The 125,897-nt window shown below is 35.8% G+C and overlaps 3 protein-coding genes and 1 long non-coding RNA gene across 8 annotated transcripts in view; 1 reads left to right on the top strand and 3 right to left on the bottom strand.

Moving 5' to 3' along the window:
- Nucleotides 1-4,266: 4,266 nt before the first annotated feature.
- Nucleotides 4,267-91,347, bottom strand: npy2rl (neuropeptide Y receptor Y2, like). 3 transcript variants are annotated; one of them, XM_073949194.1, is made up of 12 exons: nt 88,643-91,347; nt 83,987-84,147; nt 77,195-77,277; nt 63,803-63,998; nt 60,911-60,947; nt 44,193-44,279; nt 42,337-42,461; nt 22,874-23,143; nt 21,325-22,018; nt 18,839-18,995; nt 10,748-11,078; nt 4,267-9,409 (listed from the first exon to the last, which is right to left on the bottom strand). In XM_073949194.1, exons 9-11 carry the CDS (start codon nt 21,957-21,959, stop codon nt 10,749-10,751), a joined length of 1,122 nt encoding a protein of 373 aa, XP_073805295.1. In that variant the 5' UTR covers nt 21,960-22,018; nt 22,874-23,143; nt 42,337-42,461; nt 44,193-44,279; nt 60,911-60,947; nt 63,803-63,998; nt 77,195-77,277; nt 83,987-84,147; nt 88,643-91,347; the 3' UTR covers nt 4,267-9,409; nt 10,748. The 3 variants fall into 3 exon arrangements, with proteins under 3 accessions (XP_073805295.1, XP_073805294.1, NP_001314731.1); XM_073949193.1 differs by lacking the exon at nt 83,987-84,147 and having other exon boundaries at nt 88,643-88,677; NM_001327802.1 differs by lacking the exons at nt 42,337-42,461; nt 44,193-44,279; nt 60,911-60,947; ... (2 more) ...; nt 83,987-84,147; nt 88,643-91,347 and having other exon boundaries at nt 7,848-9,409; nt 22,874-23,123.
- Nucleotides 91,348-107,578: 16,231 nt separating this feature from the next.
- Nucleotides 107,579-117,858, bottom strand: rbm46 (RNA binding motif protein 46). 2 transcript variants are annotated; one of them, NM_001080024.2, is given in 6 exon segments: nt 107,579-108,119; nt 111,043-111,819; nt 113,669-113,798; nt 113,886-114,223; nt 115,786-115,932; nt 117,723-117,822. In NM_001080024.2, coding segments are annotated over 5 exon segments (1,572 nt in total). In that variant the 5' UTR covers nt 115,928-115,932; nt 117,723-117,822; the 3' UTR covers nt 107,579-107,934.
- Nucleotides 117,859-118,813: 955 nt separating this feature from the next.
- LOC141384763 (uncharacterized) lies at nt 118,814-119,468 on the top strand. 2 transcript variants are annotated; one of them, XR_012405467.1, is made up of 2 exons: nt 118,814-119,171; nt 119,313-119,468. It is a non-coding gene; the product is annotated as an uncharacterized lncRNA (long non-coding RNA). The 2 variants fall into 2 exon arrangements; XR_012405466.1 differs by having other exon boundaries at nt 119,310-119,468.
- Nucleotides 119,469-121,133: 1,665 nt separating this feature from the next.
- lratb.2 (lecithin retinol acyltransferase b, tandem duplicate 2) overlaps nt 121,134-125,897 on the bottom strand; it is a 5,443-nt gene continuing 679 nt past the window's right edge. The window contains exon 2 of the mRNA NM_001135971.1: nt 121,134-121,380. Within this exon, the coding sequence (NP_001129443.1) occupies nt 121,225-121,380 (156 nt within the window). The 3' untranslated portion in view covers nt 121,134-121,224. The remainder of the gene's footprint in view (nt 121,381-125,897) is intronic.

Here is a 125,897-nt window from a genome sequence, read left to right as displayed (position 1 = left end):
AAGAAATGGAAGAGAGACCACAACACCAAAATGCAGACTTCATTAACATAAGATATTGATAAATGCTAGTGTCAAGGGGATTTACAGATCTACAATTTTAGCTTAAATTTGACTGTAATGGATCACAGTTTAGACATGATCTATAGAGTGCTAGATTACATTATATGCCCATGAAGCAAGTGACTCATGAAATAACTGTCTTCCACCATCAAGAAAGTTGCAAGCAATTTACACTATTCACACTCAAGAATAGAGAGAATTCAACTTTCTGAGATGAATTTTTTCACATCCTCTTAAGCTTTACAAAATTACGTAAAAATTTCCCATCTTTATGAGTATCTTCTTAAAGGGCCATTAAAGCCCCCTCTTTCAGTTCAAGTCTACCTCAAAACATGAAGGGCGTGGAGTGCTGAGAGCAGAGGGAGGAGTGGGCGTGCAGAGCAGGGGAGAAAGAGGGGAGGGAACAACTGTTGTCTGTTGGCTCACAAAAGCGGACACAAATCGTAAGGAGATACATGATTTTATAGTTTACAATGCTAAAATGCAAATAAATAAACAAACAGTAAGTAATTAATTGTCCTGCTACACGTGTTTTTCATAATTTCATATACACATAACCACAATTTGTTATATCATCATACAAATAATTATGTTTATGTAAACACTCTAAATGAGGAGGACTTCTTTCCTCTTTCCGGGTCTGAATGCAGACACTGTGGATAGCTGTGCAGCAGGTCTCTTGTCATGTCTATTCCAACCATTAGCCCTGCCAGTAACATAGGTGAACACAGCAGCACTGATATAGGCGATGTGTCTGAATGGTACAAACTTAACTGATAAAAGATAAAAGTCCGCCATTCTCAAATTCTCCTACAGCTCTCCCAAAAAAAAAATGCCAGCTGCAAACCAACAGCTTTGCTGTATCGGCCCTGACAGCATCACAGGGAAAAACATGCAACAAACCCAGTGTAAAATACTGTGTGCCGTGCACGTTAGTGGTCTCAAAGCTTAGCAGGTCTGCCTTGCCTTCGGCAAGCATGTGCAGTCATGAATAATTAAATATGATTATAGATAAGAAACTCAGCTATGAATAATAATGAGAAACCGACATGTCATCAATGGACTGGCAGATCTGCACTACGTCACTGATTTTGATCCCGCCCCAATATTATTTTAAACCCAGTAGACTAGCTGACAAAAGCTCCAAACTATCCAGCTTTCCCCAGAATTAAAGCTGACAGGTGATAACATTGTCTTAACTGATGCTCAACACACACAGTTCTGTAAAATCTTATAAAAAGTACTCGAGGGTTTCTTACGCAGTCAGCTATTAACCTTATTCTTCATGTACAAAGTGGGCAAAGCCACTATATTATTTTTGGCTCAAGACTTCCGGTCGTATTCGCTTCCTTTTTTTTTATGTTAAAAACAGCTTCTGCTGCTTGATGTTGCAAACGGATATTTTCTTATTATATCTACTTTTATGTACAGTCATGAACACACTTGTCTGTAGGGAGGTTTGACCATTTTTTGCCATTTATTCTTCCTAGTCATTTCTCCCCTAGGCAATTAAATTGGAAGTTCTAAAACAATCACAAAAATGAGTGATGCAGAATGAGGTCAATATTTTGACCTTGCCTAAACAATTGAAAAAAACAACAACAACTTGTGTGTATCAGTATATTGGATCTGTTCATTAACTCCTAACATGGCTGTGGTGATAACTAAACAGAAAAAGAAGACAAGCCACTTTCTGCCCCTGAGCAAGTATTTTTTGTTGCCACCTTTAGTGTTTTCAATGATTCTTTTACTTTAAACAATCTATTTCACATGTTTAGGTGCGTTTCCACTATTATATGGCCCGCTTCAGTCACTTTTGCACAGTTGTACCATATGTAGTAATGGAACTTTTTTATTATCTACCGGTTGAAGTTTTAAGTGTGCCGTACACTCTGTTACCACAACATGACGTATACACACCGCTGTTTAACGATTTGTCCGAGAGAATTGTTACTATCAGTGTCACTACTGGGGGTGACACGGTGGATCAGTGGTTAGCATTGTTGACTCCCAGCAAGAAGGTCACTGGTTTGAACCGCTGCTGGGCCAGTTGCCATTTCTGTGTGGAGTTTGCATGCTCTCCTTATGTTCACATCGGTTCCCTCCAGGTGCTCTGGTTTCCCATACAGTCCAAAGTCATGTGTTACAGGTGAATTAAATAAAATAAATTGGCCGCAGTGTATGTGTGTGTATGGATGTTTCCCAGTACTGGGTTGCAGCTGGAAGGGCATACGCTGATTAAAACATATGCTGGATAAGTTGGCATTTGTTGGTTCATTTCGCTGTGGTGACCCCTGATGATCAAAGGGACTAAGCCAAAGAAAAATGACCAAATGAGTTTCCCTACCAACATCATTGGATTTGTGACACAAGACCCCACACTTGCTATATTCTAATAGTCAGCAGCAGACACTGCTCAAGAACACCGTTCTATCTGTAACATATTGCTTCTGTGTTTTTACGATGATGTGATGGCAGCAGAGGTGGTGCCACTATAGTGATTACCCCCCCCCCCCAAACTATGAGAGTTTCTAAACTACACTGGAAAATGCAAAACAAATGTACCAAAACTGACCCATAATGTACTGTGTGTAGTGGAATTACAGCTTGTTAGTTTATTTTTGCTATTGCTAATTTGTTTTATTTGTAAAAGATGTTTGAAAAAAATACTTTTAAATTTAATTTAAGTCTTATAATAAGAAATAATCATTCTGCATTCATGGCAGCTGTTTGTGTTGCTTCTCAGTTAACTACAACTGTGTAGTAAATGCAGCATAAAGGCTGCATTTACTGTGTAAATGCAAATCCTGCAAGTAAATTACCAAATCAAATCGAGTGATTCAACTAAAGTTTACTGTGAGATGATTCCATACTCATGTGTTTATTGGTCATGCTGAATCAATTAAAGCAGTTAAATTTTTTGTTTATAATGCAACGCTATGAGAATTTCCCCAGTTTCTTCGTGGGGATTTAGAGATTCTGTAGATTCTGTTCTGCCCTCTGGCTTTCTTTAGAGATTTACTACAGATCACACCATGCTTACTTACCGTAACAAGACATGCATGACAATAGCTTTGCTTTTACAAATGTGTTTGTGATTTCAGTTCGATTAATACTCAGCCTTACTTTCTACTGCACTTCTTGCTGTTATTAGAGCATACTTTTCATTGTCTTTTCAAAATCAGAAGATATTTTGAGTTAGAGGTCATTCACACAGAGGCATTCTGCATTCTAAAACAGTGTTTGCTCACACTTTCTCGAAGGTTTGACATATTTTAACTTGCATTATTAGAATTGTGCGTGTAAAAGATTGAGCAAAACATCAACCGCATCCATCTAGTGCATATTTACATAAAAATAAACAAAATAAATGAAACAAAAAAAATGTACTGAGTGCATGAAACGACTAAAAATGTGTCTAAAGAGCAGCTCACATTCTTTGCATCCTTGTTCTTACATTGCTGAAATATGCAAAATATGTGAACGCAACAATTAGCTTTCTGTGTGATGAAGTTGTGGTGACAAGCCAAGGACAAATACTGCAATTGAAACAGTAAAAACATCTCCCTCTTCAGCTGTGGTCTAGTTAAAGTAAACAGCTTAAGCTTGTACTTACTGTGCTCACATTCATGATGCAGTTGTACGATTCAGATCCAGCCCAGAATTCAGTTCGGATGAATTCCGTTTGGACAAGCAATCAGGAAACGCCGTCAGTCTCAGCGTCTATAAAAAAAAGCCCTACATAGATATGAAAAGATGGTGATTGTGAAAGAACAGTCCTGAGCTATTGTGCATTACATTATAGAGGTATAATGGATGATAAAAATATAATATCCCAAAAAGGAAAAATGCAGACAGAAAGTGCATGTTTGAATAGGTAGATGTGTCAACGTACCTATTGTCAGAGTGACAGCCAGGATTTATCGTCTCACTGAATCAAATTCACTTTTGCAGGGCTGTTGTTTCATGCTAATCGTAGGGAGAGGAGAGGGATTGCTTGATGTCTGCATATATTAGAACTGCATGAACTGTCATCTAAAGGCCTCTGTGAAAACAAAATCCTCAGATAAGGACAATCGGCGGCATTAGTAATTCACCTGAGTTCGTTTTTTTGTGAGATTCAATTCGAATGCGTTTATTTACATCAACATTTGAGCCGTCATCCCATATCTACCCCAAATATATACAAATAAATAGCGAATTACATAACATTAAAAAATAATTTTTAATATTTCACAGCGCAATTTGGTTGGCATCAACCAAAGTTTTAGTACATCATGTAAATGCGAAACTCTTGTCTAATGTAAACACTATTAATACAATCACTTTAGCATTTCACAAAAACAGATCCACAAATGTTCATGTTCATTAGTACTGTATGTTACATTGTTCATGGCCTGCAGTGTGAAAGTCGGTCTTAAAAAGCATTCATGCTCATGTAAATACTAATGACTTAAAAACTCAGAAATAAGCTGGCTGATCAGCACTAGTGGCTGTTTTTGTAACACTCTCACAAAGACAAACCAATGTGCGAATGTGTGAAATAAGATCCCTGAAGAAAAACTGGACTGTTTGACTTGGTTGACATTGTGTAACTAAATAATAGGCACCAGTTGACTGTTTGGTGTTCTGACTCGCAGTCTTCCTCCTCTGTTATGAAATGTGTTTCAGTAGCTGCATGCTGTTCAGCCAATAATTCTCAAATAAATTATAGGCTACATAAAGATTACAACATATCCTAATCTGTGGTAAAGCAATATTGAATCGACGGGATTATTACAGCTTCAGCTTGCTGGCAAATTCAGATTGGTCTGAATCACACTCAGATATTTTCTGATTGGCTGATATTTTGTCACGCAGGGCAAAACTCGATCTTGGAGGCCCGGTGCAGTGTTGCCAGATTGACCGGTTTTGCATTTAAGTGTGCGGGTAAAAAAGGCATGGGCGGGTTAACACCATTTGGGCGGTTTTGAAACGTAAAATTTATATGCAACTTGTTTAAGAGAACATAACTGTGTACTCCTACTACTATTCAGTTAGTAGTGACCAGTGCATAGCACAAACCGCGTGGGCTCACCCGCAAGAGGAGGTGAGGGAAAGTTGTAACAAAATCTGACTGCCCGAACAAATCAGACTCCCACATGCATATCATGCAGCGCCTGTGGTTAAACTCAGCAGTTTATCATAACACTTATGGATAATTTTTTTTTCCGCAATTGACAGAAAGAACAAACATACAAGTGATTGACAAGCAGCACCTAATTATGTTCAACAGAATTTAAAATGCCAAATGGGATGAATTTATACCCATTTCGAAAGTAAAACATACACTAATAGGTCGTGCAATCTACACAATAAGGGCAGTGTATGGGTGAGAGGGGGGGGTGAGAGGGGGGGGGGGGCAGTGTTTCAATGTTATCTGGTTATGTTGTAGTTGCTGTATGGTTACAAATTATGACAGTTAAGGTAACTAGCCTAATTTCAATTTAAATAAATGAAGGTTTTATATTAATTAAATATTTTGGGAGGTTTTTGTGCTTTGGACAGCTTTTGGGCTGGAAAAAGTCTATATCTGGCAACACTGGCCCTCCAGGACGAGTTTGACCACCCCTTCTCTGGAGGATAAATAGATTTTTTTGCCATTATCATGTTGTACACTGGTTTATAATGATGAGCATATAGATAAAGTCAGAAAAGGCATTTCAAAATGTCTAAAAGCAGAAATGTAAATTTAACGTATTTCAAACGTTTCACACAGTGCAAAAATAAATGTTATAGTCACTTATAGTCCACCCCCCCAAAAAACAAAATTGGGGGAAATTACGTATTTAAAGTTGTTGGTTGCATATCCGTATATGAAAACAAAACACTTCAAGTTTATTGTAAAACAAAATTCATATACAGAAATATTTAGGTATTGTAAGAGAGGAACTTGATTACATTACTCACACTTCATAAAAGTGGGCGGAGTTAAAGATTTACTTCTTTAGCATACTTTGTTTGCTGCAAACCTGATTGATGGGAGTCTATATGAAGCATCATGGGTTGTGCAGTTTTTCTGCCCATATTCTGCAAGCAAATATTAATTCATTCATTTTCCTTTGGCTTAGTCCCTTTATACATCAGGGGGCACCACAGCGGAATGAACCACCAACTTTTCCAGCATATGTTTTACGCAGCGAATGCTCTTCCAACTGCAACCCACCACTGGGAAACACCCATACACACTAATTCTCACACACACACACACACACACACACACACACACACACACACACACATACATACACACACTCATACACTACGGCCAATTTAGTTTATTCAATTCACCTATAGTGCAAGTTTTTGGTCTGTGGGGAAAACCGGAACACTCGGAAGAAACCCAGGTGAACAAGGAGAGAACATGCAAACTCCACACTGACATGCCCAGCCGGGACTAGAACCAGTAACCTTCTTTCTGTGAGGCAACAGTGCTGACCACTGAGCCGCCAATGCTTTCAAACATTATTGTTTTTAAAATAAGTTGCATTAATATTAACAAAATAAATCAATTTCCTAATATAAAAAATGGATTGTGTTTTTATTCCTGACCAATATACTCTAGTTCTATGAGAAGACACTACATGTAAACAGTACCTTTCTTATACCCTTTGCAAATGTCAATTTGAATTAGTGATAGGTTAGTAGATTTTAACTAAGTCAACTAATTCATATAAATGTTTCAGTGTTTTTCCCATGTCTCACAGACTTGTATCCCAGCAAGCAATTTTTTTTTTTATTTTAAAAGATGACTAATAGATGTCTAATAGACGTCAAAACGTAGTTATCTTGGCTAAAACAAGGCTAGATTCTGGCTGTCAGTGAAAATCTAATAGATATCCTAGAATAGGCCAAAACTAGACTAATCATCAAATAAACAGAAGTGAATGACTACACATATAAAGTCTGTTCAATCTGTCTGTATGATGACTAGTCTAGTTTTGAGCTATTCTTAGATGTTTTATTAGATTATTAATAAAATCCCAAGTTTAGCCTTGTTTTAGCCAATCTGTATATGTTAAGATGTCTATTCATTCATTCATTCATTTTCTTGTCGGCTTAGTCCCTTTATTAATCTGAGGTCGCCACAGCGGAATGAACCGCCAACTTATCCAGCACGTTTTTTTTTTTTTTTATGCAGCGGATGCCCTTCCAGCCACAACCCATCTCTGGAAAACATCCACACACACACACACTCATACACTACGGACAATTTAGCCTTCCCAATTCACCTGTGCCACATGTCTTTGGACTGTGGGGGAAACCGGAGCAGGGAGAACATGCAAACTCCACACAGAAACGCCATCTGAGCCGAGGTTCGAACCAGCAACCCAGCGACCTACTTGCTGTGAGGCGACAGCACTACTTACTGCGCCACTACGTTGCCCTAGATGTCTATTAGATGTCTATTAAATATAACGGCTCAGCAATATAATAGGCTTTTCTTAGATGTCTATTAGATTTTCACTGACAGCCCAAGTTTAGCCTTGTTTTAGCCAAGCTGTCTATGTTTAGATCTCTATTAAATATAAAGTCTGTTTGATGACTAATCTAGTTTTGGGCTATTTTTATATGTCTCTTAGATTTTTACTCACAGCCCAAGTTTAACCTTGTTTTAGCCAAGCTGTCTATATTAGATGTCTATTAGATGCATATTAAATATAATGTCTGTCTAATCTGTCTGTTTGACGACTAGTCTAGACTAGCCTTGTTTTAGCCAAGCTGTCTACATTTAGGTGTCTATTAGACATCTATTAAACACAAAAGTGTTTGCTGGGATATTTCTTGTTTTTACATAGTGAATGGTTAAAATCATCTTTTAGCTTTTAATGAGCTGAGAATATTCCATTAACAAAAATAAATAAAGGACACCATTGCAGTTCAACTGCAATATCTTATGAATAATCCTCAATTCGCATCCCAAATTGAAGTGGGATCCCCACAGAAGCCCACAGTACTAATTAAACCTGGCATTCTCATTTCCTGCCGTCAACGTCGGTTAAACTGAGTCATTTAGTTGTAGGGTGAACAAGCATATACCTTCCATGTCAATAGAAATGGGCAAGCAATCCCATAAATTGTATGAGTCATCTTCTTTTTTAAAGCAACTTTGTGTTTCGATTTTCTTTCAGGGAATTGGAGAATGTAGGACGTTTTGTTTTTTTCACGTTGAGGTTGTGACATCATACACCCTAATGTGCTAGCTGTAATTCTGCAGATTAATTACCCTATGTCTATTTATACGGTGTGCATTGGATGTTTCTTTTACACAGGAGAATATTGATTTGCAATGTAATTACATTCAACTGGTATGGTGGTGATTACAAAGCTTTACAGAAGAAAACAGCTTACAGTAGAAAGCACGTTTGCATTACAAGTACAATGTATTTTTTCCCACTTCTATGTTGTTCACTTTAATGTTGTGATATCTGCTCAAGCCAATCCACCACTAGGGTTGTGTTTTCAAAAAGTGAACCCTCCATCAGGTACAGTCAAATTCCTTGTGCTGTATACTCTAGGTGAAACATTCATATATTTTAAGCATCGAGCTGACAGAACGTCCCTCAAGGTTTAATGAAGCAATAATACAGATCTTTGTGTGGAAACATTCATACCGTAGGGGTTGAAACATCTTCGTCTTTGTTAGTCTGGTGGAGTGCCGTCACACTATTCCTCTGTGCAAATTACTTTCAGATGAAAGGAGAGGCAATTTGCTGTTAACACCTTCCAGAGCCATTTGAGTGCACGGCCTGGAGTGTACGTCCACGCGAGATGATGGCTGCTTCAGAATTACAGAGCCGATGTAAGGCTGAAGATCTAAAGTGCATAAATTTGTTGCACGGTAACACCGAAAGCTTCTTTCGTGATGAATAAAACTATGTACAGGCATCTTTACATCCAGAAATATTGTTTCAAATGATCTTGCACAAAGAAGACTATATTCTTTCCAATTAATCACACCAGAGATTATGAAGAAGCGTTAATGAAGATGATGAGAAGATCCTTCAAACACGTAGAATATAGACAGGTCAAATTGTCGAGAAGTTGAAATTTAATTCAACAAATTGGATGGACCTGGAGACCGTGAGCGTACAGCAGAACGAAGCATTTCAGTGTATCCAAACTCCATTCCCCAGTTGAGCGTAAGCCAGCACAGATGGTAGTCACACCGAGATGACAAGCAGATTGAGCATGGCGAGCTGAGCCATGAAGAAATCGGTGACGGTATGAAGCGCCTTCATTTTGGAGACCACATAAATCATAATTGAGTTCCCCTCTGAATCCTCCACAGCTTTGAGCTCATATTGACCTACACCATGTGAACAGAAAGAAACACAGTTTAGATAGATAGATAGATAGATAGATAGATAGATAGATAGATAGATAGATAGATAGATAGATAGATAGATAGATAGATAGATAGATAGATAGATAGATAGATAGATAGATAGATAGATAGATAGATAGATAGATAGATAGATAGAKAGARAGAMAGAGACAGACAGACAGACAGACAGACAGACAGACAGAYAGATAGATAGATAGATAGATAGATAGATAGATAGATAGATAGATAGATAGATAGATAGATAGATAGATAGATAGATAGATAGATAGATAGATAGATAGATAGATAGATAGATAGATAGATAGATAGAAAGACAGAGACAGACAGACAGACAGACAGACAGACAGACAGGCAGACAGACAGATGGATAGATAGATAGATAGATAGATAGATAGATAGATAGATAGATAGATAGATAGATAGATAGATAGATAGATAGATAGATAGATAGATAGAAAGACAGAGACAGACAGACAGACAGACAGACAGGCAGACAGACAGATGGATAGATAGATAGATAGATAGATAGATAGATAGATAGATAGATAGATAGATAGATAGATAGATAGATAGATAGATAGATAGATAGATAGATAGATAGATAGATAGATAGATAGATAGATAGATAGATAGATAGATAGATAGATAGATAGATAGATAGATAGAAAGACAGAGACAGACAGACAGACAGACAGACAGACAGATAGATAGATAGATAGATAGATAGATAGATAGATAGATAGATAGATAGATAGATAGATAGATAGATAGATAGATAGATAGATAGATAGAAAGACAGAGACAGACAGACAGACAGACAGACAGGCAGACAGACAGATGGATAGATAGATAGATAGATAGATAGATAGATAGATAGATAGATAGATAGATAGATAGATAGATAGATAGATAGATAGATAGATAGATAGATAGATAGAAAGACAGAGACAGACAGACAGACAGACAGGCAGGCAGACAGACAGACAGACAGACAGGCAGGCAGGCAGGCAGGCAGGCAGGCAGGCAGGCAGGCAGATAGATAGATAGATAGATAGATAGATAGATAGATAGATAGATAGATAGATAGATAGATAGATAGATAGATAGATAGATAGATAGATAGATAGATAGATAGATAGATAGATAGATAGATAGATAGATAGATAGATAGATAGATAGATAGATAGATAGATAGACAGATAAATAGATTTATAGATAGATAGATAGATAGATAGATAGATAGATAGATAGATAGATAGATAGATAGATAGATAGATAGATAGATAGATAGATAGTCACCTCAGACATCTGTTGCATTCAGATGTGTTGTCACCATATCTTGTGCTTCCAGAGCCTTTTTGGGTTTGCTGCGAACAGTGGCGGCAGGCTGCCCCTCGGTGTGCAATGAATCAAGTCGTTCCTTGCAGCGGAAGACTGCAACAAAAGCGCTGCGGTAGTTCCGGTTCATCCAACCATACAGCAATGGGTTGGCAAACGTCGAGCACATCGCCACAATGTGGAAAACAGTGTAAAGAAGCCTGAAGTCCTTCATGTCCAGCACACTGTGGTCAATGTCAATGGCGAGCTGGAAGGCATGGAAAGGCAACCAGCTGACAGCAAACACAACAACCTGCAACAGACAAGGGTTATATAAACAATTGAAGTCAGAATTATCAGGCCTCCTAAATTATAAGCCCTTACTGTAAATTTTTCCCCAATTTCTGTTTAACAGGAAGATTTTTTCACACATTTCTAAACATAATAGTTTTAATAACTCATTTTTAATAATTGATTTCTCTTATCTTTGTCATGATGGCAGTACATAATATTATACTAGATATTTTACAAGATATCAGTATTCAGCTTAAAGTGACATTTAAAGGCTTAATTAGGTTAATTAGAGTAATTAGGAAAATCAATGTACAATCATGGTTTATTCTGGAGACCAGAGAAGCCCAAAGTAGGGCCCTTGGGCCAAAGATGGCCCATTGTAACCTTTGATTTTGCCCACTTTCCCATCTGAGTGAGAATGATGAAGAGGGCTGGGGCGAATGCCTTTTTTAGAGAGAGATTGTCGATTCTAATTTGACGAAACCGTTTTTTGTTTGTTTATTTTATTGCTGAGCTACAAAAGCAAGTTTTGATTAAATGTTATGTATGAATGATGTTGATAAAGGACTACGCAGAAGACATCGGCGAACACATCAAGGCGAAAACTAGTGTTTTTCATTCATTAATTCATTTTCTTTTTTGCTCAGTCCCTTTATTAATCTGGGGTCACCACAGTGGTATGAACCGCCCATTTCCAGCACATATTTTACGCAGCAGATGCCTTTCCAGCTGAAACCCATCTCTAGGAAACATCCATACACACTCATTCACACTCATACACTATGGACAATTTAGGCTACCTAATGTCTTTGGACTGTGGGGAAAACCGGAGCACCTAGAGGAATCCCACGCGAATGCAGGGAGAACATGCAAACTCCACACAGAAACGCCAACTGACCCAGCCGAGGCTTGAACCACCAACCTTTCTCGCTGTAAATCAACAGCACTACCTACTGCGCCACCGCGTCACCAAACAGGTGTTTTTTTTTTATAATTACTTTCAAGGGTTTTTCACCTTTATTTGGAAAGGACAGTAGAGGTTGCAGACAGGAAACTATTGGTAGCAGAGAGAGAGAAAGGGTTGGCAAAGGACCTTGAGCCAGGAATGGAACCAGGGTCGCCATGAGCACCATGGTGCTATATGCACTTAACCACTAGGCTATTGGCGCTGATTAAAAACTGTATTATAAATGAGACTTTTTGTGTGTTTTTTTACTGTAATAAGTTCATTATAAAATGTCAAATATATATATATATATATATATATATATATATATATATATATATATATATATATATATATATATATATATATATATATATATATATATATATATATATATATATGTTGTGTTATTGTAAAGCAATGTTTTTAAGTTATTTTAAAATATTATTAAATAAATTAGGACTTTTTATAGAAAAAAGTTTGGCCACCTCTGCTGTAGACTATCGAAAAACAACATTTTGTAAGATGGCCAATAATATTGTTATTTTACTCTAGTCAAAAAAAAAAAAGACTTTCTCCAGAAGAAAAAACTTTTTCGAAAATACTGTAAAATATTCCTTGCTCTGTTAAACATCATTTGGAAAATATTTGAAAAAGAAAGGAAAATCCCAGAAGGGATAATCATTTTGACTGAACATAAGTGCTGGTCAATCTACAATAAAAGGCTGTACACACTGGTATAATTCTCTATTTATGTAATATAGCCATAACCTTGTTCAAAATAACCATGGAAAAAAATAGCTCTAAAATATTTGGGTTACAGAAGACTGCTTATAATGTGGAAATGCTCCTGGGAAAGATGCATGCTGTTCTAGCAGTCCTGGCTCTAAAGAAAAAAAAAGGGTAAAGTACACACAAGCTAAAAATGTGCTTGTGTGAAGATCTGAACTCATCTACTGTAATACAGGGCTGCATCCACTTAAGCATAAACTGTGAGTGTGTGTATACACTGATCACACCAAAACATTATGACAATTCACAGGTGCAGCAAATACAATGAATCATCTTCTAACAAGGCCACATTTTTAAACTTCAATGTCATGCCATGTGTTTGTTGTGTTCCATGTATTTTCTGTTATTGTCATGTGAATCCTTTGTTCAGTTTTCCTGTCATTCATATCTATCTATCTATCTATCTATCTATCTATCTATCTATCTATCTATCTATCTATCTATCTATCTATCTATCTATCTATCTATCTATCTATCTATCTATCTATCTATCTATCTATCTATCTATCTATCTATCTATCTATCTATCTATCTAAATATCTATTTGTCTGTCTGTCTGTCTGTCTGTATGTATGTCTTCATCCATCCATCTATCCATCCATCCATCCATCCATCCATCCATCCATCCACCCACCAACCCACCTACCCACCTACTATCTGACTAACTATCTAACTTCTATCTGTCTTAGAGTGACAAATATAGTTAAAATAAATTACCATATTATAGTAAATTACTTGAATTAATCTGTTGTGGTACTTCTGTAGTTGCTAAGGTAACACAAAATCTATAGTAATATAAAGCACATAACCCAATACTGTCCAGTAGTTTCCAACTATAGGGTATTTTACACTACAATACACTAATACAGTTTATTGTAGTAAAAACGCAAGTATATTACAGTATTTATTACAATGTATCAGGTTAGTTAATACTACAGTATGCTGTATCATTCATTAACAAAATCTAGTAAAAACTATAATGTATACAGTTAATACATTTTACTATAGTGTGGTTCAAAAACATCATAGTATTTAAGATAAATTAGTATATTATTATTTTTTATGTGGGCAACAAACAGATGGCGATGTAACCCTTAACATAAAGCCATTTAAGGTAATCAGAAGCCTTCAAAAGAGATCCACGATTTGATGTAAAAAAAAAGAATGAGTAAAAAATCTCTCAAAATGGGGACCAAAGTTTTTGAAAATCTTCAACCTGGCAGGAGTTCACAAAAGTGTAGTTTTTTTGACTGCGTTTACATGTGGATGAATAGCCCAATCGCATATAAAGTTATATACGGTAATTTTGAAAATACCTATCTTTATATGGACAAGACCAACGTCTTATGGCTTGCTCATGGTCAGATATATAGCTTTTAGCGATAGTTCTACCGAAAGACCTAATGTCACAATACTTCCAACCAATAGCCAAGAGACACAAGGACTATATAAGCTGTCTGTTCATTTCATTCATTTAGTAGCAGATACTGACATAGACATTCAACTATCTTCCCCACCACCGTCAGGTTGGCTCTGTCCAGGGGGGTAGGCTTCCCTCCAGTAATCGTCCTCGGCAGTCATATAGCTGGATATAAAAGCTTTTGATTCAAGCTATGTATGGGGCCTTCGCCAAAGAAATCCTACTTTTTGTTAAATTTTACTTTTGTCAAATAATACTCATTAAATAAATGTAATTCAATATCATATTTATCTCCCTGGTCTTTTAGGTAGAAGTGGTGAGAATTTACCAACAGTCATCCAAAGAGAGACAAACCAGAAACCAATAACAGGGTCTTGGGCCCTCAAGTTTCTTCAAAACACAAGAGAAATGGAGGCGATCACATCTGGTCAGAGCATTCACACTCTGCTGCCTTTGGGCTGCTCATGTGCAATCCAATTAAATACTCTATGATGACCCTTGTCGACTGCAGGAAGCTCCTAGAGTGGAAACGTTAGTGTTGCAACTGGATCTTGAAGCTGTGGATGAAGGTCACTTAGTCTCATGAGCACTTTTACATGTCTTTTTACCATTTACCCTGGGGACGTGATGCCACCAGGGATGCCACATAGGGATGACGATAAGCTGGCGTAGGGTGTGGGATGCTCTGAAAAATGTTCTTCTGGGAAATCTTGGCTCTGGCTATTCATTTAGACATAAGTTTGTCATGTGCTACTGTACCTATCTAAGCATAGCCTTCATGACAATGGTGTTCCCTAGTGAATGTGGCCTCCTTTAGCAGGATAATGCAAACTGCACACATTGTTCGGGTTTGAAGGGTATGATGAAGGTGCTGCCCTGACCTCACTATTCCCTAGATCTCAATCCAATTAATCTTCAGTGGGATATTCTGGACCAGCAAGTTTGATCCACATCAGCTCCACCTCGCATCCCACCAGAGTTGAAGGATCTGATGTTAACAACATGGGTCTAGATACCACAGGACACCTTCAGGAGCATTGAAGTGTCCAAGATTTTTTGGGCTAGGAGCATATTATTGAGCAGGTAATCATAATGTTTTGGTTCATCTGTGTTTAACATACAGTATTCATTTATCTGCATTGTATCTACTGCATACAAGCCATTACTAAGCCATTTTCAAAACACATTTTGGTTGCTCCTTGTCATTACATTATAAAACACTGGGTAATTTGAGATTCTTATTGTGCTGATGATCAGGGTCGGCCCTGTACACTTGGGGGCCCAGAGCAGAATCATTTTAGGGCCTTTACCTTGCTCTAAATGGTGGAGTATTGCCATTGAAAATCAGCCCACAATGTTTTCATTGCTTATTAAATACAATCAATGAAACAGAAAAGTAAAGCCTGATTTCTTCAACTTAATAACTCTCTGAATGACTTGGACATTTTAAAACAGCACTGTTTTTTGTCAACTAGTAGCTTTAAAAATTAAGAATTAAACTATCTTTAATAAAGGGACTAGTGATTTCTTCCTTGCATCCTTCTGGAGTGCTTAAAACATATTTTATTAATTTGGCAAATAGATTGAAGATACTTTAAAAGATTCCAGCTTGAGGTTTTTTTTTTTTTTTTTTTTTAATAATCTCCAAAATAAGAACCCTGCAATGAAAGACAGTGAGCAATATTTAGCCAAAAGTGAAAAGGCACTACTTAGTGATAAAATATACATTCTGAACTCATTAAAAACTCAACAACAAAACAATTAACACTAATGCAAAGATTGATTCATAAATAATAAAACCAATAAGCATATAATATAAAGTAAATATGAAAAGATTAAAAACATAGAAAAAAGGAAGCAACAAATACTGGGTTAATATTAATACCCAAACACATAACTTATTATTACCTTCAGTCTCCTTCCCTGTTCCTTACATTTGAGATGCATGGTCCAGAGCTTATATTAAACTATGATTGATTTGATTAGGACATAACTTTTATAAACATGTCTCAGAAAAAAAAAATATGTTAGTGTGCAAAATATGTTAGTAAAAGATGCCTCAGTATTGCATTTTAGATAAAAAAAACAGGTTTGCAAAACCAGGAAAAAATTAAAAAGATGATGTTTATTAATCTGTAGTTGCCTATTTTCAATAAATGTGCTAGTAGATTATGTCTTTAACATCTGAAGAATAACATTAGTTTCATTTCATTCATTCATTCATTCATTTTCGCGGTCCAATTTCCAAAATAAATCAGTTATATAATGGCAGGCAATAAAGCAAAGACCATGGTTGTGTCCGTGCACAGGTTCGCAATCTTGTGACTACTGGCTGGTCTTGCAGGTTACACAGTGAAAACACAGAACGCATATGAGAAATGAGTTGCTGTGAGCTTTCTGTTGATCATATGACTTTTACACGAAAACAATTTCGACTTTAATAAAGTTTTTTTTTTCTTTTCAGTGAAAATGTATTAAAACAATTTATTACTAAAGCACAGCCAATGAAGATAATTTGTAAATAAAAAAATATTTTTTTTTTAATAAAAAAAATAATAATTATTTCAGCAAGGAAGGGGCTCAAACCCTAGTGGGTTGTGGGGGCCCCCCTAGTGGCGGCGGGGCTCTAAGCAGCCACTTAGTTCGCTTAGAGCAGGGGTGAATTTAGCTCTGGAAAGTTAAGCTCCAACCCTAATCAAACACACCTGAAACAGCTAATCAAGCTCTTACTAGACATACTAGAAACTTCCAGGCATGTGTGCTGAAGCAATTTGGAGCTAAAGTCAGCAGGACACCGGCCCTCCAGGACCGAGTTTAAACACCCCTGGCTTATAGGGAGGGATGGCTATGCTAATGATACACAGTCAACATTTGAAGTGGATCAAAACCTTTCATCATTCCTAAAATATTCACTCATTCTTGTCTTGAGACAATTTTGAAAAACTGTTTTGATCCACTTACAGTATATTTTGACTACTCTATATTACTTTAAGTGCAGATAAAAATGATCTACTATAATAGAATGTGTTAAAGAGCCCCTAATATGGGTTTCTGAAAATGACTTTCCATGCAGTGCATAACTCAGCTCTAAGTGAAGTGAAATATCCAGCTAAGACTTAAATCTGAAAGTGCACCATGTTATCGATTGATCTATAAAAGAGTCGACTCAGAGTGGTTCAAATGAAACATCGGGGTAACAAATTTTTAGCTGTGTTAGCATGACATTGATATGGAACTTAAGCGCCACCTATTTGTTGCATGCACAGACACAGGAAAATTGAAACCCGCGAAGACACTGTGCTTCAGGGAAAGTGTTATTTTCCCTGTCCAAAGGTGAGGCTGTGAAATGTCAGTGGTTGAAATTTATTTTTGCAAAAATATCTCAGCATTATAGCCCCAACCTTGTGCTGTGTTCCTGACATTTTTTTGACAAGTGCTTCAGCAATCTACATGCTTGCAACGGGGCATTCTTCGACCGTTTGCTAAAGGAAGGATCAGAAAAGACTATTGATGTATAGGACTTTGTCAGCGCTTGACAGGAACTTTATCAGTACACAGTTCATGGATTAGTTCCGACCTCCATTTCACAAGTGTAAATAACTTTACACGATTAAAATGGTTGTGTCCTTGTTTTCTCTAGCTTGCACATTATGTATTTAATTGTGGTTTGTTGCTTGTAACCACACTAAGTGGTTTGTACTGCATCTGGTTAACTCTATATTTGCATATCATGTCTAGAACCACCATAAAAATGTGACGTGTGCTACTTTTTAAATTTTTACTATTTAAATGCGTGTGTGAGTTCGCTATCCTCTGCCGTTTGTCATAGCTATGGCCACCGTCAGCTGTTCCTACACACGTGTGGCCATCAAGTATCAAAAAAGTTCAGCTTTTGCCGCTGTGTGGATTAATACTGAATGTGTGTCATGGTTAAGAATAAAGCATATGCTGGTGTTAAACTGCACTGCTTTAATGCACTCCTGCATTGGGCTCACACATACACTCTGCACTCTGACCACTTCAAAATTGTTGACAAGCCGTGGTGTGCATTTCTCTCTGTCCCACGCTGAATGCAGTCGATCAATCGCAACAGACTAGGTCTTCGGACCAATCAGCACAGATTATCATTGCGCTAAGGATGAGTTTGGGAACAAAATCACTGAACGAATCCTATGAAAGTTGTTGGGATAGTTACGTAAAAATAAACGCATATTATAAAACAATGAAAGTGTTTTTTGACTTATCATATCAGCTTGTTGTTGGAGACCCCCAAAACCAACATATTGCCTTTTATAAAGCATAATAGGGGCTCTTTAAATATGTTTCAAATTAAATAACCGGTAATGTTCTTTTTGACCATGACAGATACCAAAAACCAAACCTGTACACAAAAAGTTTTAGAATACAAGTTGGATCTAGACAAATATAATTGCTTCATTCTCAGCAGTCAAACACATGGGTGTTATATTGTATTATACAGAAACTTGGCTTTCCTCTGCCCTACAAACATCACCATGTTGTCTGTACACAGTGTAGTCGATGTGCTAGTTGATGAAATCATGACATCCAGACTGAAAATCTGCAGAAATACTATGATATAATAGATGGGAACTGTACACACCATGGTTACCAGCATCTTGGTGGTCTTGCGGCGACGATGGTGCCTGTCATTGCGACCAACCGGGCTGACATGATTGCGGAGTTTACTCCAGATACGGATGTAGGCAAAGGAGATGATTGCCAGAGGCAACACATATTGCAGCAACAGCGTGGAGATTCTGAGAAAGAAAACACAGGCATCACTGACATAAGTGCAGCTGAAGAGTGTCATTACACTGTTGTTAAGATGCTTTCATAAAACATAATCTTGCTCCAAAATTAAATAAGCTATGACTCATTATAGCTGTAATTTATATGTTCCTGAACAAACAAGGCTTTCAAAGAAAAAATAAGGTAAAATTATGAGTTGTTACCACATAAGTATTTAAGTAATTCACTATAATCAAACTCTTTATGTCTGTACGATCATGTTCTCTGGATGATGAACTTATTAAATAAATATTAGTGTTGTAATCTTCATATATTTAATGCTGAAATCATATTATATATTTACACTCCAAACAATTCTGGGTTGTTTTAACCCAAATTTGGGTAAACTGTGGACAATCTTAAAGGGATAATTCCCCCAAAAATGAAAATTGGCCATCATTTACTCATTCTCTGCATTCTTTATTTTGGAGAATGTTGGATACCTGTAACCATTGACTTCCATAGCATTTGGTTTCCAACATTCTTCAAAATATCTTTTTTATTGGTTTAACAGAGGAAAAAAATTCTAAGTATTTTGTAACAAGTCAAGGTTTAGTCAATTCTGGCAGAATTTTCAGTTTTGGGTGAACCATCCCTTTAACCATTGGGTTAAAATGTCATTTAATAAATTAACCCAACGACTATGTTAGTCTATATTTCTATTCCTGCCTTGTTTCAAACCACTTTCTTTATTTTGAAGAATGTTTGATACCTGTAACCATTGACTTCCAAAGTATTTGACTTCCATCAGTATTCAAATATCTTTTTTGTGGGTTCAACAGAAAAAAAAATAGTTTTGAACAAGTCAAGGTTGAGTAAATAATGGCAGAATTTCCATTTTTGGAAAAAACATCCCTTAAAACATTGGGTTAAATGTAATTTAATAAATTAAAAGATTGTGTTAGTCCATATGTAACTAATTTTGACCAATACCTGTCACCATTGGCTTTCATTGCATTTGGTTTCCAACATTCTTTAAAATATTTTTTTGTTGTTGTTGTTATTGGTTTAACAGAAAAAAAAAAACTCAAAATGGTTTGGAACAAGTCAAGGTTGAGTAAATAATGTCAGAATTTTCATTTTTGGGTTAATCGTCCCTTTACCTACTGGGTTAAAATTTAATTTAATAAATGAACCCAAAGACTAGTCCATATTTACCTATTCTTGATTTTTTTCAAACCACATTCTATATTTTGAAGAATGTTGGAAACCTGTAACCATTGACTACCAACATATTTAGATTCCAACATTCTTCAAAATATCTTTTTTTAAATGTTCAACAGAAAAAATTAAATCAGTGGTTTGGAACAAGGTTTAGTAAATAATGGCAGAATTTTCTTTTTTGGATGAATCATACCTTTACAATTGGGTTAAAATGTCACCTAATAAGATGACCCAAAGATTATGTTAGTCTATATTTACCTATTCTTGCCTTGTTCCAAACCAGTTTATTTTGAAGAATGTTGGATACCTGTAACCATTGACTTCCATAGTATTTGATTTCCAACATTCTTCATAATGGCATCCACTGCGTAAAACATGCGCTGGAATAGTTGCTAGTTTATTCAACTGTGGTGACCTCTATAATACTGCCTAAGCTGATGGAATATAAATAAAGGAAATGCACATTCTTCTAAATATCTTTTTTGTGTGTTCAACAGAAGAAAAATCCCAAAGTGGTTTGGAACATGTCAAATAAATAATGGCAGATTTTTTACTTTTGTGTGAACTATCACTTTAACCATTCATACATTGTCTTTTTGGCTTAGTCCCTTTATTAATCTGGGATCGCCACAGCTGAATGAACCACCAACTTATAAAGCATATGTTTCACGCAGTGGATGCCCTTTCAGCTGCAACCCATTACTGGGAACACCCATACACTCTCAGTAACACACATTCACTACATTTAGCTCCCCAATTCACCTATAGCATGCGGGGGAACCAGAGCACCCAGAGAAAACATGCAAACTCCACACAGAAATGACAACTGATCCAGCTGAGGCTTGAACCAGCGACCTTCTTGCTGTGAGGCGACAGCGCTACCCACTGAGCCACCGCATCACCCCCTTTAACCATTGGGTTAAAAATGTTTTTTTAATAAAATAACCCAAAGACTGGGTTTGTCCATATCCACCCTGCATTTTTAGAGTGTATCTACAACATTCCCAGATCTTTTCTTTCAGTGCACTATAGTGAGACAGTGACAAATGAACACATCTTCTACGTGCGTCTCCTTAAAGGCACGAGGAAACTGTAATAATGGCGCTCATTAAAATATGCATGTCTAATACTCACGAGTATAGAGTGCTGTCTGTACTACTGTCAGGCCATTTCTCTCCACAGACCTCGATGGAGTTATCTGGAGAAAGATCTACAATCCCATACTCCCTGAATATGGCCAGGGGGCTCGCCAGGACGGCGCTTACCACCCAGGTGATGGCAATAACCAGAAAGCAGGTGTCCTTTGACATTCGCGTGTCGAGGTGGTAAACGATGCACCTGTGCCGATCCAGCGCAATCACGTTCAGTGTAATTGTGGAGACGTGAACGGCCAGACCTTGAGCGTACGGCAGAGTGAAACAAAGCACTTGTCCAAACTTCCATTCTCTGAGGAGAGTGTAAGCCAGCGTGAACGGGAGACATAACGTGTTGACCAGCAGATCGGCCACGGCTAGGTTCGCAATGAAGAAGTTGGTGACAGTACGGAGGGTCTTAAACTTGTAAACCACATAAATCACCAGAGAGTTCCCCACAACGCCCAGGAGGATGATGGTGGAGTACGCCAAGATCAGAACCACCTGGACGCCCAGCAGCTTGGTGCTGTCCCCCAGCTCCAGCAGAGGGTGGTTCAGGGTCAAGTCAGATGAATCCTCCCCGATGGACAAGTCTTTGCTCCCAGAGGAGCCATTGATTAAGCTGAGCGAATCCATTTATCACATGGCCATGCTATAGTTTGGAGAAATAGCAGGCTGTCCTTAGATTTGACAACCTAAAAACACAAGTTTGAACTGGACATTAGGAATAATACATTATTAGAACTAAATATAGATAGATAGATAGATAGATAGATAGATAGATAGATAGATAGATAGATAGATAGATAGATAGAATACAAATTACAGTAACAACTCAAAAGCTCACTTGCCTATATGATAATAATAATAATAATAATAATAATAATAAAAAAAAATAATAATAATACAATTATTACTGAATATAATAATATGTAAACAAATTAAATAATTTTAATTAGCAAAACTTTGTCATATTATTAACTAAAAAAACTGCATAAAACTTCACTACACATGAGCGCAAATGCATTAAAAATGAGCCTAATTTTAATTTACATGCATATATATACTTGCAAATGACTACCGGAAAGTACGCATCTCCATCCTGAGGTATGAATATTTCATATCCTATCAGAGAAATTGTCGAGATCGTGTTGATTTACTTCCAAGAGGAGCAGAAAGGCGTATGGACTTGTTCTGAGGGAACTGTCAGGTCACTTTTATTAAGGTAAAATTGTAGTCCGCGCTCATTACGCACGACTTGCCTCAGCTCGAGCGCAATCCACAGTCTTTATCTCGGAGACGAATAGGTACACGGCAAAACCATTATCATTCAGAGACATAAACACACACAAACAGGAGTCCGTGGAAACTTCGTGGCTCACTTCCAGTCCACGCACAACGACGGCGCAATGGTCCGTGACGGAGCGCACGAGGCGCACTAAATAAACGAGAAACTGCGGGTCGCACAAACGATCTAAGTTTGTATCATTAAAGCCTATTTCAGATAAATAATGAAATAAATGTGTTCAGACTATTGTTAAATGACTTACCGATGCCCAGGCAGCGCATTCACCTCTCCGTCTCCAATAATACGTCGTGCGCCTCAGGATACATCGCCATCAGTTAAATATAAGTCTTTAGAAATGTTATGTTGACGTAACATTAACAAGTACATTCTCTTCAGATTTTTTTCAATCGATATGTTTTCCTTGAGAGAAGAGTGAGGTGCAGGTTAGGTGTGCTGTGGTGCTCAGCCGTCTCTGAGTCTGAAGCTGCTGAATACATCCATCCACACAAGCCAAACCCACAGGTTCAGAGTTCTCGAGAGGAAAGAGAGGGAGAGAGAGATAGATGAATGACGATGTTTAGGTTCAGTGGAATCATAATTTGAAAATTATGTAAACGATTTGTAATTACATTTAGCCATTATTTGGTAATTGAAATGCGTGCCAAGCAGGTAAAAACAAAAAGAGTAAAAAAAAAAAAAAAAAAAGTAATTTCATCAAATTAAATTATTAATTTATTGCAAAAAAAGCTGGTCAACACACGTTTTTAATATTTTGTAGTTTTTTATGCATTTTTTCCCCTACTGAATTTAGAGTTTCAAGATTGTTTCAATAAATAGATTTTGCTTTAACGGTGCATCCGGAAAGTATTCATAGTGCTTCACTTTTTCCACATATTTTATGTTACAGACTTTTTCCAAAATGGATTAGATTAATTTACTTCCTCAACATTCTACACACAATACTCCATAATGACACTGTGATGATTTTTTTTTTAAATTGTTGCAAATTTATTAAAAATAAAAAACCTGAAAAATCACATGTACATCAGTATTCACAGCCTTTGCACAATACTTTGTTGATGCACCTTTGGCAGCAATTACAGCCTCAAGTCTTTTTGAATATGATGCCACTAAGCTTGGCACACCTGTCTTTGGGAATTTTTGTCCATTCCTCTTTGCAGTACCTCTCAAGCTCTATCAGGTTGGATGGGAAGTGACAGTGTACAGCCATTTTCAGATCTCTTCAGAGATGTTCAATAGGATTTGGATCTGGGCTCTGGCTAGGCCACTCTCTTAAATTTTCCCCTTAAAATTTGTATTTTATATTTTTCTATAACATATAAATTTGTGTGTACTTGGTATGTAGATGCACAAATATAATATTGTAAAGCTTCCTATTAAAAATATGATTTTAAAAGAGGGATTTGTGAGGGGTGTACTTATATATGCTGAGCAATGTATATTTTATAAAAATACTAGTTAAGTGGGCAAAAATAATTGATGAAACATAATGTGCCATTTCCTTTGTCAATTCAGACTGTGAGTGAAAAAAACAAGAATTTACAAAATAATAACAACAATAATAATAATAATAATCATTCATTAATTTATTTTATTTTCAGCTTAGTCCTTTTATTAATCTGGGGTCGCCACAGTGGAATGTACCACCAACTTATCCACAGCGGATGCCCTTCCAGCTGCAACCTATTACTGGGAAACACCCATACTCTTCCATTCACACACATACACTAGGACAATTTAGCTTAGCCAATTTACCTATACCACATGTCTTTGGACTTGTGGGGGAAACCAGAGCACCCGGAGGAAACCCACGTGAACACGGGGAGAACATGCAAACTCCACATAGAAATGCCAACTGACCCAGCTGAGGTTCAAACCAGTGACCTTTTTGCTGTGAGGCGAGAGTGCTACCCACTGTTACCGTGCTGCCATAATAATAATAATAATAATAATAATAAAGGTTACACATTGTTTTATGGTGTACTTTTCATGGTGTAATATGCTACTATTTATGTACTAAGTAATATTAATTAACTACAAGTACTTACAATATAGTTAGGTGCATATAATTACACGTACTTCACTGTGGTCACACTATACTATAAGGTTTTATTAGCTAGTTAATGTATTGACTAACACCTAAAATAAACAATACCAGTACAGCATTTATCAATCAGTTCAACATATAAAATCCAAATACATGCTTGTTAACATGAGTTCATGCACTGTGAGTTAACATATGTTCTCCCTGTGTTTGTGTGGGCTTCCTCCGGGTGCTCCGGTTTCTTCCACAGTCCAAAGACATGCGGTACAGGTGAAATGAATAAGCTAATATAGGCCATAGTGTATGTGTGTGAATGTAAAAGAGTGTTTGGGCGCTGCCTTAAACATGTGCTGGATAAGTTGGCGGTTCATTCCGCTCTGGCGACCCCAGATTATTAAAGAGACTAAGCTGAAAAAAAAAACATATTTACATAAATAACTTTCAGTTTTGTATCTAATGCATAATATGTAACAAAGAGTTATTTATTTAACCAAAATTATTTATTTCAAGTCATTTAACTCAAGTCCAAGTCAAGGCATGACAGTCAAGTTTAAGTCAAGTCGAGTCTTTTTTGGATATTTGTTAAGCAAGTCTCAAGTCTTAAATTTTGCAACTTAAGTCTGACTTGAGTCAAGTCATGTGACTCAAGTCCCCCACCTCGGTTGTAAAGTGTGACTTTTATAGTTATAACTACAGTGACTCAGTGAATATACAAAACAGGAGTAGTAAGGACAAATAAACACACACATACACACACAGTTTCGCATTCTAGGAAATGAGGTTTTCTTTGACAGTGGTCCAACAGGCATATAGATCTTCTCAAACTAATTTAAGTTCACTTGAGGTGATTACAACTTTAGAGATTTTGAAAAATTCAGATATTTCAATTCTAATACTCATTTAATATTCATACACTGTATGTAGGCTGTTCTGCATATTGATTCTCACCTCAGTTCAAATTCATTCACATTCAGGAAGCGAATAAAAATATAAAGGCTGAGTTCACACTATGTTCACAGAGTCATTTATAAACCTGAACCTAAAGATACAAAAGCAAACAAACAAAAAAGAAGAAGGCTTTTTCTTACTATCTTAAAGATAGATCTGCTGCAAGGTGATGTGTTTTTATTGCCTACTGAACCATAAAGAGTAACATCTTGACTATGAAGCGAAAAAAAAATAAAATAAAAGCAGGTATGCCATAGCTCTAAATAATCCTATCCTATCCTGTTTTTAGTTTCTTTAAACATGTTTGGTCTATGTTGCATTCATATTTTCACAGTAAAAAAAATAGTTTTGAAGCAAAAGTTGACTTATTTTGGTGAGAACCAAGGTTCAGATGGCAAAATTCACACTTTCACATTCATTCAAATTAACAGCTCTCAAAAAGCAATTGCACCAGAGTTCATTTTAATCCAACCAGATCTGCCAAGTGTGAACACACCATAAAAATCACGCAAAAAATCATCACTTCTGAATGAAACACTTGCAGATATGACGTTACATCCTGCAGTATTCCCTCATTACTTATTCACACCAATGTCACATTAAAGTTACTTTATTCCATTTATAGTCAATTTCATTTATTTAAAGTCAGTTTATTGCATTGGACACAAAAAATAGATTTTTGCTGCTTGTTTAAATTACTTAATAAAAATGAGTTGAAACAACACAATTCTGAAGTTTTTTTGTTTGTTTTTGGGACAACTTAATTATTTAATGCAACATCGGCTCATTTTGAAAAACGTTGCCCTATATCATTTCTGGTGATCACGAATTATGTAGCCAGAAGTACATATTGCTGCATTCCTTCTTTAAAATGAACGTTACGGTGCGGTAGGATGCGTTTCTTTTCATGCTTTCCAGCTGACCGTTTAACTCCGATGGCTTCTGGTAGATTCCCAAAAACAAAAACTGTAAAAATTTGTATCTCCTGGGACTTATATGGCGCTCCTCAGAAATTTATGTAGGGCTAGGTTTTCAGAATGAGCCTGGGTTGGGTTTATGTTCAATTCACATAAATTTGTAAAAAAAAATTAAGTTAAAGTAATCAATTTGTGTTGAGACAACATGAAGGAATTGTGGGGAACCAACGTGGCATCATGGTAGTTTGTAACTTTTTGATTAAGTGGCTAATTCATATTAATTCGTATAATCTTATTCCTACAATTTAGTACGCTTTGCTCATCCCCCAATGATGGTGGGGTTGAGGGGTGGGGTGCCACGCCTCCTTTTAAACTCATACATTTCCGCACAACTAAACGAATTCTAATTCAACTAAACTGAATTAACCACTAAACTGACAAAATGTAAAATAGTTATGTTTCCTCTTGAGATCAGGCTTGTGGAACCCAGCATTTTTTTACAACACAGGATCATTCTAATAACGTAGCCCTATATAAATTTCTGGAGATCACAAATTATGTAGCCAGATATACACATGGCTGCATTTAATTTTTGAAACAAATGCAACAGGGCGGTATGACGTCTTTCCCTTTCTCGCTTCCCCGCTGACCGATTACCTCCGTATGGACGGCTTTCTCGCTGTTACCAGTATAGCTCAAGATGTACGTCAGTGGACTTGAGACACAGAGAGAAGCTGACTGCGATGACAGTGTTTGAGTCTGGTGAACAACTGTTCCAGGTGAGACAAAAACAAAAGCTAAAAAATTAAATAAATAAGGATGAGAATGTGGTAAAACCTGAAAATGTGGTAAAAATCAGGTGAGGGCTTTTCTTTTTCTGGATTGCTTTTATAAAACTGTCGGTCGGGTTTAGGAAAGGAGAAGGGTGGGTCAGTAGATCGTCAGTCAGTCAGTCAAGTCAGTCAGTCAAACAGTCAGTAAACAGCGGCCTCTGGTGGACTTACGTGAGGATAGAACGTGCGAATGGCACTCACGAGAGAAATTTCAAAAAGCATTCACAGCAGCCTCTGGTGGATTTACAAAAACAAAGATGGCAAAAAAGCACAGTTCCTGGGACATATTTGGCGCTCCCCAGAAATGTATTAAGGGGTACATTTTTAGAATGAGCCTGGGTAGTTTTTAGAGCACACAGACACAGAAATTTAGAGCTTGATCTTTTTTTATGTTTCACAGTAAAACAGACAATCATGTGGGTTTGAAATGACATGAGAGTTAGCAAATTATTTAAACTGACTGTTTTTTCAGAAACCCCATGCAATATGATTATTATGGATGCAAAGGCTATCAATGTTTACATGTTCAAATGTGTCCAAATGGATGTCCACAGCTGGTAAATAAGTGGACGCGAAACTGTGAGGGTGTCATTAAAATGCTTGCGTTAGCTTTTTTTTTTTTTTTTTTTGACTGAGTCCCTCGTGTTTGTTTGTGACTAACAGATGAAGCCCTGAAGTAAGAAACAGTGTTGGCGTGTTTTACGGCTAATAAACTCTGTCCATCACACTGTGCATGTGCTAATTATGCTGAATACAGTTAACTGTTGGTGCATGCTGAAGTATCTTGTCATGAAAAATCACGTTCATTTTCTGCCCAAATGCATTCTTGTAAACTGCCATCACAGCAATAAATCATACCTAATGTTAGTATGCTATACATCCTCAAAAACTAACCAGGGAGATTATGCATTAATTTCATTTTTAAAATATTTCAGCTACGTAATTGTGTTTTTGTGCCTGAAGAAAGTGTGCGCTTCCATGCATACTTGTGTGTGTGTTTTTTAATAAACGTATGCAGCACAGTCACAGTTGGCCGAGGGCATGCTGCTGTGATGTATTTTAGTATATAATGTGTGTGTGTTTGGCCACGTTTCTGTGCTTTGGACTTTTTAATACATTTTTAGCAAGCAGCAGGGTATAAGCCGTCTATGGGAGTTTGACTGTGATATATTATGGCGGTTTAATGATGGAGATTAGACTGGCCTTTTGCGCAGCCTTTCACAAGCCTGAGCTGCTCTCCAATTTTTCTTATCGCTGCAGCATCAAACATGGGATAAAGAAAAAAGTGGAGAAATTGAAAACAATGTTCTGTTCATCTTTAACTTACTACTTGAATCCTTAAAACTACTTGTTAGTCTTTGTGTTTGGCCTAAAATGTTTACATTTACATTTACATTTAGTCATTTAGCAGACGCTTTTATCCAAAGCGACTTACAAATGAGGACAAGGAAGCAATTTACACAACTATAAGAGCAACAATGAATAAGTGCTAAAGGCAAGTTTCAGGTCTGTAAAGTCTAAGAAGGGAAGTATTAGTAGTATTCGTTTTTTTTTTTTTTTTTTGTACAGTTAGTGTGATATTCAGAGAGGCAATTGCAGATTAGGAAGTGAAGTGGAGACTAAATAGTTGAGTTTTTAGTCGTTTCTTGAAAGTAGCGAGTGACTCTGCTGTTCTGATGCAGTTAGGGAGTTCATTCCACCAACTGGGCAGATTGAGCGTGAGCGTTCGCGAAAGTGATTTTTTCCCTCTTTGGGATGGAACCACGAGGCGACGTTCATTCACAGAACGCAAGTTTCTGGAGGGCACATAGATCTGCAGAAGTGAGAGCAGATAAGAAGGAGCTAGGCCAGAAGTCACTTTGTAGGCAAACATCAGAGTTTTGAATTTGATGCGAGCAGCAACTGGCAGCCAGTGCAAACGGACTAGCAGCGGAGTGACATGTGCTCGTTTAGGTTCATTGAAGACAACTCGTGCTGCTGCATTCTGGAGCAGTTGAAGAGGCTTGATAGAGTTAGCTGGAAGCCCAGCTAGTAGAGAGTTGCAGTAATCCAGTTTGGAGAGAACAAGAGCTTGAACAGGGAGTTGAGCTGCATGTTCAGATAAGAAGGGTCGGATCTTTCTGATGTTATAGAGTGCGAATCTGCACGATCGAGCAGTTCTAGAAATGTGGTCAGAGAAGTTTAGTTGGTCATGTTCTGAATGCTAATTCATTTGGGTACAAATCTCTATGCTAATGTCATTGTTGTACCATAATTTGGACCCAATAATACACTGCAAAAAATGCTTTTACTACTTATATTAGTAGTCTTGTTTCTAGTACATCTACAAATTCTTAAAATCAAGAAGCATATTTTAGACAAGGAAATAAGTATTGTCTTGTTTTGAGAAATAACGTCAAAACTAAGTGGCTTTTTTCTTTAACAAGCTAAATAATCTGCCAATGGACCTCAACTTTATTATCCCATTTGGGGAAACTAAAATTGCAGCTTCGCCGTTACACAGTACATTACCAAAATATTACCACACAACATAAATTACATCATTTTGTAGGTGCATCTCCCTCCCCCTTGCACTTCTTTAATGACCTAATGTTGGTAATGCGATACTCATCCAGAGGTCCTCAGATTATGCAGAGTCACTGATTGGATCCAAGACCAGCGACGAGATGATCCCAAGGTTTCCATATCCGGGACCAGGTCATATCCTGAGCTGCTGCTGCGCTGCACTCCAGGGACAGATGAGTCTTCGCTGAGGCCAGCTTCCAGCCTCCACCGCGGTGTCTGAAGCTCTGCACAAGACTTTTGGTCAGCGGAGAAATTAAAATGAAATGGTCGTGCCCAACTGAGTCTGGTTTTCTCAAGGTTTTTTTCTTCACTCTCCTATCAGGTGAAGCTTTTTTCCCTCTCCGCTGTCGCCCCTGGCTCGCATGGTTCAGGATTGGTAGAGCTACGCATCGATGAATTTGCTCTTCAGTGTTTGAACTCTCAGTAATAATTTTAAACCACACTGAACTGAGCTAAACTGAACTGAACTTAAACACTAAAAACTGAACTACACTGTTCCAGTTACTATGACCATTTATGTGAAGCTGCTTTGACACAATCTACATTGTAAAAGCGCTATACAAATAAAGCTGAATTGAATTGAATTGAATAATGGCCACCATTATAAAATAATTTCTAGTTCTATTTGTCCTGCAAATAGAAACTCTAAAACGAGGTCCTGATGGCAGCAGCTGAAACACAGAGGACAATGGGTGACCCGGGGTGCAAAGGATATCCTGAGCTCTCTTTAAAACATTAATATGGTAAATTACCATTTGGACCAGTTTGGTTAAAACTGATGATCTTGCCTGCCACCTTTACCAGGCTACTCTAGTGGGCTAGATGTAATAAGCAACATCATATTCTTACAACCCAGATTCATTGTTATTATGTACCCCTATATACATTTCTAGAGAGAGCAAACACATTCAAAGTACGCTTTTGCAGATCTCAAATTTCTCTTGCGAGTACCACTTGCAGCTGTTCTCACGTAAACCCACCAGAGGCCACATGTACGTCGGCTGACTTGAGACACAAAGAGGAGTTGACTGAAATTACAGAACTCAAGTCCGGCAAAGAATGGTTCCAAAAAGCAGGTAAAATAAAAGGCAAAAAATAAACAAGTAAATAACAGGGTGAGAATGTGGTAAAATCTGAAAATGTGGTAAAAAAAAAAAAAAACAGGGAGCCGGGAGGGCTTTTCTTTTTCTGGATTACGTTTGAAAACACTGTTGGTTGGGTTTAGGGAGGCGGTGGGCGGGTCAATCTGTGATTTTGAAAACACTATTGGTTGGGTTTAGGGGAGGAGGAGGGAGGGTCAGTTGATCGGTCAGTCAGTCAGTCAGATGACAGCAACCACTGGTGGATTTACACGAGAACAGCACAAGTGAACGGCACTCACAAGAGAAATTTGAGATCTGAAAAAGCACACAGTGGCCACTGGCAAAAAAAAAAAACGTAGGTCCAGGGACGTATATGGCTCTCTCCAGAAATGTATGCTGAAGTACATATCAATAATGAGCCTGGGTTTATATTTTCTGTTTGTCCAGAAAATGCAACATAGCCCTATATAAATTTCTGGAGATGGCAAATTATGTAGCCAGAAGTACATATGGCTTTAAAACGAACACTACAGGTTGGTATGATGCCGTTCCATTTCACACTTACCAGGTGAGCGGTTACCTCCATTAGGACAGACGTCCTACTGTTACCAGATTGTCCAGTAGCTCGCCATGTACATTGGCGGACTAGAGACGCAGAGAGGAATTGACCACAATGATGGGGTTCAAGTCTGGCAAAAAACTGTTCCAGAAAGCAGGTAACCAAAAACAGAAGCCAAAAAATAAAATAAACAAGTGCATAAGAGGGAGAGAATGTGGTAAAACATGGTAAAAAATCAGGCAAGGGCTTTTACATTTTCTGGATTGCTTTTTAAAACTGTTGTTGGATTTAGGGAAGTGGGTGGGCGGGTCAATCAGTGCTTTTGAAAACACTATTGGTTGGGTTTAGGGAAGGAGGAGGGTGGGTCAGTCAGTCAGTGGACAGTCAATCAACATGCACCCTCTGGTGGATTCACGTGAGAACAGCAGGTGAGAATAAAACTATTTATAAACATAAAACTATTCCTACAAAATACAATCTCCCCCATCCTCTTCATTGATGCTGTATGTACATAATATTGTATTGAATGTTAATGTATGCATGTTTCTGTTCAATTATCATATTAAGTTGATGTCAACTGTTCAGGTCCTCCTCATTTAAAAATGGCCTTATTATGTTGTATAATATATTCCATTGGGATTTAGATGCTATTTTATCCCTGGTTAATTGTAGTGGCATTTGTTCAGTCAGTACAACTCACACATATGTGGTATTTTTAACGTAAGAATAATTATACTGAATAAAAAAAATGCCAAATGCAGTCAACATTTTTTTTTATAGTTTGTTAACTGTATCTTTTTTTTCCCACCCAGAAACTGACCTGAAAAAACAAAAACATGAACATCTTGAACTAAAAGTGAACCAATCCTTTAAAAAACGACCAATAAATAATAAATAACAAAAAATACAGCATGTTTCTACCATGAAGCAGTCGTTTGACTTCAGAAGTGTACTACACAAGTCATATGAAGCACTTTTATGGGGCTTTATAGTTTGACCTTTCATCTGATCCCTCTGTGTTAGTCCCACTCTCTCTGCATCTCCTCATCTGCCCTTTTTGTGTGAGTTCAGAAGAAAAGCCTGGAGCCCAGTTACTTCCAGCCCACCTCCCTCTCTCTCTCTCTCTCTCTCTCTCTTGCAAGTGCGAACGAAGAAGTGCAAGACAAATATACAACTATATTTGGGAAGGATACTGTACATCCTCTATACTCATACATAAAGCGAGGCCATCCGTCATTTGACATTTATATGTGCTTGCACAGCAGGTGCCCTATCATGATATACACTAAAGATGCATTGCTCAGTCCAATCCTGATTGAAATATGAACTTCTGCCGTGCAAGGGCTTTCGACCCGCAAAGTTGCTGCAAAGTTTCCGGGAAGGCAGATTTGCTCCATTATACTACAGATCTCCCTTGGTCGGAACGATGACAGAGCATCATTTTTTAACATGGGCATAAAAATATACAAGGCCTCGTGTTTTTCTTTTTGCATCGGTGCAAATATGACTCGAAATATAAACTGGGCAAATAACAGCTGTGGCTATAAGAATGAAAAATAAAACAGGAAAAGGTCTTTGATCTGGTTTACGTCGATTGATGAAAAGCATGATCATGAACGCTTTCATTCACAGCAGCTCAACTTCAAACCATGCTGAGTGGAAAACTGATTTTAATCACTTCTGACATGACCGTGACCGTGTTTGTGAGTGTGTGTGTGTTTGTTTGTTGGTAGGTTAGCAGAGTTCAAGCATGTGTGAGCATTGACACATCTGATGTGACCTGTAGTGGGAACACAGCCGCAGCACATGCACATGCATATATTTGTGTGTTTGTGCTTGTTTATGTGGTTAACGAGGTATAATGACAAGAGTGTCACCTAGAGTAGTTGTACTCTATTAAAGTGGTTTATGAGGACATGTCTTGTGTCCTTGTAATTCAAAATTCTTAAAAACGATACATACATATTTACTAACGTGAACAAAATATTTATTACAATATTTATCCACCATTGTTATCGCTGGTTAAAGAAAATAAAGTTGTTTAGTGTTGGTTCAACTTTGTATTTTAATCATGTATTACCAAATGTTACTGCAATGATTAATAAATGCTAGTAGTGTTTATTTGTGGTGATAAAAATCAATCTATAAAAATATTTATAGATATTTTGTTTTAATCTTTTTAATATTCAGTAAAACTTGTTAAAAACAAAATAACTTGCTCATACGTGACTTTATTTGTAGTTCTAAGGCAAGCCAAAGCATATTTTAGTTAGAAGGTTGATTGCTTTTATTAAAATCAGCAATATGAAAAACTCTTAATAAATGTAGCCTTCATAGTCATATCGTAGTCGAATAACCTGTAATGTTAGCAACACTACTCACCTCATTCAGGGGCACAACTGCATATTTACTGATAGGTTTGCGGCTTCAACTTTTGCACGCCCCCCTCAATCCAATTATGTTTTATAACAGGCAAGAATAATATATTTCCATTAATAAATGAAAGATATTTTTCCCTCATCAACATGCTTCAAACAAATACATTTCACAGTTCTGGACACAACTGAAATAGAATAAAGTAGTAAAAGGTATAATGACATCAAGCATGCAAAGAATTACATTTCATCCCTCCCCAAATTTCTTCTCATTTTAATTTTCCTCACTAAATTATTAAAGCATCTTGACTTGCCTTGCTTTTGGACTTTTTGTATTATACATTTGTCAAAACAAAATGATAAATATTGGAGTCCTAAAGGGCAAACAAACTTTGCAAGTACTTCTCACATGCATACTGTGAGAGGTGTAAGGTCTGTACGAGCAAAAAAAGAGAAAAAAAAAGACTGTAAACTGTTTCCTGTAAAAAAAAAAAAAACAGAGACAAACTGCCTGAAATGTTCTATGTTATTAAAATGTTTTGGGCAAACTTTGTTTGTAGCTAAAATTAAAATAGTTTTGAGCAAAAGAAGTTACCAAAAAACCTGATGAATCAATAAAAACGTGTATATGGTATGAAAAATGGGGGGGTTATTTAATAAAATACAATATTATACTTGTGTAAAACGCTAAATAAACATTTTTAACAAAAAACGGCCCCCTTTATACTAAGTGTCCTTAACTACTATGTACTTACATCAAAAAATAAATACAATGTACTTACTGTGTTTATAATGTATTTGAGAACACTTGTGGTTCTTTTGAGTTGGGATAGAGGTTGGGTTATGGATAGGTTTGGTGGCATGGGTAGGTTTAAGGGTGGGTTAAGGTGTAAGGGATGGTCAACAGTGTATTCACAAATGTAATTACAAAAGTTAGTTACAGATGTAATTACATACATTTTTTTAAAGATTTATTTTTTGGCCTTTTTGCCTTTATTAGATAGGACAGTATTGAGACAGGAAGCGAAGTGGGAGAGAGAGAGAGGGGGTAGGAAAATGTCCTCCAGCCGGGATTCGAACTCGCGACGCCCTGACGTGCTATTACACCATATGTCGGCGCGCTAAACACTTGGCTACTGCGCTGCCGTAATTACATACATTTAATCAAGCATAAGTACACAGTAAATACATGTATTTACACAATAAGTAACAAACTATTAGTTCCTGTGTAAGTACATAATAGTTAAGGCCACTTAATTTAAAGTGGGACCAAAAAATATTTATTTATAAATATTAAATTTATCTATTTTTATTATTTTAAACTTTTAATTTGTATAATTTCAAAAATAGTTTTGGCACAATGGCACCCCCCATGTGTGGCACCCAGGGCTTAATTCGTGCCTGAACACGCTGGATCCAGAACCTCTGAAATCTGATCCGGCACCTCATTGTATGAATACCCCTCCTCAACCGCCCTCCTCCCCCGTCCGCTGTTCACTTTCAATTTCTTCCGTGGCTCCCCAACCCTCTTCACTTTCGTCCGCGACAACCACCTGCTCTTCACTTTTGTCCTTCGTCCGCGATACCCCTTCGCCATCCAACGCCCCTATGCTCCGCATATACAGTACTGCATACCCCCTTTTGCGCCACTGACCTCATCACCAATAAAGGGCTTCTGTACACAAACAAACACGCCCTGTAAACATTTCAGGCTTTTACTGATGGATTTCTTTGTGCAAGGTTACCCACTATTTTTTGTTTTATTTGCTTTTCTCACGCTTAATTCACCCAAAACTGTAAATCCTGGCATCATTTTCTCACCCCTTACTTGTTTCATACCAGTTTGACTTTCTTTCTTCTTTTAAACATAAAAGACGATATGTGGAAACCTGTAACCATTGACTCCTATAGTATTTGTTCTTTCTACTATATGTAACGGAGGCCAGCTAGTGAAGTGCTGTGCAGGTAAACCTCACTCGTCTGATCTCTAAATATGCTCTGGTGACAGACTCTAGAGGCCATAGTCTTTAGCCTGCTTGTTAGAGCAATCCACTCTCATTCAGAGAGTTGCCAGTTCGATCCCAGCTCAGAGTGGGTTTGGTGGTGTAGGACCGGCAGGGTTACATATAGACATCAGGATTTACAGGTTTTCAGCTTTATTCAAAATATTTTATTTTATCTTCAACAAAAGAAAGCAACTCATAAAGGATTGGAATCATTTAAGGGGGAGTAAATGACGAATAGTTTATTTTGTGAACACAAATGCACTGAAATACCAATCACAGATCTGTATAACCTTAGCACATCCTATTTATTTTACACCCCCCCCCCCCCCCACCTTTTATTTCTAGAGTCCCTGTGCCAAAAACAAAAAACAAAAACAAAAACAATCCCTGCTATGTACGTGATTCGTTTACAACAAATACTTAAAACATTGTGTTGTCTGGCATCACATTATGAAACTAAACAAGCTTGGAGCGGATTCATTTCCAGCTAATTATCCTTTGTGAATTGGAACGTGTGCAAAGGATTATGGGTGATTGAATGATGAGAAAGACAATTGATAAATCCTTCACTTTGATTGTTTTGAAGGATCCGAAATGAAGACTGCCTACAGAGGACCCTTTAGACTGAAACATCCTTCATGCAAATGCAGTTATAACACAACATGACAAACATACCTGAGCATTCTCTTCAATTTCAATCCAATATTTACTTAAAGCCAATAGCACATTTAAAAACAACTATCTTTGACCAAAGTGAGGAATTGTTGATCATTTGAATCCAAACCTGGTCAAATTGTCAAGTTTTTAGATCCAAATAGAGACCTATTATCTGGCATCTACATATGCATATCAGTTCTAATTCATTCATCTTCCTTCGGCTTAGTTCCTTTTTTTATCAGAGGTTGAACATTGGAACGAACCAACTATTCAAGCATATGTTTTATGCAGTGGATTCCCTAGCTGCAACACGGCACTGGGAAACACCACGCTCACATTCACACACATATACTACAGCCAATTTAGTTCATCCAATTCACCTATATCATGGATGTCTTTGTACTGTGGGGATGAACCAGAGCACCCAGAAGAAATCCACGTCAACACCGGGGGAACATGCAATCACAGAAATGCCAACTGACCCAGCTGGGACTCGAACCAGCAACCTTCTTGCTGTGAGGTACCAGTGCTAACCACTAAGCCACCGTGCCACCCATATCAGTTTTCATTATAGGTTCATTATATATAACCTACGCTTCTTTGGGGCTTCTCCACACCAAAACTCTCCCAAATGTGGTAAAGATAGTGAAGGTGGACAGATCAGAGAACAATACATGTTTCACACTGTGCAGTTCAATCTCAGATTTACTCTGATGTTTTGGTAATAATGCACCTGGATATGACACAGCATTGTTTGAGTGTTTTGAAAATTCTGCAACCACAACTATGATTCACATCTTGGCAAGCACCACTATGTGATGCATTTAAACACCAGTCACTGTTTTGGACGATGTATTTAAAACATCATCTTAAAAAGCCTTGAAGTGCAAAAGCTATTCATTCGGCAGTTGCATCTAACAACTAATAGTTTCAGTCAATCTAACCAGCAGAACCCGGTGTGCCAGGGCTGAATCATGAAAAGAAAAAGAAAATGATGTTATGACTTAATCAAAATGAGCTACACGTAATTTCAATGATGCTCCTATTATCTGTCTGTTGGGAGGCACTCTGTGTTTATGCCATTGTGTATGTGATCACCCTAGACCTCTTGTGGATTCATATTAAAGCAATTGCAGTTATGTTTGTGCCATCTAAATGCTTTACAGGCGTGACATGAGTGCAATAAACACACCAAGAAAATTACAAATGTCTAACATTTTATGAAATGTAAATTTAGAAACAACCTTGCCTTTTTGACGCTAGAAAACAAACAAACAAAGACATATGACCAAATTTGGGTTGAACAAATCCAGCACTTTTTTTAAAGAGTGTATCCCTGTAAGGTTTTTGATGAGTGAGACATTTTTTAAAGGTTTTAAAGGACTTTTTTTATTTTAAAAAAATGTGATCAAAAATATTATTATGAAACATATATAAAAGTTTAATATTTTGAGGGTAAAGCTGATTTTTTTAGCATCACTGTTCATCAGTTTCACGTGATCATTCAGAAATTATTGTAATATGCTAATTGTAACATTTATTATAATTAATGATAACAACAGTTGTTCAGCGTAATGCTAAAGCTACTAAATTTTCAGCATTATTTGATGAATAGAAAGTTCAAAAGAACCTCATTCTGAAAACGTAGCCCTATATACATTTCTGGAGATCACGAATTATGTAGCCAGTACGTATGGCAGAATTTTGTCTTTCAAACGAACGCCACAGGAAGGTATGACACTGTTCCTTTTCACGCTAACCTTTTCCGCTGTTACCAGGTTGTGCAATTAGCTCGCCATGTATGTCGGCAGACTTGAGATGCAAAGAGGAGTCGACCACGACAACGGCGTTCAAATCTGGTGAAGAACGATTCCAGACAGCAAGTAAGACAAAAAACAGAAGCCAAAAAATAAAATAAACAAGTAAATAACAGGGTGAGAATGTGGTAAAAATCAGGATTTTTCTGAATTGCTTTTTAAAACTGTTGGTTGGGTTAAGAGAAAGGGGTTGAAGCTGGTCAATCTGTGCTTTTGAAAACACTATTAGTTGGGTTTAGGAATGGAGGAGGGTGGGTCAGTCGATCAGTCAGTCAGTCAGTTGACAGTGGCCTCTGGTGGATTTACGCGAGAACAGCAGGGGCAAATGACATTCGTGAGATCTGAAGAAGCCTACACAGTGGCCTCTGGTGGATTCGCGAAAACAAAAACTGCGAAAAAACGTAAAGCTTTTTTTTTTTAATTAAAAATATTTGCCTAACAATAGTTTGGTTTTGGAGAGGTTTCCAAACAAGCAACTAAACAAACTTTTAAAAAGTTTCACAGTGACATGCAAAGCCAATGATAACTTAAAATGTATTTTTGACATAATGCTGCAATGTTAACGAATGACACTGAGTTCTATAATTGAATGGACAATAAGATGGAGTTGCTGATAAAATAAACAGGGATTCTGCAGGTTTCATCATGTCAAAAGTACACAGGCGTTCCAGACTCTTAAAAAAAAAACTTATTTATTTACAAAAAGGCACTTACTACAAAACTAGGACCATCTAACTCAAGCTAAACATCAAGGTGTAACAACACAATACTGGACAAAGAACTGAACCAATTACAGGAGTATAAATACACAAGACATAATTGAACTGAACACAAACAGGGGAGAGACACCGGTGGAACTAATGAACAGCGGGAAAACGGCGGAAACATTGAATATAGGAAACACATGACATTAACAGAAGCACATGAAACAAACACATGGGACACCACATGACACAACACCAGAAATTTGACGATCAATTAAAATGTTTAACTTTTTAAGGCTCCTTTAAGACCATAATAAATAACATTTTAGACTTATACAAAGCCAAACACCTTTAGATTTTTTGCAATGGTCTAGTTGGGCCAGTGAAATTTGTTTTTTGTTTGCTACAAAAAAAAATCTAACAAGTTATTTCTTAGCCTTATATTTTAATGTCCATTTTTTTCAACATATTTTTTTAACCAACTGCATTTCTGTTTTAAAAAGCTATGTTTCATGCCTATTTATAAGTATTATATCCACTCCCCCTTCTGTAAATAGTTTTTGTATAAATAGAAAATCAAAGGGATATATTGTCATGAGGAATGGTGTAATTCTTTATGGTTTTCTTTCCTAATAGAGAATTTTCTGTAAAAATGTCTAACAGCTGTTGGCATTGTATTTCTTTGTAATAATAAGTTAATAAGTTTTATTTAGAAGGATTGTTGATAATTGGATGTGTGTTGGCCCTAATGGGTAGCTTTAGTTGGACAAAGGAAAATTAAGACTTTTTAAAATTTATTCAAGATTTACAACAGAATATTTCGGTGAATTTAAGACTTTTTTAGGCCTAAAATTTTGTTTTTGAAATTTAAGACATTTCAAGACTTTTTAAGATTCTGCGGGCACAAAAGAGCAGCATAAAGTTGCAAAATTAAGGAATAATAGACTGGGAAACATGCAAAAACACATACAGCATGTTTAGGTACAGACAAAAGACTGCATGACTAAACGTTCACTGTTGTTTTCGAAAGCTTCTGTTGTCACAGTCCAAACTACTATCCACTTTTAGCTCAATTTTTCTTCCAGCTGTTTCACTGTAAAATAAAGACCACAACAGAATTTTGGACAAGGTCTTATCTCTGATTATAATTACATACTTAAACCAGCTAATTACCGTTTTCAGACTCAAAACTTCCAGTTTAAACTATGCAGGACCTTCACTCTTCATGATTACAATTGGACACCACTGCATTTGCAGTTAATATACAATGAGACAGTCAGTTCTCAGAGGCACAGCCATTGAGGATTGTTTACTGTCAACATGGATTGATCCGGAATGAAATCTCAGCAGAAGTGACTTCAAAAACTGTTACAAGAGCAACCAGAACAATGTCTAATGGCAACCAACCAGCGAACTGTGAGACAAAACAACCCTCCGAGCAAAACTTACAGTAGAGTCTCTTGAAATTAAACTTGGATAGGAGGAAGTCATTTAACATGCATAACCATCAATAAAAAAAACACACACACACAGAGAACCACTGCTGTAGCAAATTAAAAAAAGAGCCAATATCTCTCAAGAATAAACTTGTACAATCCTTGTGGGTTGGCCGCGCATATCAGAATACAAATAAATAGTTTGGAGATCAATATCAGGGAAGTTTTCTCAGCGTTCGGTCCCCTACGGAGCGGCAGCAGGCGTTATGAGAAACCAAAGCTGGTAATGAAGCAGATAAAGGGGAAGTGTTTGTGCTGAGGAAGAGTGTGTTAGTATCCAGACAGCTGGAAAAAATAATCAAAGCTCGATACTGGATTGCCTTCACCCAGCAGATAGACAGCGCTGGGAGAGCTGAAGGCAGTGCTGAGATCAAAATGATTGAGATTAGTGTGCTTGGTTAGTGAATGTAATGAGACTGGCCCCTGCCCAACTGCCTAGTGGACTTCACAAAAAACATAATTAGTTATTGAATGTCAATCATAAGAAACACTCGACAATTCTGTTATTTATGTCACACGTAAAAATAAAAATGCTTTGCCTGAAAAAGGGCATTTGTTTTTGAACTCTGGATGACTTTTTCTTCCCTGAAACACTAAAGAAGTTATTTGAAGCAGAATTCTGTATACAATCAAAGTGAATGGTGACCACAGTTGACAAAGCCAAATGAAAAATTTTCATCTACTTCTCTCGCAAACCAAAACCCCAATTTAAGGCCAATTTATACAGGGTCACACATTTTTACTACAAAAATTCCATGACTTTTTACTCAGGCTTTTCAAGTCAATTTTCATGACCTAATGTTTCATGTAATGTCTACAAATACGTGGTAAATCATAAGAAATGTTTAAATTTATTACAGCATATCCTAAAACATGCAATAGTTTCAATTTATTTTTAGATCTATGTCAAATAGATGTTGCTTACACAGCACTAATAATGTGAGAGCATGTTTGGGTCAAGAAAAGAAAAGAAGTGAAAACAACTAACCTCCATTCCAATATACAGATATTTGTCAAACTAATTTCAGATATTCTTAATAGTTTGTTAAACTAGTAATAGTAGGTAAAACTACTTCTATTATAAAAACGCGATCACACTCCACTTTTCGCTAAACTGATAGGCATTTATTGTATTCGAAAGTTCTAGGTTGGTGAATTCTTACCTGTGAAATCATATCAAGTGTGGAAAATGCCATGTCAAAATTCCATGACTTTTCCAGGTTTTCCATGACGGTATGAATCCTGTTTATAGCTTCTTTTGTGTTGAGTGCATGTGGTAGGTCTGGCGAAGCCTTTGCACAGTGCATACCGTTCACCATATCCTAACGCAGACCTCTAAAAAATTTAACTACATAATGATAGGCCATGCTTGGTTTAGCAGTGACAAATGTGGGCGAGGTCAAAGTCGAAGCTGGTGGTATAACTTTTAAATAGTCTCGAGTCCAGAAGAAGAGTAGTTGGTGAATTCATTTGTTTTGTGTTCATTTTATGATTGAAGTTGTTGAATGTTAGCTAGTCCCTGTCTATTTCTTCCAACACAGGCTCGTTGTGAATATATTTCTCTTATATATATCTGGAGAGAGCAAACTATATAGCCAGAGGTACATATGGCTCTATTTTGTTTTCAAAACAAATGCTATGAGGCGGTATGACACGGCTGACGGCCTCGGTTTCTTTTCGAGATACCAGCTGACCGCTTACCTCCGTGTGGACAGTTTTTCCACTGCTACCAGTTTTCCCAGTGGCTCGCCATGTACATCGGAGGACTTGAGATGCAAAGCAGAGTCGACGGCGACGATGGAGTTTGGGTCTGACGAAGAACAGTTCTAGAAAGCAGGTAAAATAAAATAAAAGGCAAAAAATTCAATAATTAAGTAAATAAAAGGATGAAAACGTGACAAGATCTGAAAACATGTTAAAAATCAAGTGGATTTGAAGGATTTTCTTTTTCTGCATAACTTTTGAAAACACTGTCGGTTGGGTTTAGGGAAGTGGGTGGGCGCTGGTCAATTGGTGCTTTTGAAAACACTATTGGTTGAGTTTAGGGAAGGGGGTGGGTGGGTAGATCGATCAGTCAGTCAGCAGCGGCCTCTGGTGGATTTACGCGAGAAGAGCAGGCGCAAATGGCACCCACAAGAGTAATCGGAGATCTCAAAAAGCGTACACAATGGTCTCTGGTAAATTCATGAAAAGAAAAAGTGCTAATTATTTCACTCTCTCCAAAAATGTAGGCTGAGGTATGTATTCAAAATGAGCCTGGGTTGCTTTCTTCCCAGAATGTGTGTGAGTTTGAACTACTTTTACAGTAGCATCTCACTCATTTTCTGTGTAAACTCAAAACACTGGATAAGAAATTTGAAACAGTGGAGCAAAGAAATCCCATTGCCTACTGTTTCAGAAGTGTTATTTCACAGCAGCGAAGACAGAATGGAGAAGTATAAATGCTCACAACAGCATTGGCTACATGCAGAGAATGTGCTGCGTGGAAAAGTGCTCACTTGAGGCAGAAGTTTAAACTGTGCTTAAATGAATAGTTCACCCAAAAATAGTTATTCACAATATTTTACTCACCCTCAAGCCATCCTCAGCGTATTTGACTTTTTTCCCCTGTCAGATGAACACAGTGTGAGTTGTTTTAAGTTTTATCCTGGCCCTTCCATGCTGTTTAATGGTGTTGGACAGTGACGTTTATTTCGAAGCTTAAAAAAAATACATGGTCAAACTAATCCACATGCTGCCAAGGGGTTAACGCCTGTTTAATAAACAGATCAATGTGTTATTGTAATTTGTAACAGAAATATTTCTCATTTTTAAATTAGAAACTCCAATTGCTGACGATGTGTTTTACGCACGACTGACTTATATGTATACTGCAAGATGGGTAGACAAATACTGCACATTGGCATTGTAAGAGTAATAAACTGTATACAGTTATATAGTAATTCAGTTCATTCATTTAATAATTTTCCTTAGTCCTCTATTCATCAGGGGTCACCACAGCGGAATGAACCGCTAACTATTCTAGCATATGTTTTACACAGCATATGCTCTTCCAGCCACAACCCAGTACTGGGAAACACTCAAACACTCTCACATTCACACACACACTATGGCCAATTTAGTTAATCTAATTCACCTACTGTATAGCATATGTCTAGAGCTAGCCTTTTCAGATTAGTCACGCTTACATGCATTCGGCCACTACTGGAAGTCAGTGATTGGACTTTCTAATTATTGTTTTTCTTATAATTCTGCTACAAAAACACATCGATCTGCTTAATAAGACGTGCATTAACCCCCTGGCACCATATGCATTATAGGACCATGGTTTTATGTGCTTTTGGAAGCTTCAAAATAAAAGCCACAGCATGAAAGAGCCATAATAAAATTCTAAACCACTCCAACTGTGTTCGTCTGAAAGAAATAAAGTCAATTACACTGAGGATGGCTTGAGGGTGAGTAAATTATGGGGTAATTTTCATTTTTTGGGTGAACTATTCCCTTAAGCCTTCAAAAGATATGGAAAATAATACATGCATGGAATGCTTTTATTATACCATTATTCTCTGGATATTCATCATCTTAGGTTGCCATCGGATTTCACTGAATGGATGACAGCAGCTTGGTCATTTTCCTTTTAATATCTGTAGAAGAAAAAAGTCAAAGAGTTTATAACTTCTGCACATCTGCACTTTTTCCACTGCACCAAGTAAATCAGCTGAAGTTCAGCTTTTTCAATGGTAATACATTTAAATTTAAAAGCTAAATAAGCAATCTCTTCCGAACCATGAATCCTATTTAATTTTCTCCAGTGAACTGATGACTGGATACATTCAATGAAATGACAATGAATGTGGTACATGTAAAACTGCACCAGGCTATTCCCTTAAAACAGATGACAGAAACTTTTTGACCATTTCAGAGATAAAATGTACACTATTTTTTCAAGCGATTCAGCATTATGGCTTATGTTTAGTCTGCTAAACAATTACAAAGCATCAAAGATGAGATCATTCACCTGCATTTTTCCTTGCTGATGTTGTCTCATCCTTCATTTGTCGGCAGCTTTTGATAAAAGCATTTGCTAACTAAAAAAAACAACAACATACAGTATATATATATATATATATATATATATATATATATATATATATATATATATACGTGAACAGAATCTTCCATGCTTGCCTGCACAAAGCCAACAAAATACCAATCATAAAATGATTAAAGTCACGATTAAAAGACTTAACAACCTATCTCTTTTCATTCTAGCACCCTTTAATTTGGCTCTATGCTTCACTCTTCTGTGTCCTGCATGAATCATTGGCAGTCATTAACAGAGATAAATATGGATGTTGGGTTTGATGGATCACTTAACTTTCACAGCAGGGAATACAGCCGGTGGAACAACCCTAGAGGTCAGCCAAAGACAAAAGCATGCTGAAAACTAGATGTGCATTAACACATTTGGGCTCTCTCATCCAATTAGCACGCATTTGAACTTGCAGAAGTCGAAATGAACGAGCGGAAAAAGTTGGAGACAGAATAACAAGATGATGGATGGAAATGAACTGTAGAAACAGCACAGCACTGACACCAGGGTAAAAACTAGTCAGATCTAGCTGAAGTCTTCTTAATTAAACATCCAGTGGCCAGTTTGGGTTCTGATTAATGAATGTGCTGTTGAAGTCTTGAGATTAGCTTACTGGTCTGTGATGTCTTTGCTACAGTATATATTTTTCAAATGTTATCCACTGATCTTTTTTATGGCCTGTTTGATATCACAATAATAAAGTGGTAGTTCCAACATGATATCGCACAAACACTTATATCTACAGAGAAACCACTGGAAAATGCAAGTAGGATTTGTGATTAGATGTTCAATTCAATTCATCTTTATTTTTATAGAGCTTTTACAATGCAGATTGTGTCAAAGCAGCTTAACATAGAAGTTCTAGTAAATTGAATCTGTGTCAGTCCAGTTTTCAGAGTTGAAGTTCAATTTAATTCACTTCAGCAAGGGTTAATTTTCACTGCTGAAAGTCCAAACACTGAACAGCAAATCAATCGATGAGCAGCTCCACAAATCCCGAAGAAAGCAAGCCAGTGGCGTCAGTGGTGAGGAACAAACTTAACCAATTGACGAAAGTGAAAGGAAAACCCTTGAGAGAAACCAGGCTCAGTTGGGCCCATTTCTCCTCTGGCCAAACTTCTTGTGCAGAACTGCAGTCTAGGCGATGGAGGCTGGAGAATGCTGGACATCCTTCGTGGAGAAGCTGTACGTGTGACAAGGTCACCGGCGGGTGTTCTAGCGACCCCATGGGATCAATGCGGAGACTCGTCTGTCACTGGGGTCTTTCAGGAATCAGTCCCGCGCTCTTCACTCCTCCATGACCACAACAGCATCTGCTCAGGATAAGGCCCGGGTTCAGGATTATAAAACATGTTCTGTTTGAGAAGATTATTTTACGTGAAGTAACTCTGATCAGAGTAACTTTAGTGTAAAGATGGAAAAGTCATTGCCGTCAATAGCCTAGTGATTAAGTTGGCTGACATGTAGCACATGTAGCTCGGTCCCCATATTTTATGTAAACACTCTCCACTCTTCTATTCATTATAGGTTATGCAAGAGGTATTAGCTGATAGGTGAAAATGTTTCACATGCTGTCCCGGGAGAGAGCCCTGAGCTCAGAAGATCCTCAAGCCCGGGGCTCCCTCCGGTTTTATCGGGAAAGAAGGGAGTCTGAGCTCAGGTCTTGAGAGCTCACCCCTATTATAATAAGAAAAGAAGGGAAGGAGTCGGGGTGGATGGGAGATTCTTAAAAATAAAGATGGCTAAGGTAAGGCAATCCGGCTATTTGTGTGTTTGGATTGATTTGATTGATCTTTTATGTGATAGCTAATGCAGGACCAGCTGTGGTCAATCATAAGCACGGGATCCTCTTAAAATTAGTTTATAAATAAACTTCACAAAGACCCAGAAAAATTCATTATATATATATACACACACACACACATTTAAAAAGGGTGAAAAGGTCAAATAAATAAATAAATAAATAAATAAATAATTAATAAATTAATAATTAATAAACAAACCAAAAAATAATAATTAAAAAGCAACAGGACGACACAGTGGCTTAGTGGTTAGCACTGTCGCCTCACAGCTAAATGTTTGCTAATTCAAGTCCCGGCTGGGTCAGGAGGCATTTCTGTGTGAAGTTTGCCTGTTCTCTCCGTGTTTTGTGTGGGTTTCCCCCAGGTGCTCCGGTTTCCCCCACAGTCCAAAGACATGTGCAATAGATGAATTGAATAAACTAAATAGTATGGGTGTTTCCCAGTACTGGGCTGCAGCTTGAAGTGCATCCATAGTGTAAAACATATGCTAGACAAGTTGGCGGTTCATTCCGCCGTGGCTACCCCTGATGACTTAGATGGGACTAAGCCAAAGGAAAATGAATTAATTAATAAAAAGCAACAAAATTGGCATTTTAAAACTTTTGAACAATCACATGACAATACATACTGGAGAAATGATGCTGAAAATTTTGCTTTGAAATCACAGTGATAAAATTACATTTTAAAATATATTCAAATATAAAATATAATTTAACAATTCATACAATTTTGCTGATTATTGTATTTTTTTATAAAACAAACAAAGCCTAGGAAATTACTACACTTTAGAATGTTTTATAATCTTGTAGCATTTATGATTGACTTCAGTTTTATATTATTATTAAGACACCAACCTATGACATAAGCTTCAGCTCTGAGCTTGTGGTTTTAATAAAGCTCACGTCATCAGTCTGAGAGATTTCACTGCTGCCTGCTGCACTACAAAGTTTATAGTCATCTTAATTTCTGGTCATCGCCTTATTACCTTAAGAGTATTTATCTTAGTCATCTCACTCGCACACTTCGTCTTAAAACCTTTGAAATAACACAATGCTCCGGGCAAAATGTTCCCGTTCGACATAATCCAGTGTTTGTGTGCAGTGCAGCTGGCAAGGTCTGTGTCCAGAACAGCAGCTTAGAATGCGAAACACACATTTACAAGCGGCAGCTTTTATCTTACACTGAAAACTGCTAAGCCTGCAAGCTGCTGCATCTCTTGATTTTTCGTATTGACAACATGCCAAAGACAAGCAAACTGAAGCACTCGGTTCATACATGCTATAGACAAACATCTGACGAAAACAACACAGGCCAGTTCAGGGTCACCAAACACACCTTTGGGGGGAAAATACACCATGAATAATGCAGAAGAAATCGACTTAGCTCATATTGGCACGTCGAATGCAAAATAGCATGATCAGTGCATATTTTCAAGCTTTTATGCATTGCTTTTGTACTTTGCAGACTGAATTTTACATTATAACTCCCTGCTATGAACTTCACACACACACACACACACACACACACACCCAACCACTGAGTGCTCTGACGGAATTATGACTGAATGCTTTTCTACATGGGTGGTGCAAAGGCTAACAGCAGGGGATGGATTGCAGCTGCTTCTGTCGCCTGTGTTTTGTAGGAATTTGAGTGGATTTGCATGGGGGTGCGATAAAAGAAAACCACCCATGCATACAAATGTCAGAGTCCAAAGCGACTGTTTTCCGAATACCACTTTGTCTTGCTCTTTTTTGTGTGCCATTTACCCTCAGACAGGGGTGTTTAGGGTAGCGAACCCTAGAATATGAGCTTCAAATGAGTTTCCTGCGGTGCATGCGTTTCCCCAGCCCATTACACCAATGTCTGCCGTGTAATGGGTTTGGGAGTATAGCTGTTAAGAGCAGCAGCCACATCCCACTCTGTAACCTCCGTTTAACCTCCTTTTAACAAATAAATAAGCACTATAAAAGAAGTTTAATCAATCCAACCTCTCACATAACACAGTTAAATTGCAAAGCTAAATGGCTAAGTAGCATGCATTTTTTTTAAATGGTCTGCGGTAGGTGTTGCAGTATTGATTGTTATCTCTAATAAAGGCTACGGGCTGCCGAAGGTGGCAAGCAGTCTTTAAGTAAAGGAGCATCTCTTAAAGCTTAATCAGAGAGATTCGCTGAAATACAATTTGCCTGATTGTTTGTAAAAAAAAAAAGGTAGAGAGAGAATGAAGAAGAAAAAAATAGCAGCAGAGAAAACATGCGAAAAGATCATTGTGGGTCTTGTCTCGAACCGCTGTAATCACTGTAGCTGCAGCTTAATGGAATGAGCCTCATTTCTTTTGAGAGGTAAAAGAAGCTGTTTCACCCTAGTCTCTGTTCTGTTAATCTGGATCGGTTATCTTTTAGTTCATGCCGGCTGGAATAGATAATTCTTAAGCTTTAATCAATAAATAGATTTGCCTTCCACCACAAGCCGACCTTTTCACCACAAGCACGCATTCCATTTTCAGACGTCTCTTTCATTCATGCAGTTCCATTGAAGTAGTTTGAATTGAGAGAATTCGGAACCAATTCTAAAGGGTCTGTATTAGGGTTGGGCTATGTCAATCAATTTGGCATTGTATGATGTCTAATGTGAGAACTATGGTGGACGATGGCATCGTCGTTGTAGGCAGCGGTGAATTAATTAGTTATTTATGAATAATGAATTAATTCATAATGAATTAATTATTTGTAGCCTACCGTTTTAACTACCTGACCGGCATGATCTTTTATTTACCCATAAACAAATCATAAATAAATAAAGATAAGTTAAACACAAATTACCACTTTTTTTCTGCAGGACTCTAGCATTAATAGGCGGAGTAATCTGTGTAGTTATAATGGCTTCGACAAACTTGGTTGGTAAAAAAGGTGCACAACCAACAGCAACCAACAGTATCTGGAGTTTTCACTAAAATTACTAAGTACAAGCGTGAAAGTGAAAGATCGAAGCAGTGTACTGATGCTGTGCCACATTACCTGATGGATTCAAAAGACAGAAAAGTCATTAAGTAGAGACAAGATTAATTAAAAATCATGTTTAACAACTATAGTGAGATGTGATGCAGCAGTACATCTTTGATGAACTGTCCAACATGCACTACTCTCTGGGGTTTTGTGCTCAAAGCACCTGCTGACTGCCTGGAGCTCAGAAGTTCGGATATACTGCTGAAGCGCATGTCAGAGTGTGTGTGTGTGTGTGTGTGTGTGAGATCACATGATGTGTGTTTTTAGCGGTATAGTTTGGATGGAGGGCTGTTCAGAAATGCTAGTTAAATTACAGTGTGAACGTGGATCGTTTTCATTCTAAAATGCCATTTTAAAACTGAGACATATTAGAGTAAATAGGGCCTGAGTGTTTGTTTTTCGTGAGCAGGTTGCTGCTGTTACGGGGGCGGGCCGGAGGATTGCGATGCTCAGCATCGTGATGTCTGTCCGCCATCGGCGATGGATGATGGCAGCATCTATCGACCCAACCCTAGTCTGTATTTAAATATTTGTAGCATATCTTACTGGTAATATTAATTCACTCATTTTCATTCAGCTTAGTCAATATTTCAGAGGTCACCACAGTGGAATGAACCACCAACTGTTCTAGCATATGTTTTACACAGCCCCCACAACCCAGTACTGTAAAACAGCCATACACAGTCATTCACACACACTCATACATTAAGGCCAATTTAGTTTATTCAATTCACCTATAGTGCATGTCTTTGAACTGTGGAGGAAACCAGAGTACCCAGAGGAAATCCATGCAAACATGGCGAGAACATGCAAACTCCACACAGAAATGCCAACTGGTCCAGCCAGGACTCAAACCAGTGACCTTTTTGCTGTGAGATTCTTATTTGATTCCACTGGCAACCACTGATAAAGAAGGGAATAAACCAAAGGAAAGACATTCATTGCAAATTCTATAGAATTCCATTAGACAGCCTGCACATATCTTATGGGACTTCATTAGGTAAATGCCAGTCAACAAATGACATTTAAAGATAATCATATAATGAAGAAAAATCAATCCGAACAAACTGATGCATTATATTTTGTGTAAAGATACATTGACATGTATATATAAATATATATATATATATATATATATATATATATATTATAATATATATATATATATATATATATATATATATATATATATATATATATATATATATATATATATACATATATACATATATATATGTATATATATATATACATATATATATATACATATATATATATATATATATATATATATATATATATACATATATATATATATACATATATATATATACATATATATATATATATATATATATATATATATATATATATATATATATATATATATATATATATATATATATATTCCGTTCGGTACAACATCCACGATTCAATTTGTGCTTGTGAAATGCATTTTTTTTTTCGGTTTTATGTTTAAATAATTTTTGTGTGTTTTATTTCTCTCCGAATTGACTGTTTGTGTGTGCCTGTAAGTCTACGAGCAGAGATGAGGATACACCTCCCCGCAGGTAAATATTCAATCACTACGCTCTAAAGTGAGGGGGCCTTAACCATCATTCCACACTTTAACATGACTAGTGGCGATGAAGTGAGGCAGTACGGGGAATCGCTGGCGTCTTTCAAATCCGTGATGTGGGGACATTCCGGTTTTGCTTTTGAGTATAATGCCGAGAAAGAAAAAAATCGGTGAACAAAAAAATGACTGTTTGCAAGCATTGTTTTACACGTATAGCCTACTCAAACAGAACACTTCCAACATTTATTTATAACAACATTATTTAAAATTGTTTTAAAGAGAACTCGTGTCAGTTTTCTACGAATCAACAAGCAGATCAGTTAAACAATATCCAGTTTATTTGATTCCAGTGGAATCCCAAAGAATTTGTTGAATACAAAAGAAGATGTTGTAAACCATTGACCTCTATAGTAGGAAAAAACAAATATTATGGAAGTCAATGGTTACAGGTTTTCCTTTCATTCTTCAAAATATCTTCTTTTGTGTTCAACAGAATGAAAAAACTGGTTTAGAACAAGAGGGATGCGTAAATGATAACAGAAATGTCATTTTTGGGTATCCTATACCTTTATTGGAGACAGCAATGCGGGAATTGTTGGACAATATTAATTTGTGGGAGTTTATTTTTTATATCATATAAACTTTATTATTTTGGATATTATTAGAGATATATACTATAGTTAAATATAGTTTAGAAATTGGGGATAAAATATACGGAGGGGCTAATAGTTCAGAAGGGCTAATAATTCTGACTTCGAGAGAACTGTACTAACAATATAAGTGAACCTCATGGAATCTATATTAAAATAAAAATAAAAAACCCTGCCATGACTTTTTTAATGCCCAATAGGCAAGATATATCAGATATCAGAATACGGCAAGGGCTTTTCAATACATTATCAGGTTTAAAATGACTAGAGACCTCAAGGTCTGTTCTCTGCCATGCCACAGACCTCAGAGTCATGCAATCTTACAAACCCTGAGGGATGTGGAAAACGACATGCTTAAAATGTGACGGCTATCGAGAAGTGATAATATTCTGCTCTGCTGTGAATCTTTATATCAGTGGATGACATCTTGGCAGGAGAAAATTCTTCAGCTTATACCAAACTACAAGGCCTCATACATGGGTTTAGGTTTTGAGGATGGGATTTAGATAATGAGAAAATGATATGCAGCAGATACAAGATTGCGAGGAGATGTACCTGTTTTCACTGATATGGCTTATAATTCAATGTACTACTTTTGCATAATGAAGTGCCATGTTCGACAGTGTTCACACTTTTGATCTCGAAAGCATCAGGTTCTGCAAAATGAAAATTTTAATCAAAGACGTTATTGAAACCAGTCAATTAAGCCACTGTTGTGATGCTCATTTTCAGTAGACAAAATGCGGTAAGCATAAAATTGGAAATCATCAATCATTATGACAAAGTGAGGTACGTTTAGACTGTCTAATTGTAAAAATGATATTCATGACTAGGCTTGTCATAATCTTAATCATGAAAATTATGCTGACGATTAGCTGTCTTATAAATAAATAGGGTTAAATTTGGTTTGTTAATGGATCAGTTTATTTGTTCAGAATAAAATAAAATCTACAAAAAACAAAATGATACCGTGGATATGAATAAAATTAAATAAAATTAAAGTAAATCTATTTAAATAAATTAAATAATTAAATTAAACTAAATTAAATATTAAATTAAATTATTAAATTAAATGACATTAAACTAAATTAATAAAAAGTTAATAAAATAATATAGTTAAATTAAACTAAATTAAATAAAAAAATTTAATTAAATTAAATAAAAACAAAACAAAAAAAAATTAAATTAAACAATAAAATAATAAAATCAATTCAATTAAGAAATGTGATTAAATAAAAAAATGTAATTAAATTTAAAAATTAAAAATAAAATAACTAAATTAAATAAAATAATAAAATAAATTAAATTTTTAAAAATGTTCAATTAAAATAAATTTAAAAATGAATAAAATTAAATTAAAATTAATTAAATTAAATAATATTGTCCTTATTTGTATGGTAAAATAAAATAACTGTCCCATATGATATACTTTAATGCTGTAAAAAAAAAATAATATAAAGCATCAATAATATAATATAAAAATGTGTGAACTTTGAACAGCACTGAGATTATTGCATTTATTTATTTTTGAATATGATTAGATCAAATATCCATGACTAAATGATTAATCAGTAATCGTGACAGGCCTATTCATCATGACTCAAAAAAAATGTGTGTGTTTTTTATGTTAGTACAAATGAAAAAAGCTCCGGTCATCAATCATGTATTGATGGGTTCAAAAATACCATTGAACAGTAATAGTGCTCAATAATATTACATTTTCACATTAAGATTCATTTGACAATTTTACCTCTCTTCAGTTTGAGTAATATTTTATTATTTGTTACATGTTAGTTAATGAAAATACAGTTGTTCATTAACTAAATACAGTTAATATTGTTAATGAGTATGAATTTAGATGTTAATAACGCATTAGTAAATGTTGAACTATGATTTATAAGTGCTGCACAAGTAATTAAAAGTTCATTCATAAATTTTCCTTCGGCTTAGTCCCTAATTCATATGGGGTAGCCACAGCGGAATGAACCGCCAACTATTCCAGCATTTGTTTTACACAGCAGATGCCCTTCCAGGCACAACCCAGTACTGGGAAACACACTCTCACATTCACACACACTCATACAGCCAATTTTGTTTATCCAATTTATCTATGCATGTCTTTGGACTGTGGGGAAAATTGGAGCACCCGAAGAAAACCCACACCAACACAGGGAGAACATGCAAACTCCACACAGAGATGCTAACTGTCCCAGCTGGGACTTGAATCAGTAATATTTTTGTTGAGAGGCGACAGTGCTAACCACTGAGCCGCCCTCATTATTCGTTCATGTCAGTAAATGCATCAACTGATGAAAGCTTGTTGTAAAGCGTGACCAAAAAATTTGCACATTTAATAGTGAGCGTTAAAAAAATAACAAATGTATTGCTGGACATCAAACATCTGGACAGGATTTAGTTAAACTTCCTGAGAATTCAGGAAAATGACTGAAGTGCGTCACTTTTTTTTCTATTATATTTGAAAACCATGAATTGAGACATTCAACTTCCCTCTGCTAAAAAGAAGCTTCAGAAGCTATCAAAAGAAAACGGTGCCAAGAAAGCATTCAAAGTGTTCAGTAGGCTGAGGGAGAAAAGCTATTAGATGGAATATCATAGTCAAGAAAAGGTATTCTGACAGACTTTTGGTTCTCAACAATGGGTCTCCATATGTGGAAGTGGCTGTGTAAGAAAGCAAAAATATTATGAAAGAGAGATACAGCAGCTTCGCGTCATTCGGTGTGGAACTCTGTCTTTTGAAAGATAGCAGAGCAGCAGAAATATCTCAGCCTCACACCCACGTTTGCTTACATAAAATATGGTTTTGAACTTGCTGTACTTGTGTCATTCCAGACCTGTGTGTGTGCCTCTGTACGTGTTTCCCCCCTTAAAGGCCACATATTACGTCCATTTTCACATTAAATAAATCTCTGATGTCCTCAGAAATGTGTCTGAGCTTTCAGCAAAAAATACTCAGCAGATCAATCATTATAGATTTGCAAATTTACTCCTATTTGGGTGTGTGCGAAAATATTTGTGTCTTTTACGGGGGACCTATTATGTAAAAAAATATTTTAAAAGGGGTTTAAACAGCTGCATAGCATGTGTGAATTTAGCCAGCGTCTAATGGTAAAAAATTTATACATTTTATTTTTTTATAATCACACTTGATATAAACAATCTGCAGAAACACTTTGATTAACATTCTCCTATTTTACGTATCATCAAAGGGGGAAAATCCCACCAATTAGTGACGATTTCTCCCTCATTAGCATAGACAGTCATTAATGGAAAGCAGCTGTCTGCCATTAGAGTTTTGAATCTGCTGTAATGCTGACACACAGGCGTTTGTAGCTCCGCCCTCTTTTGAAAAGAGCACAATCTCATTTGAATTTAAAGCGATTCCCCAAAATGGAACAATTTGGATTAAAGCCTAAAAGGGGCAGTTTTAAAGAGTTATAAATAATTATATGTGTGGTATATTGAGCTGAAACTTCACATACATACTCTGGAGATCACAGACTAATTTTACATCTTGTAAAAAGGGACAAAATACTGCAGGTTCCCTTTAAAAATTTGAATGAGCTGGGGCCTCATGTATCAACGCCGCGTACGCACAAAAACTTTGCGTACGCCAGGTTTCACGCTCAGAATCGCTCACGTTTGGATTTACTAACAATGAACTGAACGTGGGAATGTGCGCAGGTTCACGGCAGCTTTCTGGCAGGCGTACGCACATTTTTTGTGCGTGTCTGTTTTATTTCCATTGGCGACTCCTAGAGGCAGTTGTGTTAAATTCTTCTCTACAAAGTGTCTGATCCTTGCAATGGCAGCTGTATGAGACGGGTTCATATAGTAGGTATGTAAGATTTCCATACCATACAGTTGACCAGCTAAACATTAAAGCACAATTTGCAGCGGTCGCCTGTTTTCCCAATGTAATCTGAGCAATCTACCGCGCACACATTGCTATAAAGACACTATCTGAAGATGAATTTGCATGCGTGAATCAGAAACATTTCCATTCAATAAATGTGCAAATAAAATATGATGCACAAACTTATTAATGATTCCTACTTGTCTTTCTCGTGATAAATAGTGGGCAAAATCTGATAAGTAGCGGGAAAAAAAAGAAGAAAGAATTCATCAGACGCTGGATTCGAACCGAGATTGTGCTCGACCGTGTCAGTACATGATCATATGCTTTTTATGAGGTGCGCCACTGACACTGCTAAGGGTACTGCAACATTTTACAGATATAAACCACACTATTTCTTTTTTAAATGTTCTCAGTGCGATGTTCAGACCCAACTGTGTTAACCGTATCAGCTAAACTCTCCTACTCTATTTTTTTCTTTTGTTGTTAATTCCGGAGAACAAACTTGCAAATAACACCGCTTTTCTCCGGTCTACCTCCGAAAGCAGCACCTCCAATTCACATTCTGTTCAAAGTTTCTCTTTTTGCTTGATTTTGCCGTTGCTTTTTCGTTGGGTTTTGCCATTAGCATAGTCATTAGCATATTCATACGGGGGAGGAGGCAGGGAGGGGTTTTGCGCTCGTGCATGTTGCGCTCAGTTTCACGTTCATTCGGATGTACAAAAGAATATGCGTGAGATTCGGCGTACGCAGTGTTTCATACATCTGAAATTTTTTCTGCGTACGCACATTTACAGCTTTGTGCGTACGCAATGTTTTAGTAAGATTTCCACGCAAGTCTTCGTACATGAGGCCCCTGCTCTTTTCTAAAAGGGGATGGAGCCTTTACACCTATTCTGACACTCCAGAAACAACAAAGACAAGCAAATCTTGGACAGACAAAATATTAGAAATGACCATTAGCAAATTAAAGCAATACAAGCTCTTTGGAAATACAAGCTCTGTGGAGTTTCAGCCTACGTTTTTGTGAAACTGCACTTTTGTGAAAAGTATTTTAACATTTACGTTTGACTGCAGTTATAGGTTAAATGAACGCTACGGGGCAGTTAAGGTGAAAAACTTTAGCTCATTTATACACTAGTGATATTTACAGCGACATTATCGACAGATTATTTTACTCCCAAATAATTATGACAAAATAACTTAAAAGTGTCTGTGATTTGTAATTAAATATGTTTGCCTTACCTATCCATCTCTATAGAACGTTTCCCAACACTGACTCATTGTGGATACGTAGCCCTGTCTACATTTATGGAGAGCGTGAAATATGTAGCCAGAGGTACATCTGGCTGCATTTCATCTTTAAAATAAACATTACGGGGTGGCTTGATGCTGGCTTCTGTTGCTTTTAGTGCTACCAGCTGACGGTTTACCTCCATGTGGACAGTTTTTCCGGTGTTACCAGATTGCCCAGTGGTTTGCTGCATACAGTATGTTATCGAACTTGGGATGCAATGGCCGGATTTGAGTACAGCAAAGAATTGTTCGCGAAACCAGGTAAAACTAAGCAAAAAAAAAATTAAATTAAGTATTAAATAAGCAAAAAACCTGGTGAAATCACAAGGTTGCGATGGCTTTTCTTTTTCTATTTTGCTTTTGAAAACACTTTCAGTTGGGTTTAGGGAAGGAGGTGGGTGAGTCAGCGGCAAAGTTGCTGGAAGTCATTAATTTTCAATGTGAGCTGGTGGCGACAAGCAGCGTGCCGTATCTTCGCCGGTGTGGGCGTCAAGGAGAGTTGAAATCAAGTCAACTTTATGGTAATGAGCTATGATGTGGTTGGGCGGTAAGCAATTGGAATGTAGACATCCACTGTTTGAGAGGAGTTCAAAGTACAGTCACTGTGAACCTTGGTTCGAATCACAGTTGTTCCCAAGGGTTTGATTATTGTGGTTGCTGAATTTATAATTATTTATAATGTTTTCTTACAGGAACATACATTTAAAAAGTTGCTGGCGTGTTACTCATGTGTATAATTGTTATATATTTATATATAAAAAAAACTGGAATCTTAAGTGACAATACAAAACATAATTGCTGTTTGAGAATATTTCAGACATATAGACACATTGGATAATTAAGTGGAGCAAAGCCACACCACACGCAACTTGATCTTCCATTGTTAATTGAATTTGATAAGTGTGCAACATTTTCACACAAGAAAGCATGTATTATGCAGGAATTCGAGATCAGTGTAGCGAATTTTGATGGTCTCGCCATCTGAACTCAAGGCAGGTAACGTTGTTGCCAGGGTGGCCAGAGCGACCTTTGACGCTCTTACTGCCTTTGGCGTGAACGCACAGTCATTCCATCGACAACAAGCTGGCCTGGTCAGCTAAAGAGTAGATTGCACCTGCTGGTGAATTCATGCAAGAAGACGGTGAGCGAGAGAAATTTGAGACCATCAAAAAGTCTACACAGCAGCCTCTGGCAAAAAAACTGGAAGCTGTAACCTCTGGTTACTTTTTTGCTGTCCCTAGAAATGAAGACATGGGTACCTATCCGCAATGAGCCTTGATCGACTTTTCCTGTGTGGTCAGTTTGCTTAATAGCTCACTTTGTATGGTGTTGCACAGTTCTTGGGCTCAAATCCAGCGAAACACGGTTCTCCAAAAGAGATAAAAACGATATAAACTCAATGTAAAACTATGTTTGCTTTTGCACTTCTGGTTGGATTTAGGTCAGTGGTTTGCTGTCTATTTGATTTGACAAGCCATGTCTTCTCATAGACGTGTACAAGAAGGACGTATATCTGAAACCCAAAACAAAACCCACTCAAAGTGACGTATTTCAGATTCTCAAAAATGTACACAGTGCCCTCTAGTGGATTTGTCATCTGAAATGTGCAATGAAACATATCTGGAGCAATGTAGTTTATGTTTTGCAAAAATGACCACTTTAATACTTCTCAAAATTTCTGCATAGCTCAAAATGGACATCTGTTGGCATGACACCAGAGCAGTCAGTAATAGGAGTCAGACGACCTAGGTCAAAGCTTTAATCTAGTATAATTACACCACAGGAGAGGACCACCACAAAAAACTTTTGACTTTTGCCCTAAATAGATAATAACAGGAGACGAATTCCTTGAAGATGAATTAAACAACAGCAAGAATTTGAGAAAGAAAAGAACAGATTGATGTGCAAATCAAGTGGATTAGGTCTGTAGGGATCATTGACCCAAAAAATAAAAAGTGCTGCTTTAATTCAGCATTGCATAAAAAAAAAAAAGAGAAAAAAGCAATTAAAAATTCTATGTAATTATATTCCAGGTCTCTTATGTAGTGGTACATTTAAAATGTGCAGTTGATACAATGGGAACTTAACATTGAACAACTTAATGAAGGCATTTTAGATCAGTGTCAGTAGTAAAATTATTTTAAAGCACAGACTGAAACAACCATTCAGTGAAATGCAAGATGTTTAAATGTCCTTCATAATATACAGTAAATAATAATTTTTTAAAAACATTCTTTTTTTAACAAAACTTTTGCCAAACTTTTCAACTAATGTGAAAACTATTATGTGAGTATATAATTTTTTTTAAATTATAATATAAACTGTAATATGAGTAATGTTTTTGCAGAAAGTTATGTAGTTAAACCTTACATGATTTGACTCTTGTCACAAAACAGTTATAATATTTCTCATAATACAATATGCTCCATAATATTTTTGTGGAAAACATAAAACAATCAATCAAGATCAAGTTTTTTTTTAAACACAATGTAATATGTTATTAACTGCCCATACAGTAAATGTTGATGTGTTTTGACCTGCCATGCCTAGACAGAGTCATTATTTATTTTTAGGTTGGTGCAGTGTGATTATAAAAAAATAATCCAGCTCGAGAAACTGTATTATATTTGAATTAATTACTTGGAGTTTGCCCTGTGGCTGATTCATAATGGGCTTTAATATTTGGGCACAAGCTTACTTTAATTTACCAAGTCAAAGTGACTGTGGCTGAGAAATTGAAAACAATCAGTCACAGCAGTTCACCTTCAAAATAATATGCAGATTGCTCAGTACAGTTTGTTTTATAAGCAGATTTGAACAAGTGATTTTATATGATACCCTAAAACCCAAAATATTTCTACACTATGCCTTATTTCATAACTGATGGTGCAAGAATGCTTTAGTATGAACTATACAAGTAATTTTATGTGTATTGTAAAACTTGGAACCTGAAAAAATCATCTGCAAATTTTCTATAAAGCAAATGCACTTACATTGTAATGCAAACCGTAACAAATCCTTAAATATAGTAGGGAAAATAAGTATTGAACATGTCATGTTTTTTTCCTGGGAATTATATTTTTAAAGAAGCTAATGACATAAAATTGAACCAGGTTTTGGTAAAAACCCAAACAATACAAACATAAAAATATAACAAAACAAAAATCTGAAAAATTAGTTGTGTACTAAGTAGTAGAAGTACTGAACTACTGAAACATATTTAATACTTCATATAAAATTCTTTTTTGGTGATGGCAGCTTAAAGACACCTCTCATATGGAGAATGAAGTCACACGCATTGCTCAGGTGTGAGTTTTTCACAGACTTTAACAGAGTGTAAAAATCTTGATAGTTCTGTGGGTCTCGTCAATCTTCAAATCTGATCTTTAATTTTGTGTTTTCTATTGGGTTCAATTCAGGTGATTGGCTGGGCCATTCTACAGCTTGATTTTCTTTCTCTGGAAGTATCTGAGAGTTGCCTTGGCTGTGTTTTGGATCATTGTGTTGCTGAAATGTCCACCCTGGTTTCATCTTCATCATCCTGGTCATGTAGATGTTTGAATGAAGCAGATAATATTCATTTACGATGAGGAAGGGCAGAGGGTTGCTGAATAACTACTGAAAGATTTCAGCTGCTGTCTGGGCTTTCACTGCCTTTCTGGACCTCCCTTTCTTCATGTGTTCAATACTTTTTCCCTGCATCATATAATTTTTTACTTAATTTGTAAATAAATTAGATTTGTTTCCTTTTTTTTTGCTATATGGGTTTCTTCGGTTGTTACCAACATCTAGGGAAAATTTAAAGTCAACAGTACCTTTAGGAATATGTTTTCTGAGAAAAACGTTGACGTGTCCAATACGTATTTTCCCACTGTTTGTAGTTTGCCGAAATTGAAATAATTTGTTAACACTTAAATTGCTAATTTATACTTTAATTATCTACTTAAAGGGCCAGTTACCAAAAAGAATTACTCACCCTTGACTTGTTTCGAACCAGTTTGAGTATTTTTTTCCTGTTGAGCACAAAAGAAAATATTTTTAAAGAATGTTGAAAACCTGTAACCACCAGTTTTCCTACTATAGAAGTCAATGGGTATGAGTTTCCTGCAAAATATATTTCCAGTTCATTAGAAAGGAAATGTGAAAATTTTTATTTTTGTGTGAATTATTCCTTTAAGAAAAAAAAAATCACCTTTCTTGGATGGCTTGAGAATGAGTAATTTATCAGCAAATATTCATTTTAGAGTGAACAATCTCTTGAAGATAGACCTTACTAGACATTAAAGTGTCACTATTTGTTAAATTGAGAACCTTATGCTCTTCTACTGTAGTTATCCACGCTTTTTCCTCCTCTAATTTTAGCTTTTATATTATATCAAGGGATCCTGAAGTGGATGTTCTTTCCCACTAATGGTTTCTGGTATATTATGTGAGATGCATTAGTCTCGAGATTTCATTTCTTTGTTTCATTATCCGGTGAAGTAAATGAGAGTGAGAGACAGTAAAATAGAGATGATGACAATTTTAATGACAGCTCACTTCATTCCCTGACCTAATATATCTCAGAATGTGAGTATAAAGATGGCTCAGAAAAAAGATGGGCAATTTGGAGAGAAATAAATAATAAAACTTCACAAACTATTATAAAATGCTGGCGCTAGGAACAACGTTTAAATTCGTTCTCTGCTTTTTTGGTTGTTACTGTAGTCAAATTGTCTAAAAATGCCTCCAATTGATTAGCTGTCACAAAAATGACTAATGGATTCCTCATAAAGCAGAATATAAAAAAAATAAAACATGATGTTCCTTTTCACATTTGTGCTGAACATATTCCCCAGACAAATGTCCAAGCGTGACATGTTCCTGGAAAAACATCCTCGCTAGTGCTGGAACAAAACTCCTATCAACCAAACAGACAAACAGACCTTAGATACAGCTCCGGTGCGACAGAGAAAGGTTACAAACCAACAGCAGGGAACTAGGGACTTGTTCTTGGTGTCAGATAACTGCTTGCAAAGGTTTCTATAATTTCAACACCATATCCTTAGTCTCGGCATGCAAGAAACAGTAGCCTGAGGCTACACTCTTGAAAAGAATAATAACTTTGTCCTTTGGGAATTGTTTAATAAATATGACAGCATACAAATGAGATTATTAGATTTCAAATCATGTTTGGGTGATATGGCCACAAAACGATCAAGATACGTTTTTTTCGTAATTATCACAATACAAAAGCCTATTTCCTGCAGGTTTTTGCTCTTGATTGGAAGTTGTTAATTTGCAACAGTTCATTTATAGGACTTATTTATTAGCAGAACATTTAGTTCTGATTTGATTTGTTGAATATAAAATAGTCCATGTGTTTATGTTTTAGACTCTAGAACAGTGGAGGTGCAAAGCCATGTGTTGACAATTTCCTCTGAAACATAAAGAGAAGGCGGGTCTGAACGCAGACTCAGTGCAGCAGGTCTCTTGCCCTGCCATTAACGTTAGCCATTAGCCCTGCTGGTAATCTGGAGGATTTAGGCGGACACAGCAGCACCATACCTGCCAACACTCCCGTTTTTCCCGGGAGTCTCCCGTATTTCAGACCCATCTCCTTGCCTTCTCCTGTATTGTTCTGTCTTCCGGAAAACTCCCAGAATTTCACTTACTTAAACTATTCAGTTTTTTTTTTTTTATAATGCATGTTTGCTAAATAATGATTGTGGTTATTTTTAGGATTAAATGTAAAGCAACCGTGATTATGCACTTTCTAGAATAAGCAGCAATTAAAAATATATAATTTAATAAAACTTTATATTAAAAACAATGACAATATAAAGTTTAAGTCGAAATGATTAGCCCTCCTGTGAATTTTTTTTTTTTTTTCGAATAATTGGCAAATAACATTTAACAAGGAAATTTTCACAGTATTTCCTATAATATCTTTTCTTCTGGAGAAAGTCTTATTTTTTTTATTTTGACTTGAATAAAAGCAGTTTTAAATTTTTTAAAACCATTTTAGGGGCAATGTTATTAGCCTCTTAAGCATTTTTTCTTAAAATTTTTCTTCCATATTTATATATGTGTGTGTGTTTGTGTGTGTGTGTGTGTGTGTGTGTGTGTGCGTGCGTGTGTGTGTGTGTAACTGTAAACACATCTCTTAATTCTGATTGGAATGTTGTTCCAGGATCAACATAGATATTAATCCATGTCCTGCTTGGTGAAATCAGATTAGGGTTAATATATTTCATTAGCTTACTTCTAAAGACTGCTGAGTGAAATGTGAAATAATAATTGGCGTGGGAAAATACATTTAATTTTTCTGAATGAAAGATGAGATAAATGCTCCCGAAATCGATGACTGCCCCCAAGTTACTTTGGTCTAGATCTGCCACTGGTTTTAAAGCATAAACATTAGTGTATAATGAACATTTATCGATCATGTGTTGTTTTCGTTTTATTGGATGAAAATGACATTACGATGATTACTATGATGCTTTTATTGCCCAGCCCTACAGGGACATATACTTAGAGGTGTCAGATCCCAGCACGTAAAGGTTCATACCATTTAAATTTCATATCCTTAGCCTCTGCATGTGAGAAAGAGCAGCCCGAGGCTAAATTCTTGAAAAGGATAATTAAGTCAGCATAAAATATGACAGCACATTTATTATATCTAACATATAAGCCCTATCAACCACAAAAAAGGGCAAGAGTTTAAAAAACCCTGACTTTGCCTGAAGGGTTTTTTCTCAACAGGCATATATATAGATAAAATAAGCTATTTTGTTTTGAAGATATATTTGCAGCTTCTTTCGTTTAGTGACGTAAAAGATAAGTATACCTCAGGACTAGTGTCCTTTTTCAGGGATAATGGTCGTACCTTTTCTGCATGCCCTACTTTCTGCATGACATCCAGATGAGGAGAGCAGTTAAGTCTTGCGTTCTCCAGCCACTCAGTAAGCATTTAGTTTTCTGCACACATGTACGATGAGTTCAGTCTGCTCACTCCACTGGGACTGGAGACGGGGGTGTGAATTTAATCAAGCCTCTCGGGATGCATCTGGCAAGGTAACCCACTGCAAAGAGAAGAGTACTGCATTTTGGCATTTTGCCTGTAGTTTAAGATTGACCAGATTGTTCACATACCTTGATGGGCTACAAATCAATAGATGGGAACACTGCAACATTGAGAATAATATAAGAAATGCTACAAGAGCAACAAATAAGCATAATTTCCGATCATGTGACAGTGAAGACTGGTGTAATTTATCAAATTCAGCTTTGGCATTACAGGGATAAATGAGATTTTAAATTATGCTAAAATGACAAAAAAAAATTATTTTAAAAGCCACGTCAATATTTAAGGGGCCATGAGATGAATTCAAATTTGCCTGTTGATATACACTCATCAGTCAATTTATTAGGTACGCCTTACAGGTACCGGGTTGGACCGGCTTTTGCCTTCAGAACTCCCTTAATCCTTCATGGCATAGATTCAACAAGATACTGGAAATGTTCCTCAGACATTTTGGTCCATATTGACATGATAGCATCATGCAGATAGATATTGCAGATTTGTCGGCTGCATGTCCATGATGCAAATTTCCTGTTCCATCACCTCCCAGAGGTGCTTTATTAGATTGAGATCCGGTCACTGTGGAGGCCATTTGAGTACAGTGAACTAATTTTCAGGTTCAAGAAAACAGTCTGAGATGATTCGTGCTTTATGACATGGCTTGTTATACTGCTGAAAGTAGTCATCAGAAGATGGGTACACTGTGGTCATGGGATGGACATGGTCAGCAACAATACTCAGGCTGTGGCGTTGACACGATTCTTAATTGGTACTAAATGACACAAAGTGTGGCAAGAAAATATCCCCCACCCCATTACACCACACCACCAGCCTGAACAGTTGATACAAGGCAGGATGGATCCATGCTTTCATGTTGTTGATGCCAAATTCTGACCTTACCATCTGAATGTTGCAGCAGAAAAGGAGACTCATCAGAACAGGCAACATTTTTCCAATCTTCTATTGTCCAATTTTGGTGAGTCTGTGCAAATTGTAGCCTCAGTTTCCTGTTCTTATCTGACAGGTTGGGCACTCGGTGCCGTCTTTCACTGCTGTAGCCCATCCGTCTCAAGGTTGGACGTGTTGTGCATTCAGAGACCTCGGCTGTAGCGAGTGATTATTTGAGTTACTGTTGCCTTTCTATCAGCTCGAAGCAGTCTGGCTATTCTCCTTAGACCTCTGTAATCAACAAGGCTTTTGCACTCACAGAACTGCCGCTCACTGGATATTTTTTCTTTTTCGGACCCTTCGCTGTAAACCCTAAAGATGGTTGTGTGTGAAAATCCCAGCAGATCAGCAGTTACTGAAATACTCAGACCAGCCTGTCTGGCACCAACAATCATGCCACATTCAAAGTCACTTAAATCACCTTTCTTCCCCATTCTGATGCTCGGTTTAAACTGCAGCAGATTGAACATGTTTACATGCTTAAATGTATTGAGTTGCTGCCATGTAATTAGAAATTTGTGTTATTGAGCAGTTGGATAGGTGTACCTAATAAAGTGTCCGGTGAGTGTATAAAAAGTCTTCGCACCATTAAAACATCCAGCAGGTTAAAATGTTCTACTCATAAACAAGGTCAATTTTTTCAAGTAGCAAAACTGGTTAATTTAGATACAAAGTGGCATGTAACATCACATTCATTATTACTCCAAATCATTGTCTGAATTTGACATTCAACTGTGACCAGTGGATTGAAAAAAATAAACATGATAGCTTAATTATAATTAAATTTCTAGCCTAATAAATCATGGATTTGCTAGTGTTGTCTACAACATTATTTACCTAATTTTTGACAAAGTGTTTCTGAAATGCCCTGCATGAACGTCCAGTCCAATGAAAAAAATGGCTTTTCCTATTGCATCTCATATCTATAAGATGGATTGTTTGTGCCAGGTTTGTTTCTTCTACAGCACTGTACTGTATGTGCATTTCTCAAAACCACACTTAACACAAACACCTAAAGTTGTGATGAAATGTCAAACAGCAGTTTTTCCTTCATCACTAAAATTTGACATTTACTTTAAATTACACAAGACTTGAGCCTACTAATACCGATCCTGACCCACGTTCAAGAAACTCATCAAACTTTTGGACTCAAAAGCCTATTTTTAACAGCGTCCTGGATCAAGTCAGAGGATATCTAAGACATTTTCATTGAGGTTGAGTCGGCTGAGTCATCTGACATATAGCAACATTGTGCTTCAGGCAACCTGAGTTCAAGTTCTCTCTCTTTCTCAATCTTCAAAACTTTGTTTCCTATTTATATACTGTCCTGTCACAATAAAGGCACACAACAAATTTTTTAAAAAGTAGTAGTCAGCTCTACTCTATTTGACAGCAGCTGCATGATAAATTCTAAATAATTTACACTCACTCTTGTGCAATAGTGACAGACCAGTGACGCTGTTTTGTTACCTTATCAAAACACTCATTTACTGCACTACAAATAAATGCTTTTCTTTGTTTGATTTTTTTTTTGTCACATTTCTAGTCTAAATATCTATAAAGTATTAAATCAAAAAAACGTTTTCTAGACAAACAAAAAATGTCTTGTTTTAAGAAATAATATGTCAAAGCTTAAGCGATATAATCTGGGGTAAGCAAAATAATATGTCAAAATGAAAAACTAGATTATTTTGCTCAGCTCATTGGCAGATTATTTTGATTGTTTTAAGGAAAAACTCATCATTTCTTAAAACAAGACAATATTTTTTGCTTTTCTAGTAATGGTACTGATTTAAGATTTACTAGATATTTGGATTTGAAATAAATAAGAAACTCTAAGTAAGAAAAGCCTTTTTGTAGTTTAAAAACGTTTCATTTTTAGAAAGAAATTACAGATAAAAGTATTATTTTGAAATATAGTGCAACAAATATTATAAGACAAAGTTGTAAAAAAAAATTATATATATATATATATATATATATATATATATATATATATATATAAATCCTTTTATATTAATTCTATATACAATTCAACCTGTAACTCGTCTTTACATTAAAATCATTTGCAATGTCCCAGTGTAAGCATTCATTGTCATTGTAGTTTACTTCTCTTTACATGCTAAATAACTCATTGCATGAACTCTATTTAATTGAGGGCAGGATTTACATCCAATAAATTTGCTTAGCACCAACTAAAAAATTATTTACACAATTAAATGCAATTTTAATACATTTGTATTTTTATTTAACTTAAATTAAACGGTCTGAAATATCACCTACTGTATGTCTATTATGTGTCGTACAAGTCTCTTAGTTTTATGTGAAGTTATCATAAATGAATGAAAAGAGCCCTTTTTAAGCATATTTCATGAGTTTCATAAGCACTTGATTGAAACTGATCTCAGAACTAATTTTAGGACAGCTATTGCTCACTGACCAATGCAACAAGCTGTATTTTTGCTAATTAGGCTGCCAACATCCAAAGCATGGGTGCTTCTGCAAGGTGGTAGTCTCAAAACTCAAATCATTACATAAAAATTTTCAAACTAAAGTGAAGATTAAACTCTAACAAAACAAGTCTTTCTATTAACTTTAAACACCTAAGAGTACTTTTATTGTCAACATTTCTCTTTCTTAATTTAATCCCACGCAAAGCATGCTGGGAACTATAAATCCCATTGCCAGGTAGCTAGATCAACACAATTTTCTTTATTCACTATTTTCTGATTTTCTTATATCGAATGTTTAACGAAGCATTTAAATTGTTCTTCTCCTAGATTGTGAGTTCAATTCAACGTGTTACTTGCCTCTTCTTTAAAACACTTTACTTTAGAAATGTTCTAGCAATGTCTGAGTAAAAGCATTTATTGTCATTGTAGTGTACTTCTTGATAAATGCTTTTGTTTATTGACTCAGCATTGTACTCTGCACAATGACAATGAATGAGTTGAATAAATCTAATGCAATCTAATTAGTGTGAATTGATTAAACAGTAAGACAGTGTTAGAGTGATGCTCTACTCTCCCAGTAACATGCACCAGATCATGCTGTAACCTCCATAACCTTGTACTCACAATCGATCAAAATATTGTGTCATTCACAAATGATTCTAATTGGATTTGTTTGTAAACAAGTTTTTGATGTTTCGTTGTAATTTATAGACATTTTTTATTTTTTTTTTGCTAGATTAACTGATTTATAACACTCAAAGTCTCCTTTCATTTCATTCAATAACAGAGTTCCTCCTCTGAATCTTTTTCAAATATTTCAAAAATGATGTTTATCAGAACAAGGAATTTTTCACAGTATTTCCGATAACATTTTTTCTCATGGAGAAATTCTTATCTGTTTTATCTTAGCAAGAATATAAGCAGCTTTCAATTTTAAAAAGATATATATCTATGGTCAATATTATTAGCCCCCTTAAGCAATATTATTTTTAGACTGTCTACAGAACAAGCCATCGTTATACAATCATTTAAAATAATACCCAAACTCACTTGGTTAACCTAATTAACCTAGTCACGCCTTTAATGTCACTTTAAGCAGAATACTAGTATCTTGATAAATATCTTGATAAATATTATTTACTGTCATCATAGCAAAGATAAAAGAAATCAGTTATTGAAAATGAGTTATTAAAACTATTATGTTTAGAAATGTCTTCTTTCTATTCAACAGAAATTGGGGGGAAATATAAAGGGGGGCCAATAATTCTGACTACAAATGTAAATATACACTCACCCGCCCCTTTATTAGGTACACCTTACTAGTACCCGGTTGGACCCACTTTTGCCTTCATAACTGCCTTAATCCTTTCAAAGATTCAACAAGATACTGGAAATATTCCTTAGAGATTTTGATCCATATTGACATGATAGCATCAGGCAGTTGCTGCAGATTCGTCAGCTGCACATCCATGATATGAATCTCCCATTCCACCACATCCCAAAGGTGCTCTATTGGACTGAATTCTGATGACTTAGGAGGCCATTTCAGTACATTGAACTCAATGTCACGTTCAAGAAACCAGTCTGAGACGATTCACGCTTTATGACATGGTGCGTTATCCTGCTGGAAGTAGCCATCAGAAGATGTGTACACTGTGGTCATAAAGGGATGGACATGGTCAGCAACAGTACTCAGGCAGGCTGTGACGTTGACACAATGCTCAATTGGTACTAATGAGCCCAAAGTGTGCCAAGAAAATATCAAGGTTCAGCGTGTTGTGCGTTCAGAGATGCTCTTCTGCAGACCTCAGTTGTATTGAGTGGTTATTTGAGTTACTGTTGCCTTTCTATCAGCTGGAACCAGTCTGGCCATTCTCCTCTGACCTCTGGCATCAACAAGGAATTTGCACACAGAACTGCAGCTCACTGGATATTTTCTCTTTATAAGATCACTCTCTGTAAACCCTAGAGATGGTTGTGCGGGAAAACCCAGTAGATCAGCAGTTTCTGAAATACTCAGACCAGCCCGTCTGGCACCAACAACTATGCCACATTCAAAGTCACCTAAATCACCTTTCTTCCCCATTCTGATGCTCAGTTTAAACTGCAGCAAATTGTCTTAACAATGTCTACATGCCTAAATGCATTGAGTTGTTGCCATGTGATTGTCTGATTAGAAATTTCCGTTAATGAGCAGTTGGACAGGTGTGCCTAATAAAGTGGCCGGTGAGTGTATATTAACACAATGTTAAACATTAGATAAACCACTATCCATATGCTTTCGAGTTGGATGACGAAGCTTCAGAAAGTTTTCTGGTCCTATTAGAGAGTGTGGGCTCAATATGAATGAGAAGACGTACCTTGCTTCCCTAGCAAGAGGAAATGAGCTGGACTGGACCGAAGGGGACAAGCAGTGTTTTATCTTTCATTCCAGCATTATTTATTCAATTTGTCTGACGCCCACATATCTATGCGGAAATGAGAGAGCGCCGATAACCGGAATCACCGAGTCCCAAAGGACTGCAGTCTGCATTAGCAAAACTCCAAACACAATCAAAGTTTCTTTCAGCTTTTTTGCTCTGAGCGGCAGATAATTTCCAATTGTATGCCTTCGGGTTTGTAGAAGCACACGTTGACCCCATTTTAAATCAACTGAATCCATAATACTTTTTTTTATAGAGTTTGTATAAATACAATTTGTAGCTTGTTTCTGCACCTGAGATAACCTCAGCCTTTAGAGATATATCTCCTTTGGCTTTTGTTATGAATATTAATGTGGTGTAATTATACAACCACCCTGGTGGGCAGATATTGGAAGCCTTATAGATTAGCAGCCCATTGGCCTGCCTGAATACTAATGGTAAATGGTGCACAGTACAGGTCCATAGAGAGTCTGCTCATTGACCTGAGCTTTAGTTGCTGAGCTTCACAGTCGTCTAATCAATAGCAATAGAGAATCTTTTCAACTTAAGCCAAATATCTATTTCCCTTGTGGATGCCGAACACGTCTGTGTCTGTCTGCGTATGGTCTTATTCACACCGCAGCAAATATTCTGTCATTACAACAGGGCCAGTTTTTACCCAACACTCGTCAAACTCAAACTCTTTATATTATCGAAGGGGGATAAGCATATTTAAGAGTATGTCTAAAAGAATATCAGTTGAACATGATTTACTAACCCTCACCTAACTCTTGATGGGACAGTTCACTCATCCTCAAGTGGCTCCAAAGCTTTATGAGTTACTGTTTTGTTTTAATAAGGTATTGTAAAGAATGTTGGGACTTTGTAATCAGCATTAAAATAAAAATGCTACTACTGATGTCAAATACCTTCTTTTGATACCATCTAAAGCTGAAATAAAACACTCAAACAGGTTTGTAACCTTCTCAGGGTGAGTAAATTGTGATAAGATTCATTTTTTAGTGATCAAAATTTTTTCTATTGTAATTGTTATTGGTCTGATGAGAAAATACAGTATTGATCAATTCATTTTAGATTATTTCTGCTACTTAAACCTCTTCAGAAACCTGAGTTTATAGACTAAAGACAAGATGTCAGGAGTTTGGAAATTTTTTAGACTTTTTGTCAGGAGTGTGCCAAGATTTTTTTTATTTGAAAAAACTTAAGTGTGTTTTTTTGTTTGTTTGTTTGTTTGTTTGTTTGTTTGTTTATTTGTTTTAATCAGACAAAAAATATAAATTACTGGTCAAAGGTTTGGGGTCAGTTTTTTTATTATTAATTTTATTAATAATTTTTATAAAATTATTCTGTTTATCAAGGTGGCATTTATTAAATGTAAAACAATTGTTCAATACTTATTTTTTATATATTTATTTTTTACCTATTGTATGTAGTTTTAAATGAAATTATTACTTCACTCATTATTGCTTTTATTGCTATTAATAATAATAATAATAATAATAATAATAAATATAAAAATGATATCTGTAAACTGGAGTAATGAAGCTGAAAATTATTTTTCATTATTAAAATCACTGAAATAAATTATTAAATTAAATTATAAACAACTTTTGAACAGTTATTTAATACTGCAATAACATTTCACAATTTTTACTGTATTTCTGTTTAAATAAATGCAGCCTTGGTGAGCAGGAGAAGCTTATTTTAAAACTTTTAAAAATCCTACTGACCGCAAACTTTTGACCAGTAGTGTAAATATACATGATAAAGCATGGGGACAGATATTAGAACACCTTAAATCATTGGAAGAAATGCAAGCATAACCAATGACCCCTGTTAATAAAGGAATTTACAAGTATAATTGATATACACTCTTAATAATCTTTTATTAGATGCCCAAACTATTATTTGACAATAATACTGTTGTCAGGATAATGCATTTTTCTCATTATATAAGAACAATGTTACTTTGTAATTACTTTTATTTTCACATACCCGAAATTATATTTTGCTTTCGTGAGCATTTGTCCATTTGTTGTTCGGTTGTTCTGTCATAGGTTAGTATTTTTATGTATTGTATTTGATGTTTTATTATTATTGTATTGTATTGGTTTTGTTTGTCCTCTATTATGTTGCAGTTTTGTAAAATGCAAAAAGCTCATAAATAAATGTTTAAAAAATTGTATTTGCAAATTTAGGTGGGTTGAAAATAAGTTGTCCCCCAAAAAAATGTATAATTGTGTTGATTTGGCTCATTTTAAATAAGAAGTTTGAACAAATAGCAAAAATAATTGTGTGTATTTATTGTACTATATATTACCTTAAAATGTACATTTATATATGTTGTTCCTCTAAGAACAAAATTGTACTCTTCTGACAGTGCAGGGTTGCAATATTGGTCATCGGTCAACACTACTATACACTGAAAAAAAAATTATTCAAAGATGATTCCTTGAATTTACTAAATTAAGTTAAGTGGTTGTAAACAATTTATTTCGGCTGAATTTAAACAAACAAAGTTAAACATTACAAATTTTAATTTGTTTGTTTAAATTCAACACAAAAAAATTTTTTCAGGGTATACTTTAATAAAATGCTGGGTTCCACACAATTCATTCATGTTGTCCCACATCAAATCGATTAAGTTAACTTGTTTTTACAAATTTAAGAAGATTGAACATAAACAATTAAGTTGTCCCAAAAAAACAAGAATTGTTTTGATTCAGCTCATTTTAAATAAGCAATTTAAACAAACAGCAAACAATATGTTTTGAGTGTACTACTGCATCCCTAATTTTTTTTTAAACAAGGGTAAATGAATGACAACAAAACCTCCATTTTGGGTGAACTATTGCTTAAAAGGCCAGTTTATCTTTACTTCCCCACCCCCTGATAATCTGTGAAAAAAATGATGTCCTAATCTTTCATGGGTTCAGATTATCTGGTAATGTGAGGTGTTGACAGATGAAGTTCCTTAAAAACAAGCTGTTGTATTAAGTTCGCTGGACAGCAGAGATGGAGAAAAAAACTGCTGAAGATTGGCACCATTGTGACTGTTTGTATAACATGTCAGAAATGTGCAGAAAAACAGTACAGACAAACAGAAGTGCTGGTGAGAAATGGCCTCAGTTCTGAACATGCCGGCTGAGAGCAGAAAGCTGTTAGAGCACTAGCCAGCAAATGTAAACATTAGCATCGATCCGATACGTCAGACCATTGAAAGTGCTCCCTCGAGCATGATAATCTAAAATCTGATAATGTGAGATATGCCATGATTTGGATTTTGTAGTGTCCGCTAAAATTTAAGAGAAAAAAAATTTGTGTTCGCTGTACTTCTGTGTTTAAAGATACCCAGGTTATTCTTTTGAATTGTCATATTAATTTATCAATTAACTAGCCAAAAAACCCTCCTGTGAATTTATTTTCTTTTTGCAAATATTTCCCAAATGATCTTTAAAAGAGCAAGCAATTTTTTAATGTATTTTCTATAATATTTTTTTCTTCTGGAGAAAGTCTTATTTGTTTTTTTCCAGCTAGAATAAAAGCAGTTTTAATTTTTTAAAGCAATTTAATTTTTAACGTCAATATTAATAGCCCCCTTAAGCTATAGATTTTTTTTCGATTGTCTACTGACCAAACCATCATTATAAAATAATATGAATAATTACTCTAACTTATTGTAACCTGATCAACCTAGTTAAGCCTTTAATTGTCACTTTAAGCTGAATACTAGTATCGTGAAAAATATCTAATGAAATATGATTTACTGTCATCATGGCAAAGATAAAATGAATCATGAGTAATTACAAATGAGTTATTAAAACTAATGTTTACAAATGTGTTAAAAAATACATTCCATTAAACGGAAACTGGGGGAAAATATATACAGGGAGCTAATAATTCTGACTTTAACTCTATAATATGACCATTGTACTAAATTAGCATTGGTTTGAAACAACGTAAAGATCAGTAAACGATTTAACATTTTTGGGTGCGCAAAGACTTTTATGTATTATTATATATTCACACTTGCCATTTAAAATGAGTTCTGCAGGAATTGCATAATCACAGACTAATGAATTGCAGTCAGTGTGAAAAAATTTATTAATGTAAGCCTTACATTACTCTTGATAAAGGATTAGTATCACACCACGAGGATGTCTTGCTTGGTGTAAAACATTATGTGTCTGAAATTGATTAATTGAATATCACTGTCGGACAACACAGCAGCAACAATAAACACACCGCCAAATGTTAAGTTTCCCTAAAATTCCAGATCATGCACTGGCAGATGATATAAATGAGCAAGACAGCGAGTGTACAAAAGCAATTGCATGAGGATTTCAAACTGTTCCATGGAGTGAACAGCATTTCAGATCATGTGCTTCAGTAGACACAAAACACAGACGACAGTCAAAGGACAGGGGTTGTTTCAGGACACTCACTCTAGGTGCCACATTTACAAGTGCCAAACAAACCTGACTAATCTGGAGGTAATATGATTAAAAACTATAAACTATGGCATGGTAAGGGGGGCAGGAAGTGATAACATATGCAAGATAAAGATATTTTGATATTCAAATGAAGACATCACACTGTTATGAAAATTAAACACCAAAAATGAAAAGAAAAAAGCATGACCATGTGACTTTCTTGATATAAACAAAACAAAACATTTTTTTCAAGAATAGACTGCTTGTTTGGTCCAATGGGGGTTGATGCCTCTCTCTCTCTCTCTATATATATATATATAGGTACACTCACCAGCCACTTAATTAGGTTCACCTGTCCAACTGCTCGTTAAGGCAATCGTTAAGGCCTCGGCTCAGTTGTCGTTGTGTGGAGTTTGCATGTTCTCCCTGCGTTCGAGTGGGTTTCCTCCGGGTGCTCCGGTTTCCCCCACAGTCCAAAGACATGCGGTACAGGTGAATTGGGTAGGCTAAATTGTCCGTAGTGTGAATGTGTGTGTGGATGTTACCCAGAGATGGGTTGCGGCTGGAAGGCCATCCGCTGCGTAAAAACTTGCTGGATTAGTTGGTGGTTCATTCCGCTGTGGCGACCCCGGATTAATAAAGGGACTAAGCCGACAAGAAAATGAATGAATGAATGATCTAAAAATAGCCACAAATTGCGCCAAACACATCTTGCGCCTTATTGGTTTATCATAGGGCCCTGAATGTCATTACATTAATTTAAAGGCAAACTCAGAAGACATTTCCACATTCTGTTCTGCAATTGTAAGCATAATACTACTACTTGTTGTACTAAATTAATCAAGGCTTACTTTAATACAAAACATGTCAGAGAAAGGATTCAGCATATTGAGTGTAATGGTCCAAAAAGGGTTTTCATTTTCTGATGCAAGATATATATATATATATATATATATATATATATATATATATATATATATATATATATATATATATATATATATATATATATATATAAAAACTTTTTTTCTTGAGATTTACCTCTCTGCCTCAGAGCACTTTCAGCTTTGTATTCAGCTGAATAATATGCCATTCTGCTGTTTTTTTTTTTTCGAGTAACAGAAGCAGAGATATACATTTCAAAAGCACCAGCAGCACAATTCAAAAGAGTTTACAAACAACAGGCCAGAAAGACAAGAAGCTTAAAGACACTCTTCCTTGGAAAAAAAAAAAGTTTGAGTTCTGCTCGGTCTCTGTTAAAAGCCATTACAGTAATAGCCATAATTATTTAATTTTCATCATGTTTCACAGAGCTGTCAGAGGTAAATCAGCTCCCCCAAACCCCATCATCACTCTAACTTACAGTGATTACAGTCATTCTGAAGGTCATTATATGGACAGTCTCAACTACAAATAAAACTAAAATAAACATGATACCAGCTGTTAGCCAGCCACACTTTTCTCAAGTGGTTTGACAGCAATGCGTTCACACTCTCAGACTGACGGATAAATAAATGAAGGGTAAAAAGGGCTTCGGAGACTAACACTTTACATGCTGCGGGAGCGTGATCCAGTTTACTTTAAGATAATCAGATAGAAAAGGTCAAAGTGAAAAATGATATGAAGAGGAAAGAGTCGAGATGAACGCACTTTTGAACGCCGAGCATTAACTCTGAAGGTTATAGTGACCAGCAATGAGAAATGACAAGCTGTGAAAAAGTAATGCGAACACTTCGGGATGGGAGGAGGGAGAGTTTCAGGTCGACATTACATGGGAAGGAGACACGAGAGAGATAACGAAAGTCTGATAGCAAGGAAATGTGGGGAGAAAGAAGCCAAAGAAGGGATAGAAAACAACCCAGATCTCACTAGTTTCCATGGCCATCAGCCAGCTTTTCTTTGACCTAACCATAAAATTTCTTCTGTGTAAATATTTTTCTTGTAACCAGCTGTGATGGGAAGTTAATGAGATATGAGGCATCTTGTTGGTTGCTTAGTTTCTGTATAAAGTCCACTGTTAGCCTCGCCTTCAGTAAAATCTCATTGGTCTAACATCCCGCGACACATATAATAACACATTCTGATTGTGTTGAGTCACACGGTTTTCAAGGAAGACAGAGTTTGCCATGAACCCTTCTCGTCTGCTTATGACAGCGTGTTAGTGTTAAAATGGATCATTTATTTCCTTAAAGACTTCCAAGTGTATCTATTCACATGTAAACAGTGCACTGAAAAAATGTTTTGGTGTGGTAAATTTGGGTGTTTGATGACTTTTTTGGTGATGTAAAATGTGATAAATTCGACCCAGGCTCATTCTGAAAACATACCGCTATATGCATTTCTGGAGAGCGCCAAATACATCCTAGGACAGGGGTCAACAATCTTGTACCTGCAGGTCCAGTGCCCAGCAGGGTTTAGCTCCCAACTTGCCTCAGCACACCTGCCTGGGTGTTTCAAGTTTACCTAGTGAGACCTACATTAGCTTGTTCAGTCGTGTTTGATTAGGGTTGGAGCTAGAATCTGCAGGACACCGGCCCTCCAGGAACAAGTTTGGTGATCCCTGTCCTAGGAGCTACATTTATTTATTTATTTATTTGCATTTTTGGTTCAGCGAATCCTCCAGAGGCCGCTGTGTCCACTTTTTCAGACCTCAAATTTCCTTCCAAGTGCCATTCGCACCCGCTGTTCTCACATAAATCCACCAGAGGGTGCTGTCGACTGACTGACTGACCAAATTACTGAACCTCCCTCCTCTTTCCCTAAACCCAACCAATAGTGTTTTCAAAAGCACTGATTGACCTGCTTACCCACTTCCCTAAACCCAACCAACAGTTTTAAAAAGCAATCCAGAAAACAAACAGCCGTGGCCTAATCTTTACCACAGATTTTACCACATTCTCACTCTGTTATTTAGTTTTTTGGCTTCTGTTTTTGTCTTACCTGCTTTCTGGAACCGTTCTTCCCCGGACTCAAACTCTGCCGTCATGGTCAACTCATCTCAAGTCCGCCGATGTACATGGCAACTGATGTGATCAGAAACAAAGTTTACAGTAAACATCAGTTATTTATTTTCAACAATTAAAGCCATAAACACACTCACAAACTACGTATTAATAGTATTTTCATCTAGTGCACTCAAAAACCTAAACCTTTATGTTGAATTGCATTTATTCTATATTGAAGCAATCAGATTTCATTTACATAATCATGTTTTTAAAATGCACTTATTTAAATGAATAGCATAAGCGTCATAGTGGAATCAATCAAATTTGTTTACTTAAAAAGTATGTATGTGATTCAAATATAGCTATAGCTAAGAAATAGCTATTTTCAATTCAAAATGGATTTGTTGGTATTAAATATACAAGCTAATCTGGTTATATAGTGAATTCAAGAAACATTCATTAATCAATTCATTTTCCTTCGGCTTAGACCATGCGCCTTAAACTCAATTCCTGGAGGGCCACAGCTCTGCACAGATTTGTTCCAACTGTAATCAAACCCAGCAAATCCAAATAATCAAGGTGTTTAAGACTCTTAGAGACTATTAAGCAGGTGTGATTCAGAGGTGGTTAGAGCTAAAATCTGCGAGCTGTTGCCCTCCAGGAATTGAGTTTGAGACCACTGCCTTGGACCCTTATTTGTCAGGGGTTGCCACAGTGGAATAAACAGGGAACTATTCCAGAATATGTTTTATACAGTGGATACCCTTCCAGCCACAGCCTAGACATGGAAACATCCATACACTTTCACATTCACACACACTCATAAACTACAGCCAATTTAGTTGATCCAATTCATCTAAAGCACGTTTTTGGACTGTGGGGGAAACCAAATCACCCAAAGGAAACCCACGCAAACCCTGGGAGAACATGCAAACTCCACACAGAAATGTCAACTGACCCAGCCTGGACTCGAATCAGTGTGTGTGTGTGTGTGTGTGTGTGTGTGTGTGTGTGTGTGTGTGTGTGTGTGTGTGTGTGTGTGTGTGTGTGTGTAAAATAATATACATTCTTTAATCCTCCTTAATACATCCCTGTGGTTATGCAGGACATGTTTCTGAAAATGATTTGTGGATGCATAAAAGTGGTTGGTCATGTTTATTCATTCATCCTTGAGGCAGAAATAGATTACACAATAACCAATTTCAACAGCTTACTATTGATAAATGGTCTTTCTGGACTGGTGAGGAAATGTTGAGATCTTACCTTTGGCAATTCACAACAGTTAAAGGGATGGTTCACACAAACATTTGATTAAGCTCACTATTTACTCACTGAAAAAAGGCAGAGGTACACTGGACCAGCTCTTTACACGCTATGCAGGAGTATGCCCAACCAGTCCACTTGTGTTTTGTGGACTTGGAGAAGGCATTCAACCGTGTCCCTCGTGGCATTCTGTGGAAGGTGCTCTGGGAGTATGGGGTCAGAGGCGCTCTGTTAAGGGCTGTCTCGTCCCAGTATGAACAGAGTAGTTTGGTTCGTATTGCCGGCAATAAGTCAGACTTGTTTCCAGTGCATGTTGGACTCCAGCAGGGCTGTCCTTTGTCACAAATTCTGTTCATAATTTTTATGGACTGAATTTCAAAGCACAGCCTTGGGCTGGAGGGGGACCACAGGATTTCATCTCTGTTATTCGCAGACAATGTTGTTCTGTTGGCTCAATCGAACATGGACCTTCATCATGCACTGGGGCGGTTTGCTGCCGAGTGTGAAGCAGCTGGGATTAAAATCAGCACCTCCAAGTCCGAGGCCATGGTGCTCCACTGGAAAAAGGTGGTTTGCCATCTCCAGGTTGGAGGAAAGTCCTTACCCCAGGTGGAGGAGTTCAAGTATCTTGGGATTTTGTTGAGTGAGGGAAGGAAAGAACGTGAGATTGACAGACGGATTGGTGCAGTAGCAGCAGTAATGCAGTCGATGTACCAATCCGTTGTGTTAAAGAAGGAGCTGAGCTGAAAGGCAAAGCTCTCGATTTACCAGCCAATCTACGTTCCTACCCTCAAACATGGTCATGAGCTTTGGGTCATGACCAGAAGGGCAAGATCTCAGATCCTGAAATGAGTTTCCTTTGCAGGGAGGCAGGGCACACCCTTATAGATAGGGTGAGGAGCTCAGAGTAGAGCCACTGCTCCTCCACATCGAGAAAAGTCAGCTGAGGTGGTTCAGGCATCTGTTTCAGATGCCTCCTGGACGCCTACCTAGGGAGGTGTTTCTGGCATACCCCACCAGGAGTTGGCCTCAGGGAAGACCCAGGATATGTTGGACGGATCCCCCCATAGGAGCTGGAGGAACTGTCTGGGGAGAGGGAGGTCTGGGGTTCTTTCTTAAGACTGCTGTCCCCGTGACCCGCCCCGGAAGAGCAAATAAAATTGAATGAATGATCGATGAATGAATGAACTAAATTGTATTATGTTTAATCCACTTAAATTTGCAAACACCAATAAATAAACTCAATTACTTCATGTTGCCCCAATCACACGATTGTGGGGAACCCAGCATTTATTACAGTGTTCACAAGTGGTCTCAAACCTCTATGATTTTCTTTTGAACACAAAAGAAGATATTTAGAAAAATGTTGAAAACCTGTAACCATTGACCTCCTTAGTAGGAAAAACAAATTGTAAAAGTCAATGGTTACAGGTTTCCAGCTTTCTACACAATTTCTTCTTTTGTGTTCACTGTTAAATTGGTAGGTTCTACACAATTGAATTGTGTTGTGTTGGGGTAACATGAAGAAATTAAGTTAACTTTAGGGTGCTTTCACACCTACACTTTAGTTTCGGAACGTATCTCGTTTGCCCAGTTAGCGTGGTTCGATTGGCATATGTGAACAGGGCAATCGCGCTCTGTTCCGCGCCAAAGTAATCGCTCCGAGATCGCTTGAATTAGGTGGTCTCGATTGAAACGAACCCTGGAGCGGTTCGATTGCAGTGAGAAAGCGATCCGATCCGAGCGCGGTTATATCACAGTGTTTTATGGATATGTAATAGGCTTACGGCTATATGAAGAGAGAATTATGAGTAGGGCGGGAAGTTTCGCGAGTCTCCGAATGCCCGCAAACGAGTGATGATCTCCCGGTAATCTTGCATCTCCCTCCCTCAAATAGGCATCGTCGCGCACACTTCTCACCCCTCCCCACCGCGTCTCTCCTCAGACATGTCGCGCGCGCGCACCCTGTCAATCACCACCAAACCACCACCTCTCCTGACAGCTGAGCGGGACGCTGCAAAATAAACCCTGACACTGACCAATGTAAGGAGAGTTTACTTGCACGTGACGCGTTAGCTCTTTTGGTCCGTTTAGAAACTTTGCAGTGTGAAAGCGAACCGCTCCAAGAGCAAAGAGCAACAATATAACAATTGTAATCTCTATTTCGGAACAACTGAATCGATTCACAGGTGAGAAAGCACCCTTAGTTTGCGAATTTAAGTGGACTGAACATAAAACAACTATGTTTATTTTTTGAGTGTTCAACAGAAGAAAGTCAAAGGAAGTAATTTTTGGGTGAACTATCCCTTTAAACCTCATGATATGATTCGTTTAAAAGAAAACACACACACTCACATGCACACACACATACACAAAAAATCAATTTGATCATATCATTTTCTGCGACCTTTTATATCACTCCACTTTCTCAAAGTCACATGTGCCACCTTCATTTACAGTTTTAAATCAAAAGATGATTCAAAAATTGGTCCCGAGCCCACTGAAACATCTGCTTCCTCGAGGAGTGAGTCTTTAAAAGCTCATTACAACAGCATAAGTCATGACAGCATCATAAAAATCACTTGGAACTGGCACAGCATCAAAACAGCCAGAACTATTTACAAGATGAACTGATAAAGGTTGCATGGACCAGATGAAAACGTTGCCACAAAATGAGCTATGAACTAAATAAACAACCTTCACACCCAGTGCAGCGAGACTCAGGGGTTGCTAAATAAAAAAGGAAACTCTTAAATGCCTTCTCCTGTGAGCAAATCAATAACAAATTTTCCTCACCACTTAGTTGAAATTCATTCATCATGCACAAAGCCATAATACACACTTAGAAGATTGAAAACTGAAGTTGTGTGTGTCTGATGCTGTTCCCGGTTCATTTGTATGAGTAATGTGGTCAATTAAATTCAAATTCTAACTAATTGTAATAAATTCTGCCAAACAGGATGAAAGAATAGGAAAGAATGCAATAAATTATTGACAAATTGATGCTTAAATGACTTTGAAATGTTTTGTGGTGAATGAAACAACAACAAAAGTCAAGAGGTTTGTATTCAATACTAGGGTTTCCGTGTTTTCATGAACTTTCAAGAACTTTTTAAAGCATAATTAGTCTTTTTAATTCATACACTAAAAAAAATTATTCAAAGATGATTCCTTGGATTTACTCAATTTCTTTATGTTAAGAGGTTGTAAACAATTTATTTGGGCTGAATTTAAACAAACAAATTAAGTTGAACATGACTAAACTTAATTTGTTTGTTTAAATTAAACACAAACAAATTGTTTGCAACAGTTCTGCATGCAACACTTTTTTCAGTGTACTAGGGGTGCACGATATTGGAAAAATCTAACATTCCGATCCTATTTTATTCTGCGATATATATTGCAATATGAATATATTGCGTTAACTGTTTACAAAAAATGATTGGGATGATTCTGAGTTCATATGCATAAAATATAAGATACAATCTACAAGCACAGAGAAATTCAATAAGAAAAAGATTCCAATTAAATAAACAGCATTTTATTTTTTCACAGGAGTCGAACTGTATTCAGGTATACAGAAATTAAATAATCAAATGTAAATTATACTGCATAGTCTTTGTTATATAAACAATTCAATAAAATGTGTTGTTTTAATATTAAAATTCTAATTTTAATTTTTCAAGCCTGAATGCTTTTACAATACTTAGTACGAATTTGAACAAATTAGTCACTAAACTGACAAAACGTAAAATAGTACAATTTGCTTAAAGTGTAAGTGTTTTTGCAGTTTGTTGGTCTGACGATTTCAGGTGTTAAAGACCCCAATATATTTCAAATGAAATTTAACAAAACTCACTGAAATGACAGCATTTTAAACAAAATCCAAACAAAACTAAATTCATTTTGAGTTCGTTTCGGCAGGTTGAAACAGTTCAAGTCATCAGTTTTGGTTGAATTAACCTTTTAACAAAATAAAGCTGAAATAGAAAAGTCATGGGTGACAAATGACATCATTACTGTTAACATTAAGGGATTAAGAGGGTAAGTTACAGTCAGGTCGATGCTATATCACAGCGTTTCATAACTTTTAGATTAAGTGGCTAGTTTGTATGAATTCGCACAATTTCATTTGTACAATTTAGTATGATTTGCTTATCCCCCAATGACGACTGGGTTAAGAATAGGGTTTGGTGCCATGTCTTCTTTTAGAAAACTTACATTTTCATACGACAGTACTTGAATTTCGATGAGTTTTTAATAAATTCACACTAAATGGCCACTGAACTGACAAAACATAAAATACTTATAGTTTCTTTGATTAATTGATCATGCTTTAATTTGATTTAATTTGAATCATCTGCGAGTGTGTGCACCTCAATTAAAGTAGAATTTTTTGCAGTTTGATGGTCTGAAGATTTTAGGTGTGTGTTAAAGGCCCCAATATATTCTAAATGAAATTGAAAAATGAACTGCATTGATGTAATTTCGAACAAAATACAGACAAAACAAAGTTCTTTTTGAGTTTGTTTCAGCAGGTCGAAACCAAAATAAGCTTTTTGGTGAGTTCGCTTTGGTCTTAAACACCTTCTAATTGGCGCTCTATGTGTTAAAGGATGTTTGTGATTATTTATGAAACTTTTCTTCTCTTTCTCACTCGTTGTTGTGTTTAGGAGTACACTCAAGCAGTGTCAAAGCGTTTGAAAACAGTATACCATCACTCAGCCTTTTTGAAATTCTGTTTGCCCTCAAACAAAGAACAAAAAAGAACTTCAAACTTTCTGTTTCCAAACATTTAAAAGTCCATCATTCCAGTTAGAAAGCATAAATTTACAACTGCAGGCCATTAAAACATACACAAATATTACCAGGAGTGGACAACCCAACAAATTCACCCAAGATTTTGTAATGCTCAAAGACACAGCAAACGCCACAGGAACTTTACCACAGACTCACTTAACACATATAAAAAGAATAAAGTTCATGACAGCGCAACTACAAAATACATGAAAAAATATGGTTTAAATCTGAATGAACCACGAGACTTTTAAAACATTTTTTTTAAATCAAGATGTCTCAATAGTCCAGTCAAAGCCCATTGAATTCAATAGTGTGTCCACACTTTTTCATATGACTGTACTTCAACCACATTTTGACACGCATTATGAAAGAAGCTTAATATAGCTTGGGTATAATCTAGAATTACTACCTAGTACATGCTCACAATATGTGTTTTTTCACAAAAGTACACTTGTGTCTTTTGTTCATGCCCTAGATAAACACCTCAAACAGGTAAACGCTGCCTGCAAAGTGCCACACGCAGCGATCTGACCTCTCATTTCTCTGACACTGGTGAAATTATCCCAGTGTGCCGCACTTGATTACCTGCGCAACAGTTTGTCAGGTGCTGCAGACAATGTCGAAATCACTCACACATTGATGCGCACGTTTATAACGCTCTGCTTGTTTGTTAGCTTGTTTCCTATAGGAAGTGAGGGGGATGAGCTGACCCAGATATGTTCACCTCTTAATGTTTGGAAATTTGTTCCATTAGCCTCTGTGATCTTTCTGGCTTGAGAGGAGGAGAGCCATAGCAACCAGCTGAGCATCACGCCTCCTCTCAGTATAGTGCGGTGTAGAGATTTCAAAGACCGTCATTACAATGGCACCTGCAGCTGAGGCAGCCTGTGCGAGTGTTAAAAAAAACATGACTGTCCTAAGGCATTTTTCTCCTTTCAGTGCAGAAGAAAGAAAGAAAAAAGAAATAAAGAAAGAGAAAGAAAGAAAGAAAGAAAGAAAGAAAGAAAGAAAGAAAGAAAGAAAGAAAGAAAGAAAGAAAGAAAGAAAGAAAGAAAGAGTGAGCAAATGAACGATCGAACGAGCAAACGAATAAACATATGAAAAGAAAGAGCAAACAAATGAACAAACAAGCAAACAAACAAACAAAAGAAGGAATAAATGGATGAACAAATGGATGAATGAACAAGTGTACGAAAGAAAGAAAGAAAGAAAGAAAGAAAGAAAGAAAGAAAGAAAGAAAGAAAGATGAAACAAACGACAGAAAGAACAAACAAATGAATGAATGAACGAATGAATGAACAAACAAGCTAATGAAAAAACAAACGTATAAATGAATGAAAGAAAGAAAGAAAGAAAGAAAGAGAGAAAGAAAGAAAGAAAGAAAGAAAGAAAGAAAGAAAGAAAGAAAGAAAGAAAGAAAGAAAGAAAGAAAGCGAACAAACAATCAAAAAAAATTATGAAATGACAAACGAATGAACAAGCATATGAACGAATGGGAAAAAAAGAAAAAAATTTTAAAGAAAAAAAGGAAGAACGAGTGAGCCAACGAGCAAGCGAACGAGCAATCGAACGAGCAAGCGCACGTAGAAACATACAAAAGGAATAGAGAAAGAGCAAACGAATGAGCAAATGAGTGAACAAACAAACAAAATAAATAACAATGGATGAATGAATGAATAAATGAATGAATGAACAAACAAACATACGAAAGAAAGAAAGAAAGAAAGAAAGAAAGAAAGAAAGAAAGAAAGAAAGATGAAACAAATGAAAGAAAGAACAAATAAATAAACAAAAAAATGAACAAATGAACAAACAAGCTAATAAATAAACAAATGTACAAAAGAAATAATTAATGGACAAAGAAAGAAAGAAAAGTACAAATGGATGAACAAATGAATGAATGAACAAGTGTATGAACGAATGAAGGAAAGAAAGAAAAAAGAACAAACGAACGAGCGAATGAACACACGTACAAAAGGAAGAGCGAACGAATGAACAAATGAGCGAACAAACAAATAAACAAACAAACAAAAGAAATAACAAATGAACGAACAAATAAATGAATGAACAAGCATAAGACAGAAAGAAAGCTAATGAAAAAACAAACGTATAAATGAAAGAAAGAAAGAAAGAAAGAAAGAAAGAAAGAAAGAAAGAAAGAAAGAAAGAAAGAAAGAAAGAAAAAGAAAGAAAGAATTAAAGAACGCAGGAACAAACGAGCGAATGAGCAAGCGAATGAATGAAAGAATGAACGTATGAACATACGAATGGGAGAAAGAGAGCGAACGAATGAACAAATAAGCGAACAAACAAACAAGTAAACAAACAAACAAAAAAGAATGAATAGATGAACGAATGGATGAACAAGTGTATGAAGAAAGAAAGAAAGAAAGAAAGAAAGAAAGAAAGAAAGAAAGAAAGACTTTGCCATTGAGAAATTACATGCATATTTTCAGTGAATTATTTGGTACATGTCAAGAGAGTGTTTTGTGCATTCAAGTTATATTAGTGTTTGTTCTCCAGGAGTCAAAACCATGCCCTTGACATGCTCTACGGGACTGCACATCATGCAGAATTGAACTGAGAATGCCTCATGCATCTCAATTCCATTTATGAACTGGAATTTGAATGGTTTCTTAGCAAACACAATGAATTATTCATATATGTAATTATACACACAAAATATCAGGTGTTTCCAGAAACGCTGGATGATTCGTGATTCATTATTAATGCTATTGTATACCTCATAAAATCCCACCCACGATTTGATTTCTGTATTCTTTTGGTTATATGTATGGCTATTTTTAGGCATATTATTTCTCTGATGCTGAAAACACACATAAAATGTGCACAAAAAAAAAGCTATTAAAAATGGATTTAGCTATATAATGTCGTGGAGTTTATTACATGTGAATGAATAAATCAAAAGTAGAGCTGTACACCTATGAACTACTGTCTGTAAATATTAAACAGCTGTTTTAATATAAAGTCTGCATGTTCTGTGTATGAATGAATTCTGCAATTTGGTTTTCTATTTCTATTGTCTGTTGTCAGTTTCTGTTGTCTTATTAGAGCAGTGGTTCTCAAAGTGGGGGTCGGGATCCCCTGGGGGGTCGCGGGACAAAGACAAGGGGCCGCTCTGTGATTTCTAAAACTCAAATACATTTCATTAAACTATTTGAAATACCATATTATATTTATGACCCACAGAAGATAGGTAATCTTTGCGCTAAAGAAACAACAACATACAAATAAAAATCAGCCATCAGCCTTTAGTTTTTATATTAAAATGTAATTAAATTAATAAATGACTTAAAAACAAGCATTACATTGTTAATAGACTGTGACATTTTTGTGTTGTCAATATGCTCATGTTTATATATGTCTATAGTTGTATCAGCAAGGTTTTATATATTTACAGTATAACCACGTTCAAAAATGGGGGTCGCGAGTCGCTGACATTGTTATTTTGGGGGTCGCAGACTGAAAAGTTTGGGAACCCCTGTATTAGAGGACATAAGCACATGAAATTTATTTCTAGGGCAGAGTAAATCATTAGTATTCTACAGTTTTAGGTGAAAACAAAATCATTACATTATATTACAAAATTCAAAACTGGTTTAATTCTAATTTTTAGCTAAATAACAAAGTAAAACATTTCAGAGGGTCCTAAATCTGTTTTCCCCTAAGAGGTCACTACACCAGTATAATTTTTATTTTTTCTTGAAAAAAAAAAGACAATAAAACCAGATTTAAATATTAATTGAAATATATATATATATATATATATATATATATATATATATATATATATATATATATATATATATATATATATATATATATATATAAGAAAAAGAATAAAAACAACAAAAATGTATAGCATCTTTGGGGACAAGAGTCAAAATTTCAATCTGGTTTCAAGAGTTCACACTGAAGATTGATTATAAAGTGTGTTTGGCATGCTGTTCTAGGGAGAGAGCCCTGTGCTCATAAGATCATCAAGCCGGGGCTCCCTTTCGTTTGCAGGGCGAGAGAGGAGTTTGAGCTCAGGTAGGTCTCGGGTACTCCCCAGGCTTATTTAAGGCTAATGACAGATCATAGGGATAGCTATAAAGAAATATACTGCTTACTAAGAACTGTGTCAATGGTGCCAATTTGTTGTGGTCAATTCACTTATTGGACTAAGGGAGGAACGTGTAAACTCTGCACAGAAACGTCGACTGGCCTGGTTAGGACTTGAACCAGTGACATTCTTGATGCGAGGCAACAGTGCTAACCACTGGCCCGCCACTCTATCTAGGAAAAGTGAGGAGTAGGGCTGGGGGGACGAAGATAACTGGGGGGAGAAACTCTGATTATTTATGATGATGAGTTAAGAATTGTCTGATTAGTGAGTCATTTGTTAGCTAATGCCAGACCAGCCATGATCAATCATAAATTATCTCGAAATTAGTTTATGAACCCTAAAGTTCACTTAATTTCAGTTTTCATGAAAATTTGAGGAAAAAGTTAAACATTTTAAATGTTAAATTGGTTAAATCCTTAACAATTTGGTAAAAGCAATTATTTGAACACGCTTGGGGGGACATTTTTTTTTACAATTAAAAATAATAATAATAAAAAAAAAATCGCTGAAAAGTGAAAACTGAAGAAAGAAAGAAAGAAAGAAAGAAAGAAAAAAAGAGAGAGAGAGAAAGAAAGAAAGACAGAAAGAAAGAAAAGAAAGATAGAGAAAGAAAGAAAGAAAGAAAGAAATGAACAAAGGAAAGAAAGAATGAATGAATGGATGAAAGAACGAACAAATAAATGAACGAATGAACAAACATAGGAACAAAAGAGCCAAAAGAAAAGAGCATATGAGCAAGTGAACGAATGAGCGAAAACTTTAAGTTGTTCATGGTAAATCCCAGAATCAAAAGAGAAAATTCAAAATCAAACCCTAATGTTTCAATAAATTTCAGGAAGAGAGAACATGAATAAACTGGCACATTATCAAATATCCACAACCCTCATTAGCTGTGTAATGTTAAAATGTCAAGGCATTCAACTTTCTGAAACAAAAGCAGATAGAGCCTAATCATCGTTAAAAAAAAAAAAAAAATAGGCAATACTAAAATCACTAAATTTGAAAATACTCAGCTAAATTGTGTAAAAAAAAAAAAAAGTATAATTAACCTTTTTGTATTTAAAAATACTAAAATGACATTAAAAAATGTGGATCACAGTGTAAAAGAGCATCTATTCTATATATTTTTTTGCAACTGAATGCATTGTCTACAACCCCACCCCGCATACTGCAAGTGCCTCAAAAACACACAACTGAACCTACACACACACTTTCAGAGCACTACAACACTTTGTGAACACAGTTACTTACATTTAAACTGCTCACATTGCCCGCAGCTTTCACATGAACTTCATGAACTCTGTTAAGGGATTAAAGGTCCCAGACGGTGTTTGTTAATTAATGCTGTACTTTGCAAGAGCAACATCCCTAGTGAAAAACAAATCAATGTAATATAATAGAACAAAGTCTAATACACTTGATATTAGATTTACTATAAACTCATCAGGGATAAAGGGCACTACTAATGCTATATTAACCAATGAAACCTCCAACATAGTTCCAATACCATGACCATATCTATGACTTGAACAAAGACTATCAGACGTTTGCTACTTACATTTACTGTACATTTCACTTGTAATGATTTAGCAGACTTTCATTCAAAGCATATTTTAATACAAATGAGGAGAACAACTGATGTAATACATTTGTCCTCCTTTTAGATTTATTTTTCAGAGCTGCTGAAGAGTTCACGGAGATGAAATGAACATATTATATGAAAATGTTTTGTTCTGATTTAAAGTGAAAATTCAAAGAGCCAAGATTCAATTGGCTTTCCCATCACCACCTGCTGTTGGTAATAATTTTGCTATTTAAAAGTTACTATTTATATGTTAATACTTCTAATCATTGGTGTATTAAAGGGGAACTATTATGCCCCTTTTTACTCTGTAAAATGAGTATGTTAGGTTTTAGCTCAAAATACTCAACATTTATTTTTTATAACTCTTTGAAGCTGCCTCTTCTAGGGTTTGATTGAAATTGTGCCGTTTTGGTGACTGTCTCTTTAAATTCAAATAAGATTGTACTCTTTTCAAAAGAGGGCGGAGCTACAAATGCCTATGTGTCAGCATAGTGGCAGATTCAAAAACAGGACTAATGTTATCTTAGTGAAAAACTGAACATTTCTAAATTAGTGGCATAGAAGAAGGCAGTCCATTGAGACTTAAGGCTGATTTATACTTTTGCGTCGAGTGATCGCATGAGCCACGGTGCCAGCCTTGCACGTAGTCATGCATTAATACTTCTGTGTGCTGTTTGTTTAGCTCTGCAGTAACTCTTCAGAAACGCTAGCTGACAGTAGGTTTTTATGTTCCTCTGTGTCGAGTTTGAGTGTGGGTGTTTTGTTACGCGACCATACAAGTAGCTAAAACTCACTCATTCAGTGGTGGGAACCGGCGGATGTGCAACATATTTAATCATAAGGTAAACACAAAACAAAAGTTTCCATCTGGAGCTCCTTCACAGGATTCGACACTTGTAAACACTTGCTCTATCAGGCTCGCGGCTCTCACCCAAGCCTACATTCGTCACAGCTACCAAGCCGACCAATCCCAGAGCTTGCACTATGCGTCGGTATAAAGTGCAATTAAATTTTTTTAAGAGGTGGACGTCACCGTTAGCCACAGTAAGGGCTATGTGCACGTGCAAAGGCTGCCCAGGAGCATACGTGTGCGCTTGAAGTATAAATCAGCCTTTAGGTGTTCATTTGAGCTTCCTAATACTCAGCATTTTTTAATGCCTCTTAGTCACTGGCATTGTTTTCAGCAGGTACGATGTGAAAAGTCTAATGGCAGATGGCTGCTTCTCACTCAGGGCTGTCTATGCTAACGAGATCATCACTTATGAGCGAAGCTTTCCCTCTAGTGATGGGTCGTTCATGAACGATTCGTTCATTTTGAACAAATCTTCAATATGACTCGGGAACTACGAGTCCTCTAAGGGAGTGATTCGTTCATCCGCACGTGCGCACATTTGTGCAGGTGATATCGTTCATTTCAAGTCTTCATCACATTGGCAGAATCCAATCATATGCGTTTAGAGTCGGAAAAAGTTTTGATCCCTTCATCACTCGAGTCCTCTATCGGGTCTGAGTCACTCGTTCCTCACGGGCCAATCATACGCGTTTAAAGCCGCAAAAAGAATTGAACCGTTTATCTCTCGAGTCCTCTATCGGGTTTGAGTCATTCTATCACGTGATGAACGAATGATCATGGCTTAAACTGCATTGATTAAGATTATTTGTGACTGTCAGCGTAACGTGAATGAACCCCTGACATTTGAAGACATGAAGAGGTGAGCTGAGCAAAGAGACAAAAATGCCTTCATAGACAAAAGAGCAGGTAAACATTGAATTATTATTTTCTCCTTCTTATAGTATCTTATTTATGACTTATTTGTCGTGCAATCAACCTTTTGGGCTAGTTGTAGATGTGTTTGGAAGCAATTCGTAACATTTTAATAATATTTTGGCAAATTGAACCAAATTAACAAAATGACTCGAAAAAAGATTCGTTCATCTTGATGAACGAGACTCAAAAATCCGAGTCAGTAAAATGATCCGAACTTCCCATCACTATTTCCCTCTTATGACATGCACAAAGGGAGAATGTCAATCAAATGACAATTCTGCAGACTGTTTTGATGAAGTGTGATTCTAAAAAATATAATTTATTTTTTTTATCATTAGAGGCTGGTTAGCTCACACACCACTGTGTTTAAAGTCCTTATAAAAGTGATTTTTGCATAATAGGTCCCCTTTTAACAATATATAAATTTATTAAATATGGTTTACTGTACATTTTGTATGGTAAATTCTGGCAACCACAGATATATTTTTTTACCATATTTTAGTTTGGTAAAGGTTGCATCAAGTCAAATTTAAGACTTTTTACACCCTTTTAAAGACCATTATGAATTAAGCTTCAGACACAAGGATAAACACCAAGTATTTCTTCTAATGGCCCAGTTAAAACATAAAAAAATAAAATAAAAACAAATGTTGTAGTAAAAAACACAGTTCAACCATATCTGTAAATAAAGTTAATAAATAAAATTTTGTTAAAACTTTTTTGGGGAATAAATGTTAATGGTTACATGGGTGTTTGGCAGATTAGCTTTACATGGATATAGGAAATTAAGACCTGTTTAAAATGATTTAAGACCTAAAACAATAAAACCTTTTTTTTAATTTTATTAAGACAATTTAAATCTTTTCAAGACCCTGGAGAATTTCTGTGCTTCGAATTTCTATGCAAACTGTTTACATGGTCATTCCTATATATATTTTTGTAATTCAGTTCTTAAAACAAATGAAAAAAATGTGCATTTCAATGGATTCCAGAACAATTTACAGGTTGTTCTTCTCATGTTTCATTAATGAGCACAAAGTGTGTGTAGGCGTGAGTCTACATGAATAAAAATCAGCACAGATATGACCTCCAGTGCCCTATTACAAAGACATTTCAGCAAACCTGAAGGTGAAACATGATTGACAGCCAGAGGACATTTCTGATTGGCTAAAAGTCTCATTTTTTAAGCGCTGTCACAACAACAGATGTGATTTCAATGATGACAGGGAGCAAGAGAGATTTTATGCATACTTAATAATAAAAAAACATTGAAAGGGAAAGTGATATAAGTTCTGATAATATTATTAAAATCCTTAACATTGAGTGCATGCAGTGCAAATATAAAGACTCCTACACTTGGCTTTTTTTTTTTTTTTAATCTTTTATAACAGCTGTTAGCGGCAAAGACAGATGAACATCATTAGTCCACTGAGCTCAAGATGTCCCCTGCTATTTTCACTTCACACAGGGCCTTGAACTGTCCGCAGCACTTTTAGCTAGTGAAAAATGACAAATTCCTGGGATTTAGGCTTCAACGTCAGTGGCACATGTCGGGGATTTAGTCTGAGCTGAACATGAATCTCAAAAGCGTTAGGCCGTTAAATGGTAAAAACCCATGGAGGTTTTTCAGTAACTCTTGTGAAAAAAGGCTTTCTTTTTTCCTGCAAAGGCTCTGCAAGCCCTGCCCCTAACAAGTCAATCATGATTCATTGTGTTGCTGAATGTTTTAAAACATGTTGTATTGTCATATTAAAATATTCTGCAGACCAGACGCTGACATTTGTTCATTTCCATCTGCTTGTTAATAAAGTGCTTGACTGAAAGTGAAATGAGGGCAGATTAAGTCATTCTACTCTCCCCTGTAGTTATTTGCTTTTTTCTTTGCTTTCATAAGGCTTTGCACATGGTGTGGTAATAGTTTTCATGACCCCGTTTCAACCAGCTGTTTATTGACATGCTTATTTTTTTCATTTCTTTTGTTGGTTTCCAGGATGTGATGGTGATGAATGGGAGTAAATGTGGGCAACTGTTTCAACTTAAAAAAGGAAATTTAGATTCTTTCATTTTGTGAAGAAATTGTAGACATTGCGTCAGCATGCTGCCAGAATATTGTGTGGGTCAGGTCAAGTAATATTTCAAAAATAGACCTTCAGAGGTGATTTTTTTATCCCTTAACTTTTAGGTCTACAGCATTGACTTGTAAGTCTGATTTTAGCACAAATCTAATGCAGAAAGGGATATACACAAACATACACACTTTATTAGGTACGACTGTCCAACTACTTGTTAACGCAAATTTCTAACCAGCCAATCACATGGCAACAACTCAATGCGTTTAGGCATGTAGACATGGTCAAGATGATTTGTTGCAGTTCAAACTGAGCATCAGAATGGGGAAGAAAGGTGATTTAAGTGGCTTTGAACGTGGCATGGTTGTTGGTGCCAGACGGGCTGGTCTGGGTATTTTAGAAACTGCTGATCTACTGGGATTTTCACACACAACCATCTCTAGGGTTTACAGAGATTGGTCCGAACCTGAAAGCATGGATCCATCACGCCTTGTATCAACGGTTTAGGCTGGTGGTGTAATGGTGTGGGGGATATTTTCTTGCCACACTTTGGGTCCATTAGAACCAACTGAGCATCATGCCACAGCCTACCCTAGTACTTTTGCTGACCATATCTATCCCTTTATGATCACAATGTACACATCTTCTGATGACTACAGTACTTCCAACAGGATAACATAAACCATGGATCATCTTATACTGGTTTCTTGAACATGACAATGAGTCATGGCCTCCACAGTCACCAGATCCCAATCCAATACAGCACCACAATGGGATGTGGTGGAACGGGAGATTCACATCACAGATGTGCAGCCGACCAATCTGCAGCAACTGCGTCATGCTATCGTGTCAATATAGACCAAAATATTTCCAGTACCTTGTTGAATCTATGCCATGAAGGATTAGGCACTTCTGAAGGCAAAATGGGCTCCAACCCTTTACTAAAAGGTGTGCCTAATGAAGTGGCTGGTGAGTGTATGTATGTATGTATTTATATATATATATATATATATATATATATATATATATATATATATATATATATATATATATATATATATATATATTTATTTATTTATTATAGAACCAACAAAAATGCATTTCGCAGAACAAAAGCTGTATTAAATGGTATCAAGAAACATTCCTTTAAACAAAATACATTATTTTAACAAGTTAATTATATTTTAGATAAGCCTGTCATGACTGTTGAGTAATCAGATTTAATTTAATTACCATTATTTGAAACAAACCCAAATAACTGTCAGTTTTAGATTTCACACATTGTAAAAGATGCTGGGTTAACATAAGAGAATTATTATTCATTTATAAGTTTTTACAAAATTAAGCGGATTGAACATATAACAATTAAGAAATCTGAAGAGTTGTGTTGTGTCAGCTCCTATTAAACAAGTAGTTTGAACAAGAAACAAAAATATTTTAAAATTTGTGCAATTTCACAAATTTGACATCCAAACATGTATATTATTATATATTTATATTATATTTAAATAATATATTATTTTATAACCTTATTTTTATTATATTATTCATTCATCTTCTTTTCGGCTTAGTCCCTTTATCAGGGGTCACCACAGCAGAATGAACCGCCAACTTATCCAGCATATGTTTTACACGACGAATGCCCTTTTAGCTGCATCCCATCACTGGGAAACATCCAAACACACTCATTCACACACATACACACACTATGGTCAATTTTAGCCTACTCAATTCACCTAAACCACACGCCTTTGGACTGTAGGGGAAACTAGAGCACCCGGAGGAAACCCACCAAACATGGGGAAAACATGCAAACTCCACACAGAAATGCCAACTGACCCAGCTGAGGCTCGAATTAGCGACCTTCTTGCTGTGAGGCGATTGTGCTACCCACTACACCACCGCGTCGCGCTATATTATATTATATCTATTATATTAGCAATTTTAAAGCATTATATTAAGCACTTTTAGTTTAAAACATAAATGTCAATCACATTTTTCTATTCAAATAATGCTAATTATGAAATAAATAAAAATCATGATTGCGACAAGCCTAGTTTGAGATGCAAATATGTAAAAAAAATGTTGACTTTTTTAGAGAAATATGTAAATATACTTTTTTTCCCTGGTATGAGGACAGACATCACAACTTACTTTTAAATTTATACCTAAAATCAGACAATGACTGACAAAAACAGCATATTCTCAGCATACAAAGCTCAAATACTTTTTAATACTTTTACTTTTTAAATTTAGTTCTTTTAATCTCTAGAATTTCTACTGGAAAACAACCCAAAACAACTCCTTTTTTTCAGTGATTTTGCTGTGTGAATATGCTGGTCTCTAGACATGCTTAGCTTCCTTCAATATACATCCATGGGATTTTATAGCAGTTTCACTGTCCATCAGATGAAAATCGCAAGCCTGATTGCTGAGAAAACGTAAAAGCACACTTTTCCTTGAGCTATCTTTCTCAATTTTTGTATAGTCAGGCATTCTCCACATGGGAGAGAGAGAGAGTAATTCGTTGAAAGTGGCTGATTGTACAAATAACACCTTTGTAGTTTCTGTTACTCTGCAGTAGACGTCATTCTGAACCAATTCCGATTAAACGCAATCCTATTTTACCTTATTAGCACTGCCCCAGCGACTGAAACATCCGAGTTATATTGAGCTGCTCAATCAAACGTGAAAGACAAGGTGGTATATCATGGTGTTAAACATGACAGTTTTATAGAAAGCGAGGCAAAGATTGATAGACAAACGTAAAAAGAACGAAAGGATGTGCCATGTTGGCAATTTTCATACAGCACAGGTAATGTATAACCCAGTCCCATCGCTTCTGGTTAATGTCCAATAAAGCAATATGTCAAATCGTAAAGTAGATGTGTATTAAACGACATTTATAATAAAAGTCTGGCGCAAATGCACTTGAATTGAAAACTACCCTCGGACTGTTGAGAGCCCAGAAAATCTAATATATAGGATATAGGTGTCTGTGTCAATATCGCAACGGACAAAGGTCAAACTATATCATTGCAATAAGGCTAGACAGCTAGATTACTGTGCTTTTGTCCTCATGATTAAGGTCTGCTGTGGCAGATATGTGGATTGTAGCTCCTGCTGTTCTCCAGATTGGCTTTGCGTGAGCGTGGAGACTGGGAAAGTTCGTCATCAGCTGTCACGAGGGGTGGTCTATTTGACAGCGGGCTATATATTGACCTTTCGGTGAACAGTATTTTGCAGTCAAGCTGCAGGTGCAAAGTGGCTGTCAGAGTCATGAGCATGAAGTCAAGATGAGAGATTAGCATGTATCTGGCATGCTTATATAATTCCTAGAAAGGCAAAGGATTATACAGGTTTCCAGTGTGGCTTTTTATAATTGGTCAGACGTCTGCACGGGCAATTTACTCAGCTTACTTCGCCAGACGCTTTTGCTTATTTTAGATTTCAACTGAAGGTCTATATAAATATATAATTATCCTTTCAAATGGTGTTTATTTTTGCCCTGTGATGCGTGTTTTCATCAAAACATGCGATAAGTAAAAGCGTGAGAAGATTTCTGCGGAAATTGGAGGTCTGAACATTAGCTGCAATTTCACAAAATAACTCAATAGCTTAAAACTGTCCTGCAGTGAAAGAGAAGTGGCCTGTAGTGCGGAAATGCTACAAGCTATTTATAATTCTTTAGATATAATATGATATTTCCAAATAATCCGTCAAACCACAGGACAATTTATGCAAATAGCAGATTAAAATGTGACATCTAAAAACAAACAAGTTCCCTACAGTTTAAAGGACACCTATTTTCCCCCTGTTCCAAGATGTAAGATAAGACTTTGGTGTCTTAAGAATGTGTCTGTAACGTTTCAGTTCAAAGTATCCATCAGCTCATTTACTATGTAATGTAGAATCTGCCAGTTTTAGTGTCTGTGTACACTGTAGCTGTTTTTGTAGCCTTTGGCTTTAAATTCAAATGAGCTGGTTCTCCCTGCCCATCTCTCCCAAGTGCATGTGTCTTCTCATGCGTTAACTCAGATAAACAGCAGTCAGTGATAAAGACAGACACGAATGAAGCTGAAATAAGGTCACTAGTCAAAATACCAAGTAAGTTTATTTAATGTATTTGTGGTGGAGTCTATTCAAGCCTACAAGTTTACTGACACCATTCGGCTGTGGTGGTTACAGCGATTAAGAGATACATATTGATTTTACTGGGCTCTATTTTAACTATCTAGGCACAAAGTCGAAAGCGCATGGCACAAAAGCATTAAGGGCGTGTGCAAATCCACTTTTGCTATTTTAACAATGACAAAATAGTCTAAGAGGGTTGTGGTTATTCCCTTAATGAGTTACTGGTATCATGAGTATAACATGCATTAAACCAATCAGAGTCTCATCTTCCATTCCCTTTAACAGTCAGTTGCATCACACCATGGCACATTTGCTATTTACATGGCAGACTTTGTAATTGGAAAAACTGAGTACTTCACTAGCGAGAAAATAGTTAAACATATAGGTGCTCGTGATGCAGAAGTGGACAATTCGGTATTGGTTCAGTAATAATCATAACCGGTTATTATGTACTGACGTCATTTATCTCATATGCGCTATGACGCTGTAGCTTACTATGGTGAGGGTCACTATGTTGCCATAGCTTACTATGGCAAGGGAGGAGAGAGCAAGTATTTACAACGCTCCAACTACTTAAAAACGCAGAAACTGTGCACAATTACACTGTGTGTGTGTTTGCTCGACAGTCTTTCACTGACACAGCAGAAGCCTGTTGCACTGCCATTGAGAGAATGAAAGTACTCTCTCTCTCACTGTGACCCAGCTGGCATGACTTTTCCTCTCCTCTTGGCTGTTACAGTGATACTTCTGGATACAGAAACAAGCGCGTATCTGTATTTTCTCCACTGTATCTATGATGGATCAGCGGTGATCGCCGATGCTGTTTATCTGTGTTTAAACCAGGCTTCACTCATCTGTATACAGCGCCAGCCCGCAGAGCCAATCGCAGCCCTTTCAGTTGAGCGCATGACCAATCAAAGGGGTGTAAGAAAGGACTTTCTAGACAAGGACCAGAAAGATCGCAGGATATTTAGATTTGTTTACTTGCTATAAATGCTTGTGTTGTTTATAGGCAAAGTTAATATATCTGACTGTTTGTATTAAAGGACTAAATTATATTACAGATAGTATATAAATGTATTTATACATTTTAATACAAGAATTGCTGCTGTGAAGAAAATCTAAAACTGTATAGAAAGCATTGTCAATGCACCGTTATGCACCAAGATATCAAATTGAACCGAATCGATGGCATGATAATCGTAGCGTAGGTTTACAGCTCTAGAAAATAGCAACAATCGCTCTAAACACGTCTTGTGTCTTATTGCGCCGGGTGTATAATAGAGCCCTTTATTACAAACATGCAGTTTTAAAAACATTTTAAACTTATAAAACTAATTATTAAGGCGCAGCTGATGTCGGAGAGTTATAACATATGTTTTAATCCCAATTTCTTTGCAAAAAAAATGTTCTGTGGACATGTGTATACATGTTATTTTGGAGACATGGCATCTGTCAATCAATTTGGTGGGCGGGGACACCACACTCCTACATCACATTGCGGTGGGCCTCAAAACAGGAAGGATTTGGGTCCTATTAAAATGTAATAATTTATTATTAATACATTTTTAAAGAGACTTATTGCCTTAATATCACCCCAATATGACTATACACTATATATATTATATACACTATACACACAGTTCTATCCAAACAGCTTCCAAAAGTTGATTTTCATCATAGGTGCTCTTTAATATAAATCCTTTCCCATAGGAAAAACTAAAAGTTCATGGTCATTTAATATTTGTAGCTCATCTGTGGGTGTTTATTCAACATATTGACTGCCTGTCTACCCTTAATGAAGCAGATTGTGGTAATGTTGTGATGGCTTACACCTGAAAATCAAAATTGATCACAAAAAACGTGAACTAATGGAGGAAGCATGGGATGTTTCGCTCACAGGCATTAGTAAAGACCTGTGTTGACAGATGAGCATATGGCTCTTATTTTAACCATGTCTTCAACATCAGATTTTATAATAATAATAATAATGTCACTGTTCTATATGGTGAGTCCACATTGCTGTATGTTGAAAAGGTTTTTTTTTTTTTTTTTTTTAAAAAGCTATATTTCTGCATGCTGGCGCTCATGATCAAAGCTCAGATATATCAAGACTGAGAGTGAGGAAAAAGCAGACTCGGATCATTTTTTCCCTGTGGGTCCCACTATCTTACGATACCCTCATAAGTAAAAATGTGTCCCATGTGTACAGCTTCTATGAGGTTGCTTGAGAGAAGGCAGAATTTATTTCATTTTTCCTCTAGTCCTCCTTCTGACATATGGGTTCTGCCACCTGAACTCATTCTCACAGTACCTCGAGACTGCTGCTTGACCTCATCTGTCTAACTTATCCATTTTTCATGCACGCGTGTGTGTGTGTGGGGGTGCATGTGTATTTCTGTGTGTGCTTGTTTCACTGGACTATATCTGTAGCGCATGAGAGACCCTTGACTTTATTAACGAGATTTACTTCGAATTTGAAATGCTTGACAAAATTGGCTCTTAAAATGATGCACTGCCTTGGGCGCTCTCATTCCACAAATAGCTTTATTCTTAAGCAGAAAGAGAATCTAAAATATGTAAGGACTTAGATGCTGCTGAAATGTGAAGTGAATGCATATTTATCCTCTTCCTGCACTTACTTGACTTGTACTGCGAATAGTACAGCTAAAATCTACACAGGTCATTTTGTAGGTGGCTACAGTATTCGCTTGAATACTGTTTACACAACCATATAACCTCTGCCACTCGCTTCATCAAGAAAATAGCCACACAAGATTGAGGATTCTCAGTGAAAGACATAGGCTGCGTCCGAAACCGCATACTTCCATACTGTGTAGTACGCTAAAATCAGTATGCGAGCCGAGTAGTATGTCCGAATTCTTCCGGCGAGATTCTGGAGTGCGCATCCCATGCACGCTGCGCTATCCCATAATGCCCCTATGAGAATTCATGAATGGAAGTGAAGCGACGCAATTGATGCAGGTAGATCACGACAAAATGGCGGATGTAGTACGTCCGAATTCCAATCATACTTCTCACATTCATACTGTATAGAACGTACTTTTCTATCGGCCGAGTAGTACATTTAAATTCAAATACAGTACCTACTGAGTAGTAGGCGGTTTCGGACGCAGCCATACACTTGCTGGTCACTTTATTAGGTACACCTGTTCAACTGCTCGTTAACGCAAACTTCTAATCAGCCAATCACATGGCAGCAACTCAATGCATTTAGGCATGTAGACATGGTCAAGATGATCTGCTGCAGTTCAAATTGAGCATCAGAATGGGTAAAAAAATTGATTTAAGTGACTTTGAACTTGGCATGATTGTTGGTGCCAGACAGGCTGGTCTGAATATTTAAAATACGGTTGATCTACTGGGGTTTTCACACACAACTATCTCTTGGGTTTACAGAGAATGGTCTGAAAAAGAGAAAATATTCAGTGTGCGGCAGTTCTGTGGGCACAAATGCCTTGTTGATGCCAGAGGTCAGGTAAATGGCCAGACTGGTTCGAGCTGATAGAAAGACAACAGTAACTTAAATAAGTACTCACTGCAACCGAGGTCTGCAGAAGAGCATCTCTAAACACACAACACATCACACCTTGAGGCAGATGGCTAAAGCAGCAGAAGACCACACTGGGTGCCCCTCTTGTCAGCTAAAAATAGAAAATTGAGGCTCCAATTCGCACAGACTCACCAAAATTGGACAATAGAAGATTGGAAAAACATTGCCTGGTCTGAAGAGTCTCGATTTCTGCTGTAACGTTCGGATGGTAGGGTCCGAGTTTAGCATCAACAACATGAAAGCATGGATCCATCCTGCTTTGCTTCAACGGTTCAGGCTGGTGGTGGGGGTGTAATGGTGTGGGGGATATTTTCATGGCACACTTTGGGCCCATTAGTCCCAATTAACCATTGTGCCACAGCCTACATGAGTATTGTTGCTGACCATGTTCATCCCTTTATGACCAAAGTGTACCCATCTTCTGATGGCTACTTCCAGCAAGATAACGCAGAATGTCATAAAGCATGAATCATCTCATACTGGTTTCTCGAACATGTCAATAAGTTCACTGTACTCAAATGGCCTCCACAGTCACCAGATCTCAATCCAATAGAGCACCTTTGAGATGTGGTGAAACGGGAGATTCACATCATGGATGTGCAGCGTAATGCTTTGTGTGTGTGTGTGTGTGTGTGTGTGTGTGTGTAGTACCGATCATGTTTTTAATGTATAGCTGTACTGTAGCTGCAAGCGTATCGATTAATAATATTTTAAATTCATTTTGTAAACTACTGATGACATTTTTTGCATTTCTTTAATCTAAAACAACTGCTATGTTTTTAGACATGTTCATATCAATATTTAGAGAACCAATGTTTTCACTTTATAAGTTAACTTAGTCACACGTCATATGACAAAGATTTTTCTATTTTGGTTGCGACGTCAGGTGACTTAAATTTTACATAAATTTGCTATTTAATACAGACGTGATCTGGTGATATTTGGTTGGTTTTAGGCTGTGGCACTGACTGACTAAAATCCAACATTATTTTAAAGTCATGATATGACAACCATACAACTTCAAGGTGTAACATCAGTAGATGTTTATTTTTTGGTTGGTTTAATGTTGTGTAGGGGCGAGTGGGGACAGTTGCAACACTTTTGCATTTCCTTCAGCTTCTCAGAGACATTTTTTTTTGTGGAAACCCAAACTTTTTATATAATAAACACACACCTTTTGGACACCCACCAACTTATGCAGAATTTAAACTTGATCAGACAAAGTGAAACATTGCAACTGACCTCAAGCAGGGGGACAGTTGCAACATTTATTAAAATTTAATAATAATAAAAAACCCTAAAACATCAGGTAAACAGACTAATTGTAAATTGGTTAAATTGTTAAATATGTTAAATTGACCATATAAATACAGACTATTAAAAGAACAAACAACATGCAAATATCTAGCCTGAAAAACTGAACAATAATATTTTTACTGAAAATCTACACTGAACCACTAAACTATTTCTTTGACCTGAAATGAATTTGAAATGAATTAATTAATCAAAGAATTATTTTTTTTTTCTCTTAATTAAATAACATTGAAACTGTGATCCAAAATAGTTGTTAACATGGCAAGCTTTTAAATTGATTTTTTCATTGGGGACAGTAGCAACATGCTGTTTATTCAACTTTGTCAGCCCTGATTTAACCGTCTATGCTAAGGAGATACAATAGCTTTAATGCTTGACAGCTATACCTATTTAAAGCTTAGAAAAGAGTCATTTTAATTATATGCATGAATAATGATTCACAAAAACAGATTAGACAGTATGAGAAAGTTTCTGAACATTAAAATATTCTTCTTTTTAAAACATTCAAATTTTTTATTTTTATTTTTTACCTAAAAATTAGTTTTATAATAAAGGAATGGTCACAAATGGCTGATTTCTCTCAGATTGAAGGAGGGACTAACTGAGAATATGTAGTATGATTATCCCCACTTTAGCTTTTTGCAACTACCCCATGATGCAACCGTCCTCAATCTCCCTTAATTATCTCACTAAAACTCAATGTCCTATTAATGTCATAATGTGACGTCCAAACAATGTCAAAAGCTTAAATTAGCTGTGGATCTTTAGTTGATTGTATGTGGTGTCATGAAGTAAAATAATTAAAAATAAATCTTGATGTTAAAGTCAGACCTCAAATTAATGGTCAAACGTGCCTGCGGGGAATCAATCAATATTTGATGATATGAGATTGTGATTTTTAATCACAAAAAACAATAAAAATATTAGTTTTTCTGACCATTTATCATTTTCTAAAAAAAATTGAAAATAAATTAGAAAATCTGTAGTATTGTTATCAGAGCGTAATAGAATAACACATACTGTATAATATTTTACTCAAACCAATACATTTTGAAGTTGTATCATAGCATAGCATATACAGATTATAGTTATTATATGTGTATAACCGAACTGCATAAATCCTGCTGAACTGAGCTGTGAAATTAAGAGCAGCACTCAAGTCATGTCATCACCTCAACACATATTCTGTTGAGTTGGATAAAAAGTGTTACATCGCCCCCTAGTGATAAACATTAAACATGGTATATTTAAATAGTCTCAATATGGATTGAAACGTTCATAATTGTGATGAAAATGATCAATTACTATATTGACCATTTCAATGTGGTCATCCCATACATGGTCATTGGCCCATGAACATTTCCTGTTTGTGATCAAACTATTTCATAACTGTAACAAGAGGCAATTCAATCATAACTTAATGTTAAAACAGATTTAGTAATATTATTTATCAGTATGTGGCTCTTTTTGGATTCTCTGAAGCTGTAGAAATTAAAAATGTAAAACAGGAAATACGTTTGGACCATTGTCTTTATTTACATCTCTCAAAATGGTCTATAGAGGTTTGTACCTACCAAGCTCTACATATAGGCGAAGTCAGAATTATTAGCCGCCGTTTGTTTTTTTCCCCAATTTCTGTTTAATAAAGAGCAGATTTTTTCAACACATTTCTAAACATAATAGTTTTAATAACTCATCTCTAATAACTGATTTATTTTATCTTTGTCATGATGACAGTAAATAATATTTGACTAAATATTTTTCAAGACAACTATAGAGATTAAAGTGACATTTAAAAGACTTAACTAGGTTAATTAGGATAACTAGGCAAGTTAGGGTAATTAGACAAGTTATTGTAAACCGATGGTTTGTTCTGTAGACTATCGAAAACAAATATATAGCTAAAAGGGGCTAATAATTTTGACCTTAAAATATTTTTTAAAAAATTAAAAACTGCTTTTATTCTAGCCGAAATAAAACACAGAAGACTTTCTCCAGAGGAAAAAATATTATCAGATATACTGTGAAAATTTCCTTGCTCTGTTTAACATCATTTGGAAAATATAAAAAAAAATAAAAATAAATCCAAAGGGGGGCTAATAATTGTGATTTAAACTGTATGTTTATGAGTAGATATAAGTGTAACACACTTATGAGAACAGTCAATATTAATATTGAACATTCATTCAAATACCAACTTAAAAAGTGTGTATATTTGTGTGAGCTACTAGATTTAATCGATGAACTACACTAAAATGATCGGTTAATCCTAAATATCAACTTTTAAGCATTGGTTAAGCTTACAAGAAACTGGTTCCGCTTATCTTTTGAGAGGGGATAAAATGGGTTTGTTTTTCCAGCAGCACAGCTTTTGGTTGTGGTTTCCAAGGTTACTGCAGGCTTTCAAAAGACGTCATGTTAAAAAGCTCCTTCAGGATTTTCAATGCTGGAGTACCCCCTTTGAATCAAATGAAGTGTACATGACGTAAATGAGCACTACAGTAATGCCAGACAGGTGAAGTGTCTCTGTCTGAAATGCTAAAAAAAAGAAGCTTGAACTGAGAGTGCTTTTGTCAGTACATTGAGTGGACAGGTTAATTTAAAAGGGTCAACAGCTTTGAAAAGGTAATCATCAGACATAGGGTATGACTGTTATTTTTGCTGCCTATATTTTTAGTGTTCAATCACAAAGAATGTGTGGGTTCATGGTCTTACCTGGCATGGAGAGGCAAAATCACCTATTGTATACTGTTACTGGTGGAAAATCAATGATGACGCGTGATACAACAAACCTTGGTCTGCCTTTCCTAAATGGAAATTAAAAATGTATTAGTAAACCAAAGATTAAAACAAAAAGCATTAATAAAGCAAAGTTGGAAATGTCTGAAGTGTTTTGATTTCGAATAGTCAAAGCTAAAAAATTTGAAAAGATGCATCCACACGCCTGATTGGAAGTCAAAAATGTCCCTCGAGCTTCTTCAAACATTTGCTCTTCACTGGTGTACTTCATAAATGCAGGTCCCTCTGGTCCTTTATGGGCATCAATGGAAAACATGATAACAGTAAGAGAAAGTAAATTAAAAAGTATATCCATTAAAATCCATTTATAATGAAATATTTTAAATACACACTCAACCCAACACAGAATTATTGATGTGAAGGTTCAGGTTCAGTCTCTGCTTTGAAATCCCACCTACTGTATACTGTTACTGATTTAAATACAATGATGATGGAAGATTTATACAACAAACCTTGCTCTGACTTTCCTAATTAAAAATGTATTCGTAAACCAAAGTTTAAAACATCTCAAGTGTTTTGAATTTTAATAGTCGCATAATAGTCGAATTATAATAGTCAAAGCTTGAAAAAATTGAAAAAGATGCATCCACATGCCTGATTGGAAGTCAAAAAAGTCCCTTGAGCTTCTTCAAACATCTGCTCTTCTCTGGTGTACTTCAGTCCCTCTGGTCCTTTATAGGAATCAATGAAAAACATGATAACAGTAAGAAAAGTCAAGTAAAAGTAGCTCAAGTAAAATCTATTTATGATGAAATATTTTTAATACACACTCAACCCTATACAGAATGTTTGATTTAAAGGTTCAGGTTCAGTTTCTGCTTTGAAATCCCACCACTTTGCTGACTCTCTTAAATGTCCTGCATAGTAAATTAATGGGGGGGGACACTAAAAACACAAAAATAGTACACTGATGGTTATAAATTTGAAAATAATCAAACATTTCTATGTCCGAAACAAATCATACAAAATCAACACAACAAACAAATCATCACAAATTATTTCATTTTATGAAATAAAATCACTGGAGTGGCCCGGCTATGCTTCATCCTACGAATGGCAAGACTAGAAGAAAGCCCCAGCCTAGAAAAACAAACAAAATCTCCATAATCAATTAAAGCAACTTCTTAATACTACTAATAATAAGTCCTAACATTTATATAGAGCTTTTCTAGACACTCAAAGCACTTTTGCACATTGAGTGGAATCTCCTCATCCACCACCAGTGTGCAGCCTCTACCTGGATGACACGACAGCAGCCATATTGCGCCAGACCCCACACCACACACCAGCTGATTAGTGGAGAGGAGACAGAGTGATGAAACCAATTATGATATGGGGATGGTTCGGAGGCCATGATGGATGGAGGCCAGTGGGCAAGGATACCGGGGTTAAACCACTACCCTTTTTGAAGGACATCCTGGGATTTTTAACAACTACAGAGAGTAGGGACCTTGGTTTAACGTCTCATCTGAAAGACGGCGCTCACTAAGCAATATAGAGTCCCCTTCACTATACTGGGGCGTTAGGCCCCACACAGACCACAGGTTGAGCGCCCCCTGCTGGCCTCACTAATACCACTTCTGGCAGCAACCTAGCTTTCCCATGTGGTCTCCCTGCTTAGCTTCAGTGAGCGACCATGTCAATGCTTATCTAAAAATGTGAAGAAATAAAAAAACTACAGGCTATTCAATTACTGAAAACAACTAAAGATAAACTAGGTAAACCCTTGAGCTTAACATGCAATAATACTAAATCATCAAATGTATATGCATGTATACTGTTTAAATATTTAATCTAAGCCATATATAATTGTTCGAACTGCCAGCCTTGGAATTTCTTAAAAGTATTACATGTAATGAAATCATTTAAAAAGCTTTAAATGATAGGATGCGCTTTTCTAGATTTGGCAAACAAAAGTTGTATGACAAAACATGGGGCCCCTTCCTTAGATGTATAGGTTATTAATGTTTCTGTAATATTTTTTTTTTCTGGTAATAATTTTTTTCTTCTCTCCACTTCCTTTTTACATGTTATTCTATTTTGTTTCTTATTCCATCAGTCTGGCTAAAATTTCTTTATTGTTTTGTGATGGTGCTGTAAATTTGCTGTTATGTTTGCTTGTGTTTTGGTGCATGTTCTAGTTAGTATAAGGTAATAACACCGAGACAAGTTTGTTAACATATATACATGATGTACATTATTTGGTGTTATGTTTTTACAAAAACTTCTATAAATAAAGTATAAAAAAAAAAAGTTTTAAATGATAAAATATGTAAAAACTGCCTCAATTTTTCTGTTGTGGGTAGGGCTGCGCAATATTGGAAAAATCTGATATTGCGTTGTTTTATTTTTCTGAGATACATATTGCAATATAAATAGTTTCAGAAGACGGTTTGAATAGCTCTATTTGACGGTTTTCTAGGGAGTCTATCTGTATTTGAGTACAGAAATTCTATAAATCACAATGCATAAATTGCTTTTCTGACTTTGGTTCGTCTTGTTTCTAGACCAAATGTCAAAAAAATTCTTAGACCATGTAAAAATATTGTTTAGTTTTCACCGTCTGAAGAAAAAAAGTGAAAATTAAAGAGATTTTGCTTGTTTAAAGGAAATTATCTGCCAGTGGGGTAAGTGAAATATTCTTGTTTTTGCTATGAAATTAGATATTTGGACTAGAAACAATACAAAAAATCTAAGTAAAAAATGTTTTTTTTTGCATAAATCATATGACGTCCATATAAATACAGTGATTCCGTGATTAAATATAATTCTGTAGCTCCTGGTCAACTATAATTCAGACTGCACTCTGCATACCTTTGCAATGTGACTATTGCAGATGCGCACATTGCGATTTCGATGCTGAAACGATATATTGTGCAGCCCTAGTTGTAGGTATTCAAGTCAAGGGCAAATGCTCAACAACAACAAAAAAGCAAAACCATCTAACTTAAATTATGAAGATTTAATCTGCCAGAGAAATGTTACACAACTGCATAAAGACGATCCAGTGGTTGGCCATTTTAGCAGTGTTACAGTTTATATTTGTTGTTTCCATTCAAACACTGTTTCTAATGCGAGTAAATAACTTACTTCTTAAGAATTAAAAAGCGAAATAAATGCTCAAACAGAATCCTTAAAATACTCTGGTAAAGAAACAACAACCCTGGCTTGAAGTAAGTTAGCGCAACAGAGGAAACGTTATTCTACTGAAACAGCATTAAATCAGAAACAGTCTGTGAAACAATTAAAACGACTCATATGAACGTTAAGAAACACGCTGTAAGTAAAGTAACTTCTTGACTAAAGGAATGAAGACTGGTTGGGGATGAAGAGTCTCTGGGCAGAGGAGCAGGAGATGGGCAGGGGGGGTGAGATTGAGGCCATGGGGTACGCTGGGTAGGGCAGAGACCTGCAGCCAAAGGACAGGAACCCAGAGCCAGAAGGTGCAGGAGGAGAAACATTCAATGAGGAGCCAGAGGAGCAATCTGTTACAAGAAGACATATACAAATAAGAACAGGTTTTAATGTGCATAAGATATTTCAGCTCTCACCTGATTTTAATCAAATGTTTAAAGCACTATACCTGAAGATAAAAAAAGATAGCAGAAATGTGAACTATTGGTATGTCAATGTTGAATTAGGATTATACTGTAATTGATTAGAAGCCACAGTCATTGAAGATTTTTACCATAATGGAGCAAATGTTTATCATGTACATTTGTATTTTTTAGCTCTGCTCTGTATGAGCAAATCAAACGAGTTTAAATTGTACTATTTAATACAAATTATTTTATTGAATTATTTATTCATTAAAGACTATGCAGTGCAATTTTACACTTTATTATTTGATTTCTGTACCTGAATTCTTTTTTTTTTATATATATAATTCTTTTTTAGGGGTTTTCACCTTTATTAATAGGACAGTGGAGATGTAGAGACAGGAAAGTGTAGGGAGCAGAGATAGGGGAAGGATCAGCAAAGGACCTCGAGACGGGAATCAAACTCGGGTCGCTGCGGAGCACTTCGGTGCTATGTGTTGACACACTAACCACTAGGCTATTGGCACCGACGTACCTTAACGTACCTGAATTCTTACCAAACAGAGCTATTTAAGTCATCTGAGGAAATTGTAATCATATCGCAATATGTATTGCAGAAAAACAAAACATGGCAATGTTAGTTTTTCTAATCTCACGCTCCCCTATTATCAGGAAGTATTAGAGGTTTTTAAATATTATTTGTAGAACAGTTGATTTTTACACAACCACTTAATAGGGTCTATATTAAAATGCCTCTTATGTTGACAAGGTCGCTTTTATTTTATTAAAAATACCAATACTTATGTGAAAGATTATTGTAAATTAAAATAAAAGTTCTCCATTTTATTATATTTAAATGCTATTTATCCCTGAGATAGCAAAGCTGAATTTTTTAGCAGCCATTTCTTCAGTTTTCAGTAACATGATCCAACAGGAATGAAAGTCTATCAGGAAAATGTTTAAAAAAAACAGTATCTAGGTTTACACTGGAGGAAGAAATTTTCTTTTTTCCTTTAGTGTAGAGAAAGACCGCTCAATTTATGCACTTAAAATAAGGTTTTTAACTTTTTTGTCTCCACAGAAATTAAATATCCAGCTATTAATGACTGTGTGAAACTTTAAGGACAAAGAATCTAAATCAAAGGCATAACATGAGCATTAAAAATGTTGCATTTGTTCAAGCATTACACACATTAATGCTTAATTTGCATTCGCTTATAAACCAAAATTTCTATATTATAAATTTGCACTGCACAATTATCATGTTATCTCAAATAACAGCAATCAGCAATCAGATGATTCAATAATATTTATGATACGCCAACATTGTGTTCTAGGCAAACGCCCAAAATTTCCATGTCAGTAATTGAGATAAATACAAAAATTCTGTCATCATTTACTCATCCTTCACTTGTTCAAAACCTATTTAAGTTTCTTTCTTCTGTTGAACATAAAGAAAAGAATGTTGGTTGCTGCCATTTACAATGTAGTGCTTTTACAATGAAGATTGCCTCAAAACAGCTTAACTGAAACAGCATCAGTCCAGGTTTCACAGCTGAAGTTTAGCTTAGTTCAGTTCAGCGAAGGGCTGGGCGATAAAATCAATATCGGTGTTTATTGACTAAACACCACTGTCAATATCAAGAATAAAAAAAAAGTTTGGTATGTAGTTTCGTGACAAAGCGCTACAGTTTTATTAAAACGTGGTTGCTAAGCGAGCGCCTTGGAAGCAATGCCAATAAGCTTAGGGTGTCAGTTTGTAATTTCCAATGTAGGCACATGCGACGTGATTTGATTATCATAATTTGTTTTGTTTACAAAGTTTGAGGTTTACTGTATTATTGTTATTATTATTGACATCTTAGAGATGTTGATTTATCTTTACCATTGCACACACTTTGCAACATTTTATTTATCAAGTTTAGGAGTTTCTTTAACACTTATGTTTATTTTATTATAAAGAGATCAGATATTTTGTACAAATACTTTTGTTTTTGACTTTTTAAATAATTTGCCTTAGTAGTGGTTAAATAAAAAAGGTGGTTAAATAAAAAAAGTAAAAATAAAAATAAAAAATCTAATATTCCTTAAGGCAGTGGTTCTTAAAGTGGGGGTCGGGACCCCCCGAGGGGTCGCGGGGCAATGAAGGGGGGTCGCCTGGTAATTTCCAAAAATCTATTTATTTTTATTAAACCATAAGAATTAACATATTTTATCCATAAGTATACTGAAAATAAAAATAGTCCTTTATAGTTACTATATACTATATAGTTACTATAGTAGCTTATAGTTACTAGTTCTATTGGATTGCGACCCCTGGGGTAATTACATTATATTAAAGGCAGCAATAGCATCAGATGCATTTTGATTTTATAACATCATGTTATACTTTCTGGCACATTTAAAGCACTGACACAAATTTAATTGGTGTGTCTGCGTCATTGCATGCAAGGTTTCTGTATTTATAACCACCTCAGAGGATATTGGGGGTCGCGAGTCACTGGCATTGTTATTTTGGGGGTCGCGGGCTGAAAAATTTGGGAACCCCTGCCTTAAGGTATTGTTAAAAAAAACATCCATTACTTATTGATAATGCATGATATGAAAAATGATATCGTGATAATTTTTTTTGCAATATCGCCCAGCTCTGTAAATATCACTGCTGAAGGCCACAACACCGAAGAGCAAATGCAACTATACACAGCTCTACAAGTCCAAACAAAGCAAGCTAGTGGCGACAGCAGCAAGTCATGTTATGTTTCTTCTTTTAAAACCACATGGGGGAGAGTAAATTATGAGATAATTTTCATTTTTAAGTGAACAATCCCTTTGAATGCTTCCCAGAATCAAAACCCCAGGCAAAACTAACCTAAGTTCCAGAGTGCGTTCTGAGCTGCAAGCTCCTTGGCATCCTCGAGTATAGTGCAGACTTTATCAGGCATGAAGCTTCGTCTGGTGCTGCTGATGACCACTTTATAGATTAGCATTACTTTGCCCTCCTGTCCGGCAAGGGAGTAGAGGTGATACTCCGGCAGAGACCAGTCATTCTTGTGGCAGTAGTAATCCAGCAATGATACAGCTGAGCTCAGCTGACTGGGCTTAACGGTGTTTAGGCTGACTGGGACCAAAGTGGACCCAGGTAAGAAGGGATACACACAGCGATCTAAGTCCACTGCATATGGCAGGCTGAGAGCGTGTGCGTTTAACCCATTGCCCATAGCTCCGATGGTCATGTCATTTCTGGTCTGGAACAAGAAGTTGGAATCACCGTAGCCTCCAGCAGCGGTCACTCCATTGTGGCAATTCCGCGGTCCAAATCTTTTGTTTCCATCTTTGCTAGCAGGCTTGGCAAGAGTTACCTCAATAGGCGAACCATCAATAACTTTCCCATTCATGGACTCAAGAGCGGTTAGGGCATCCTCGCGGTTATAAAAGTGGATGAAGGCATAATCCGTCAGCTTCTTAACACGTTCCACAGAGCCAGGCTTCAGCTGTGAGAACTCAGAGCGAAGCGTCTCCTCCGTGGTGCTCAGCATTAGATTCCGCACATAAAGAACTCGAACTCGCTGCATGGTTTCCTCGTCTAATTCTTTTTCTGGTTCGGCCCAGTCAACCTGGATGGTGTGACCCCACAACTGAAACGTACCTGAAACATCAAGGTTGTGACAGACATTCAGCTAGTTGTATAATTGTGGATGTTTCCAAAAGATGTCACGTTGAAGTGGTCAACAAGTATCCACAAAATTAGAACAGCAATCACTCATGGAATTTAACGAAATGTATGTCTAATTATTAAAAAATAAAATTGATTTGATAATGTCTTCTGTACCTACTAGTATTTTTAACACCACTTTAGGGATGCAACGATTAAACGATTTCACTATTAACCGCGATTTAATTCATCACGGTCAATTAATCGTAAAAGTTTCTCAACACCTCGATTATGCACTGCAACTAAATAAAGTCATGCTAACTTTGGGCTAGTTTAAAGTTCTGAGCTTGTACATCAAGGCTAATACCCACACACACTGAATTAGCTATGACTGAGGCTATTAACTTAGGGCCTATTTACACATCATGCCTTTTGCGCGTGTAATTTCATGAACAATTGTGTAATATAGTTGATCAACACTGCCTTTCAGAGAGAGGTTCAGCAGCCTTTGACTACATTTATTCTCTTTAAGAGGGAAATATTTAGCTAATATGTAGCTTAGATTTACATTAGACAAATACTGTTTTTTTTTTATTTGTTTGTTGTTTTGTCATTTATTTAATATTTATTAATTTTTTTTGTTATTTAAATAACACTTTTAAACATTTATTTATTAGTTTTATGTGATTTGTAGTGTTCTAAAATAATGAATGCATAATAATTATGATCTCACCGTGAAACCATGATTATTCCTCAGACTATATTCGTCCAACTAAAATCTATAATCGTTGCATCCCTACACCACTGAACAATTTTTTTCAACCCAGGCTTATTGCAGCTACGTACCTAGGTCTACATTTCTGTACAGCAAAATACTTCTGAACAGCAAAATACTTAACCGGAGATGCGTCTGCTCGCAGTTTTTGTAAATCCACTGAGTGACTGACTCACCCAACCCCTTCCCTAAACCTAACCGATATTGTTTACAAAAGCAATCTAGAAAATATAAAGCTGTAGATGCCTGATCTATATTTATTTATCTTAATCTTTTTGCTTTTGCTTTACCTGGTTTCTTGAACCGTTTAAACCTTGTTGTCGCAGTAAACTCCATTCGGCGTCCCAAGTCCGCCAACGTATGTGGCAAGCTACTGGGCAAACTGTTAACACTGAAAAAGCCATCCATATGGAGGTAAGCGGTCAGCTGGTAGTGCGAAAAGGAACGACGGCTACATCATACAACTCCGTAGCATTAATTTTAATGACAAAATGCAGCCAGACATACCTCAGGCTACATCATGTGTGCTCTCCAGAAATGTAGACAGGGGTATGTATCCACAATGACCCTGTGTTGAGTTTCTTACGCGCTATTTCTAAGATTATCCATTAATTATGCGTTTTATTAAAAGAAATTTGCTTATTTTTTTTCTTTTGAATTGAAAAATAAACTTATTAAGATAACGCATTTATACAGCATACTACAATGAACAGAGTAATTAAAATTATTTGCTCATATTATAAACAGTGAAGGTTTTTCTTGAAGCACTTTCCTAGTATAAAAAATCAATATCATTTATGTAAATTTTTAAAATTAATTTACCATTGAATTCACCTGATTTTTTAAAATTACTTTGGTGTATCCTGAATAAACAACAACAATAAGGATTAATGATATTTAGTAAATTAAACCTCAAGAAATACAGGAATTGCAAAAAGTTTAAAAAGCATTACCTGAATTTTGTCAAACATTTTTAAAAAAATTTCCGTTAATGTATGACAGTGATGCTAACCACCTCATGTACCACAAATGAATCACAATATATGTACTTTCACTGTTCTTTTGCACCTGGTATTAGTTTCCTGCGAGCCATGGCAGCTGCTTTGTGGGATTCATACTCAACAAAGGCAAAGCCACGATTCTTCATCCTGTCCACTGCGCTGGGATACACAATCACATCCATGACCCCTTCAGTCACCTGCAATCACAAATACAATACAAAAAAAATACCTTTATAAATTATGTAATAACTGATTAATTGACAGTTAATTAAATAACTACTTACCTTCATCATCTCTTCTTGGATCTCCTCCTTCTTCTTGTCTTTTGGGATGGAGCCAATAAAAAGGCGACAGTTGTCCAGACTCACACAAACTCCAATGAACTTCCCAGGGCGGATTTCATAGTTGTCGAGGAGCTGAATGGCTCGTTGGGCTTTCTCGCGGGTGGTGTACATGACGAAGGCATAGCCACGATTTTCTCCGCTGAACTCCATCATCAGACGAAACTCGTAGATGTGACCGGCTTGCTCAAACACAGGCACCAGCTCATCTTCATACATGTCTCTCGGGATTTTACCCACAAACACCTCACAACCTCGTGGAGGAGGAGGGCCCTCCCAGCCTGAAACACAACTTCAGTGTGTTATTATGGACACTGCTATCTGATGCCACTTAATTGAAATGCCATTGCAAAAAAGCTAAATTATTTCCTATTTTATGAAATAATTATGATATAATGAAATGGGGAAATAATACATGTTGAGATACTATCATCAAAGATAGAGTCATCTAAACTTTTTTACGTGGAAATAAACATACAATATCATTATTTAAAAAAAAATCTAAATCTTAATCTATATATATGTATATAAATAAATAAATAAATAAATATATATATATATATATATATATATATATATATATATATATATATATATATATATATATATATATATAATCTTTTTGTCAAAGTTGGCCAACTTTAATTAGACTGTGAAAATGAGTTTTACTGACAATTTGTTGTCAATTGTGAATATTTTGTCCAAGGAATCCAATGTTTATCAGAAAGACCAGTTTATCACCTAATAGTCACCTAAAATATAGCTAGTCTGTCATCATTTACACATTGAACCAATCCTAACTTTTTTATGTGGAACAGGTTAAAAGACATTATTTTTTCTTTTACTTTCATTTTTGGGTAGACAATCCCTTTACCTTTTTTTATTGCATAAACCATCAGGAACATACATAAAACAACACAATTTAAAAGGTGAACATAAAAAACTAAAATAATAATGGTAAAAAAGTAAATACACAAAACATATATCCAATGGTTCTAAGAATTAACAGGGGAATCAAAAACTATTATAATGATTGATACATATTTCTGATATTTTGCTTTTCAACGAAACAAAAAATCAAAATCGATACAAAAAATTGTTAATGTGGGAGATGACTTAGAAAATTTCTGTTTGTGTAAATGAAATTTAGCAAATAAAATAAAGAAATTAACAATATATTCAAGACTTGTTGGATTTGTTTTTATAATAAATACTAATAAATTATAATACATTTTAACGTAAAATAATAACCATGCTTTGTCATTTTAAAATTATATTTTACTAGACATTTCCAGAAACTGTTGACAACATCACATTCAAAAAATTAATGAAAAAGGCTCTCATTATCTGCCTTACAGAAAATACAGATGTCCTCCATTTCAATGTACATTGATAATTAAGCTTTAACTGTGTAAAGAGTAAATAGTATTTTAAAATGAATTTCTTTCATTTTATTGTTAATAGAGTATTTGAAGGGAGTATTTTAAAGGCTCTTTTCCAATTAATATTAACTATAACAGAATTCCAGTAAACTTTGCCTTTAGGAGTCATTTTATTTTGCTTTTGAAAAATATTACTAATGTGTTTGTTATTACATTTTCATCAGTTACTCAACACTTTCTAAATGTAATGTTGGGTTTACTTAAACATTATTTTGCTACCTCAAAGCCTACCTAAATTATATCCTACAAAAGGCAATATACTGGCAATATACTATATTTTTGGATATTATATACCCACCTAGGCCTTACATAAACACACACACACACACACACACACAAGCTATAAATCTATCTAATGTAGTGTAATGTATTGCACAGTAATGCTCTCTATCATAGCTTACCTGGAGGGGGACCACCAAACTTTCTCTGACCATTTTCCTGAACCATGCTGTAGCCTGTCCTGTCCATCAGGGCCAATAATGCAGCTTCTTTAGAGCTGTCCATCCTACTGTTATCCGACGGCTGACTGCTGCGTTCATCCATAATCCCTTCACAAACACACAAACTATCAAAGAAAACCTTTCTGTCGGGTTTCTCATAAACTCATAAGCTTGTGTCCCAAGTTAACTAACTTACTGAGGTAAAGTTGGTGTTACATTCGCACATTCATTCAGTGATAACTTGTAATATGCTCACTATATTGTTTACCACAAAATAAATTAGTACGAATAATTTTAAAAATTCATCCTAGAGCACATTTGCATAAAGTTTTTTTTTAAGAATTAGGCATGTTAACTGTTGGTAATAGAGTATGTTTTTTAAAACTGGGAATGGTACGTAAAATGTTTATTAATGTGGTTCCTTGTTATTTGGTGAACTATTTTCAAATGGTGAGGCAACAGCATTCATACAGTACTAGGGGTTGAGATTTTACTATTTGTTTATTTAAATTTAGAAGTCTAGTGGGGAAAATGTGTTTTTATATACAAGTGCAATCATGTGGAACAAATTACCAAAACCTATTAAAAAAATAAAAGACTTAAGGAGGTTAAAAAAAGCTATTAAAAGATGGTTGTTTGATGAGGATAATTAGTTTGCATGGTGGATGAGGATGTTTTTATTTTATGTGTTATTTGATTGTGAATGGGGTTGCAGCTGGAAGGGCATCCGCTGCATGAAACATATGCTGGATAAGTTGGCGGTTCATTCCACTGTGGCGACCCCTGATTGATGGAGGGACTAAGCCAAAAACAAAAATGAATGAATGAAGGAATAATTGTATTTGTGAATTATTTTGTTCCAGTTTTAAAATGTGGAGGAGCCATACTTTGTTTTATTTAACAGCGTGGACCACAATGGAAACAAGCCAAGGCCTTTATTGTGTTTTTATCCTCAACAGCTTTTATTTCAAAATGTATGGGATACTTGTATTTATGTACAGCTTGTCTAAAATCTGTCAGATAAAATTCAATTCAATACCGCGGTACTTTGAATATTAGGACTGAAATCCCATGTAGGCATGACTTCAAAACAGCACTAATTATTTGACTGTGGAAGGTTGTACTTTGATCATTATTGGCTGCTAATATGATTCCACTACTTAGCACTAGCAAATAATAACGTTACTGGTCTGAAATTATAAGGAGAAAGTCCAAATGACATCAATACGATATGACACCAACTTTACCTCAATCAGTTAAATTGTGTCACGTAACGTTAGTCAGCCGAGTCACAAACCAGTATTACACTCGGCGCCTAAAGCTTTTGATACTTCAAACGACGTACAGTAACCTTACGTCTATTTCTGTAGATAAGTAAACTAATTAGAAAAAAACGGAACTGTGTAAAATGTGTCTGATTATTGATGAAATGCTGATTAGATTTGAGGTTTGCGTAAGTAGGCTAGGCAGGTTTTCTCAGTTAGCAAGCACGATTAGCATAACTATTGATCGGTCAGGAAATAAAACATAATTTTGTCTAAACGTTAACTTACATGAAGTAAATTCATTTATGACAGCAACAACACAATTGATTTATATTAGCACTTATGTTAACATGTATTAAAATATCTGTCAGGAGAAAAATCGAGATTTTGAGGTAAAAATCTCTTACACTCGATGATAACTCAACAGTCAGACTATTTAAACTAGCGGGGACATGTAAAGTCACCCAAAACAGGTATTTTTAGTCGATTATATTTATTATAAACTTTGTGTGAATACTATGACGTGACTGAAACACAAATGAAAGCTTTCGTTAAAAATCGCATAACGTTAGTCGTTCGTTTTCAATATAACGTTAGCACTGATATTTGGTGTAATTAATCTGCTTCACTTACCTTTTGGCAAATTAAAAAAATAAATAAGAAACGAAAAAAATCAGGATTAATTTGGCAACACTTGATGATCTATGAGGTGATGTTGTTGATCACGTCAAACAAGCACTATTTACGTGACTTTTGATTTTCAACCAATGAGCTGCAAGGGCGTTTCTAATGGAGTTTTTAGCCAGCCTGGTGTAAAGCAGGCCCGTAGCCAGCCTGGTGAAAGAGGTGGTTCTTTTTCTCAAAACGTGGACCTTTCTGTAGTTATAAGCCTCAGTTTCTATTTAACTATGAGATTTAAATACTGCATTTCAGTGATTTATTTATTTATTTATTCTTTATTGAATTAGCTAGTCAGATGTCATCATAATCACACTTTTTATGTACTAAAAATATTTCCTAAAAAATTGCAATAAAATTTTTTTAAACAAGACTAATTTTTAAAATACAAATTTATTACATCATATATCATTAGGAAAAACAGCAATCTGTTAAAGTTTTAAAGTAAAAAACAGTAAGTTAGCCAGCACATTCAACTTTCCTCAGTCACAATTTGGCCATTTCAATAAAAAAATAATTTTAATAATAAAAATAAAACAACAATGACGAATTCTTCAGAATTTTTCTAGTCTCTTTAGTAAAAAAATTAAAATAAAATAAAATAATAGCCAAAATATATTTAAATTAATTTATACTTGAACAACTAAATGAATGCCAACGTTTATTTAACTGATTGTATTTTAATTACTTTACAACATCAATGCTGAAAAGGAACCGTATAACGTTAAAATGAAAAAAAGCACAATAACAGGTCACCAGAAGTTTATAAGTATGGGAACAACACTAGCTCGTCATATACCCAATTATATTCATCTGTCTCCATATTCTACTGAATCCCAGAATATTACACAGCACCAAAAATGTAAAAATAAATATTGAATATATTTAATATGTTTTTGTCCACAGCAGACCGCAACTCGCCGTGACGCAGATTCCAGAGTCCCTCTCCAGATCTCACCATGACAACGAGACTCACAGCAGTGACGTGTCTTGTAAAAATTTGCATATGCATTCCTATAAAGCTCGTCGGTTCTCTCTCAAACGTTGTCAGTTCGCTCGGTGTTGCTGTTTGTACTTGACCAAGGTGAGTTCAATACCGACGGTACGAGTGGAGCCACGCCAATCTCACGAAGTCCGCTTCGTGAAGCTTAACTCGGGCCCGTCTGTGCTGTAGTTCCTTGCGGTTTGCGTACATAAACGCAATATCGCTAGGAACATTACGTGTTTGTTGCTCGGAATGTGCCGCCGAGCAACATCCAGTGAACACTGGCACGGCCTGGCGCCCGGTTAACTGCACTCCCTGGGGCGAGGCGCTTTTGAGCCCTAGGCAGGGAACAAACAAGCCCTGAGGACCCTCAGGGAAACACGGGAGGCCGGTAGTGGGACCTCGCTGCGAGGGTTATGGTGGGTAGGAGCAGCGAGGCCCATTCATCGTCTATTTTAAACCATAGTTTCAAACTTTAGTTTACTATAGTTTGAAATGGAAACCATGGTAACTGTTATGTATGTCTGGCTGTTGTAATGTTTTGCTTTATCTTTCAGCAGAGCTGTTGAGCAAAGAAGGACTATTGAAGACAACCGTTGAAGCCAACCACGGGTTATATTCATGAGCGCGCGCATTATAATGTTTCCGTGCTGTTTTCTGAAAGTTTATCTTGTTTAGATAAGATTGCAGGTCAAATAAACTACACTCTTTCTAAACACTTGTCTTGTGTTTTATTTACCCTCTACAGCAATACACTGTCATGTAAGTCTGTTGAATGCATTTGTATGCCACATGGTGTGACAGTTAAGTAGTCTAACAAACAAGTAGGTATAATTGTACCTTCATTAGTCAACATTTGGTGTAGGTAATATAAAGTTAATCAAATATGTCCTAAGACATAATGGTAATGTTATGGTTGTTACTACTGTTAGGTTTAGGTTGACTACAGCAGATATAGGCTACCTATATCATAATATTGGTAGTCAAGTTATTTTAATGACCCAAATCAAGTAAAATGTGTCTTACTCAAGTACATTTAGCATGCAAAGCTCAAATTCAAGTATATAAAATCAGTTTCCAACAACAAAGTTTTGTCTTGTGAAAATGACCAGTGGGTAGTGAGAAAAAAAGTTAATGGCAAGTTATATTTATATATAAAATAAATTTAAATTGTTATAATATTACATTTCCATAGACGTTTTTCCTAAATCTATTATTGGTAAATTGCTCCCATGTCAATCTGGACTTTGTCTAATGAAGGTGAGGTGCATCTGAAAAAAGATTGTCCTATGTTCACATTACTTTTGTTTTGGTTCATTCTTTGTCCTGTGTAGTGCTGTCTTTCCCTTTCTGTGTCACAATGACATGATCTGGCAACAAATCACAGTACAAACCACAAAAAAAATTTAACAAATTAGCCAAAGCTTACATCAGAACAATCCCTACAGAGTACAGTTATATTGACAACATGAGTAAGTAATTTGACTGTTCATTCTGACATGTTCATTGAGAGATGAACTAAGCATTTTAAGCAAGAGACTGGCTTTTGCAGGTAATCCATGCTGATTTGCTACTTGTATGTACTGTTTGAGAAATGCACTTACTGTTTAGCAACACTGTAATACAACACAAGTTAATGCAATGAAGAAAAGTCTGCAAAAACAAAAGTGTGTATTTTTATTTGCACATATTCTTTTTTAAAACTAATAGTGTATACATAATTGGGTTTTATATTTTTTTGGCTTAATATTTAATACTTTATAAAGGCTTAACTAGGTTAATTAGGCAGGTTAGGGTAATTGGGTATTGTTCTCGAAAAAAATATAGCTTAAAGGGGCTAATAATTTTGATATTAAAATGTTTAAAAAATAAAATAAAAACTGTTTTTATTCTAGCCAAAATAAAACAAATAAGACTTTCTCCAGAAGAAAAAATATTATCAGACATACTGTGAAAATTTCCTTGCTCTGTTAAACATCATTTGGGAAACATTAAAAGGAGAGCTAATAATTCTGTTTTCAACTGTACAATGTGATATTCCTTTAAGCAGCTTTAAGAAAAGATTGTAAGACACAAAAGCATTTCATAGAATGTTCTTTAATTAATGCTGATATGGCATCATTATACAGTCACAACATACAGTAAGAAAATAAATTATCCTTGACATGACAGTACTGGTGGGTTGCAGCAGGGAGGGCATCCGCTGTGTAAAACATATAAGTTGGCTGTTCATTCCGCTTTGGCGACCCCTGATGAAAAAAGAGACTGAACCAAAGGAAAATGAATGAAAGTACTGGATCACATCCTTACATGGGTTTATTAGGAACGTTTCTTTGCCCTGACCAGTCTTAATGCAGCTGTTTTATCTTTTGAAAGGTGTTCCCGTAGTTGAGACCCAGCGCTATAATGAACTACAAACAATCCGGAAAAAAAATATCCAGCTAATTGACCAAACTTGTATTTCACACAGCTTCAGGATGCCATCCAAATGGTAAAAGGAATGATAATTGTGGGTAAAATTCCAAACAGGGTCACCGACTGCAGATAAAACATAATAAACAAGCCCAACAGAAGACTTATAAGAGAGCTCATCTTGCTGCACACAATCTTGCGCACAGCTTTGCAGAACTGTTGAAGAGAAAAGAAGAAATAATTAATAAGCTTATACATTTTCCATTCAAAACACACTTTCTATACATTAAAAATATTCAGTTGAGTATGGTCTGTTGAGGAAAATAAAATAATAGGCTACTTAATGCAAAAATGAAACATTTAGTTCATTATGCACCCCCTCAGAGCATCCAAGATGTAGGCCTAGCTGACTTTTTACATTAAGCATAAAAGTCAACACTATCATTTTAAGTCATTTAAATTGCATTTATCTTTTTTCTTATTTATTTGTTTGTTTATTTATTTATATTTTTGCATTTTTCTGATTTATTTATTTTTCTTGTTTATTTATCTTTCTTTTTTTATTTATCTCATTTATTTAATAATTTATTTATATTTTTGTATTTTTCTTATTTATTTATTTACTATATTTTCATATTTTATTTACTTTTTTATTTTTCTTATTTATTCATTTATCTACATTTTCATATTTTTAATTTAATTTATTTTTCTTATTTATTTAATTATTTTGTATTTTGTCTTATTTATTTATTTATTCATATTTTTCTTAATTTAATTTATTTTTCATATTTATTTATTTATTTATTTTGTATTTTCTCATTTATTTATTTATTTATTATATTTATTTATTTATTTATTTTAGCTTCACAAAATCTCAATGTTTTGTCAAGAGCCACATGTATTAATTAGTTCTGCGTCTATTATTACTTGTATTATTATTATTATTATTATTATTATTATTATTATTAGCCTATTATTATTATTATTATTATTATTATTATTATGACTCTCAAAGTGCTAGTAGCTCTTGAATATGATTTTATATGTCACCAAAGATCACAGTTTCCAATAAAAATCTTCTTTTATGTTTTATTATAGAACAGAGTCGCCTTCATGATAGCCAGTTTTAATTTTTTTGGTCGCTTTAACTCTCTCTTAACACTAGGTGGCAGTGCCTACGAGTTTTTTTGGTATACCGCATTGGTGGAATTTTCCTAAAATGATGCATAATTGCATAATTTGTTCAAAAGCACCACCACAGATTTCATGACTTCCACAGAATTCATATAATGGAAAACAGATCATTTGGACGACCTAACAAAAACAAAAAAACAGAATGATTTAACTTTGATGGGCCTATTTTTAATTTTTGTGGCCGAAATCAGAGTTCCAGTTGTACAGTGGTCAGTATTGTCATGCATGTTATTTGAAATATCATCTATATTTTGACCTAAAAAAGACAACGTGTGTATAGAAAGAGTTTCAGAGAGATTACATGCTGGAATCTGGAGATTAACATTCTTGTTAAAAACATAAATATCCTCATTAACTTATTCAATTTTCAGACATAGCATGTATTTCATGTTTGTTGTATGCTTATGTTAACATTTGTATGCACATGCTAAAAACAGATGTTTTCAATTTTTAGAACAGGTTGCACTTTTCGTTCAACCTTGCACAGTCAGTCACCAACAATGCCTTACATAAATGTGCTTTTATAAATTTCTTTAAGTGATATTTTGTGTGTAATCCCATGAATCCCAAAAAATTAAGGAATGTTAGTTGGGGGGGTTGTGTGGAATAGAAACATTTTTAAGTAATGAATTATCCATTTCATGCATTGACAAACTGAATATACATGTTTAGAAAGCATTTAGAGAATACATTTACATAAATTAGCACATGGAATATTTCTCTAGCAGCCGCATAACATGCAGTTTCTCACGGGATTGAAATGTTCTTCTAACATTGGCACAATCAAGAAAAAACATTCTTAACACATTTAAAAAATGGACGTTTGTTTAAGTTTCAGAAACACAATCGGGCAGAATGTGATCAAAAAAATCCTGGAATATAGGCCTAAATTTTGTTAGCTGGTCAGCATTGCACAGCAAATTAACAATAACAGTAAATTCATCAGAATTTCTTTCATTTTTTTTATTTCAGTTAACTCATTTTAGGCTACGTCACCCTAGAGGGTTACAAGGTATTAATACGAGACCTTTTGACTTAAAAAAATTAATTATATATATTTATATTTATGAAAATACTAAAATATAAATAAGAAAATACTAAAATATAAATAAATAAATAAATAAATAAATAAATAAATAAATAAATAAATAAATAAATAAGAAAAAAAACATATATACAGTTGAAGTGAGAATTGCTAGCCCCCTGTTAATTTTTTCCCAATTTCTGTTTTACAGAGAGAAGATTTTTTTCAACACATTTCTAAACATAATAGTTTTAATAATTCATTACTAATAACTGATTTATTTTATCTTTGCCATGATGACAGTAAATAATATTTTACTGGATATTTTTCAAGACACTTCTATACAGCTTAAAGTGACGTTTAAAGGCTTAACTAGGTTAGGATAGGGTAATTAGGCAAGTTATCATATAACGATGGTTTGTTCTTTAGACTGTCAAAAAAATTAAAGCTTAAAGGGGCTAATAATATTGACCTTTAAATGGGTTTTAAAAAATTAAAAGCAGATTTTATTCTAGCCAAAATAAAACAAATAAGACTTTACCCAGAAAAAAAAACATTATCAGACATACTGTGAAAATTTCATTGCTCTCTTAAACATAATTTGGAAAATATTTTAAAAAGAAAAATAAATTCAAAGTGGGGCTAATAATTCTGACTTCAACTGTATGTATATAACCATATATGGTTCTTCAGGCGGTAGAGGGTTAAATAGTTAAAAATGTTCCCAATCTTCTTAGGCATTAACTGATTAAAAACAGCAACAGAATGTGAGATGTGACAAAGAAGTATTCATGTGTAATTGGTTTTAAGACCTTGTAAGTTTTTGCGGATTATGTAAATTCGTTTTGGTATGTTCTTAAGTTTACTAATACAGTTTACCATCCTAATACTATTTCCTTACAAAAATATAAAACATAAAAAAGATTTGATCCACCTGAGGGTGAGTAAATAGTGAATACATTTTCATTTTAGGCAAAGTTTCTTTGTAATAAACTGAAAATCTGTAATGTTTTGAAAACATTGAGAATTTATGTTTTCATTTGCATTTTTAATCCTTACTGTTGATAAAAACCTTCAAATGAAACATTCCCAAAAGATTTTCAAGATGACAGAATGAAGCATTTCTCTAACCGTTGCATAGATAAGAATGAACATTTTAATACATTTTAAAAAGTTTATATGTTTAAACATCCAATCTAATGTTCACACGACCAAAAAAAAAAAAAAAGACATTGTAATTGTTACGATTAGAATTCCAATGCAAATTAAAGGGATAGTTCACCCAAACAACTTTAATTATTTCATCATTTACTCTCACTCTCTCTATATATTTTAGTTTTTTTACGAGTTCCTATCTTCTGTCGATCACAAAAGAAGATAATTTTGAAGAATATTGGTTGCTGGTACGAATCAACTTCCATAGTAGGAATAAAAATCATTATGTCAATGGGTACCACCAACAGTTTTCAAAGTATCTTCTGTTGTGTTCAACAGAAGAAAAGGGTGAGTAAATGATGACAGAATGTTCATTTTTGGAAGTATGCCTTAAAATGAACACCAAACTGGTAGCTATTGACTTCTAAGAGTGGATGTCAATGGTTACCGGTTTTCAACATTCTGCAAAATAGCTTATTTTTTTGTTCAACAGAAAAAAGTAACTCATTAAGGTTTGGAACTGTAAAGTGAGTTCCTTTTCATTTTTGGCTGAACTATCCTTGAATAATCGATTAAAAGCAGCAACAAAAGAGACGTGACAAAGAACTATTGATGCTTAGTAAGTTTTGAGACCTTCTAAGTCCTTGCAGATTATGTACGTTCATGGTCTTACATTTACTAATACATTCTTACATGTTCACGCACATTCCCAGAGATGGGTTGCGGCTAGAAGGGCATCCGCTTCGTAAAAACATGCTGGATAAGTTTCGGTTCATTCCGCTGTGGTGACCCCGGATTAATAAAGGGACTAAGCCGACAAGAAAATGAATGAATGAATGTTTACGCACCAAAGCTACTAAAGAAAGAGTAATTTGATTCTTAAAAATCAAATCTTTTAATATTATTGAAAGCTTTAAAGAGAAAATGAAAATTCTATCATCATTTACTCCCTCTTCACTTGTTAAACCCGTTTTAATTTCTTTTTTCTGTTGTAACCTGCAACCATTGACTTCCATATATTTGTCCTTCCCGCTATGCAAGTTGATGGTTACAGGTTTCTAACATTCTTCATAATATCATAATATAATTTGTATTGAACAGAAAAAAAAACTCTGTTAATTTTCATTTTGGGGTGAGCAATTCTTTTAATAATAGATATAGTTCAGCCAAAAATATTACAAAAAACTGTCACCATTTACTTCCTCTTCACTTGTTAAACCTATAAGATTTTTTTTCTGTTGAACACAAAAGGGTTTTTTATGTTGGAAACCTATAACCACTGACTTTCTTTTTCTACTATAATGGAAGTTTTACAGGTTTTAAATATTCTTCAAAATATCTTCTTTTGCTTTCAACAGAA

The sequence above is a fragment of the Danio rerio genome, chromosome 1 (genome assembly GCF_049306965.1).
Source record: "Danio rerio strain Tuebingen ecotype United States chromosome 1, GRCz12tu, whole genome shotgun sequence".
Taxonomy (NCBI): domain Eukaryota; kingdom Metazoa; phylum Chordata; class Actinopteri; order Cypriniformes; family Danionidae; genus Danio; species Danio rerio.
Note: the sequence above shows the minus strand (reverse complement) of the source record. Positions and strands in the feature narration are given on the sequence as shown.

Bases quoted from the DNA above. Each gene is read 5' to 3' on its own strand.
- npy2rl (XM_073949194.1), bottom strand. From the start codon at position 21,959: ATGGATTCGCTCAGCTTAATCAATGGCTCCTCTGGGAGCAAAGACTTG. The intron at 18,996-21,324 runs GTGAGTATTAGA...TTTCTTTCTCAG, and splicing joins ACAGACAGCACTCTATACTC to AATCTCCACGCTGTTGCTGC. The intron at 11,079-18,838 runs GTGTGTACAGTT...TGTCTGTTGCAG, and splicing joins CCAAGATGCTGGTAACCATG to GTTGTTGTGTTTGCTGTCAG.
- rbm46 (XM_073947974.1), bottom strand. From the start codon at position 115,927: ATGGATGAACGCAGCAGTCAGCCGTCGGATAACAGTAGGATGGACAGC. The intron at 114,224-115,785 runs GTAAGCTATGAT...GTTGTGTTTCAG, and splicing joins GTTTGGTGGTCCCCCTCCAG to GCTGGGAGGGCCCTCCTCCT. The intron at 108,120-111,042 runs GTTAGTTTTGCC...TTCTTGTAACAG, and splicing joins GAACGCACTCTGGAACTTAG to ATTGCTCCTCTGGCTCCTCA.